Source organism: Hemitrygon akajei, chromosome 30 (assembly GCF_048418815.1).
Source record: "Hemitrygon akajei chromosome 30, sHemAka1.3, whole genome shotgun sequence".
In the NCBI taxonomy this organism is placed as follows: domain Eukaryota; kingdom Metazoa; phylum Chordata; class Chondrichthyes; order Myliobatiformes; family Dasyatidae; genus Hemitrygon; species Hemitrygon akajei.
The window spans coordinates 23,558,855-23,703,033 of NC_133153.1; the positions used below are offsets into that span (position 1 = coordinate 23,558,855).

The window sequence follows — 144,179 nt, forward strand, 5'->3', positions numbered from 1 at the left end:
CGCTAAGTGCTGAAGGAACTCAGAAGATCAGATAAACTGGACAGTTTGGGCTGAGACCCTTCATCAGGACTGAAAAGGAAGGGGAGAAGAAGCCAAAATAAGACGGTGTGTGCAGGGTGGCAGATCATAGGTGAATCCAGGTGAGGAGGAAGGTAGATGGGAGGGGATGGGGGGAAGAAGGGATGAAGTGAGAAGCTGTGAGGTTACAGATGTTAAAGGGTTGAAGAATAAGGAATCTCATAGGAGAGAAGGGTCGACCATGGTAAAAAGGGAAGAAGGAGGAGCACCAGAAGGAGGAGAAGGGCAGGTGAGCAGGGAAGAGGTAAGAAGGGAGCCAAAATAGCGAATTGAAAAGAGAGTAGGTGGGGTGAGAAATTACCAGAAGTTAGAGAAATCAATGTTCATTCCATCAGTTTGTGGGCTAGCCAGACAGAATATGAGGTTGTTCCTCCAACCTGATAGTGACCTCATTGTGGCAGTAGAGGAGACCATGCACAGACATGTCAAAATGGGAATGGGAAGTGGAATTAAAATGGTTGGTCACCGGGAAATTCCACCTGTTGTGGATGGAGTAAAGGTGCTCAACTAATTCCATAGAGTAACTTACCTTCTTAATTCTTGTTGGGGAAATTTTATAACATGTGAGAGGGTACTACTCAAAACATTTCCATAACCTTTAAATTCACCAGTTGCCATGGTTTCTCCATGTCCCTAAGGGTTTATTCATTTATCAGAATGTTAATTCATAAATCCAGATCTTTATGGTTCAGATGGCCTCTTTCCATTTTGATAACAGAACCATATTTAGCATGTCAGAGTCCTCCGAAGGCAATAATAAACTGAGTCAAATCTTCCACTACCTGAAGATTGCTTGCTATCTGTAGCTTAGACCATACTGTTTCTTCTGATCCCAGATCTTTGTCATGGTTCAGTACAGGAAAAAGACTTTCCTAGTGTAACTGGACCAATAGCAATTCTTTCATGACCAATGTCATTCCAGTCAAAAATGCTGTTTAAATTGAATACTTATGTACTCTTTGAATACTTATACTTCTGATATTCAAAAACATTTAAAATTATTCAAGACATGTCAAATTTTTTTATTGTCAAAAATTTAAGAGTAATTTTAAAAAATTTGAAGACTAAAACCACATTTACACCAAGATAGTGAATCTGTGAAATTGCCATGGATAGCTGTGGAGGCCACGTCATTGGATATATTCATAGTAGAGGTTGATTGATTAGTAAGGGTGTCAGGAGAATGGATTTGAGAGGGATAATATATCAGCCATGATAGAATGGTGGGTCAGACTCGATGGGTCGAATGGTCTAATACTTCCTCTATGTCTTATGGTCTGTTATGTATTGTCTCTTAAATTTAGGCCAACTTAATTAAATCAAATAAAATGCTCTGACAAGCAGCTTACTTTCCCCATTCATTCTAATGGGCCTGCTGTACTTGTGCCAGATTCAATGGGTGTATGTCCAAGCCTCAGAACTGGAAAATGAGTGGAAGATCTCACCATCCTGTTGGACTCCAGTACAAACATCTCCTCTGTTGTGCTTCAGCCTTCACTCAGGAACAGCCCAGTTGCAGGCATCCATCAGTTGGCAGATCCATCTGATGCAGAAGCTTGGCTCCATTGACTTTAAGTCATCATCGATATTAGGATAGCAAAAGAATGATAAATAGTCACATTAGCTCACCATACTCTGGTCTTGTATACCAGGACAATATATTCTAGGATAATTGGACAGCACAGTAGCGTAGTGGTTAGCACAGGCGACCCAGGTTCAATTTCCACCGCTGTCTGTAAGGAGTTTGTACGTTCTCCCCATGACTGCATGGGTTTCCTCCCACAGTGCAAGGAAGTACTGGTTGGTAGGTTCATTGGTCATTGCAAATCGTCCCGTGATTAGGCTAGGGTTAAATTGGGGGATTGCTGACCGTGTGGCTTGAAGGATGGGAAGGGTCTGTTCTGCGCTGTCTTTCAATAAGTAAATAAATAAAATTTGTTTGCAACAAGAATAGCATTAAACCAGCTCGGTACCTTTTCAAGAGAATCTTTAGGCTATCAATGTAATGGAGGTTTTAAAATTCTTTTAAGCAACATTTTTCATGTGAAAACTCAAGTAATGGTTCAAAACAGGTAAATAAAATGATAGAGGACTATGTTTGAGCTCATGAAGAAATGTGATCAACAATGAAATGGTCATAAAGAAGCAGAAGGTACTATAACAGCAGGTCCACATGGAATGTATCTAAAAGTATTCAAATAAATTATGATGGTGGCAGTGGGGATATTGCAATGTTTCATGAACAAAGGAGTCGTAACAAAGGACTGGGACATTGCCACTGAGGTTTCAATCTTTAAAAAGGGTCACAAGTACGGTCTTGGGAATTATAGGTCTGTTATGACATCCACACTTGGAAGAAATACTGGAGTCTATTATCAGAGAAACAATTCAAAGGAACCTTTGCAACAAAGCAGACCATAAGAGTTGATGAAAGACAGGCAATGCACCAACAAATTTATAAGACTTTTTTGAAGGTCTGAGATTGTTTTTTTCCATTATTTCAAAAAGGAGTAGATGGATATGCAGTTGGCATAAAGACAAGATGAAGGTGTAAATGATTGTGACAACTTGGGATCAAATTTGCATATCTAGTTACAATTATCTTCCATTCCTGTTCGTACGCTGAGTTAAAGGTCACTATTCGTTTTAATTTTGCTCGTGGATTTTGTTTTCAATCTGTTGTTTAACATAAAAGGATGATGAAAGGGCTTTATAATATAAACATTTGAACATTGACTTCTCTAACTTCCGTTAATGCCCCTCCTCCCCTTCTTACCCCATCCCTGACATATTTAGTTGTTTGTCTGTTCTCCATCTCCCTCTGGTGCTCCCCCTCCCCCTTTCTTTCTCCCGAGGCCTCCCGTCCCATGATCCTTTCCCTTCTCCAGTTCTGTATCACTTTCGCCAGTCACCTTTCCAGCTCTTAGCTTCATCCCACCCCCTCCGGTCTTCTCCTATCATTTCGCATTTCCCCCTCCCCCCCCACTACTTTCAAATCTCTTACTATCTTTCCTTTCGGTTAGTCCTGACAAAGGGTCTCGGCCCGAAACGTTGACAGCACTTCTCCCTCTAGATGCTGCCTGTCCTGCTGTGTTCCACCAGCATTTTGTGTGTGTTGTTGTTTGAATTTCCAGCATCTGCAGATTTCCTCGCGTTTGCTCTCAGCTCAGACTCTTGCTCAGCTGTTGAAAAGAATAATGATTCAGGCCGTAATGAGTCATCCAATTTGCTCCAGCAGCAACTTGGTGAGGAAAAGGAGCCTCAGTCCCACACCAGTAACAGTTATTACCCTACAACCATCAGGCTCCTGAGCTGGTGTGGATATTTACTCACTACTCTGATCTGATTCCACAACCTATGGACTCACTTTCAAGGACACTACGACTCATGTTCACGGTATTATTTATTTATTTATTTATTATTTGTTTCTTTTTTTTGTATTTACACGGTTTCCCTTCTTTTGAACATCGGTTGTTTGTCAGTCTTTGCATGTAGTCTTTCCTTTATTTTTGTTTTGACGCACGGTTGTGTGAGTTACTGTCGCCTTGCTGTCAACCTGAACCAGTGTGGCCAAAGTCACTTAGATCACATTTCTTCCCCATTCTGATGTTTGGTCTGAACACCAGCTGTACTTCTTGACCACATCAGAACACTTTTATGCATTGAGTTGCTGCCACATTAGATACTGTGATTAGATATTATCTGGCTGATTAGATTTTGCATTAATGACCACAGGTATAGCTGTACCTAATGAAGCGACCACTGAGTGTGTATTTCTGAATCGAGTTGCAATTGCGAGATATAATTTACAGATAAGATTTAAAATATCATGTGTGGAGAGGCTCCTTATTTTTGAGTTCTATCTTTTTGTAATTGAAGATTGAAGAAGTTCTTAATTGAATTAAAACAACACAAGGCCACGATAAGCTTCAAATTTCTACACTCTTTTACATTGTCTGGATGACAGTGATTGAGGTCCTGTATTAGAGGGAGCAGTGTCAACACCTCGTTAATTAACAGCAGTTTTAATACCATAGTCATAAAGTAGATGTTCCTGTTTCAAATAGCACTTTTTAAATTTTGTTTAAACCCAAATATACTTGGCAATATTTTCTACAAACTGATTTTAACGTGATTCCATCAGATATAAGCAGTAGTACTTATCTGCATGCACTAATGGCTTAGATAAGATAGCAAAGAAAGGAGCTGGGTGACAAGTTTAGGGTAAAATTTAATAACTCTAAGATTAATCACGGTGTCCATTGTATGATTAACCCACAGTCATTAGGAGGTTGTAGGCTACGCCTGAACATAATGCCATGATTATAGTGCCTTGTCAGCAGTAACTGCCTGTTTATTCGCTCTATGTATCAGCATGGATTCAACATCGTGACGGTTATCTCTGATAAAGTTTTGATGCAATGCTCGAAACTATCCCCCAACATTTTAAGGAGGAAGTGTAGTGCGACTGGGGCAAGTGCCGGCAGGTGCTCGGCAGTTCGACTGAGTGTAAGGCATCGGAAAATGGCACGCCATTTGAGGGACCATGCCCAGAGGTCTCGAGAGGCTCCACAAGAAGCTCTAGTGAGGAGGTGAGAAGCAGGGAAAGTTATCCTATCTGTAGATCCATGAGCAGAAGTCAATGAGAGTGAACAGCCCCGGAGGGAGCTACAATCAAGGGGGCGTATGCCAGGAGCCAAGCCCTAAGAATGGGGTCCCACAAGAGGATTAATGATAAGCGATTTAGGTTGGTAAATGAATTTACACAAACCATAGCTGCCCACCAGCATCAGGAATTACTTTATTCACTGCACTTTCATTGTGCCAACAATCTCCATCAATTAGGTTACAATGCATCCACATGCTCCATCGCAGCTTCATGGCGTGCAGCATAGTTGCAAAGCCTCATACCCACACCCTGCAGCCCGCAACCATGGTCAGCTGTTCAGCCAGGCTACATAGAACCATATCACCCCAAGAACTGGTAGGACAAGGTGACATCCAACAGAAGGCAGACAAACCTAACCGGAAAAGGAACAGACCATCTGTATGTTCATCAACCTTACCCGTACTCAATGGGGGGAAAAATGGACCTGGCTCTCTGTTGCTGATGCCACTGAAGATATTGTCTTCATATCCTCAAACTCCATCAGCCTACCTGATTGCCAAGGGGAAATATTGCAGCTCTCGCACCCTGAGACATGAGATTCTGTGGATGCTGGAAATCGAGAGCTACACACACACACAAAATGCTGGAGGAAGCCAGCAGGTCAGGCAGTCCTGAAGTAGGGCCTTGTCCCGAAACATCACCTTTTCATTTCCCTCCACGGATGCTGCCTGACCTGCTGAGCTCCTCCAGCATTTTGTGTGCATCGCTCTTTCATTCTGGTTCCGACACCATCTCCTTCCAACTGTAAAGCAATCCTCCTCTGATCTCAAACCTCATTGTGTAACTTTGCATCTAATGGTGTTAACACCTGCTGTGCAGAGCTCTGTGATGTTTTTAATCATATATAAATGCCAGTGAGTGAGAAAACTGGAAGAGGATGCTGATTATTAGGCCCAGACTGGCAGCAAGAAGCTCTAGCAAACACCAAGGAGGGCGAGTGAGCCAGTCTTCATCAACAAAGTTAAATAAAATAGCATCAATATCAAAATAATAAATATTATATCAATTCATTGTTTGCATTTGTATTCCCAGAGTTGTGTATCCTATTTATGAAGTTATGTTGCTGAATCAAAGGAAGGCTCTCAGTTCCAGTCCAACACAACTGATAATATTCAATATTGTTGACACAAATGCTCACACTGACAGTATGGGCTGAATGGTCTGCTCCTACATTTTAAGTTGCACAGATAAGGTAAAAGGTACATTGAAGGAAGGATCACAACTCGAAGGATGCCAGAAATTAGAGCAGCAAAGATTTATAAAATAATTATTAAATTCAGACCATCGATGAAAGGGAAAGATGCTAAGGCCGGCAATGTGGTATGCTTAAAGTTGTGCATTTTAAGGTAACCAAATAAAAGTGATGTCTACTTTGGCAACACACACAAAATGCTGGTGGAACACAGCAGGCCAGGCAGCATCTATAGGGAGAAGTACAGTCGACGTTTCAGGCCGAAACGTCGACTGTACTTCTTCCTATAGATGCTGCCTGGTCTGCTGCGTTCCACCAGCATTTTGTGTGTGTTGCTTGAATTTCCAGCATCTGCAGATCTCCTCGTGTTTGCACGTCTACTTAGGGTTTTGAGACAGTTTTTCTAAACTATTGACAATTTTTCTCAAAGCTGCCGTTTTTTTCATTGCAGCATTATTTTAACTTTGCTTTTTTATGTAGAGAAGGCCAGTGCCTGGGATATACAGCCAGGATTGTGGAGGAAGCACAAACACAACAAATACTTTCAAGAGGCACTTAGACATGCACGTGAACACACAGAGAATGGAGGAATCTGGACCCTTTCGCAGAAAGGTTTAGTTTTATTTGGTATTATCTTCAGCACACACATTGTTGCCCAAAGGGCCTGTTCCTGGTCTATAATGTTCTATTTTCTATTACTCTCTAAAGGCATTCCCCAAAAAACATGTCGCTGGTTTGCAAAAAAAAAAATGCAAGGATAGATTACGAGGACATAAAACTAAAAGAAATTGCAATGAAGTAAAGAAGTTTACATTTTTGGAGCAGGACATTGCATTGCTTGAAGCAGTTCTGGAATTCTTTTGCTTCATTTAAGAATGAAAGACCTAATACTGTAGTCTTCAGCTAATAAGCAGAAAAATATTTTTGCATTCTTTCTGATTGCTTTAACATCAGAGGGAGCAGGAGTATAACTTCAGGTCAAGTGAGCAAAACAAGGCTTAGTAAATAAATGACAGTCACTGTTTACAATTGTCAAGAGTGTGTTCATTACATACCTTTGAGTCCGTGAAATGCTGATAGCAAACATTGGCATTAGTAAAGTACACTGCACGCTCTCTTCCCAGAAGCACTGAAAATATATACTTTTACTTTAGGGTAATTGATTTTTGAGTGCTTTGTGTTCATGCACGGAGGAATGTCTGAGAACGTTTACATGTCAGCACTGTTAAAAATGTATTTACGTAAAATGGGCATTCATTTCTTTTATACTCGTATAGCTACATTCATATGATGTAGGAGGTGAAGCTGTTAAATTGATGGTAATGTAAATAGTACATCGTGGTGATCAGAGGCCAGAACTTTAGCCTCATGTGATAATGTTGCACAGTAGGAGAAGAAAAGTGGCACTCTGATCTCTGCAGTAGCCTTAACCTAATTAACCTCACAGGAGGATGTAAAAGATTCCAAAGTTTTTTGAAGCTCAGAGTGTTTTCTCAGTACCTTGGCCTGAATCTGTGCCTCAAGCAATACCACCAAACGCAACTCATGAGGTGAAAAGCAAGTAGTCATAGCTTTTTTTTTGTAGTTAAATTCATTCCGCTAATATGAATGCCAATGGCAATATTGGTCTTTTCACTCTAGAGGATGATGTAACGGACATTCTGAACTACTTCAGAGGGAGGCTAAGAGTCAGCCACAATAGGAAGGCAACTGAGTCACAATAGCTAGATCATAAGAGGGTTGTGTTGTTGTTCAGATATATCTTCTGCTTTATTATTATTATTATTACAGCCCAATACACCATTGGCACTTAGGGCAGCAATGGACATCCTCCATCTCTGGAGGTGCTCAGGACTTCCTTCACGGTAGCACAGTGGTTAGCACAACGCCTTACAGCACAGGCGGTCGGGGTTCAATTCCCGCCGCTGCCTGTAAGGAGTTCATGCGTTCTCCCCGTGACCGCACTGCAAACTGTTCCCCAGTTTCCTCCCACAGTCCAAAGTTAGTAGGTTAATTAGTCATTGTATATAGTCTAATGATTAGGCTCGGATTAAATCGGGGGATTGCTGTGGGGTGTGCCTCGAAAGGTAAATAAATCGATCAATAAATAAATAAAAAATCATGTCAGTAGCTCACCATTATCAGTTGAGCAAGTCCCAGGTGGAGCCTCAGGAATACCATTTTATTCAGATATAGAGGATTCTTCATCGGTGTTTCCACAACAAAATTTGTTTTACTAGTCGGGGCTAACCCCCAAACTAGTGGACCACTTTTCGTCTGGCCTCTACTCTTTGACCTGTTTGGCATGGGTAACCCTACCAAGAGCCAAAGCATAAAGCCCTGACTCCAGCTTGCAAAGTTCTCTGGGTCATTGAGGCACTCGGGCTTCCAAACCATGACAAGGTCGTGGTCCTCTTGGAGGATTCTTTAAAAATATATAAGAAAGACTTCATAACATGCAATGCAAAAGAATCTTCTGTTTTTATAAAGAAAAGAACATACAGTATGTGGATGAACACACAAAGTCTTGGAGGAACTCAGCAACTCAGGTATGGAGGGAAATGGACAGCTGATGTTTGGGATCGAGTCCCTTTATCTGCACTGGACATAAAGAAGGGAGACAGCCGGTATAGAAAGTTGGGTTGGGTGAAAAGGCTGAAGCAAGGTTCTGGCTTGATTCTGACATGGTCCCAGAGGATTAGAAGATTGCAACTATCAGTCCACTCTTTAAGAAAGGAGAAAGGCAAAATTATAGGCTGGTTAGCCTAACCTCAGTGTTTGGGAAAGTGCTTGAGCCTATAATTAAGGATGAGGTTTCAGGGTACTTGGACACTAATGATAAAATAAGTCAAAGTCAGCATGGTTTCTGTAAAGGGAAATCTTGCCTGACAAAGCTGTTAGAGTTCTTCAAGGAAGCAACAAGCAAGGTTGACAAAGGAGAGGTAGTGGGCGTCATTTACTTGGATTTTCAAAAGGCAATTGATAAAATGCCACACATTAGGCTACTTAATGTGTGTTATATGGCATTATAGAAAAGATACTGGCATGGCTGACAGGCAGGAGACAGAGAGTGGGAATGAAAGGGGCCTTTTCTGGTTGGCTGCCAGTGACTAGTGGTGTTCCTGAGGAATCAGTATTGGGACCGCTACTTTTCACATTGTTTGTCAAAGATTTGGATAACGGAATTGTTAGCTTTGTGGCAAAGTTTGCAGATGATACGAAGACAGATGGAGGGGTAGGTAGTGCTGAGGAAGCAATACGATTGCGGCAAGACTTGTCCAGATTGGAAAAATGGACAAAATAGTGGCAGATGGTGTTGGGAAATGTATGATAATGCATTTTGGTAAAAGGAACAATAGTGCGGACTAATATTTAAATGCGGAGAAGGTTCAAACATCAGAGGTGCAGAGAGACTTAGGAGTCCTTGTGCAAGACTCCCAGAAGGTTACTTTGCAGGTTGCATCTGTGGTAAAGAAGGAAAATGCAATGTTGACATTTATTTCAAGGGGAATGGAATATAAAAGCAAGGAAATAATACTGAGCCTTTATAAGACATTTGTCAGGCCACACTTAAGTATTATCAACAGTTCTGGGCCCCATATCTCAGAAAGGATGTGTTGTCATTGGAGAGAGTTCAGAGGAGGTTCACATGAATGATTCCAGGAATAAAGGGAATTTAGAAGAATGTAGGGGTATCTCTTCGAAGCCTACTGAATGTTGAAAGGACTAGATAGGGTGGATGCGGAGAGGACATTTCCTATGGTGGGAGAATTTCAGAACTTGGGGACATAGCTTCAAAATTGAGGGGTGACCTTTTAGAACAGAGGTAAGGAGGAATTTCTATAACCAGAGAGTTTTGAATCTGTGGAATGCTCTGCCACAGATTGCGGTGGAGGCCAAGTCTGTACATATATTTAAGGCAGAAGCTAATTGTTTCCTAAGTCAGGGCATCAAAGGATATGGAGAGAAGGCAGGTGTATGGGGTTGAGTGGGATCCAGGATCAGCTATGGTGGAATGGCAGAGCAGAGTCGATGGGCTGAATGGCCTAATCCTGCTCCTATGTCTGATGGTCATTTAAGAGCTGGCAAGGTAAATCCAGGTCTGTGTTTATGGAAGAGGAGGAGGTGTTAATCAGCAAATGATGGAGGAGAGAGAGAGAAAATGATGTCGAAAGCTGTAAGGTGATAGGAGGAAGTGACAAAAAGGGCTAGTCAGCTTCAGACATTATTCCCACTCACCCACCTCCCTCACCGCAGAGAGAATTCCTCATTGGTATATATCTGCTCCATATAGCACCTGGACATTTTGCTGCTTTTGGATGGCCTTAATCTATAACTACTTCCATAGGGTTGATGCTGTGTCTCCACCAAATCTCTACGAGTCCCTTACCATTGCTTTTCAGAAGATCTGGATTACAGCAACGATCTCCCATTTCCGTGCATGTGCTACACACTATCTCATAGACAGCAACTCTCAGATAGTTCACAATAAAAGGACTTGAGTTTGTAATCGGTTACATTAACTCCACTCGAGTCTCTCCACAGCAGCTGCCTATGCTGCTCATTATTCCCAGCATTCTCTCTTAGCACATAGAACAGTACAGCGCAGTACAGGCTCATTGGCCAACGATGTTGTGCCAACCTTTCAACCTACTCTAAGATCAATCTAACCATCTCCTTCTATATTGCTCCCGTTTTTCTATCATCCATGTGTCTATCTAAGAGTTACTTAAATGCCCCTAATGTATTGGACCCTACCACATCCCTTGGCATGGCATTCCACACACTTACACACCACTCTCTGTCTTAAAAGAAAGGTATCTCTGTCATCCATCCTACATTTCCCTACCTTAAAATTATGCTCCATCAAATTGATAGCCATTTCCACCCTGGAAAAAAGACTCTGGCAATCCATTTGGTCTATGCTTCTTATTGTCTTGTACCCCTCTATCATGTCTTCTTTCACCCTCCTTCAATCGAAAAAGGAAAACCCTAGCTTACTCAACCTATGCTCATAAGGCATGTTGTCTAGACTAGACAGCATCCTGGTAAATCTCCTCTGCACCCTCCATAAGCCTTCCACATCCTTCCTATAATGAGGTGACCAGAACTGAGCCCAATATTCCAGGTGCAGTCTAACCATGATTTTATAGAGCTCCATCATTTCCTTGCCACTCTTGAACTCAATCCCCCAAATAATGAAGGCCAACACACCATTTGCCTTCTTAGTTCAGGATTTTAATCAAGTCTTATATCCCAAGTTTCTTGTAGTTTTTTTTTCTCTCTCTCCACTCATCAATCTCCTTCCATATATATCTCCTCCACTCAAATCAAATGCAGTTTAGAAGCTTTCACCACCCTCCTTCCATTCACACGGCCAAAACTTGAGCAGTTCAGTCTCCACTTATTGCAGATATCGTCTTTGTTTTATTTTAACCCCTGTGCCTTCTCCGCAGCTGAAAAGATTTTTGATTTCTAACTATTCCTAATTCTGTTGAAAGGTCATCAACTTGAAACGTCAGCTCTTTCCTTGCTCTTCACAGACAACGCTGGTCTCGCTGAGTAATTCCACCGTTTTCTGTTCCGATTTCCGAATAAACTGTCCAACTGATTATTGATTCACCCATTCTTTACATTTAGATGGAAGAGTGACTACTGGCAAGGACAAGCTAGCCAAATAATATTTAACCTCCCAATAACATGGAGTGCATTAACTTCCACTGAGTATAAAATCAGTAAACAGACACAAGTTCTAACCATATTCTGCAAAATATTAACTAGCCCATTAGTATTTATAGAGTGTCATGAGAAAGTGACAGTACAAACTGTATCATATTGTGGTGTGTTTATTTGCAATGAAGATGAACCCTGACAGGGCCTATTGAACAAAAGCCAGTATAATAGCCTCTGTTTCATTTGTCGGTTTTTTTGACCTTCGTTGCAAATAGAGGGCAGTCAGAATTCCTAGTCTTGTAATGTTTTAAAATTAGTTCTGCTTGTCTAAAATGCTTAGCATTTCATGTGCTGGACAGCTCCAATGCAACTGGAATAAAAGCCCATTTGTGCTTAAATAGGCAAGGTTACAAACTACAATTGCCTTGAGCTACTTTGTCTCTTTATATAGATATTTAAAGATGTAGCTGCTTGTTTAGATGGACGAAAATGCCCATCCAATCGCAGAACAGTTTCTGGCTCCATAGTAAACAATTTCAAATGGCTGTGCGGATCCAAGGAAGGAAATATTGTAAACTGAAAGATACTAAACAAGGAAAAGGTCATATGACTTTTCAATTGTTCCTTTCACTTCTGTTTAATCTATTTTATCAAGGTTTCTACCGACAGATGTCAAAGTATATTAAACTGAGATTCAGAGTTTGCAAACGTGAGCTCATGAGCCATATACTTCCTGGACCTTTAGCCAGCACTATTTAATGATTATCTCTATGGGATTGTGTGAGTTAAAGAAAAGATATGAAAATTTCTAACACTCTTTCTTGCTTCAGTACTCACCCCAAACACTTACTCACTCTGGATTTGTTTCCTCTCCACCTTCTCTTTCTTTCTCTCCGTATGTCACTATCTCCCATTTTTTCTCCATTTATATGGTTTCCTGTCTGTCTCTCTGTCCATCTGTCTGACTCTCTATGTCTGTCTCTTTCTGTCTCTTCCTGTTTGTCTCTCTCTGTCCATCTCTCCATCTTTCAGAAACGTTTCTTGACAGTAGGTCAATATCAGTTACTCCAGTTTGGTATGGATGATTGAGGAGACGGTTGTAAATGTATGTACTAATATTACTAACAGTAGGAGTCAGAAACAAAAAAAAAATTCTCATACTAAGCATTCTTTGTCATAATGAGAGTAAGTAACAAGGCCAAACTTTCTATCTGAGACTAGATGAATGGGAGATATATTGAAAGTCTTCTAAAAATTGAGCTGCAGAAAATAATTTGATGGGGAGCTGGACACAGAAATTGAGGTTTTGAACAAATAAGCTTTACCTTTTTTATATATATTTTTAGCAGAATTGCAGATATGTAGAGTTGCTTCAATTTGTCACACAATCCACTGGGGCATCTTTGATGTACAAGGAATAGAAAACACAATGAATCCAAGTCAGTTACCACCTTCAAAAAGGGTTTTGATAATCAGTTGTTTATTAGTTGTGGTGTAGGATATTGGAATGAGCTCTGATGATTCAGTATTGTCTGGGAATAATTATCATCTGCTGGAGTGGGGCAGATTCCTGGACTTGCTATCACGGCAGTGTCGTTTCCCTTCAGACCACCACCATTCAAGCAGGCAGCTCATCATCACCTTATTGAGGGCATTTCAGGTTGGGCAATAAATGTCCAACTCTGGATGAAATTCCAGATTTATTTTTCCTGTGGAAGGTAATTATAGAGATGCAGAGAATAGGTGTGCATTGCAACATATTTTTCTTGATTACTTTCTACAAGCAAGTTCTCCTCTGGAAATAACTGAAGGCTTGATGGGTAACTTGCAGCTACTGTAGTTCCATTTGATGAGCTAATTAGTCTCTTCCTACTTCACTTTGAAACTTGAGTCAAAATATTACTCTGCATTTATAACTTCGTTTTAGATTAGTAGAATCCATATCTAATAAGAATAATTGGCATATGAATATCAAAAAAAGTATCACAGGGATCATTTAAAAATAGAAAAGGTTGCTTTCATTAGTAAATGATTCAAGTTTTTTTTGCCATTTGTCAGTACACAAGTGCAAAGGAAAACAAAATTATTATATGCAGCATAAAGATCACAATAAAATATAAAAATATAAATACATAAGATTAGCTCATATACACAGATTGATTGCATGTACATAAGATGATGTTAAGATATAGAAGCCTTTGTACATAAGATGATTCTGACAGGAAATGATAAAAAGTACTGGTGGTAGGGAGTGTGACAGGTTGGTTTAGTAGGCAGAGGTGTTGATCATCCTGACGATCTTGGGGAAGTAACTCTTTTTGCGTCTGGTGGTCCTGGTGTGGACGCTGTGCAGCTTCTTTCCTGTTGGGGGTGGGACGAACACATATGAAACATATAACACAGATATAAAACAACATATACTTTCAAATGTTATACTGTAGGAAAAGTGCTATAATAAGGTGGGAGGGGGTATTGCATTTGGTTTCAATGAAAGGGTTAACATTCTGCTTTTTTTTCAATGTCTAAGCTAATTTTAGAAAGCATTTATTTCTTATTATCACTGTCTTTGTTACTTCAGCTACCCCATAATAAGGCAATAATTGTGATGGCCATCTGGTTACAATCTTCAGTTATCTAATTGTGGTACACATCAAGGTACACCCAATATACAGCATTATTCCCCCCCCCCCAAGTTCAACACAATATTAACATTCCAATATAGATCAAAATGTAATGATTTCCAAATTACAGAGTTTAAATAATATCAATACAGCACAAATAGAATGGGAGCGATTCTTTATTTCCCGACTAAGGTCAGTCATGATGCGGTGTCCATCAGTGCAAAGTGACCTTGCGTATTGTTTGAAAATCCATTATTATCATTACATACACTTCAGAGAAGTGGCAATTTTAGGGATGGATGGTGTAATGCTGCCACTTAAGATACAGAGTGCATGCATTACTGACCTAATAAGTTAATGGTATTTGTTACTGTGAAAGCTGTTCAGTATCTGGAGTTTATTGACTAAATACATAATTATATAAATTAAGTGTATCAATAAAGATATCAAACACATCAACAGTTCCTTTCCTGTATTTTTATCACCTCATTTAACATTGGCAATTTTCTCCATATTATTAAAAAAAAACTCCAGCTATCAACTACCTATGTTGTCATACAAACATTAGGATTCAGTGTCTCTTCAGGATCTAATCACTGACCTAAAGTCTCTTTAATTTTGATTGTGTCAAGGGAATAAGTTTGCACAGAAATTTCTCATCTCCGGTACTGAGCATATTAACAAAGAGTCTTCTCATTCTGGGTAGAAGTATTGCTCAGTATAATACAAGGGAATTAGAAAACAGTGGTAGAAAGGGAAGGTGCAGGGTGGGGGGTTGGAAATCTGACTCATGTCACTGGCATCATGCCACCTTATAATGCTTAGCAAAGCCAAAGCCTGCGTGTGCTTCCTAATCTATCTGTGCTGAATTGATATTATCTTAAGTCCATAATTTGCAAGCCTTTGGCTTCAAAGTGATGGTTAACATAAAATGCAATCCAATGGGCAGCCTGATGTTGCCCCCGAAATAATGAGTTGGAAAGTATTACAACTTTTTTCTTTGCTTGCATCATTTATTTAATTAGTGTGCCAAAGCTCAACTCCTAAACAAGATTTGTCAATGTTATGCATGGAGTGCTAGGCATGGCCTTCCTCTCTGAGTCATAAGGTTGCAGCTTCAAACCTCTCCCAAAGACTTGCACGGATCATCCATGTCTTTCAGGCAAAGCGATGCACTGTAGAAGATACAGAAGCCACTACTGAGGCTTCATAAGGTGTGTAGAGCCCCTTATCTAAGAAAGGATGTGCTCTCATTGGAGAAGATCCAAAGGAGGTTCACAAGAATGATCCCAGAAATGAAAGGGTTAATGTCCAAGGAGTGTTTGATGACTCTGAGCCTGTACTCACTGGGGTTTAGAATGAGGGGTGATCTCATTCAAACCTATCAAATATTGAAAGGCCGAGATAGAAATAGATGTGGAAATGTTGTCTCCAATAGAGAGGGAGACTAGGGCCAGAAGGCACAGCCTCAGAATAGAAGGGCACCCATTTACAAGATCGATAGGGTGGGATTTCTTTATCCAGAGGGCAGTGAATCTGTGGAGTTCATTGCTACAGACAGCTGTGGAGGCCAAGTCGCTGGGTATACTTAAAGCAGAGGTTGATAGGTTCTTGATTAGTCAAAGTGTTAAAGGTTACAGGGAAAAGGCAGGGAAATGCGGTTCAGATGGATAATGAATCAGTCATGATGGAATGACGGAGCAGACTTGATGGGCGTAATAGCCAAATTCTGCTCCTATGGTCTTATTGTCTTAAGATGCCACCTTTCAACTGAAACATTAAACTGGGGTCTTCTGATATTTAACTATCATAGTAATCCTCCAATTTTCTTGCCCACATATATCTATCTACAGCCACCACCAGAAGTTACATCTCACTATTGCTTGTGGGAGCTTGCTACATGCAAATAGGCTCTTCTGTTCTAAACTGAACAAAGCTCCTGTTTTTCAAAGCTCTCATTATTTATATTTCCTCTTAGCAGGCATTTGGTGTATAGTCTTTGGCCTCACAGCCTTGTTTTTGATCTCAAAGTTATGCACAGCAGCCCAAATAATGAGCTTCTATATGGATTCAGTATGGCACTTTGTCTCTTCTTGACATGGTGGGGTCTTTAATGTGATGCTGCTGTTTATGACTTAAGAACTTGAATTATTATGTCTCCACTTTTCTGCTTCACTCTTTCCCCTTTTGAATTGTAATTCTTAGATTTTTAATTGAAATGAGCCTCCTTACATTTACAGAGATTGAATTCATTCACCCTCATTTTTGTCCATTTCATTACCTAATCAGTAACTATTTGGACCTTCCTTGTAGTCTTTAGAATGGTTCAGATATACAGTAGATAACATGGCAATTACATTGCATGTTGGCACTTACCCACAGTGAATGGAATCAATCCAAGTCTCATGCACCCCTTTCTTTCTCTTTTGTTTCATAGAATCATTGTCATAGAGCACTACGGCACAGAACCAGTCTCTTCGCCCCATCTTCTCTATGCCGAACTATTAATCTGCCTCATCCCATTGACCTCAGCTGAACCATAGCCCTCTCACTCATGTGTCCAGCCAAAGTGCTTTTAAATGTTGAAATCAAACTCAAATTCACCACCCACTAGCAACTCATCCCACACTCTCAACAGCCTCTGTGTGAAGAAATTCCCATCATCTTTGCCTTAAATATTCCACCTTTCACCCTTAACTCATGACCTCTAGTTCTAGTCTCACCCAATCTCAGTGGAAGAAGCCTGCTTAAATTTACCCTATCCATACCACTTAGAATTTTGTATACTTCTAGCAAATCTCCCCTCATTCTGCTATGCTTTAGGGAATAAAGTCCTAACCTATCCAACCTTTCACTACAACCTGGGCCCTCAAATCCTGGCAACATCCTTGTAGATTTTCTTTGCACACTTATTGATATCTTTCCTGCAGGTAGGTGAGCATAACTGCACATTATACTCCAAATCAGGCCTCACCAACATCTTGTACAATTTCAATATAACATCCCACACAACTCATTCTTGGCCGTTCTGCTGATCAGCCTAAGGTCAGAAGCAGTGGCAGAGCAAAGCCTCATGGGATATCCCACCTCACTTGTAACCATTTTTGGAAAAACGTGTCACCCTTCAAAATAGTTTCAATGCAATTTTTCCTAAATAGCTTTCTTGAAGCAGAAATTGACAGTTAGGATGTCAGAGACATTCGAATAATATTTAGCCCCATCCATTTGTGCTAAAACAAATTTTCGGTCACTTTATATTTTGCATCGTTATCTGCATGGTGAATTGCCCGTTCTCCACCATCACCATCTCCCTGCCCCTACGTATATCATCTCTTCACAGAATTCCATCAAGATTGTAACATCTATATAGCTTAATTATTTTGGAGGAGCACATTACATACAAATGTTTTGTTCCCACTGTAATTTTCAATGCCCACAATGAATATGGAGAATGCATTCACAAGAAGTGTTCACTAATTCCATTTCCTTCCTCAGCAGGAAGAGAATTTAAAATTGTAGCATGACATATTTACACTCAGTACCCACTTTATTAGGTAGGGAGTGGAACCCAGTGTAGTGTTCTGCTGTTGTAGCCCATCCACTTCAACATTCGACTTGTTGTGCATTCAGAAATGCTCTTCTGTACATTACTGTTGTCAAGCAAAGTTATTTGACTTACTGTTGTCTTTCTGTCAGCTTGAACCAGTCTGGCCATTCTCCACTGACCTCTCTCATTAACAAGATGGTTTTCACTAGATTTTTTTTGTTTGATTTTTGCACCAGTCTCTGTAAACTCTAGAGTCTATTGTGCGTGAAAATCCCAGGACATCAGCAGTTTCTGAAATACTCAACAATCATTCCACGGTCAAAGTCACTTAGATCACATTTCTTCCCCACTCTGATGCTTGGTCTGAACAATTGTCTGCATTCTTCTATGCATTGAGTTACTGCAACATGATTGGCCGATTAGATATTTGCATTTGCCAGCAGGCGTGCAGCTGTACCTAATAAATTGGCTACTGAGTGTATATAGGAACAGGCAAGGGGAATTTCTAACAGAGTAGCCCAGGAAATACATGCAAATGCAAAGAAAAATAATTGGCTGTGATATAAAGCAAATGGTAAAGTAGAAAAGAGCAATCTTTCCTGATGTACGTCTATAGGTAAATATGTTTGTTCGGTTGGAAAGTAGTAAATCTACACCAATAAAAAGAATTGAGTAATGCCTTAGAATAAATTGGATGTCTGTTTTTGTGGCTCCTTAACATGCTGATTAGCTACCACGATAACTGCCATTTCCTTGGCGTCTCACGGGCATTCTGCAGAATCTATATTTGCCGGCCTTCCCCAGATTGACAGACCAAAAGCCAATTTTGTCTGCTAAACATTATCATGGCCAGCTTCTTGGCAGATTTGCTCCCTGCAGAACAGAGGAGGAATTAAGTTTATCAAAGAACTCTATATCAGATAATTTAATTTTTCTAAATTGTTCTTTATAACAGTGGAAAGATTTCATTATTTCTTTTAAGCACCATTCATGTTTCTTTGGATTGAAGTGCCCCCTAGAAAGATTCCAACAACAAGAAGGAGTTTACTTTTTTTTTGAGATATATCACATTCATTTAATCTTTTGCCCAGAATCCCCAAGTGCTCACGATGACTTCTGTTACTCCATAGGGATTCCGTGAAGATCTCCTCATTTCTGCCTAATAAGAGTTGGTAAGGCTTCTCCTCAATTTTAAGCAGCATATAAAATGTGTACAAAAGCAAAATAACATAGATGCTGGAGGTCTGAAATAGTCAAAAAAAAGAGTGGGAGAAACAAAGCTAACATTCTAGGTCAATGACAAACCCATCAGAGTAATGTGTATTACCTTCTCATCCGATGTAGACCACAAATGATCACATCTTTATTGCATAATTTTGAGTTCTATGACAAAGACTTGAAGCCAATGATAGTACACAAATGTCTGGTGTGGAAGCTACATGCTTAATGGGCAGGCAATTTGTATATGTGCCGATGAGTGAATGTGTCAGACTCCTTGAAATTCAAGTGCTCCTTAGCAGGTGCAGTGCTCTGCAACAAACTTTAATTCCCAAGGGCTTTCTCAGAAATATATTGTGCTAGAGGCCATGATTGCTAAGTCAGTGTTCATCAACCGATCTTTGCTTGTGTTGTGGCCTGGAGGTGCAGAGAAGGTTCTTCAGCTTTTGGTTGAGGCTATGGTGGGATCAGGGTCAGAAGACCAGCAATGGCTCATGGTAAGGTGGGGTTACCAGGGTGGAATCAGTGCTAACAGCACATTGGCAGATGAGGGTACTGGGAATCGTTGTTGGTACCATACCGGATGGATTGTTAATAGAGACTGGTATTTTCCAAGAATAGTATCACAGCATTGACTGCGAGTTTAGGGAATGTGCCTGGAGATATGGGTTTATTTGGAACTCTGTTCAGAGTGTGAAGAGGACGGATTACAGGTATTACGGCTTGATGTTGTGCTGGGAAGACCATTTTTTTTCCATAGCAATCCAATAATGGGTGGTCCAAATTCCCTTGAAATGCTCCAAAAGGAAAATGTAACCAGGCAGAAGGAAAAGCCTGGAACACTTCCCATAGTGATGCAAAGTGATTCAGACTGTGCTCCAGTCCAGAAATAACCAATTTTTAGGTGCATAAAGAAACAATAATGCTCTTGGATTTCTAGACAACGATTGTTGAAAGTTCCATTTGATTTGGTTGTTGCAAGCAGCTCACAGGAAATAACTAGACACCTTTTCCTTGATAACTCGTAGTAATTGTTGTACCAGTTTATCACTTCAAGACCAATGAAATGAATAGCCAAACAGTTCTGTATCTTGTAACAGATTCAGGACTTTTCCAAATTGGTACTGGCAGCCAAGTATTAATGGGAGAAAAATCAATTCTGCATTACATAACTTGTCATTTTCTCCTGCTCTTTGACTATGATGATAATTGCCGAGGCTGAATCTGAAACAAAAATAAAAATTGGTAGCAAAGAATAGATGTGGATGATGGAAACCGTGCTTTGAATTTCACTGGTGTGGTATCAGAAATGCAGCATTACATCGTGCCCACTAATCCAGGTTTGGTGACAAAATTAATATCATCTATAACCTAAGAAATATCATATTTGAGATGAGACAAAAATAAACAAAGATGGGATTGCATTGCCAAAAACCTGCATTCAGGGGAATCCTGAGATTCCTGGTGCCTGCCATTTAATACCTCGTCCCCCTCCCACTCAAACCACTCAGACTGGCTTGTGGCCTCTTGTACTGTCATGGTGAGGTACAATGCAAGGTTGAGGAACAGCACCTCATTTTCTTTCTGGGCACACTGTAGTGTTCTGGACTCAATAATGAAATCTGTAACTTCAAGTAACTCAATTTTTCAGTCATCTCAGTCATCCATCTGTAATAATAGGTCAACTTGTCTTTACGTTCCTTCCTTTTGTTCTCTCTCTAGGAGTGGAGGTCCTAGAAGGTCACCTTCTGGGCTTGTCCACCTGTCCTGCATTTTGCAACATCCACATTCATTGATCTGCATTCTTTTGCCTATGCATTCACTCTCTAACTGCCCCATTCACCACTGACCTTGTTGACAACTTACCCCCAGGATTCCGTGGAATGGAAAATGCACTACAATGGACAGGAAGGTTCTACAACAGGTAGTTAAAACTGCCCAAAGTATCACTGGCACCAGCCTATCCACCATCAAGGACCTATAAACTGAAAGGTTCCAGAAAAGGCCAGCAGTATCATGAAGCATCCCACCCATCCTGCTCATGCGCTGTTTGCCATTAGGGAAGAGGCTACACAGTATCCATGCCAGGACCACTAGACTCAAAAATAGTTACTCTCCCCAAGCCATCAGTCTGACCGACTCCTAAGCCCATTAACCTACCCCACCACCACTACATCCACTTTGCATCATTTTATGTACTGTACATACGATTAATCAATGTATATAAAATCTTATCCATATACACGGCCACGCTCAAACAGTTGCTTGTGTTCTATAGAATTGTTTTATATTTAGATTTAGTGTTTTTTTTTCTTGTATTGTGTTCTTTTTGCTCATTGTGTTTTTTACGCTGCATCGAATCCAGAGTAAGAATCATTTCATTCTCCGTTACACCTGTGAAACCACCTCGGCTGTGTAAGTCGAGGGAAGACACACTCCGGCCCCCCCAAGCTCTCCCTGGTTTGTGTAATTTGCTACCCTGCTACAGCTCAGTGCCAAGAGATGACAGACTGGACACCACATAAGATTAAAGGAATTAGATCTATGCATCTTAACTTAAGGGTTAGTCAGGAGAAGAAAGATAAAAACAAAAAGGGCCCTTTATAATTAAACAAATGTGCATAAGTTGGAGCTTTACTCTTCCAAAAGTCATATGTATTCACCAAGCCTCAGTAGACCCCAGGACCTTGCTCCATCGAATCACTGTCCCCCACCAGGCTGAATCCTGTGACTGATTCGCTCCAGCGTCTTCTCTCTTCATCTCCTGCCAAACAAAGGACGCAGTTCACACTGGTGTCAGTCCCACAACACAAAAGCACACTCCCCTCATCGGACAGCTCACATTCCAAAGCACCCGTTATCTCTATCCGTAACCCAAACATGACTTCTACAGAAAGACCATTACACTAGCAGTGAAACACTTCCCAGCGTGTTACACTTGTGTATTGGCAAATGATAATAAACAATCTTGAATCTTGAAATGCCCAGCTTTACCCTCTCAGAGACATTTCTCTGGCTCCCTGCTTTCTTTATGGCTTTATAAGCATATTTTGTTTCCTTTTCAATTCTGATGAAGGGTCCCTGCCCTGAAACACTAAATTCATTTCTCTTCCCACAGATGCGAGCTGACCTGCTGACCATTTCCAGCATTTTCAAGTTTTACCTTAGGTGGGATGAATCCTGGGATTGGTTACTAGCCCACAGAGGGGAGAAGTGACTGAGAACTTTGCTAAATGATCAGTTCTGAAATGAATTCTGGGAGGAGTGAACAGATGAATCTGAAGTGCTTAAAAGAGAGTTTCCACAAAACAAAGCCTCAACCTTGTTGCCTTAGCAACCACATTACATACAGTATTATGGATTATACTGCGTTGTGCTGTTTAATGGCAGGGTGGCAAGTTTCAACTTACAGAACAGTGACTGCAGTAGAAAAATTTCAGCATATTAAAAACTAACTAAGAATCCAAAGGAATAAATTAATCACATATTGCTATGGGGGGAAAGATATAACAGCTTCTAAGCAGTTATTATATGAAGAAAATAATTTATTACAATCTGGTTACATAGATAATCACGAAAATGTTGAACAAATAAGTGATTGACTTGCTTAAAGAATACTCTGATCTGACCAATAGGTTAAAAAAAAGCCAGTGAAGGTTTCTTTATAGATTGCTGCCTCTAGCTCTACTGTGCGCTCCAAGAAGTGAAAATTGTCTATGGATTTCTTGGATAAATGAAATATGCTTTTGAAAAAGCAAGTTCAATGCTGTTCTGTACCTGGATGTTCGATGAAGATTGTCACTCTTCTCCCCCACTACAAAATGTGTTCTATTAGAACTGAATCTATTTGTTTTTCATCTAGCAACTGTGCCACTAAAGATTCCACTTCATGGTGTTTATGTATTGTGAGGCATGTTCATTATTGACTTCATGTCATGTGATGCACTGATTCTGTGTACCTTCGGTGTGAAGGGCTTACAGCAGACTGCCATGCCTATTCATCTCCTTCCCCCGCACCCCCCCCCCCCAAGTGCCACGTTCTTTGTAAAACATGAAGGACAATCATGAGGGCAATGGGAAAGAAGGACAACAAGATAGCTGGGCAGACCTTTGTGCAAACGTCTTCCTTTCGAAAGGTATTGTGGTCTGTTCGAAGGCAACATAATCATCCTAAACAACACATACAAAATGCTAGAAGAACTCAGCAGGTCTGGCTGAGACCTTCAAGATCCTAAGCATGCCTGGAGAACAATGTGCTACTGTAGTTTGAGGTACTTTGGCCCATCAAGACTAGCTCAAAGCGATCCTACACTAACAATATACTTCTCTGTAACTGATTCCCTCTCGCATCAACTCCTTTCATATTTAGTGAGGAGAAACTTCACTGTAGTGAGGAGCCCATTCACCTACTCAGTAGCGTGCCTTTGGGATACAGGAAAATACGTAGCACCAAGGTCAAAAAATACCATTATATCACGGGGAAAATGTGAAAACTCCACACAGACAGCACCCTAGATTAAACCTGGGTCACTGAAACCATAAGGCAGCAGCAGCTACCTGAGATGTCAATGATTGTCAAGAGTGAATACACCACTGCACCACTAATAAATCGGATTTGTAAATATAATCAAACATCTTCTAGACAGGAGCCACTCAGTCTGCCTAGCTGTGTTACCAGCGTTACTGAAGTATTCCATTTAGCAGTACTCACATGGGCTGCAGCAACTATTGACCTTCTGTTCCAGGTGAAATTACTAAGACTGCCAACTTTAAGTCATTTGATTGTTGTCTCAGGCATGTATCATTTTGCTTTCTCAAAAGATCAAAGTGAATTTATAATCAAAGTAGGTTTATCTCACCAGATCTACCTTGAGGTTCATTTTCTTGCAGGCATTCACAGTAAGAACGAAGAAATACAACAGAATCAATCAAAAATTACGCACAAAGAAAGACTGGCAAACAACCAATGTGCAAAAGAAGACAAACTGTGCAAATGAAAAATATAATAATTCTATCTAAGTAAATAAATAAATAAATAATGCTGAGGACATGAGGTGTAGAGTCCTTGAAAGTTCCATAGGTTGTGGAATCAGTTCGGAGTTAAGGTGAGTGGCACCATTCATGCTGGTTCTGGGGCCTGATGGTTGAAGAGCGATAACTGATCCTGAACCTGGTGGCATGGGAGCTAAGGCTCCTGTACCTCCTTCCCGACGGTGGGGGCCACCTAGCTTGCTGTTTCTCCTCTTTAGTGTAACGCTTGCATTGTTTCTTTGGAGTCCAGGGACTAATTTTGTTTCAAAAGAAATATTTTTGCTGGTCGCTTTTCCTTGATATTTGGGTTCACAGTCAATGATCATGATCTGTTAGCCTGCAATTGTGGCCTTTATTCATTTGCAGTTCTGTGCTGGAGAGCAGTTTTGCCACAAGGAACATGGCCGTGCAGCAAACGACCACATAGAGCACAAAATGTGAAAACACATTTGGGAACTTGACTGTGTTTAAGTTTAATGTTACCCCATTTTGAAATATTTTTAAGCAAATAAATATAATGTTTCCATACTCAAGCTTAACAGCATCATTTAACACTTTTTGTGCAAACGATAAAGACATCATAGAAATAAAAGCCAATGCAAATGGGAGATACGCATGATGATAGATTATGATCATTAGGGCCGTCCTTTAGGCAGTTGTGTATGAGGTAATTTTCAACTTTAATGTTTACTAAAAACCTATTTTTTCAACAAACTGCACCTTCACAAATGTGGCACTAATTGTTGGTTTTCACAATGGCCCAGAAATCGTTGGAATGGTAAAGAGGGGGAAGGGTCAACATTTGGACCCATGAGGCAGCAATACCATTGCATCTCACCCATTTCTACTCCACTAACTGAATGTAGTGTTTATCACAACTGACTAGTCATGGACTTGCAAGAAAAAAATGGCAAATTTGGTAAATTAATATTTTAAAAATAATGTAGGTGTTTATCCATCAATTGCTCTGCTTCCCGGCACAACTATATGCAGTCTCACTGCGCCCACGAACGCAAGAGGCTCTGCAGATGCAAAAGATATTGAGCAACACACACAAATTGCTAGAAGGGTACCAGTCTTGATGAAGAGTTTTGGACCAAAACATCGACTGTTTATTTCTCTCCGTAGATGCTGCCTGCCCTGCTGAGCTCCTCCAGCATTTTGTGTGTGTCGCTGAGCTCAAAAGTGGGAAGCAACTCAGTGCCTTAAAGTGAACTCTTCATCATAGTCACAATATGGTATTTCACAACCTGCCATGAAGCTGGAAGAAACTGGTGAGCAGGTGAGCACACGTGTCTGTGGTGTATCTGGCCATACACACCTCACCGGCTTCCCTCATGCCCACCACCCATCTCTTCCTGTTCCCTAAGTGGCACAAGCCATGGTTGGACACAGGGTTACAATGCAGACTGAGATCAAAGGCATTGATCTCTGGACTTAAAAGCGACTTCAAGCTCACAGACAAGATCTTTTGCTGAAGTAGATCAATCCCTATTCATAGGCACAATAAGAAATGGAAACATGAGTGGATCATTCCGCCCTCTTACCTACTCGACCATGCAATAACACTGAAGGGACAGCCGACCAGCAACATCATGTCCCAGCAGGGATACTTCAGTTACCAAAACTCTTGTAAGGAATGAGCAGGGTCAGCATGGATTACCCTGGACAACAAATCTTTTAGAAAGTGTTGCTTCCTCAGAAATTCTTTTTGTTTATGATAGAACACTTGAAGCTGAAAACAAATACAATTTCAGACTAGTTGCATCATGTAGGAATTTGGAGAAAGAAGAAATTAATTTTTATTGAATAATTGCACAACAGTGCTGATGTTTTACAGTAGTTCAACTAAGCTAAAAATGGTTTGGTCATGATTTTCATTTGTACTCGGTACCTGAGGCTTCTCGCTTAAGTGTCCAACAATAATCAGCCAGCATTGATGGATTCCAGTCCATCAATACCATTTCTCCATGACCGCAATGTCCTGGTGAAACCTTTCACCATGCTCATTACTGACAGCGCCAAGACTTGCAGGGAAGAAGTCTAAATGGGAATGTAGAAAATGAATCTTCAGTGACATGTTGCACTTCATGGTTTTGTATGCTTGAAGAATGCTGTCAACCAGTTGCACGTAGTTTGGTGCTTTGTAGTTGCCAAGAAAATTTTCAACAACTTCCTTGAATGCCTTCCATGCGATTTTCTCCGGTCCCACTATAAGTTCTTAAAATTGCCTGTCATTGATGACCTGTTTGATTTACGGACCAACAAAAATGCCTTCTTTAATCTTAGCATCATTATTCTGGGAAACATCTGCCTCAGATATGAAAATTCTTCATGAAAATTTATACCCTTTCTAAAACCTGTCCTGTCATGCAGCATCTGCCCGGCCCAAGCATGCCCAGGCATGGTTGAACAGGATAGAAAACTTTTCACCTTCCATTGTGGGAAACATTTTAATTGCCTTGAATTATGAATTGAAATAACAAATATAGGCAATTTCAAAAACATAATGCATGATAAGGAAATTTCATGGTGATTTTCATGATCAACAGCCTAAAATCCATAAGATACACCCAAAAGTATTCAGGAAAGAAAATCTTTGTTGTCCGGTGTAACTGAACAGAAATTCATCTACTAGGGGTCTTTCAGGGTATGATTACTAGAATATATTAATGGAACCAGTGGAGATGGCTTTTGGAAGGCTTTTGATAAAGACTGGTCAACAATATTAGAGTACAGCAAAGTGGAGAAAATATACCAACATGGATTGAGGTTCAGTCATCACATAGAAGGCAAAGAGTGGGAATAAACAGATTGACAGGTTGTGACATGAGGGGTACTGGAAAGATAGATGTTTGGGACCCAACTATTCATGACCTGCTCTCAGGTATAATGGGGAAATGTAAAGTTTGCATTTTAGTGCACAAAACTGAAAAAAATACAGTATATTTTTAATGGTGATAGACTGGTTGAATTTAAAGTGGACTTAAGTGTGCTTATACACAAAGATATCATGTAGGTGCAACAAATAAGTAAGGAAGAAGGCAAATGGACTATTGCCTGTTATTACAAGATGGTTGAAGTACTAGAGTAATGATGCTTTGTTACATTTACATAAGGCTGGAATATTATAGAAACATAGAAAACCTACAGCATAATACAGACCCTTTGACCCACAATGCTCTGCCGAACATGTCCTTACCTTAGAAATTACCTAGGGTTACCCATAGCCTTCTATTTTTCTGAGCTCCATGTACCTATCCAGGAGTCTCTTAAAAGACCCTATCGTACCTGCCTTCACCACTGTCATCAGCATCCCATTCCACGCACTCACCACTTCTGCGTAAAAATCTTACCCCTGACATCTACTCTGTACCTACTTCCAAGCACCTTAAAACTGTGCCCTCTCATGCTTGCCATTTCAGCCCTGGGAAAAGCCTCTGACTGTCCACATGATCAATGCCTCTCATCATCTTATACACCTCTATCAGGTCACCTCTCATCCTCCGTCGCTCCAAGGAAAAAAAGCTAAGTTCACTCAACCTATTGCCATAAGGCATGCTTCCCAGTCCAGGCAACATCCTTGTAAGTCTCCTCTGCACCCTTTCCATAGTTTCCACATCCTTCCTATAGTGAGGCGACCAGAACTGAGCACAGTACTCCAGATGGGGTCTGACCAGGGTCCTATATAGCTGCAACGTTACTTCTCGGCTCCTAAACTCAATCCCACGGTTGATGAAGACCATTGCACCATATGCTACTTGACCACAGAGTCAACCTGTGCAGCAGCTTTGAGTGTCCTATGGACTCGGACCCCAAGATCCCACTGATCCTCCACACTGCCAAGAGTCTTACCATTAATACTATATTCTGTCATCATATTTGATCTACCAAAATGAACCACCTCACACATCTGGGTTGAACTCCATCTGCCACTTCTCAGCCCAGTTTTTCATCCTACCAATGTCCTGCTGTAACCTCTGGCAGCCCTCTACACTATCCACAACACATCCAACCTTTGTGTCATTATGTACAATTGTGGTCAAGTCCCCTTTCCAATTAAAAAAAAAATCACCATAGAAGAAATATAGCAAAGATGTGCTGGGCATTTTCTAAGATTGGAATTATGTTAAAAAAAAGACAAATTGAATAGACTGGACTTGTATTCTGTAGAGTTTAGGAGAATGAGAGAAAATCTCATTGAAACTTACAAAATTCTTACATACAGAATGAATGCAGGGAGGATGTTCCCCTGGAACCTAGATCCAAGGGTCACCACCTCAGAATAAGGGTAGTGAATTAGAAATGAGTTGAAAAGCTGTTTTCATGCAGAGATTAATGAGCCTTTGGAATTCTCTACCGTAGTGGTAGACCATCTCAGCCACAGAGTTCATCCAAAACAAAGAGATGCTGATGGAAACAAGGGATATGGGGATGGTGCAGAGAAATGGCATTAAGATGGAAGATCAGCCAAAATCTTGAACATGGTTGAGCGGGCTCAAAGGGATAACTGTCTTCCTGTGCTTATGTTTCTGTTAAGCTTGTGTTTCCAGTTCATTTATGGGTGATAATTTGGTGTCGAGCTTGTGCCTTGATGGAAACTGTATGGAAAGAGTTGGTCATTGGTTTCACATTTTGTATTTTGAGGAGGTGAACATTGCATACATTAAAGACAGATGGAGGACCAGGATCACTCACATCATACGATACGGCGCACAATGATGATGATGATGATACATTAATGAAGTCATTACTCTCAGGAAGCAGTACACCCACATGTCTATGGTGATTTGTGCTTGGATGTGTCCAGTCCAATTTCCTGATTTCAAATGGATGCAGGTAATCAATGTGCAAAATAGTCAACATCCAGTTGACACAAGAATAGGACCAAATGGGTCCAATCTCTAAGACTACCTTTCAGACTCCAAGCTGGTGTCCATGAACTATGCATACACTTCTGATGCAGAATGATCTGGACACTATCATGCTAAGTAGAATTGGATGGTGTGGTCTGCCAAAAGCATGTGCTATAGGCTGGCGAAACTGATTAGGATACAATTCCACAATGATACTGGCCTTAATGGAACCCAATAATCTAGTTTACTCTCTTTAGCGATCAGAGCTAATCACAGAGTAACCAGTTGGAAGAAGTGTTCTCTCTGACTACCTGTCTGCCCACACACCAACAGCCACCACCCTGGCAGCATCATTTGAAAACTTTATTTACTACTTACAGGTTAGCTGCTAATTGGTGATTTGGTTATCTCCACTGCGCGATTCGTGATTCTACAAGTGCTTCAGATTTAGATTTACTTATCATGTGTACATTGAAACATACAGTGAAATGATTTGTTTGCAATAACAACCAACACAACCTATGGATCCTTTGAGAGGGCTGCAACCTTATTGTGGTTTGGAGATTTGTGTGCCTCAATGACCCAGAGAGCTAAGTTGGCTGGAGTCAAGGCTTGATGCTTTGGCTCTTGGTAGGGTCACCTATGCCAAGCAGGTCAAAGGGTAGAGGCCAGACTAAGAATGGTCCACCGGTTGTCCAGGTTCAGAGGTTCATCTTAGGGCAAAAAACCCTGACTGGTAAAACAAAATTGTTATGGAAAGAGCAATGAAGAATCATTCTACTTCTGAGTGTGATGGGATTCCTGAGTCTCCACTTGGGACTTGCATGAATGACAGTAGTGAAAACTGAGTGGAAACTACTAACATGATGAAGGAAGCCCTGAACACCAGCAGAGATGGAGAACCTTCATTGCTGCTCTAAACACCAGTGGTGTAACGAGCAGTGAGTTCAACTTAGGGACGTGTTGGGGGCAGCCTGCAAGTGTCATCACACGTTCTGGCACCAACGTAACATGCTCAGAACGCCCGACAACACAGAACGCAACAATGATGGCAAAACAAGCCTTGTTCCTCTCTCCCATCTGCCCACACACAGAGGCAGTCCTCTAACTCCAGGGCAGGTCTCCAGGCTCAGCCATCAGGCTTCGACTTTCGTACCACCTATCAGCCTTTGGGCTCTGAGCTTCAGTATCAGCCCTAGGCCAGCCAAGGATGGGACCCTGAACTTAAGGCTCAAACTCTGGAAGCACATACCTCCATGTGCTTCCTGCTTGCACGAACATCTGATCCTGGGGCACACCAACTGCGATAGAATGACATTCATGGTCGTCCTCTGAAGGATGTTGGCTCCACATTGCTGGCTGGATTTTATTGTGGGCACTGCATAACTGAACATTTCCATCATGAACAGAATGCCAATGTGATGTTTTGCAACTCCAAAGCATTAACCTAATTCAAAGGAAGACACCGGGGTCTGAAATGCATGTCTAACTTCATATACATTTTAAGTGAGGCACGCACATATCACATGGTAGTGTGATGATGTATACAATTCACATATTTATATGTATAATCAATAACGAGCTATTTAAATGAACAAGAATGTTTAATCAACCAATATGTATACAAGATTACTCAAATATTACTTAAATATTAAATACCCAACAATCATGTATTGTCATCTAACTAAAAACCAGTAGAGGGTAAGGCAGAGTCTAGACGATGTCTTTCTGTCCAAGCAGAATATGAAGAAATAGTTTCTGTAGAATAGTTCACTAAACCCTATTGACCAACCATTCCATAGTCCTTGACTTCCCTTTGTCACTACCTGTCACATCATCTTCCTAGTCAAAAGTAAACACAAAACCAATATTACAAAAGAAAACTCCCAAGGTACATCTGAATCGTAACCACTCGCCCTTGGATATTGAAAGAGGGACTTCACAATGATGAACACATCATTATCAGAATTAGTTAAAGTAAGATGCCAGAAGTATTTCCTTATTATACTGTATGTTATCAGTGTTTGTTCAAAGGGAATACCATTCACATCATGCTTTGAAGCCAGACAATGCGATAAAAGTTTCTGACTGGTTTGAGCTTTCTGTTTAAATAATTAATATCCCCTGTGCAGATGTTTTATTTTCTGGGCTGCACTTGCCAAATAATCCTCTAGTTAAATACAGATCTAATCAATAAGAAATTATCAAGAGAGGCATATCAGGAATCCCACAGTAATTGTTAGGGGTGCTACTTTTAGGTGTACATTGGTATTTAGAAGTAAGAATTGATTTTTCAGTTGGCAGATGAGACATCTTCAGCCTTTATAAGGTAGCTGCTAGCCTTGGATTTGTAACTCTTGCCCCTGCTTAAATATCTGTTGTATTATTCCAGAATGTTCCTTACAAATTAAAGAAAAAAAAGAGAATGAGAAAGCAATATTAGGGGTTCTACTCAAAACAGAACATGTCTGAATGCTAAAGCATTGAAATGGGTTATTTTGCCCACTACGTTTTGTCGTTGTAATTTCCTTAATGCAAACTATTTTTCGCATTAATGCTTGCTTGCATATTTTACATCCAGTTCTGTTTTTAGACCATAAGACCATGAGGTATAGGAGCAGAATTAGGCCATTCAGTCCATCGAGTCTGCTCCAACATTTCATCATGGCTGATTTATTTTCCCTCTCAGCCCCAATCTCCTGCTTTCTCCCAGTTTCCCTTCATGCCGTGACTAATCAAGAATGTATTAACCTCTGCCTTAACTATAACCTATGACTTGGCCTCCATAGCCATCTGTGGCAATGAATTCCACAGATTCACCACTCACTGGCTAAAGAAATTCCTTCTCACCTTCTTTCTAAAAGGACGCCCCTCTATTCTGAGGCTGTGTCCTCTGGTCTTAGGCTCCCCCACCATAGGAAACATCCTCTCCACATCCACTCCATCGAGGCCTTTCAACATTCAATAGGTTTCAATGAGGTCACCCTTCATTCTTCTGAATTCCAGTGAGTAGAGACTCGAAGTCATCAAACGCTCCTCATATGAAAGCCCTTCAATCCCGGAATCATTTTCCTTTGAACCCTTTGAACCTCCTTTGAGCCCTTCTCTAATGTCAGTACATCCTTTCTTAAGATAAAGGGCTCAAAACTGCTCATAGTATTCCAAATGAGGCTTCACCAGTGCTTTATAAAGCCTCAACGTTACATCCTTGCTTTTATATTCTAGTCCTCTCAAAATGAATGCTAACATCACATTTGTCTTCCTCACCACCTACTCAACCTGCAAATTAACCTTTAGAGAATCCTGCACAAGTCCCTTAGCATCTAAGCGCATAAGGTTTTCTACAAAAGAAAATGTTTCTTTGCATAACGACATGCAGCAACACACTTTCAAATTAAAGCCACTGAATACTTTGACTGTTAACAACTATGAAATTTCATTTAAACTTTGACATATCCAGGACCAGAGGGCATAGTCTCAGAATAAGAAGATGTCCTTTTAGAACAGAGATGAGGAAGAATTTCTTTAGCCAGAGGGTAGTGAATTTGTGGAATTCATTGCCAAATTACAGTACTGTGCAAAAATCTTAGGCACCCTAGATTTTTTCTATGGTTTTAGACAGTATTTATTTATTGACATACAATACAGCGTGGAGTATGCCCCTACAGCCCTTCGAGACATGTGGCCCGGCAATCCACAATCTAAACCTAGCCCAATCACGGGACAATTTACAATTTCTAATTAACCCACCAACTGGTACATCTTTGGAAACTGGGAGGAAACCAGTGCACCCAGAGGAAACTCAAGTGGTCACAGGCAGAACATACAACCTCCTTACAGACAGGCGGTGGCGGGATTTAAATCAGTGTTGCTACAACTGTAAAGCGTTGTGCTAATGCCCTGATCTCTAAATCATTGAGGCTGCCTTGGATTACCTGGAAAGACAGAAGCAAGTGAGACAGCCAAAATCTGAAGAAGAATTGTGGCAAGTTCTCCGAGATGCTTTGAACAACCTGCCAGCCAATTTTCTAATAAAACTGTACGACAGTGTACCTGAGAGAATAGAGGCAGCTTTAAAGACAAAGAGTGTTCTCATCAAATATTGATTTGATTTCGTTTTTTATAGTTTACTGATCTTTATAGTAATTTTTTGATATATAGAAACTTTTTGTTTCATTATTTTTTAAGGAATCTTTGTTTTACAGGATATTTTTACATGTGTCTAGGACTTTTGCACAGTACTGTATGCTGTGGAGGCCAAGTCATTTGGCATACTGTACTGTACTTAAATTGGAGGTTGATGGGTTCTTGATTAGTAAGGGTACCAACGGTTATGAGGAGAAGGCAGGAGACTGGGGTTGAGAGGGATTATAAATCAGCCATGATGGAATGGCGGACCAGACTCAATGAGCCAGACAGCCGAATTCTGCTCCTAGATCTTAATGTCTAAGCAAGAATAAAGATCACAACTCAAGGCATGGCACGTGATTTCTAGCCATTCCCTGTACCTAGCCCCTATCTAAGTCAATGTATGTCTAGTCTAACATTTCTCACCATCACTCTCAAATGTAGCTAGAAGGCCTTTCTACCAGAGGAACATGATGCATGAGGTCCTCTGCCATTCACCATTAAAATAGTTTTTGCTGAAATAATGTTCAGAATAATTTACTTCAACTACGTTGTGGTGTTTACCAGTTTCGTTACATCACAGAGTGCTATTTCAATGCCGCAATCATTGGCAGTAACTGGTTGAGAAACCATACCCATTTGGGGAGAAGGGTTCAGTATTTTGTCAACCCATTTCAGAACGGAGCACTTAAACAAGTATCACAAAACCAGGCTGAAGTGGTTTACTCGTCCTGTCCTATAATATTCCTCAAAAGGTAAGAGAATTAGTGGGGATTCTGTCCTATTCTTAATGAGGATAGCAAGAGCATACAGTATATGGAGGAACCTTTAACTTTGCTGTGTGATAGAGCAGATCCATCAACTTAAATAGGAAATATATAAGAAATAGGAATGAGAGTAGGTCAGTTGGCTCCTCAAAACTCATCTTCAGCAATACTGTGGCTGATCTTTGGGGTCAATGCTATTTTGCTGCCTTATCTTTGTATTCTTTAATTCTTCAACATCTCCTGTTGTCTATCTACTAATATCAGTCTTAGACAAAATCAATAACTGAGCCTGCATGGCCTTTGTGCTAGAGAATTCCCTAGGACCATAAGACGATAAGATACAGGAGCAGAATTAGGCCGCTTGACCCATCGAGTCTGCTCCGCCATTTCAGCATGGCTGATTCAATTTTCCTCTCAGCCCCAATCTCCTGCCTTCTCCCCATATCCTTCATGCCCTGACCCCTCAAGAATTAATCAACCTCTGCTTTAAATACCATATACATAAAGACAGCCTCCACAGCTGCCTGTGACAAAGAGTTCCACAGATAATTCCAAATATCTAACACTCTGTAAATAAAGAAATATCTTTTCATTTCAATCCTCATTGGCCTGCCTCTTAATTCTGAGCCTCCTCACCCAGATGAAACAACCTCTCTGGGTCTAACTCTATTGAATCCTCTCAGAATTTTGAACATTTCACTGAAGACACTTTGTATTCTTCTCACATGTGAAGAGCAGCTTGCCTTATCTCACATTGCATCACAGAAACCAGTCTGGCTGATCTTCATTCCACTTCCTCTTTTGAAGCACAGTATATCGCTTTTCAATAGAAAATGTAGGCAGCACTCTAGATTTGGTCATATCAAACCCCTATATAGAGTCATAGAAAAGCACAACACAGAAACAGGCCCTTCAGCCCATCTAGTCTGTATCAAATCATGGCCCTCCACACCCCTAATCCATATACCTACCCAAACTTCTCTTAAGCATTGAAATCAGAAGTTGCAGAGAATAATGTGTTAGATACGGAGGCTGATGGGTTGGTAGGTGGGGACAAGAGGGATTCTATCACTATTATGATGGAAGGAAGACAGGGTGAGTGCAGATGTGTGGGAATTGGAGGAGATATGAATGAGGGTGTCATCAATAGTAGAGGGAGGGGAACCCTTCTACCATCTCCAAATAGACCCAGCAGGTCGGGCAGCATCCATTGAAAGAAGCAGTCAACGTTTCGGGTCAAGACCCTTCGTCAGGACTCGACCCGAAACGCTGACTGCTTCTTTCAACGGATGCTGCCCAACCTGCTGAGTTCATCCAGCTTTTGTGTACATTTTGATTTGACCACAGCATCTGCAGTGTACTTTTTGTTTCCAAATAGACCCTACTGCTCAACATATCTTTACCTCTCCCCCACTCTACTTTCTGCAGGGATCACTCCCTCCATAATTCCCTTATCATTCATCCCTCCGTACCAATCTCCCTCCACAACTTATTCCTGAAAGCAACCTAAGTGCTACACCTGCCCGTACACCTCCTCCCTCACCTCATTCAGGGCCCCAAACAGTCCTTCCAGGTGAGGCAACAATTCACCTGTAAATCTGCTGTCTGGCGGTCCCAATGCAGCCTCCTGTACATTGGTGAGAACCATCATAAATTGGGGAAGCACCTGCACCCCAGCACCATCTGCCACAAGTGGGACTTTGCGGTGGCCAAACATTTTAATTCCCACTCCAACGTGTTGATCTCTGGCTTCCTCTTGTGCCAAGATGAGGCAACCCTCAGGGTGAAGGAGCAACACCTTTTATTCCATCTCACACCCACCAATTTGATGGTATGAATATCGATTTCTCCTTCCAGTGAACACAGTTTATCCTTCTGCCCCCCCCCCACTTCTATTTACCACTCTGACCTTCTACTTCTTCTCACCTACCCATTACTTCTTCCTGGATCCCCTCCTCCTTCCCTTTCTCCTATTATCCACTCTCCTCTCCTGTCAGATTCTTTCTTCTCCAGCCCTTGACCTTTCTCACCCACCTGGCTTCTCCTATCACCTTCCAGCTAGCCTCTTTCCCCTCTCCCCACCTTTTAATTCAGGCATCTCACTCCTTTCTTTTCAGTCCTGATGAAGGGTCTCAGACCAATACATCGACTGTTTACTCTTTTCTATAGAAGCTGCCTAACCTGCTGAGTTCCTCCAGGATTTAGTGTATGCCCTTTGCATTTCCAGCATCTGCAGACTTTCTTGTGTTTGTGATTTACTTTATCAAGAGCCCCCTGAAATTCCAAATCCATGAATTCATCCTCATCTACTCTATATTCCTCAAATTACTGCAATATAAAAAAAAGAAATGTTACTAACACTCAGCAGGTCAGGTAGCATCTGTAAAAAGAGAAGGTCCTTCATTAGAACAAGAAAAGTGAGAAAATAACAGTTTTAAATTGCATTGAGAATTGGCATACGTCATGAAATTTGTGGTTTTGTGGCAGCAGTACATTGCAATTCATAACTATAAATTGCAATAAGAAATGTATGTAAAATAGAAAATTAAATACTGTAAAATAGTGCAGAAAGAGAGGGGGAAATGCTGAGGTAGTGTTCATGGGTTCATTGTCCCTTCAAAAATATGATGGCACGGGGCAAGAAGCTGTTCTTGAAATGTTGAGTGTGTGTCTTTGATGGTAGGAATGAGGAAAGGAAATGTCCTGGGTGATGAGGGTGCTTAAAGATGGAAGCTTTGCATTTTGAAGGTGCCCTGGATGCTAAATGCCCATGATGAAGCCAGCTGAGTTTACAACTTGCTGCAGCTTTTTCTGATCCAATGCAGTGGTCCCTCCATACCAGACAGTGATGCAGCCAGTTAGAATGCTCTCCACTGTACATCTGTAGAAATTTGAGAGATCCTTTGGAGACAATATAGCCACTTTGTAATTACATCAATATGTTGGGCCCAGGATAGATCCTCAGAGATGTTGACAGCTGGAACTTGAAACTGCTACCCTTTCCACTACTGATCGAAGAGGACTGGTTTGTGCTCCCTCGACTTCCCCTTTCTGAGGTCCACAGTCATTTCTTGGTCCACTCTCATCTCTCTTTTAGTTTTTACATACTTGAAAAAGCTTTTACTATCACTTTGATATTGTTTGCTAGCCTGCTTTCATATTCCATCTTTTCCCTCCTAATGATTCTTTTAGTTGCTCTCTGTAGATTTTTAAAAGCTTCCCAATACTCTACAATAATACAATAAACAATAATGTCATCAGCAATCATCTTAAAATATTAAACAATCTTCCTCCACCTCAATAATTATTATACTCTGTTAATTATTTCTATGGCAGGTGGTTCAGGAGCCTTAGGTCCCACAACACCATGCTTAGAACAGTTATTGCCCCTCAGCCATCAGATTCCTGAGCCAGAGCAGATAACTTCACTCACCCCAACACTGAACTGATTTTACAACCTATGGACTCACTTTCAAGGATTCTAAAGCTCATGTACTCAATATTTATTACTTACTTATTTTGTACTTTCAACTAGTATTTTTGACTACTAGTTTCCTTTTTATTTCTGTTTTTGCACAATTTGTTGTCTTTTGCACATTGGTTGTTTGTACAACTTTGTTGTCTGTAGTTTTTCATTAATTCTATTATGTTTCTTTGAATTTGTTGTGACTGCCCGCAAGAAAATGAATCTTGGGATAGTATATGGTGACATATACATACTTTGATAATAAATTTACTTTGAACTTTGAAGACCAAGCATTTTAAACACAGAGGAGGCAATTCAACCTAACATATCCAAGCTGATGTTTACACTTTGCACAGCCCTGCATGCTGTAACCCCATCAATATACCCTTTGATTTCTTTCCTGATTATGCATTTATGAGGAAAGTTCTTGTGGTGAGTTTCATCTGCTAGCCATTCTCTCAGGAGAGAAGCATTGCATGAATCCCCTATTGGACTTATTGATTTAGCAAACCCTCGGTGAGGTAATTCCCATAGGTGGAACATCTTATGATATCTCTGTCAAACTCAACATTGAAGGTCTCCATTAACTCAACCAACTTTTCTGAAGGAAAGCATCCCAGCAAATCATCAAAATATGCTGGTTAGCAGGTTAATTGGTTACTGTAAATGACTTCTCCTTTAGGTGGGTAGTAAAAGAATGAGGACAGTTTGTGATTACAATAACATTTTCAATTATTTCTTTGATTTTATTACATTTTCATATGATTTGTTTTGTTTTATGCATTCTTCAACCCTCACTCAAGAGTAGTCCATGTTTTCTTGAGCTAGACAGATAAATAACTCTAGTCCCAGCACAGCTGTAGTTGAAGGTGGTTTTATTATTCACCAACATGTTGCAGTACACAAGGAGTCGGTGTAAAGACAGTACTTCTCGACATTCTTACGAAAGGCAGATTCAAATATTGATTGAAATTCCTACGACTTCTAACAAGTGCTCCTATCTACTAGCAACTAAATGAAATGTACAAACAAGCTAAAAATGGCCAGCCTGTTGACAAAAGCTAATTGCCTAACAATGCGATAATACATAATTAACAAAGCTGTGGATTTACAATTAAGCAATGAGTTCTAGTAATTAATAATAAAATGACAATCCCAATCAAGATGAACAGAACATGCATAATTTACAAAATGTAGTAAGCTCTACATTTTATGCTTAGTAATCATTATATATTTCTGAATATCAAGGACACTCAAAGGTTTTGATACATGGTGAAGTTGATGTGAAGTGTTGTACTTAGTATATGATTCTTAACAAATTTCACAAGCCAGTGGCAATAAAGCTGATTCCGATTTTCAGTAGATTTTGTTAACAGGGATTGTACGAGTCCCCCATGTACATTAAATGCATTGAGCAAGGAGCCAGGGTGCTATCATTTGGCTCCCAAGGACACTAGTTTCCAAGAATATCTAAAAGGAGCAGGACTTTACCAACTGAGTTTGTAATGCTGACATCTCTCAGAGGTGAGTGTGGGTGGCAGGCCTCTCTCCCCAAGACTGAATCGCTATATCTCTGAAAGGTCAGCACAGGACGGATGTGGAAAGGGAGTTCCATACTTGGAAACTTGCGCTGATGCCTATCTTACTTTGCACTTCATGTATTTAGAGGTATTGTATAGTGAAAAGTACGATAAGCAGCTTAAATAAACAAAAGGGCTATTTTCACCATGTTTATATTTTACATTGTAAATTCACAGGGAGCGCTATTTGGAATTTTTTAAAAGCTTTACGCAAAGGACAACAGGAGCTAACACAGAATAAGGAAAGGTAAATGAAAGAATTCTCTTCCTCACTTGAAAAATGTTCAAAGCACACGTTTTTCATTGAATGACCAAGCTTCTTATTTAATGCATCAGTTCTGAGCCTCACTTGTAACATTTTCTTATAATATTCACTGTGACTATAAACTCTTCAATCACTACTTGAGGTCACATAACATCACCCCGAAAGTTCACGGCACATCTCGGAGGAATAACCCAGCTAGAGAAAGTGCCCTGGATTTGTGCTACAATACCAGGGAACTGTGTGTTTTTCATTATAATTTAGCAAAACAGACACACGTGCACACAAAATTTCTGAAAAGAATGTTTTTGATACACACTTTCTAAAAAGATTTTGTTCCAGATAACAAACTAGCAGCCAACTGGAATTCACCCACAAAAAGAACCCTTCAATAAGTCTCAAAGTTTTTATATCAATCCAGAAATGCAATCATCATTGGTCGTTTTTGCTGAATTCACAGATGAATTCTTAAAATGAATCCCTAAATTTGATAATTCAAACTTGTTTTTCTCTTAAATACTTGAACATGTAAATATCATGAGCACCAGCCAATAATAATGATCTAAATTCTAGAGTGTATCTGATTTTCTCTGGCCACAAATTTCTCCATAAAATGGATAAACACATAATGGTAAAATAATTTTTACTGTGAGTCATTTGAATCTGACGGAGACTTAGTCCTCCAAGATGTTTGGCCAATACAGCGCATGTTTTACATATGGCTACGTTTGTACCATTCACCCCGGACTTCTGAGGTCAAGAGTGTGGAATTGCCCCACTGCAGTAGCTTTTCCATTTTAAGAACTCTCCCGCACAAATTTTCTGTCATGGTCAGACACAACACACAACCACCAGCATTTGTTCAATTAGAAGGTACCTAGCTTAGGGCAGAGTTAATTTCTATGCCACCACAGAGATGTACCAAATGAAGAAATAAGGTTTGTGTAATGGGAGGAGTATCAAAATTGGCATTTTATTAATTCTCAACCAAGTCCTGCTGCCTCATTGTTTGCCCAGCTCAACCAGCCAATCTGCTTGCACTCCTTCCATGTTCTTGGTGGCTTCTCTTTTGATATAACATACTGTATAAATCTGAGGAATGGTTTTATCAGTGGAGCACTTAGGAATGCTCTGGAGTTTTTGCCAAGGTTTATAATGCCACAATAGATAAAATGCCGGGCTTGCAAGTGACTGCTGTACTATCAGGGTTACATAATGAGATATGCCTTTCTTGATGGAGGTTGCAGTGAAGGATCTATCCCAGAGGAGCTTCTTTCTTTATTGCTGGCCTGTAGTGATGTACAACTCTATTTTGCTGTAAATATTTACAGGCAGAATAAGTCAACTAGACAGAAGCATTGAAAAAAATTGGGTTTCAAAAGACAGCCTCTGAAGTTTTTTTTTAAAAAGTGTGATGCACTTAAGTTAGTTTAGAAACATAATAACTAACCCCTTCACTGTGAGCAAAGGGTGAGAGGGTGATTTTGGCAGCAGTTATGTGGAGTGACAGAATAATACAAAAGTTGTTCTAATCCCATCACCCATGAGTGTGCCCTGGATTTTGTCGCTGTAACAATGTCAGAACAGTTAATGGTCACCCTTATTGCACCAGAAACTGAGACAAGCTTTGGTACTTTTGGCAATGCGATATTTAATGCAGAAATCCATAGTTTAAATTCTCCTCAGAATCAGAATCAATCTTAATATCTCTGGCATAAGTCGTGAAATTTGGTGTTTTGCATCAGCAGTAAAGTGCTATATGAAAAATGCTACAAATTACAATAATAAATATATTTTTTTAAAGTTAAATAAGCAGTGCAGAAAGAGATCCAAAAACTAGTAAGGTAGATGTCATGGTATGATTCATTGTCTGTTTAGAAATCTGATGGCAGAGGGGAAGAAGTTGTTCCTAAAAGTGTCCCGCCATCTTGCTTTGTATACTACTTCAATGTGATAATGAAATCAGCAAATTCACAAAAAAAATTGTAAAATCACTTGAAAATGTTCCACTCTGTTACGGGAAAAGGATGCTTTATACTTCATGGTTTCCCATCTGTGAGACTCCCTCATTGTAATTGGCTGCTCAGCCAGGTTAATGTAATCACAGTTGCCGGATGCCAGGAATCTCCTTGAAGTGATGCCTGACAGAAACTGACATCTGGACAAGGGAAGTCTAAGCCACAGAGATCAATAGATTTTCACGGGGAGCTTTCTTTGAGGTTGGCAGTGGACATCAAACCTGAGGCAGTTGGCCAAAGCTGCATGAGATATTAGTGACGCTGCCTAAATCTGAGAAGGCGTTTTGCATTTGTGAGGTTTAAAAGCTTCAATAATCAGATTGCATACTTGTGATTTTCTAAAGCCACTCAGAAAAAAATGCAATTTAGTATTTTTAAGCACTCCTTCAATAAAACCAAACAAAAATCTGTACCAGAAATAAATACTAAATACTGCAGGTATGCTGAATATTTTTATATAAAACATATCGTATGTAGATAAAGTAAAATATTAATACATTTTAGCTGACTGCTAACACAAACTGATGCATGTGATTCAACTTGGAAAATTATATTTAATCATTAGTCATTGAGCTGTAAACCAAGGGATCCCAACCCTTTTACTGCCATGGACCAATAACATTAAGTGAGGGGTCCATTGACCCCAGGTTGGGAACTCCTGCTCTAAAAGGTGAGAAAGCACAAAACTGCTTCCAAGATTATCATAATTTGGCAAAGCCAGAGCATAAGTAAAATGGATCTGCATAATCTGGGCAAGGTTTTGCATACCCAAACGCACAAGGGGAAGTGCATGTGCCATTTTAGAGAGCCATCAGGGGAGGAACTGGCCTCAAAATGAATCAGTACACAAATAATTACATTTTGCTTGTGTTACTCAAGTACACAAACAGACTATCCTCACATTGTATCTGGGCCACCTATGTCCCCAGTCTTTCCCTATAGTCTTGAATTTTTCTTTGTTTCTTAACTACAGTATATGTCCAATTCGTCTGATGTAGATTGCTGAATTTGCTTCCATCATCCTTGGAAGCACTGCATTCACTATCATGAGATTATCATAGTTAAACCATCAGATTTGCAGTCGTGATTTCAAATGGTACATGATTTCAATCTCTACCTGGCAAATTTAAATTCAATTAAATAATCTGAAAGTAAAGGTAGTATCAATAACAGTGACTGGATAACTACTCATTTGTTGTAAATGCATCCAACTCCTTTTGTGAAATAGTGATGATGATATCTTTAGGGGAATTAAATCTGCTGTCTTTACCCACATATAAATTGGTCCTGGTCTTGGTGCTGACGTCCAAAGCTGTGAATCAATAAACCTGAACAACTCAAAGAGTCAAAGATGTTTTCTCATCCCCTCCCCAATTTTCAATTGAGGCCATAATATGTAGAGAGGGCACATTTTATTCCCTGGAGGAGCTGAAAGGCAAATTTGTGTGGCCAGCTTTCCATTTTTTAAAAACTCAATTCCCTGACATGGTAAGATCACCACCCACGTCAAAAGGGGCCTCAAATATGCTGGTGGTGACTGTGTTTCTGCTTTTGGTATGCATAAATAGATAGGAAGGTTTGAACCGTTTCTTTAAAAAAAACAAGAAGATTCAGAAGGCTTTCAAGCTGTACAGAATGGGCAAAGTATGGAGTCCTGGATAAATTGACGGGAAGTTACTGCAGGTGAGTGGTAGTCAAACTGAAGGTGGACTAAAGCAATAGATTGAGCTTAGGAAAGGGAAATAGACAGGATAAATGAAATAACTCTGGACAATGGTGCAGAATGCATAAAGCATCTAGGGGTACACCTCATGAAAGTAGCTGTCGACTCAAATTGGCAGTGAGAAGATCTAGTCTTACATATGATAAAGAGAAAACACCCAAAAGGTGATTGCAAACTTGTTCAAAACCTCAGAACGGCTAAACCTCAAACTCTGTGCCCAGTTTTCAGCAGCCAAATGCAGAGTGGATAACCAGATGTTGGAGACACTCCAGAAAATATCAGTTGGAGGGTATTTACTTCTGAGCCATTAGAGGAAATGGAAAACTCTGTAGGTATTTATGACTAAAATATTGCATGCCCGTTAAGCCCGTTAGTACAGTTAAGCGTCTTTACGGTTCTCATTTTGTTTATATCAATGGAGAAGAAAATCAGGCAGCACTTGTAATAGGCAGCTAATCCAGTAATAACTGTTTTAAAATTTTTGCAGAGGTCAAAAGTTCCACCTATTGTTCACAAGTTCAATATGTTGATGATACTTGATAAACACCTGTAATATATGATTTCCACTGAGGCTTGAGCCAGTGAATGTTTGAAAAGGTTTAGAATTAATTACATTATACAGACCATTAAAATGTGGAAATGGAGCAATAAAGTTCAATAGTGTTGAGACTGGATAAGAAATTTGTGTAACTTTTTTGATAAAATGGAGATTGCACATGGATAAATTTGTGGATCCAGCAAGTGCTCTTTACAGCCAAGGAACTCTATTTGTCGCAGGTGGTCTGTAACCAGAGGACTGATAGGTTCAAAATAGCTTGTGGAGAGGAAGGGGGAGAGACAGAGGGAGATTAAAGAAAATGCCATCCAGTTTATTGAAAACATCTGGATCATAGGGCGGGGCATATCTGAGTGATAGTATGTCAACCTGGTTACCAAAAGTGGAAAGGAAGCTGGAAAAATCTGATTGAGATAGAGAATTTAATTTTGAGTAAAAGATCCTGGTCTATAGATATTGCTGCTGAACTGAGAAATGCCATATGCTGTTTGACTGCAAAATCATGGTGACGATTGCTTCGGTTTGCTGCTTCTGGTGACCTGGCTAATACTTTAAAATACGCATCGCTAAATTTCATTACAAATTCAAGCAGAACTCTAAAGGAATATTTTCCGGACTCCACCAAAAAAAAGTCAACTTTACATTAAGGGTGAGTCTTGGGACCGATTCCACATTTTTGTTGGATATGAATAGACACCATGGATTTAAAGTCAAAGGCAGGATTAAAGCAGGAAATGGTTGGATTTCAAGAAGAAAAAAACAACAGGGTCACGAGAGGGTGGGGGAAACCATCTGGATGAAAATCATTTACAGTAATTGCCACGGCTATTAAATACCACAACATGTAGTGAGGGACCGGGAAGGTTGATGTTGGTCAATGACTTGGGGCTTGTGGTTTTGCTGAAAGTACTTGCTAATTGTGATAAAGTAGACCAACAGATGATTGGCATGAAATCAGATGTTTAAGATGGATATAATCTGCAGCAAATGAAATTCTCCCATCACCATGGCAAATTACATTACTGGAGTATTTAAACAAGAAGATGTCTTCAGTGCCATCAATTAATTAGCATTAATACAAGGCGTAGATTGTTTTCACGGATTTGCACGATTCTGTGTATATACCTTAATGCTTACTGCGTTGACCAGTTGCCTGACTGAAGATTAGAAGCCTTGTTATAGTAATCTACTCCAGTCTATTTTGGTGCATTCCTGGACAGTCCAATCCAATATTGTCTACTTCAGTATTAATTTGTCTTTTCAGCTATTTCAACAGAGAATAGAGACTGTGCCCTCCACTGCTGCTGAGCTCAGACCCATTCGTCATTTTATTGACCTGCTGGGAACAATATCCCATGGTTCCTTGCTCACAGATTGGTATCCTTTGTGACCACAAGACTGAATCTAGAGAATTCTATAGATTTTTTTGTTTGTTCATTCACATCCATTCAGGGTCCACATAATGCGCAGAAAAATCTTTGTCAAATTTTTGTCAAATCTTTGCACATATTATAAAGCAGAGATAAGTGGAATTTTTAACTTCCACTAAAGCCGGAATCAAAAAGAAACAATACTAATTCCACACATCATCATTTAATAATCTCTCTCTCCCAGTTTTCTGTTTTGATTTCTCATCAAGCTCTGAAACATGAAAATAAGAACTCTCTCAGCCTCTGTACAATAATACTATCAGCAATGCAGACACTGAATTAATAAGAGGAAGAAGGCAGCCAGGGCAGCAGCTCTTAATTCTATCTATTGGTATTTCCTGCCTGCCCTCTAGGGACCGAGCCTAAACCCTGGACATTCAGACCAAGAAAATAGCTCTGGCCTTGGCTGGACTAATAGAAGTCAAAACTTCAATCAGACGCTTATTAGTTACTCTGCAGACATGGTACGAGGCGCCTGTATTTGCAGCAAATCTGTGCAGTGGTGACTTTAAGAGCTGCACTCAGCAATGAATTTTTCCTTGTTTCTTGGCTCAATATAAGGTTAACTCTAAGGTCATCGATCAGGATGAAGACAAAAACATAAGTTTTGCGTAAATTGAATGCATACAAAATAGGGGGAAGGAGAGATGCGCTTGATGGCTGCTGCTTCAGAATTAAAATGTGTTCTGGTTTGATGTTTCATTTCTCAGTTTGCTTCATCTTGTTATTGATGCCCATTGTCTCTATATTTTTTAAAATACAATAGATGCTTCCTTCAGGTTTCTGCCAGGTGATTTTATGCTCTTCTATGATTGCTTTGAGGTTTACTTTGTTTGATTCAGGGATCTTTCATACTAGTGATGCGTGCAGTAAGCGATCATTTGGCAGCATGCCTTGTTTCTTCTCGCTAATGATTTCCACTACACTGCCATTTGTGTAATAAAACATATATCCTCCCTTTCCCGACCTTCATCTGTGAAACCTGGTCACTTCTCAGCATCCTTGTTAAGTGTTAACCTTTCTGTCACTCCTTATTTTCAGTCTGATTGCTGCCCAGGCAATAATTCTGCCAGTTTCCCTATGGCCTCTTCCCTTTGATTGGTCTTTATATAGTGACTGAATGGCAGATGTGTCTGTTAAGCTGATTGGTAATTTTGCTAATTGAACCTTGTTTACTCTTTGAGAACGCTGCCCTGATGAGAAGGCCAGGAGGCTGTTTGCATACAGAACAGCCATCCAATTCCTGCAAGCCGGTGCACGGAATAAAGCTTCGGCAGAAACGGTCCCTGCACTGCATTGCATATGCAAATCCTATGTGGAATACGTGTTTGCTTTTGGTCCGACAAATTGGAGCAAAATTTCCAGTGATGTGTGCTGGCAGCAATTTGATAATTTATTATTGATTTACACGCAGTCTGTCAATCTAAAGGAAGCAGCAGGGCTCCCATTGATGGACAGGAAGAGGACTGGACATTCGCTGTCTGACTAGGAAACCTCATCTTGAAAATGAACTTAGATGAGATAGTGCAGGAGGATAAGAGTAATTGATGGTTCCCTCAGTGTCGAAGCCAAGCAGAGGGTGGTGGGGGTGGGGTGTTGGTGGGGAGGGAAGTGGGAAAAAAAAAGCAACTCCTGTGCATTCATCCTTTGCACGCCAGCCAGACACAGCACTTTATGAATACACACCTTATTGGATTTGTATTGCGTCTCTCCGTGTGCTCTCCTTGCTGCGAGTTCCTGCATTCTCTCATAATGATCCAAACTCCCTCTCAGCTCAGAAATAATTGATGCTTCTCTTGCACAAAGTGTACTCTCCCACTAAGAATCAGCACTGTAATTGGCACCTGCGACGGGTATTAAAGAAACCAAAAATTACATCACCAGCGGTCAGCTGAAGGCGTAAGTGAAAAACACTTAGTGAGTGTGTACTGAGAGACAGGGCGGCTCATATAATTCCGGAATCTAACTTCTTGCTGGTTTTAAATATACTTACCTTCCTGGAATTATCTTTTTTTTGGTGCGGTTGTGAAGGGGCGAAGGAGGATGATTAAGTACTTGGATCTGCTTCACATCGGTAACAGTTACCACCAAAGAATAAATCTCATTATAGCCAGTGTTCCTTGTTTATAGTCACAATAAGTGGTGTTGACAGTTGGGTGATATGAAAGTCCTTGTCTGTTTTACCACACGTTTGACCAATAGCTGCTTGTAGCTGTAAGAAAGGATGGTATTGCAAGCTCCACAGAAGCCTTAAGACAGAGGGCTTGATTAAAAGGAACAAAACACATGCCACTGTGAATGAAATCTACCACATCCTGCAGTCAAGCATTCCCAGTGCGTGCACCTGCTTCTAAATCCTGATGACCCTGGTGGTGCATTTTTTTTTCAAATTACCTCAGGATTCAACAATGCGCACTGCAAGCTGGGATAGGTGTGGCATGAGTGAAGATTCAATTGTGCTCTGCTTTTGGCCTCAAACCTATATTTTCAAATCATCCTGCTTTATCGGACCACAATCATCCAGAAATAAAAGGACAGAATATAGGAACCTCGTGATAAATATTATGCAGTGTGGAGCTAATCCAAAAAGCGGCTCAGCTGAAGAATTTGTATGCTTGGCTAGCAATGAACAGTTAGATGCATTACTAAGTGTTAATAAAAATAATTTCAGAATAATAATCTGAAATTTTTATATTTTGTCTTGTATGCACACTTTCAATTAATTAGGAATTCTAATCCTATTATTGTGGGATGCCAGATTGAAAGTACAAAGTAAAATTATTATCGAAGTATGTATATTTGTTCGTGTTTGTTGCGCCCTTCTGGCCCTTTGAGCTATGTCACCCAGCAACCACTGATTTAGCCCTAGCCTAGTCATGTGACAATTTACAATCACCAATTAACCTATCAACAGTACGTCTTTGGACTGTGGGAGGAAACCGGAGCATCCGGAGGAAACCCACACGTTCACAGGGAGAACAGTACAAACTCCTTACAGGCAGCAGCAGGAATTGAACCTGGGTCGCTGGTACTGAAAAACGGTGTGCTGGTCACTATGCTACCGTGCCACCATATCCTGCCTTGAGATTCGTTTTCTTGCCGGCATTCATAGTAAAATGAAGAAATACAATAGAATCAATGATAATCTACGCACAAAGACTGAGAACTAATGTGTAAAAGAAGACGAACTGTGCAAATAACAGCTAGATAGATAAAACTGAAAACATGAGATGGAGAGTTCTTGAAATCGGTTGTAGAATGGAATCAGTTCAGAGCCAAGGTATGAACATTTACTGTAGGTTGTCCTTCCATCTTTTGCTCCCCTGCCTGCAACATACTCACTGATCTGACAAACACTGTCAATCTCACTGTCATTATTGTTATGAGCTGCTTGCTTATGAAATGCGAATGGAATTTACTAGTCTTCCCCTCCTGAGTCCAATCACTCCCAATTCTTCACTGTAATTCAAAAGCATTGCTGAAATATTTCTTTTGGGAAACAAACATGAAAAAAATGAGTAATCGTTGTGAAATGTGAGCTTTGCAGTGTGATACAAAACTCTCTCTCTCTCTTATTTTGGGTTGTATTTGAGCTAACAACACAGATTATCCCTTGAACAACTGCAATATTATCTAAATACAAAAGCCTACATCATTCCCAATCCATAAACTCAACAAATTTGGTGCAGCTTTCATTTGGTTATTTATGATTAATAGTTCCTTAATAATTCCTGATCTTGAGGGTTTGAAACAGGTTGAAAATGTTAGCTCGTATCAATGATGCCTTGTGATAAGGAGCACCACTACAGGCTTCAAAGGGTTTATTAAAACCCTGGAGAGCAGATGAAAAATGTACTCCATACGAGTTACTGAATAAAGTAAGGATAGCTTTGTTAAACAGAAAGGCTGCCACATTACACAACTTCAAAAACAATCCAGATTAACGATATGTTTCCACACAGAAGTAGTTTTGAACTGGCTTTAAACTTTAGAGATATCTTGTATGCTAGTGGTGTAAGAGATGCAGGTACAAAATTGGACAGCCTTGGAAAATGCACCCAGGGATCATGAAGTGTGGTCATACCTGTGCAGTAGAAAGCAGCTTTCCATTTTCATGCTGTTTGCTCATTTGATTAATTGTAGCATTAATTGTCCTACTCGTTGGCTGGAAGATTCGGTGGGAGGCCAACACCGATGCCAGCATCAACTAAAGTCATCCACATTGCTTTTAAAGTTGTGGAGCATTAAGGTAGGTATGAGCAAAAGGTTATTATGAAAAATTATTATTGAATCATAATCTTTTTATGCATTGATTCTTGCTGGGAAAACTGCCCTCTAGAAATAACCCGGGCAGGTGTGATATCCTGCTGAGGTCCAATTTCCCACAAGACCACCCTGCCCTCTGCTGCTTTCTGAGCCTTCTTCTTCCTGCAGGTTATCCTACCTCGCTCAGTCAGGTCGTATCATTGCCGTAAATGCTGATATGTCCAGAACCAGAAGCCCAGTTTCAATTTAAAGTCCTTATATACCTGCTGCACCATTCCCTGCAAGTCTGCACAACTTGAGTCAACTTCTCAAATACTGAAGCCAGTAGACTTGGAGAAATTGCTGAAAAATGTCAATCTGCGGGAATATTTCCCTGAAATATTGTTAGAGGAGGATGAATACCGACAGACATTAAGGAGATGATTGAAGGTGGACCCCACGTGTTCATTTGCTTTGTTGGAAATGGGGATATTAACTAAGCTGTTACATTTCAAAATGCTGTTACTGAATAGTGAGCCCAGCCTGAACTCCTTAGTAACCATTCAATGTACAAGGCCAGCTGCCCTCAGTAAAAATACATGTGGCTTGGTGTGGCCACAGGTACTTGGACCTCTCAGGAATCTCACAGTGGCTGAAGAACAAGTCCAGAGTCTGTAATATTGCCCCAGATTAAACATACACAGAAATATGACTTTTAGGATGTACGTGATACAAACTATCAAATTATCAATAGCAATATTCAAAATACACAAGGTCTCACTGAAGAAAATAGCCTTGCAGTGCTTTGCACAAAATGCAGTGAAATTTGATTTAATTATTGGAACTGGGTCTGGCTTGAACAAATCTTGGTAATCAAAGGCTTTGCTTTTGGATCCAAAACATTCAAGATCCCGACATATATATACTGAAAAATATGACAAGTAAGAGAAGCTTGCAAGGTGTGTGTGTGTGTGTGTGTGTGTGTGTGTGTGTGTGTGTGTGTGTGTGTGTGTGTGTGTGTGTGTGTGTGTGTGTGTGTGTGTGTGTGTGTGTGTGTGTGTGTGTGTGTGTGTGTGTGTGTGTGTGTGCACGTGCACTCACAGACTCTGTCCAGGTTCAGATAAAGAAGCAAAAACCAGCATAATTTATATTTGGCTCTTGGCTGATATTATTTTCTTAATTGGCATTTAGATGCCAGAGAGCCAAACTCTGAGCACGAAGATAAGTTATCTTGCCAGAAAACCACTTGCTTATCCAAGCTGTGATGCAAAGTGTAATATAGCCTTGTAAGCAGAGCCAAGAGACCAGACTGCACTGATGATCACCATAGCCATGTTTTAATAGAGAAATCAAGAAGGCATATGGCATGCTTGCATTCATAGCTTGGGACAGAGAATGTAAAGGCTGGGACATTATGTTGCAACTTTCCAAAACATTGATTAGACTGCACTTGGAGAACTTGGTGTAGTTCCGGTCTCTGCACTATAGGCACAATGTGAAGAGGAAGTTCACCAGGAAATTATCTTGGTTGGAGGACTTTAATTATGGGAAGCGTTTGGATAAGGCTGAGTTTGTTTTCCCTAAAGTGAAGAGGTGATGGAGTGACGTGATAGAGTTACATCAAATTATAAGAGGCTTAGGTAGGGTAGGTAGTCAGAATTCTTTCCCATGGTAGGGATAAATGAGGACATAGAGGAGGGAGTTTTAAAAGGAGTCTGAGGGGCAAGTATTTCTTATACAGATAATTGAAATGCTCTGCCAGAGGAGATGGTCAAATCACTATATTTAAGAGATATTTTGACAGGCAGTTAAATAGGCATAGCAGACTATGCTCAAGGCAGGCAAATGAGATTAGTGAAGATGAGCAAAAACATTGATCTTATTCCCATTACCACGTTTGTGTATTTAGTATTTCAGGTACATTTGAGCAATCTTGTAGATACATTACATTGGTTGATTAAGCATTCTTGTTTAAATAATTAATTACAGGTTATATGCAAAAATATGTTTCATACGTCACCATGTGACACGTGCACACCTCACTTAGAGTAAAAGACAAAGTTACACCCGTATTTAGGACTCCCCACATCTTGCTTTGAATTAGTTTAATGTTTTGAAGTTACAAAACAGAACAACCACAAGGAGACAATATGATGCGTAGATGATTGAACATAGAACATTTCAGCTCTGGAGCAGGCCCTTTGGCCCACGATGTCTGCACTGAACATGATACCAGATTAAACTACATCTCCTCTGTCTGCACAAGATCCATCTCCCTCCATCCTCCGCATATTCATGAGCCCATCTCAAAGCCCCTGAAATCCCACTATCGTTTCTGCTACTACCGCCACCACCCATGCTAGGCACCGACTGCCTCCTGTGTAAAAATAAAAATTGCCCCGTATATCCCTCTTAAACTTTCCACCTCAGTTTCAATGCATGCTCTCGAGCCTTTGATATTTCTATCCCATGGAAAAGACTGACTGCGCTTCTCATAATTGTAAAACCTCCCCTCATCCGCTGATGCTTTAATGCTGGGGTTCCCAACATGAGGTCTATGATCCCTCAGTTAGCGGTAGATTTCCATGGCATAAAAAAGGGTGGAAACCCCTTCTCTAGAGGAAATGACCCAGGTTTGTCCAACCTCTCCTTATAGCTCATACTCTCTAATCCAGACAACATCCTGGTAAACCCCTTCTGCCCCTTTTCCAAAGCCTCCACATCCTTCCTGTATCGCAGCGATCAGAACTGCGTACAAAAATAACAGACAGGCATACTTTATCGATCCCGAGGGAAATTGGATTTCGTTACAGCCGCACCAACCAAGAATAGTGAAGAAATATAGCAATATAAAACCATAAATAATTAAATAATATTAAGTTAAAAGTGAGGCCAAACCGAAGTTTCAACAGGGGCAAAAGGGCATGTCTCATTATCAGCAGATATTTTCTTGTGCAATTGGAATTCTAGGCTGGAGCTGGTTTAATGTCTAATTTTAACAACGTCTCAAACAGGGCAGCACCTCAGTACTGCACCGGAGGGTCAGCCAAACGTGTGTGGCCAGCCTTCGGAGGGGAGGCAAGCCCACAGCCCCCTGGGCCAGACACAAGCGCTTCCACTCAGCCTGCCCACCATGTCGTAAATGGGAGCTTTATGTGGCATTGTAAATGCACTTGTTTCACAGTGGGGACATATCTGCCAATTTTAAATGTTCCCTGTCAATATATTGTATTGTTCACATTGTGATAATAATGCACCATTATTTTTGACCAGGTGCCCGGGAAAATAGCTTTTCCAACATGGGCCCATTTTCCCAGAGCAATACACTATTCAGTTTATTTTGTCATTAACAAATATCACACAGTTTCTGTACAACAGTGGATTCTTATATTGAAGACATGCCATTCTCCTTCCTGTGCAGTATTAAAAAAATAAATGTCTACCGTCTTAAGCCCCTACCTTCTACCGGTAAGCATGTAGCTGTAACAACAGTACAACCCATTGAAAAGGTAATTTATTTAACTGGATTTAAACATTGAGATACATCGTTCTCCTCCCAACCCCCACTCTGTGCACTTTCCTGTCAATCTATTCGGCCAGCTTCCGTACAAATCTGATTATTCCTTTCAGAACTGATTGAGCAATATTCCAGCCACATAGATCTGCTTGTTATGATTTGCAAAGGTTACGCTACACGCTCCAATTCTAAGCTGGCTAGCGAGCACGTGTTTAATAACACTGAGAGCAATGTGTGTGTGTTTTTTTTATTTTAGCTCAATTGTTTTTATTAATCGTGTATCAAGACAAAGGGTGCAGTACCAGCGACTGAATTTATGGGTGGTCTGACTACTAATAATCATGTTAGGGACAGGTTTGTAATCATTACAAATTATTGTGATAGATTACAAGAGGCCCATATTTGATTATTGGTTTACTGATCAATATTGTCCCTGTTCTTCTCTTCACTTGCCCTTTTCTTTCTCCTCTTCCCTCTCACTATGTCACATTCAGTGCTTGGTATTTAACCCTTTAGGGAGACTTTGTTATTTTTCTATCAACAAAGGACAAATGTGCTTATGACAAATGCACTTCTCTTTTAATAGATATAGTAACTCAGTTTTATATATTTGAAATGAAGGCATCATGTATTTGCAGAATGACACTGTTCCCAGAAATTTCCTGGCAATAAGCGGGGATCACTAGATTTTTATAAATGCATCAAATCCATAGCAATGACCATAAATGCTGGCTCTTGTCTCGTGAATCCCGAATAGCTGTCTAAATCACTGGAATCAAATTAGCTGGATTTCTTTAATTACTAGAGCAGAACAGGCAGAGGAAAGGATGGATGCTCCCAACTGCAGGTCTCTCCAAAACCACCAGCAGACTTAGTTTCCCAATTTGACCAGCTTTGCTCAAGCAAGCACTACAGGCTTGGGTCCTAGCACAAGAGAAAAATTACACTCGGAGGGCTTTGTTAATTGATGACTTTGTGCCTTCACATAAACCTCTGCAATTAAATGTTCTACCAATATGTTGTTTTCTTTACAAATACAAAGAACTTCAATCCACATAAAGTTCAAAGTTCAAAGTTAATTTATTATCAGAGTACATATATGTCACTATATACTCATTTTCTCATGCTAATATGAAAGAACATGCTATTATTTTTATATCCAGAAGTATATTGAATCTAATAAAGTTATACATTAAGCTGCACCATTTAAAGTTAACATAACTACCACAAGTTAATATATTTCTGACCCCAACTTCAGTAAGGACCTACGAAAGCCCAAGGTATTTCTTTGTTTTACACGTATCCACTATTTATTAATACATTTTTTTAAATTCATTGGTCATTTCAGGAAATTCAAAGCTGACGGGGAAAAGGTAAATGAAAGTGACCCGGAGCAATTTGCTCAAGAGTCTCCAATCAGGATCTGGTGAAAGGGTCGAGCCACAAACCAAACACTCAAACCGAGACACCGCAGTTCTATTTGGATTTTGTTGGCTTCATGTCCGGTTGGTGCTTTAGAACAATAAGCAACAAACATTGTCAAAACGAGTAGTTCATGCCTCGAGTCTAACTGATAGTTGTGTGAAAAATGGCTTTAAAGATTGCCTACTTCCAGGCTCTCATTCTACTCCTGTATACTGTGGGTTGTACGAGAGGGATTGCATGTTTGACTTTGTTTTATTTATTCAGTTACAGGGCGGAGTAGGCCCTTCAGGCTGTTCGAGCCACGCTGCCCAGCAATCCTCCCATTTAACTCTAGCCTAATCACAGTACAAATACCATAATTGGTTAACAACTACCAACTGGTACGTCTTTGGACTGTGGGAGGAAACCAGAGCACCCAGAGGAAACCCACACAGTCACGGGGAGAGCATACAGACTCCTTAAAGGCAGCGGCAGGATTTGCACGTTCCCAATATGGACAAAAGGGAAACAATCCCACTGTTAATTAAAAATCTTTAGGTATATCTTTCATTTATTGCCATGGTCCTACTCTCTTCTTAAAGGGACTTCTGTACATAATGATGACTTCTTATGAGGCCAGCACCCACTCTCATGAATATATTTCACCAGGATAAAGGCGAGGTTGAGTTTGGACAAGGCTGGGACTCTTGCACCCAGCTCACCCTGTGGAGACAGCTGCTTTAACTTGTTTGAGTTAAAACTCTAAGAATTTGCTGATGGGGTATGAAGAAGGATTCAAATGTCCTCATCTCAGCTGTGTAACTAAGGACTGTCTAATCTGTGGGCTATTTCTAGGATCACACACTGAGACAAACATCACAGGCTCTGGAAGGTCATCAGTTCACTGAGAAACTACCTTTGGTCCTTGCACATCGAAGTGTTAAAGTTAAAGTCTGTCCCAAGCCTTATAGGCCTGTGCTTATGCTGGTTTATATGGCATGAAGCGACTAAGAGTACAAGACTCCCCCCCCCCCGCCCCCCCGGATAGGATGCCAGTACCCATTAGGTGGACTGGAGCAATGTGTGGTTAAGTGCCTTGCTCAAGGACACAACACATTGCCTCGGCTGGAGCTTGAACTCACGACCTTAAGACCGCTAGTCCAATGCCTTAACCATTTGGCCACGCATCAGACACACATCAAAGTGTCCATAAGGAAGTGCTGCTGAGTGGCACATTCCGGGCTGCAGAAGCTTGGAGCAGCCACCACAAGGGCCCGGTGCAGAAGGATCAGAGAACTGGGTGAAAAAACCCTCAATTATTGTAGTAGTGCCCCACCCAAGGTGGGGGGGGGGGGGGGGTCACATGAGTGGCAACAGTCCTATTGGTATTAAGGAGTCTAATAGAACAGTACCAAAAGCATTGACTTTGAAAGTAAGAGAGGAAAGAATTGCACGGTTTATTCTTGCAAATAATTTTTATTTTGAATAAAACCTGTTTGTTAAGAGGGCATGGGGAAGGATGGAAGAATCTTTGTCTCAACTCATCCCCAGCGTAGCGGATCCCCAGCATCCCCAGCGCCTGCGTAGCTCCGATTTATGGGCTGTTTCCAGGTTCACACACCGAGACGACCATCACGCCCCAGTTGGAAGGTCATCGGCTCTGTGGATGATGGCCCTTAAGCTGCCCGAAACTTGTTGACCTTCCAGAACAGTGAGGCATCCGCGAAGGAATGCCGCCGCCTTGCACATTCCAGACTGCAGGAGTACACGCTGAGGAAGGCACTGACATCGGGGCTAGATGGGCTGAGTAGGGTGGGGAAACCCCTTAAACAATGAAAGGATATATTATGGTGCTATGGTTTATAAAATATCAAATGTCGTGATCATGAATGTCAAACTTCTGCAGCTTTTCTTGTTTACTACAGTATATACACTCAGTGGCCACTTTATTAGGTGCATCTGCACACCCGCTCGTTAACGCAACTATCTAATCAGCCAATCATGTGGCAGCAACTCAGTGCATAAAAGCATGCAGACATGGTCAAGAGGTTCAGTTGTTGTCCAGACCCAAGATCAGGATAGCGATGAAATGTGATCTAAGTGACACTCTCCATGGAGTGATAGTTTGTGCCAGATGGGATGGTTTGAGTATCTCAGAAACTGCTGATCTCCTGGGACTTTCACACATGGTGCTCTCTAGAGTTTACAGAGAATAGTGTCAAAGCAAAAAAAAAACATTCAGGGAGTGGCAGTTCTGTGGGATAAAAATGCCTCAGTAATAAGAGATATTAGAGGAGAATGGCCAGGCTAGTTCAAGCTGACATGAATGCAACAGTAACCATGCCTTACAGCAGTGGCGTGAGAAGAGCTCTTCTAAACACACAGCATGTCAAACCTTGAAGTCTAAGGGTTTCAGCATTAGGAGACCACGAGCAGGAGATACATAAGGTGCCTAATAAAATGGACACTCATTGCATTTTCTAAGATGAATAAAGTTTTCTTTGAGATAATAAAAATAGAGAAGGAAGACAAATGGGACATCTAGCAAAGCTCATGCTTCCAAAGCAATTGATCAAACGTTCAAGACCTGGAACTTGGCCAGGCCTTGGTAGAATCAACAGGCAGCTTTAAATGTTATTGCAAAGGTCCATATCATTTGTTTCTCACACCATTCTCTTTAACCTCTAGGGACTGTTCAGTGTGAAAATCCCAGGAGATCAGCAGTTTCTGAGATACTCAAACCACCCCATCTGGCACCAACAATCCATCCACAGTCAAAGACACTTAGATCACATTTCTTCCCCATCTGATCTTTGGTCTGAAGGATGACTGAACCTCTTGGCCATATCTGCATGCTTTTATGTATTAAGTTGCTACCACTTGATTTGCTGATTAGATATTTTTATTAACTAGCAGGTGTACTTAATAAAGTGGCCACTGAGTGTATATTCTTAAGTATCCAAAACCTTTCAGTGTGAAGATGCTTATCCCTAGACTTAAATGGTAGACCCTTTATCCCAAGATATGGGCCCTAGCTTCCTCCCCCAGTCAGAGGAAACATCCTATGTTAAGCCCTCCAGGAAGTTTGAGCCATTTGTGGAATTTTCTACAGCATACTCTTGGTGAAGCAGAAACCCTCATCTGAACAGGGACGACCTCTGTATAAGCTGGTGATTGATGAATTAATGCCCTATTGACAAAAGAGTCTTTCAACACTTATCTGGACTTTCTCTTGAAGAATACGTACTGGTGATATCTAAGTAACTACATCTCAACTAGATTGTGTCACTTAATGAGAATAAGGGAAAAAATCAGAAGTAATAAAATAGTGTGCAGTATTTACAGTGACAAAAGATTAAAGTGTCATAATGTCATAATGACTCTACATCCAGAAAACCTCATTTGTTGTTGTCTCAAGTCGATAGCACTGCAATAAGATTCCCAAGTAGATTAATGGATATTTTCTTATGCTTTTAATACTAATTTTGAAAACTATTGCCCCTTTGTGGATAATTCCCAAAAAATTTGGGAAGGGAAGGGTATTTGGGTATTCCCAAATACCCTTCAAATATAGCCGATGCTGGAAGTCTGAAAGAAAACCAGATAATGCTGGGGGCCTTCATTGGGTTAATTCTTTTCCTACAGATGCTGCCTAACCTGCTGAGTTTTTCTTGTATTCGTTGGCTTCTGTTAATTAGTTGCTGCCTTTTGTTCTCAGTACTGGGTAGGTGCTTTCAAAATGTATGTTCATGTCTAAACTTCTACAGATGATTATGGGCTGCCAACTTGTACATCGACTGGTGAATGTGCTCTAAGATCATGACTTCTTATCAAAGTAGGAAACGTTCTCATGAATATACAGTATATTCAGTGGTCACATTATTAGGTGTAGGAGTGGATCCCAGTGTAGTCTTCTGCTGCTGTAGCCCTTCCACTTCAAGGTTTGACTTCTGTGTTCAGAGATGCTCTTCTGCACATCACTGTTGTAACATGTCGATGTTTTAGTTACTGTCATCCTCCTGTCAGCTTGAACCAGTCTGGCCATTTTCCTCTGACCTCTCTCATTAACAAGGCATTTTCACCCACAGAATTGCTGCTCAGTGGGTATTTTATTGTTTTCACACCATATTTTGTACACTCTAGGGACTATTGTGGGTGAAAATCCCAGGAGATCAGCAGTTTCTGAAATACTCAAACCACCCCATCTGGCACCAACAATCATTCCATGTTCAAAGTCACTGAGATCTCATTTCTTCCCCATTCTGCCTTCGGTTTGAACGACAGAACCTCTTGACCATGTCTGCATGCTTCTAATGCATTGAGCTGCTGTCACATGATTGGCTGATGAGATATTTGCATCAGTGAGCAGGTGTACAGGTATACCTAATAAAGTGACCACTGAATGTATATCCCTATAGAAAATTGCTGCAAGCCAGATGAATATAAGATTTCTTTATTTTAAATACTGTGCAAACATTCTTCAGTAATGCCTTCACTGAGTAATGTTCCTGCTACTCAGGTGGCACTTCAGTATCTATATCTGTCCTCTGCGTTTATAGTGGGCAGATGTTTAGCTATTGGGATCCTCAGGAAGGGCATCAATAGGGTGACTGCACTCAGTCCTTTTCCCAGGGTTGGGATGAGAGGGCACACGTTTAAAGTAACAGAGGAAAGATTTAATAGGAGCTTCAAGGGAAACTCTTATTTGCACAAAGGGTGATATCTACATGAAAGGAGCTGCCAGAGGAAGTGGCTGAGGTAGCTACAGTAACAACTTTTAAAAGACAGTTGAGCAGGTACATGGATTGGAAAGGTTTAGAAGGTTTTGGGCCAAATGTTGGTTTGGATGGGGAATGTTGGCTAGCATGGACCAGATGGGCTGAAGGGCTCTGAGGCTTCCATATAGAGGGGCATGAGTCAGAGAAATTGAAGGAAAGAAAAGCTCAAGGTTAAGTTTTATTTTCCTTCCCTTCTTTATATCTGCTCAGCTAGGAAGATAGAAATGCCAGACAGGACAGTGGAATGCTCCTCTTGCAGGATGTGGGAAGGCAGGGAGGCATCCAGAATCCCTGACCCTCGCATCTACAATGCGAGAAATGCATCCAGCTACAGCTTCTAACAAAGCATGTTAAGGAGTTCAGGCTGGAAATGGACGAACTCCGAATCATTAGGGATGCTGAGGGGCTGATAGATAGGACACATGGAGAGGTAGTTACTGTACACCCAAAGTTCAGGACACAGGAAACTGGGTGACAGTCAGGAAGGGATAAGGGGTTAAGCAGCCTGTGTAGAGTACCCCTGTGGCCACCCCCCTCGATAACAGGTACCGTATATCACTTTGGATACTCCTAACAGAGGAAAGCCGCAGTGGTCAGGTCTCTGGCACTGTGACTCAGAAGGGAAGGGGGAAGAAGAAGCAAACTGTGGTGACAAGGGATTCGTTAGTTAAAGGAATGGACAGGAGGTTCTGTGGCCGAGAACAAGATTCTCAGATCGTATGTTGCCTCCCAGGTGCCCGGGTCCGAGATACCCTGGACTGAGTTCTCAGCATTCTTAAGTGGGAAGATGAACAGCCAGAAATCATGGTCCATGTAGGTACCAATGACCTGGGCAGCACAAGAGATGAAGTTCTGCATTGGGAGTTCAGGGAGTTAGCAGCTAAGTTAAAGGGCATTAAACCTGAGATGTTTATAGAAAGGACAGCTCCAGAGCTGATGCTAATTCAAAATACTGAATAATATCTTGCTTTGGAATAGTCTATGAAATAATTAATGAAAGAAGAATTCTTTAGCTTCCATTTGAAGTACCGTCTGCAGTTCTGGTCACCCCCAGTGCAGGATGGATGAAGAGGCTTTGAAGGAAGATGCAGAAGTGCTTCTGCAGGATGTTGCCTGGATTAGTTATTAGATCATTGGCTATAAGGAGAGGTGTCGGAGGCTGAGGGGAAATGTGATGGAGATACGATTATAATAAAATTATAAGAGGTAGATAAGGTGGGTAATGAGAGTTTTCTTTCCTAGAGGGAAATATCAAATATTAGAGAACACAGCTTTAAAATGAGAGGGGAAAGTTTAAAGGAGAAGTGAAGAGTAAGGTTTTTTTTACACAAAGTGTAGTCGGTGCCAGAGACAGTGGTGGAAGTGGACATAACAGTGGCATTTAACAAACACAAAGATTCTACAGATACTGTAGCCTCAAGACTCACACCACCAGGTTCAGCATCAGTAATTATCCCTCAACCATCAGGCTCTTGAACCAAAAGGGATAACTTCACTTGCACCATCAAAGTTCAAAATCAATTTATTATCAAAATGGGTATACGTCACCATCTCCAACAAGAGAAAATCTGCAGATGCTGGAAATCCAAGCGACACACAGAAAATGCTGGAGGAACTCAGTAGGCCAGGCAGCATCTATGGAAAAGAATACAGTCGGCATTTCGGGCCAAGACCCTTCATCAAGACTGGAAAAAAAAGACGACAAGTCAAAGTCAGGAGGTGTGGAGTGGGGAGGAAGAACCACAAGGTGATGGGTGAAACTGGAAGGGGGAGTGAAGGGTGAAGTAAAGAGCTGGGAAGTTGATTAGTGAAAGATACAGGGTGGAGAAGGGGGAATCTGACTGGAGAGGACAGAAGGCCATGGAAGGAAGAAAAGGGGAGGAGCTCCAGAGGGCAGCGATCTACTACCTTTAGATTCATTTTCTTGCAGGCATTCACAGTAAAACAAATAAATCAAATCGAATCAATGATAAACAACACACAAACAGCCCATATGTAAGAGAAGACAAACTGCAAATATAAATAGATCGGCAGATTGAGAACGTAAGTAGCAGAGTCCTTGAAAATGAGTCCATAGGTTCTGCAATCAGCTCAAGAGTTGAGGTGTGTGAAGTTATCCATGCTGGTCCAGGAGACTGATTGGTTGAAGGGTAATAACTGCACCTGAATCTAGCGGGGCAGGACCTTAGACTCCTGAATCTCCTTCACGATATCCCTCTCAGTATGAACCTCCTCAGCCTTCTAATTAAGCATAAAAAGCTGCTATCCAGACCTAATGAATCAGTTTTATTTTTTTTTATGATGTTGAGGTCATTGTACAATCTGAATATTCAAGTTCAAATTTAATATCATTCAAACTTACACATGTAAATGGAACATTGTTCCTCTGGGGTATAAACCCGAAAGAAGAGGAGGGGAATTTGGTGTCCAAGGCTAATGGAGACCATTTCAATCCCTTTCCACTTCCACCACTTTCTCAACTTTCCGTGATTGAGAAGGTTGGCATCTAAACACACACCACTGCCTTACAAAAGTCGCACTGCACCATTAAAGACCCCTTAAGTATAGGATGTCCTCGGCCCATTCTGTCACAAGCACTTTTCAAATAGGGAAGGGCAGCAAGCGGCTGATTTCCAACAAATGAACAGAGTTACGCATTGGAAAGGATTCAGCTTACCCTAAACACAAGAAAGTCTGCAGATGCTGGAAATCCTAAGCTATGCACACAAGATGCTAGAGAAACTCAGCAGTTCAGACAGCATCTATAGAAATGAAAAAACAGTTAATGTTTCAGGCTGAGAACATTCTTCAGGACTGAAAAGGAAAGGGGAAGACAACAGAATAAAAAGGTGGGGGAATGGAAAGAAGATAGCTAGAAGGTGATAGGTGAAACCATGTGGGTTGGAAAGATAAAGGGAGAGAGAAGAAAGAATCTGATAGGAGAGGAGAATGGACCATAGGAGAAAGGGAAGGAGGAGGGGACCCAGAGGGAGGTGATAGGCAGGTGGGAAGAGGTAAAAGGTTAGTGAGGAATAGAAAAAGAGCAGAGGAGAGGGTATTTTACCAGAAAGAGAAATCGATATTCATGCCATCAGGTTGGAGGCTACCCAGATGGAATATAAGGTGTTGCTCCTCCAACCTCAGGCCATACACTGACATGGTGGAATGGGAATGGGAATTTGAATTAAAATATTTGGCCACCGGGAAGTTCCACTTCTGGTGGATGGAGCAGAGGAGCTCGACAAAGCCGTCCCCCAGTCTACAATGGGTCTGACCAGTGCTGAGAAGGCCACATTGGGAGTAGCGGACACAGTTTACACCCCTCCTCCCGCAAATCTTCAATCACTTCACCTTCTCTCCGGGAGAAGCAGATTAACATGCTTATAACTGATAGGGACAAGGTCACTCTCATACTTTAAAGTAGAAAATAAATTTCTTATCAAAGTTCATACAGTATATATGCTACCACATACGATGTTGACATTAATTTTCTTGCAGGCATTTACAGGAAAATGAAATACAAAAGAATTTATGAAAAACAAAGATGGACAAACAATCAATGTGCAAATGAAGACAATTTTTTAAAAATACTAACAACATGAGGTGTAAAGAGTCCTTGAAGGTGAGTCTGTAAGATGTAGAATCTGCTCAGAGTGGTGGTAATCGAAGTTCTCCATGCCAGTTCAGCAGCCTGATAGTAGTAGGATAATAATTGTCCCTAAGGCTGGTTGTGTGGGAACTAAGGCTTCTGTACCTCCTGCTTGATTGCAGTAGCAAGAAGAAGGCCTGGATCATGAGGGCCGTTGATAATGGATGCTGCTTTCTTATGTGAATATAAATTTGTTCAATGGTGACGAGGGCTTTGCCTGTGATGGACCAGGCTGTATCCAACACTTTCTGTAGTCCTGGGCATTTGTGTTTCCATACCAGACCATGATGCAACCAGTTAGAACACTCACCACCGTGCACCTATAGAAATCTATCAACGTTTCTGATGACATGCTGAATCCACACAAACTTCTACAAAAGGTGGGGCACTGTTACGCTTTTTTGTGATAACACTTAGGTGCTGGTCCCAACCACCATGTCTGGTGATTTCTCCAGTAATGTCAGCTACAACTGCAAGAGGTAAGAGGTGCAATCAGAAAGATGTGGGATCTAGGACTTCCTGCAGTACAGCTGCATGCACCATGTTCAATCTAAGTGAAGGACAATTTCTTCTAGGTGCTGAATGCAGGCCGTAAGGGTTAATTCATTCAGCAGAATCTCACCTGTCAATGCATTGCTGAGTTTGTGCTCCCAGAGGGGATTCAGTGTTTCAGAACCCAATCACTGCTCTGGAATCCTCCCTACTCGTTAGACCATAGAACCATAGGACACTACAGCACAGAAAACAGGCTATTCGGCCCTTCTAGTCTGTGTGGAAACTTTATTCCGCTAGTCCCATTGACCTGCACCCAGTCCATAATCCTCCAGACCTCTCCCATCCATGTATCTATCCAATTTATTCTTAAACCTTAGGAGTGAGCCTGCATTTACCACGTCAGATGGCAGCTCGTTCCACAATCCCACCACTCTCTAAGTGAAGAAGTTCCCCCTAATGTTCCCCTTAAACCTTTCCCCTTTCACCCTAAGGCCATGTCCTCTCGTATTTATCTCTCCTAATCTAAGTGGAAAGATCCTACTTGCATTTACTCTGTCTATACCCCTCATAAAAACATAAAGACATCAAAAGCCTTCAGGCAGCACAAGAGATTGCAGACGCTGGAACCTTCAATCCTTCACAATGGGGGGGGCAAGCGTGTGTATACATCCATACCCTCCTACTCAACCTTCTGTTGCCCTCCCTTCCCCAAACCACTCTCTCCTTCTCGGCTCTTTTATTGCACAGCTTCCTCCTCCTCAGTTACACCTCTCTGTTCCATCGTCCTCACTAACCCCTCTTAGCACTTGGGTCCTGAGTGAACACCCTTCATTCACAGCAGACAACCTGCTGGTGGAACAGCATAGGTCGATCAGCATCAGTGAGGAAACGGAACTGATGATGGTTCAAATGAAAACCCTGCATCCGGACTCATGCAGCAGGTTCTGATTCTGGGCCGATTCACATCCTGATATGTGATTTCGACCCAAAGTATCGACAATTCCTTACTTCTGCCCCTGCCGCGCCCCCTCCTCCCCAGATATCGCTACTTAACCCACTGAGGTCCCCCAGCACACCTACAACTCTCCCTCGTTGTGGCCTACAACCCCATCAGCAATCAAAATTCAAAGTAAATTTATTATCAAAGTACATGTAAATCACACTACCTTGAGATTCATTCACAGCAGAACAAATAAATTCTACAAAATCAATGAAAAGTGCACATTAACAAAGACTGGCAATCCATGTGCAAATACAAAACAGCATAAATAATAAATGAACAAATACTGATACCGAGTTTGCATGTCCTCCTCATGACCACGTGGATTTCCTCCAGTTTTGTCCCATGATCCAATGATGTCGCGGTTTGTAGTTTGTAAGATGTCCCCGGCACATCTTCAGACTGTGTTAGTCATTGACACAAATGAGGCATTTCACTGCATCTTTCAATGTGTGGCATCCGTTAGTCTCATGAGACCATGGATCTGTATCCTCTCCAGGGCACAGGCCTGGGCAAGGTTGTATGGGAGACCGGCAGTTGCCCATGCAGTGAGTCTCCCCTCTCCTCGCCACCGATGTTGTCCAAGGGAAGGGCAAGGGCTGATACAACTTGGCTCCAGTGTTGTCACAGGAGTTGCCAGAACGAGGTTGAAGGCAACGTCCTTAGGGTCTCCAGCTCCGGATTTGTCCTCAGGGTTTACGCCCGGAGCCTTTCTCATGAGTGGGAATGGCCACAAGGCAGTGGAGGTTTGAAATCAGAGTTTTCCTTCTCTTAGATGGACAGCTTTCCCAGGCTGACGAAGTTCATCTATTCCATCTTTTAATGTACAGTGACAAATAAAGCTCATCTTTAATATTCTGCATATTCTGTTTTCTTTTCACTACCTCGATACACTTCTGTATAGCCGAATCTGCCTAGGGTGCAACAGAGACAAAGGCTTTTCATTGTACCTTGGTACACTTGACCATAATAAACCAATAAAGTTACTTGTTATTCCGGGTCCCAGGGAGTCCCTCAGTACACAGCTCCTCGCTGTTCAAGTGAATCACGGTCAGGAATGGTGACAGTACTTCGGATGCGTCCAAGACAGGAGCAGGAATGGAGAGACAGCACAGCAGCTGCTCCGTTGTCCAAATCTTCTTCCTTCTCTGCTCTTAGGACTTACATTCCAGCCCATCACTCACTTGCCATCTCCCAGTAAGGCAATCCCATTATTCCCTTTCCTCTCTGTTTTTTCCAGTAGCCCTACAATTTAATTACTCTCACATGCCCACCAATTCCATTTTGACTTTTTTGTTTCGTCAGCCATTTGGCCTGCCAGCACACCTCTGGGACACAGATGGAAACCAGAGCACCCAAAGCAAGCCATGGTAAAAAGATGAGCTGACACCAGCGAGGGCTCAAAGGAGGTTCATCAAAATGATTCCAGGATTGAAACACTTATCATATGAGGAGTGTTTGATGGTTCTGGGCCTCTACTCACTGGAATTCAGAAGAATGAGGGGGTATCTCATTGAAACCTATCGAATGGTGAAAGGCCTTGATAGAGCGGATGTGGAGAGGATGTTTCCTCTGGTGGGAGAGTCTAAGACCAGAGGACACAGCCTCAGAACAGAGGGACGTCCATTTAAAGAGGAATTTCCTTAGCCAGAGAGTGGTGAATCTGTGGAATTTGTTGCCACAAATAGCAGTGGAAGCCAAGTCATTGGGTATATTTAAGGCAGAGGCTGATAGTTTCTTGATTAGTCAAGAGCATGAAGGGATACAGGGAGAAGGCAGGAGATGGAGGCTGAGAGGGAAATGGATCAGCGAAGACAAAATGGCGGAGCAGACTTATGGGCCAAGTGGCCTAGTTCTGCTCTTTTTTCTTATAGTTCTGTGGTCTGGTCTTACAGAAAACATGCAGATTCCGTATAGACAAGCTAGGGACTAGATTGAATCCAGATTCCTCCAGATGTTAGAGAACAGCATTAACTGTGTCACCTTGACAAAGTTTAGCTTCAGAACAGTAGACTCAGCCCAGAACATTATGGACACATCCCTCGCCACCATTGGTAGTATCTGCAGAAGATGCTGCTTCAAGAAGGCAACATCCATCATCAGAGACCCCACCATCCAAACCATGCCAGCACTCACAGCTGGCATCAGGCAGGAAATGCAGAAATCTGAAGACTTACACCACCAGGTTCAAGAACAGCTATTTCCCTTCAGTGATTGGTTCTTGAGCTGACAGGCAAAATCCTAATTACTGCAGTTCAGCAACACGTTGACCACTTTGCACTAAAATTGACATATTTTATTCTACGAGCAAACACAAGGAAATCTGCAGATGCTGGAAATTCAAACAACAACACACACAAAATGCTGGTGGAACACAGCAGGCCAGGCTGCTGTGTTCCACCAGCATTTTGTGTGTGTTGATATTTTATTCTAATTGTTTTCTTGTAAAAAAAATTTGTGTATAATTTATGTTTAGACCATAACACATAGGAGCAAAATTAGGCCATTCGGCTCATCAAGTCTTGCCCATCATGCAATCATGGCTGATTTATTATCCTGCATTTCTCCTGCCTTCTCCCCATAATCTTTGACACTCTTACTAAGCAAGAACCTATCAACCTCAGCTTTAAATACAAACAATGAACTGGCCTCCAGAGCCATCTGTGGCAATGAATTCCACAAATTCACTACCCTCTGGCTAAAGAAATTTCTTCTCATCTCTGTTCTACAGGGACATCCTCCTATTCTGAATCTGTGCCCTCTGGTCCTAGACTCCCCCGGTATAGGAGACATCCTGTCCATGTCCACTCTATCTAGGCCTTTCAATATTCAATAGGATCCCCCCCCACTTCTAAACTGCAGCCCAGAGCCATCAAACCCTCCTGATGCATTAACCCTTTCATTCCCAAGATCATTATCCTCTGGACCCTTTCTGATGCCAATTTTAAGATGTCCAAAATTGCACAGAATACTCCAAATCCAGTCTGGCCAATGTCTTATAAAGTCTCAACATTTAATTTATGGGTTTCTTGTGAATGCTTCTATCATTCTTTGTGTCTGTGCTGCTGCAAGTAAGTTTTCATTGCACCTGCACTTATGCAAGTGGCAATGCTTGGACTTTAAGTCTTTTAATGCAATGTCAAAGAATGTTAACGAAAATAACCTGCTTGATAAAGCTGATAGAGCTGAATTGATGGTGAAGCGATGTCCCTTGTGTATATTTTCTTCCTAATTTCAATGTTCAAAATTAAATTTATTATCAAAGTACGTAAATGAGATCATATACTACCCTGAGATTCATTTTCTTGCAGGCATTTACTGTAGAACAAAGAAATACAATAGAATCAATGAAACACTGTCAAACAACCAATGTGCAGTGGGATTTACAGCTCTCCAACAACTTTCTCTCCTCACCCCATCTTCACCCACCAAGTTGGCTTGCTTGGACGTCAATGTTATATCCCGTGTTTGGCCATAGGGGGAGCTATATGCCAGCCTTGGCTTTCTGGAGGCCACGCTGCCGAGTTGATCTCAATATAAATAACAAGCTCACAAATTGCATAACCCCCAGAAATAACGCATTATTTGAGCTAAACTTTTTTAAAGTACCTGTCAAATGTTGCATTGCATTATTCCTTAGTGCCTTGATTATTTTTCTGATATAGAGCTTCATTTCTGCAGCACTAACACTAGATGTCAGCTTCATTCTGATGCATATGTGGGTTATGTTTTTTAACTATATATATATCCCCCTTCCCTATATATATCTCGATTTCTTGCATCGCTTCTTTTTATTATTTTCCAAAAACGAGGTTCCAGAGCTCAGGGTCCACGAGGAGTTGTGTCAGAGATTAGATTGCAAGCGGATCGTAGCTCTGCCCCGTGACGAAGGCAGTAGAGCTCCCAGGGGGACGCGGAAGGATGAAGCGCTTCTGGTCAGCAGTCGCACATCACACAATAGAATAGACCGGACAGTGACCGTGATCTGCTGCGTCTGGGTGGAGCCCCAGCCAAATGGTGATTGCAAGCTGATCGGGCCACTGTGCATCTGTCAGTAGCTTAAAAAAAAACAGGCTGCGGCCTGACTTAATAAAACTAAGCCCAAGTAAGGTATTTGAATCCAGAACACTGCATTTGTAAAGTGGGAGGGAAAGGTGGGATCAAAACTATAAAGAATCCCTTCATAAGTCTAAAGTGGTCGTCAGATGTAGGGTGCGCTGTATTTGTAGATCTAGCAGCCTATTGTAAAGGAAAGGTGGAAGATGGCTGCTTGGAGGTATAGTTTTGAATTATGTTCTGTAAATTATGGCATGCTGCGGGAGAGCAGGTATCGATCGGAGAGTGACTGAGCGCGACCCCATGCTGCTTCCCCGGCGCTCTGCAGCAGCAGAGGTGAAGTGTGTTCCGAGAGCCAACACTGGCGTTGTTTCAAAATTCAGCAATTCATCAATCAAGGAAATAGTAATCAGAATAAGTACATGGCAAGCAGAATGCTTTTTATAAAGTTACAGGCAACGATTCTGTTAGCTACTAGGAAAATTAGAACAATATAAAGCAGATTAACAACGGTACCTCTGGGAACCTTTGGCAGTTAAAGGTGTTTGTCTCGACTCATTGCTGCTGAATAATACTGACTGATATCCATAATACGCAAGGTAACGGGAGCCAATCCTGGCGATTGGCAAAGAGCATTGAACGCTTAACCCTGACTATGCAGATTGGATTATAATGTTTCCCACGCTCCAGATCGGTTTTCTATTCCCTAAAGGCGCTGCCTCATGTTAGTGTGTAGGTACCAAGTCTCTCATTGCTTGACTCAAAAGGCCGCTCTTCATTCTCCAGCCGGCTGCTCGCCGATGGGGAGGCTTCCCAACCAGGAATCTGGCCACAAAGTCACACTTTTCAGCGGGAGTCACTAAATGGGAATGGAAAATCTCCATCAGCATGTTCTCGTTTTCTCTCTCTCTCTCTCTCTCTCTCTCTCTCTCTCTCTCTCTCTCCTCTCTCTCTCTCTCTCTCTCTCTCTCTCTCTCTCTCTCTCTCTCTCTCTCTCTCTCTCTCTCTCTCTCTCTCTCTCCTCTCTCTCTCTCTCTCTCTCTCTCTCTCTCTCTCTCTCTCTCTCTCTCTCTCTCTCTCTCTCTCTCTCTCTCTCTCTCTCTCTCTCTCTCTCTCTCTCTCTCTCTCTCTCTCCCTCTCTCTCCCTCTCTCCCCTCTCTCCCTCTCCCTCTCTCCCTCTCCCTCTCCCTCCCTCTCCCTCTCCCTCTCCCTCTCCCTCTCCCTCTCCCTCTCTCTCTTTTCTAAATCTAATCTCCGTTCTAGCCACAGCAGAAAGGATACTGCAGCGGCCTGAGGAATTGGCAAAGGCGTCAATTTGAATATACAATATATCCTTTCTGAAATAAAGTCCTATTATTAATTAAAATAGCAGGATATAAAAGGAATGATTAACATATAAGAACTTTTCCTAACCCAGTAACAGATTTGGAAATAATGTATTGCGTTAGAAACATAGAAAACCTACAGCACAATACAGGCCCTTCAGCCCACTAATTTGTGCAGAACATGTCCCTACCTTAGAAATTACTAGACTTACCCATAACCCTCTATTTTTCTAAGTTCCACGTACCTATCCAAAAGTCTCTTAAAAGACCCTAGCGTATCCGCCTGCTCTGCCGTTGCGGGTAGCCCATTCCATGCACTCACCACTCTCTGTGTAAAAAACTCACCCCTGACATCTCCCCAGCACCTTAAACGTGTCCTCTTGTGGCAGCCATTTCAGCCCTGGAAAAGCCTTTGACTATCCACATGATTAATGCCTCTCATCATCTTATACACCTCTATCAGGTCACCTCTCATCCTCCATCGCTCCAAGGAGAAAAGGCCGGTTCACTCAACCTGTTCTCATAAGGCATGCTCCCCAATCCAGGCAACATCCTTGTAAATCTCCTCTGCACCCTTTCTATGGTTTCCACATCCTTCCTGTAGTGAGGCAACCAGAACTGAGCACAGTACTCCAAGTGGGGTCTGACCAGGGTCCTATATAGCTGCAACATTACCTCTCGGCTCCTAAATTCAATTCAATGATTGATGAAGGCCAATGCACCGTACGCCTTCTTAACCATATAGTCAACCTGTGCAGCTGCTTTGAGCATCCTATGGACTCTGACCCCAAGACCCCTCTGATCCTCCACACTGCCAAGAGTCTTACCATTAATACTATATTCTGCCATCATATTTGACCTACCAAAATGAACCACCTCACACTTATCTGGGTTGAACTCCATCTGCTACTTCTCAGCCCAGTTTTGCATCCTTTCAATGTCCCGCTGTAACCTCTAACAACCCTCCACACTATCCACACACTCCAACCTTTGTGTCATCAGCAAACTTACTAACCCATCCCTCCACTTCCTCATCCAAGTCATTTATAAAAATCATGAAGAGTAGGGGTCCCAGAACAGATCCCTGAGGCACACCACTGGTCACCGACCTCCATGCAGAATATGACCCGTCTACAACCACTGTTTGCCTTCTGTGGGCAAGCCAGTTCTGGATCCACAAAGCAATGTCTCCTTGGATCCCATGCCTCCTTACTTTCTCTATAAGCCTTGCAAGGGGTACCTTATCAAATGCCTTGCTGAAATCCATATACTGCTCTTCCTTCATCAATGTGTTTTTGTCACATCCTCATGTGAGCTGTGTTAATTCAAAGCAAAAAAATGTTTAGTACGCCATAATGAGTCACAGTAAGAAAAAAACTTAAACTGGAAAATTTAAAATTTAAAAAAATGAAAATGCTAGAAAAACTCAGCAGGTCAGGCGGCAGAGAGTGTACAAAGAAGAAGTGAGTTCCAAACACACAATATTCCGATGAGGACGAAACTCGCCTCATCTCTAACTTAAATTGGTGACCCTTTATTTTTAAAGTGATTCCTAGTTCTAGAAAGTAAAACATCTATTAAGACCCTTCAGAATCTCATAAATGTTTCAATCAGATCCACTGTCACTCATCTAAACGCCAACATTTCCATGTAAGATATCCCAACCATGCTGGGTGTTAATGAATATTCTCTGAGCTACTTGCAAAGCATGAACTTCCTTCCCTAAACAAGGGAACCAGCACTGTAGGTGCTTCCAGTGTGGCCCCCTCTTCCTCAGTGAGATCTGACGTAGATTGGGAGACAGCTTCATCAGGCACCTCCACTCTGTTCACCACAAAAGATGAGTTTTCCCAGTGGCCACCCATTCCAATATTTCAGTTCATGGCCACCTCTACTGCCACAGTGAGAAGCAACACAGTGGTATAGTGTTTTGTGAGGTGCTGGAGTTCAATTCTTCCTCTCTGTAAGGAGTTTGACAAACTTCTATAGATGTGTGGTGGACAGTACAGTATATCAACTGGTTGCGTCATGGGCTGGTATGGAAACACCAATGCCCTTGAGAGGAAAAGCCTACAAATAGTAGTGGATACAACCCAGTTCTTCATGGGTGGGGCTCTTCCCACCACTGAGCACATCTACATGGAGCATCGTCGCAGGAAAGCAGCATCCATCATCAAGGACCCCCACCACCCGGGACATGCTCTCTTCTCGCTGCTGCCATCAGGAGCCACACCACCAGGTTCAGGAACAGTCATTACCCCTCAACCTTGAACCAGACAGGATAACTTCACTCAGCGTCACTTGCCCCATCACTGAACTGCTCCCACAACCTATCGACTTACTTTCAAAGACTCTTCATCTCATATTCTTGATATTTATTGCTTATTTAATTATTTATTATTTCCTTTTTTTTCTCTCTCTTTCTTTTTGTAGTTGCAGACTGTTGTCTTTTGCACATTGGTTTTGTCTGTACTGTTGGGTGCAGTCTTCCATTTATTCCACTGCGTTTCATGTATTTACCATGAGGACCCATGAGAAAATGAACCCTAGGGCTGTATATGGTGACATATATGTACTTTGATAATAAATTTACTTTGAGCTTTTGAGTTTGTACATTCCCCATGACTACGTGGGTTTCCTCTGGGTGCTCTGGTTTCCTCCCACAAAGGTATACTGGTTAGTAGGTTAATTGGTCAATGCAAGTTGTTCTGTGATTAGGCCTGTGTTAAATCCGTGGGTTGCTGCAAAGGTGGGAGTGGAGGATGCTATCACGTATTTGCTGCACAAATCACTCTCTCACCTAGAGGGGTCAGTTGTGCTGTGAGGATTACATTCCTTGACTTCTCTAGTGCCTTTAACACCATCCAGCCCAAGATCTTAAGGCACAAACTAACGGAGATGGGAGTAGACTCTCACATGGTGGATTGGATAGTGGACTACTTGACAGATAGACCTCAGTATGTGCGGTTGGGAGACTGTAGGTCTGACACGGTGGTCAGCAGCACAGGAGCGCCGCAGGGAACCGTACTCTCTCCGGTCCTGTTCACCCTGTACACATCAGACTTCCAATATAACTCGGAGTCCTGCCATGTGCAGAAGTTCGCTGATGACACGGCCATAGTGGGGTGTGTCAGGAATGGACAGGAGGAGGAGTATAGGAAACTGATACAGGTCTTTGTGATATGGTGCAACTCAAACTACCTGCGTCTCAATATCACCAAGACCAAGGAGATGGTGGTGGACTTTAGGAGATCTAGGCCTCATATGGAGCCAGTGATCATTAATGGAGAATGTGTGGAGCAGGTTAAGACCTACAAGTATCTGGAGTACAGTTAGACGAGAAGCTAGACTGGACTGCCAACACAGATGCCTTGTGCAGGAAGGCACAGAGTCGACTGTACTTCCTAAGAAGGTTGGCGTCATTCAATGTCTGTAGTGAGATGCTGAAGATGTTCTATAGGTCAGTTGTGGAGAGCGCCCTCTTCTTTGTGGTGGCGTGTTGGGGAGAAGCATTAAGAAGAGGGACGCCTCACGTCTTAATAAGCTGGTAAGGAAGGCGGGCTCTGTCGTGGGCAAAGTACTGGAGAGTTTAACATTGGTAGCTGAGCGAAGGGCGCTGAGTAGGCTACGGTCAATTATGGATAACTCTGAACATCCTCTACATAGCACCATCCAGAGACAGAGAAGCAGTTTCAGCGACAGGTTACTATCGATACAATGCTCCTCAGACAGGATGAAGAGGTCAATACTCCCCAATGCCATTAGGCTTTACAATTCTACCGCCAGGACTTAAGAACTTTTTAAAGCTATTATTAATGCTTTTTGAGATAGTGATTTAGATGCATATCATATTTTTACTGAGTTAAGTATTGTATGTAATTAGTTTTGCTACAACAAGTGTATGGGACATTGGAAAAAAAGTTGAATTTCCCCATGGGGATGAATAAAGTATCTATCTATCTATCTTTGTTCCGGAAGGGCCTGTTCTGCGCTGTATCCTAAATTAATAAAACAGAAATCACCCCTCATATTACATCTGGGTAGCCACCAACATGAAAATCAATTTCTCCTATCTATTTTGTCCCCCTTCCCCCTTTTCCTTTTCCCATTCCCCACTCAGGCTCTCCTCTAATCCTTCTCTTCTTCTCACCTGCCTATCACCTCCCTCCAGTGCTTCTCCTCCTTCCCTTTCTCCCATGCTCCACTCTTCTGTCCTTTCAGAGTCCTTCTTCAGCCTTTTATGTCTTCCAACTATCAGCTCCCAGCTTCTTCCTTCATCGCTCCTCCCCTCCCACCCGCTCACCTTCCCCTCACCTGCTTTCATCTATCACTACCAGTTAGTAATTCTTCTCCACCCTCCCCCTCCCACCTTCTTATTCTGCCTTCATCCCCCTACTTTCCGGTCATGATGAAGGGCCTTGGCCCAAAACATCAGCTGTTTATCCTCTCCAAGATGCTGCCTGACCTGCTGAGTTCCTCCAGCGTTTTATGTGCCTTGCTCTGGATTTGCAGTATCTGCGGAATATCTTGTGGTACTGTCATAGCCCTCCAGATGTGGCCTTACCAATAACCTACACAACTAAAACATAACCTTCCTGCTTTTGTATTCAATTTCCCTAGCAATAGCTTTCCTAATTGCTTGAAGGAGCTGCATACTAGTATTTTGAAAGTTGTACATTAGTACACCAATATCCTTCTGTATCTTAGAGCTCTGCAATCTCTCACATTATGCTCTTTTTAATTTTTGCCAATATGAAAAATATCACATTTTCCCCACTCCATTCATATTCCATTTTCCAGACCTCTGCGCAGTCACATAGCATCTCATGCTGCCTTTTGTAACCCCCTTATGTCTCCTTGACAACTTACTTCCTATCCATCTTTGCATCATCTTCAAAATTAGTAACTATACATTCACTCAATGCCTTCATCTGGAGGTAAGCATAAACAGATGGGGCCTCATGTTCATCCATTTGATGTTCCTATTGTGACCTTTTGCTAAATGGCATAAGATCTATTTATGCCAACTCTCAATTTGCTAGGAATTCTTTGACCATGTCAATATGTTACCTCCTTTTGTATTTTGCATCTTGAAAACATTCTCTATTCTTTTTCATACATTTTGGATTTTAGGTATATATTTCTGACTGAGCAACCTTGCAACAATAATTTCCTACGGGATTAAAAAAATGTTTTATCTTATCTTACCTGATCTACATCATAAGGTTTTATTTCCCACAATAACTTTTCAGTCAATCCTGCTCCATTCGATCCCAAAAGGTAATTTTATCCTTTTGGTTCTCATCTGATCTCATTCCTCTTATGCAATGGATTAACCCAGAGGGTAAAAAAAGCACTGCTTCTCAAGTTGAATGCATAATACCAATCGCAGACTCAGTAACAATATGCTAAAACCGACCCCACCAACTTTTAAGAAAGGGGTCTGTTCTACCTGTCTCAGTAAGCATGTTAAATTTGTTAAAGTTCTGTCATTAGCAACTCCTGTGAAGGTGAGCAGCCAACCCAATTTCAAACCTGCTCCTTCATAATTTCTCTGCTGAATTATATTTACCTCCTGAGAGTCAAGAAGGTGACTGGAAAGGCATTAGTCTGATGAAACATCCTAAATATGGAAGTACAAGCCACTAAAGAAAGGACTTGTGAATGATGCCAAGTTTTGTGATGTTTGCTATGTTAACAAGTGGTCTATAATTTCAAAAATGATATTCGAGAACTGGGCATCCTAGCCAGAAATGTTGTTTTCACCAGTTGACTGCCTTGCCATCGATGTGGTGCAGTATTCAGTTGTCATCACAAACAAGGCTGACCTTCAAAATGCTCTTTTTGTTCACTTTGTGGTGATGGGGCACATTTGAACCAGTGGGTGGAAACTGGATGTAACTCCTCCAAAATGCTAGGAATTAATAAACTTTCATCATTCACCAAGCAAAGACCACTCTTTCATATTGTTAAGATGTTTTAATTATTCTGTTTAGATACTAAATAAATGGATTTGTTTTGGAGTATTAGAGATTCTGACATTACTTTGGCATCAAGTATCCAGAAATGTGACAGGGACACCAGCAAAGAATCTTGTTAATTTTGCAGCAATTTAAAAATGGCACTTCTTTAGAAAAAAATATCGCTGCCTACGCCTGTGTTTATTGGACAAGTTTCAATGAGCTTGCCTCGGTTGTTCATTGACCTAGGTGCAGTCAGACATGCTTCATGCATAACACTGAAGGATCTCAGGCTGGTTCCCAGAGGACGCTGCAATTGATCAGAGTGACCCTGAATATGAAGAGGAACTAGTGCTAAGCTGGGAAGGGCATGACTGGTCTGAGCTTGGCTGTGATGCTTGAATAGCTTCCCAAAGCCAACTGTCTGGGGTTCGGTTGTGACAAGTGAAGAAACATGATTAGAACCCAGTGAAAGCTACCTGTCAATCAACGCTTTGACAATCAGCCATGGTTTTGGGAAGGGAAGGGAGAAAATTGGGATGGATCAAAAATTTACAAGATTAGTGATATTAGAAGTGCTAACCCTTTCTGGGCACATTGAAATGACCTGTTGTTTATGAGTTTATTGCAGTTCTGGTTAATGAGAAATATAATATTAATTGTACATTGGTATCATCAGCATTTATACAGACTGACTTCAACAGCATTGACTGAAGAGGTGCTGATGATCAATAGCTGACCTGGATTTTGGTTTCAATTTTGATTTTTGCTGGGACAGCCGGCAGATGTTTTAAACACAAGGGATTCTGCAGATACTGGAAATCTTGAGAAACGTGCACAAAATGCTGGAGGAACTCAGCAACTATGGAGGGGAATAAACAGGTGGCATTTTGGGGCAAGACCTGGAAAGGAAGTGGGAAGAAACCAGGAGGAAAGTAAAAGAGAGTTTTTGCAGGCCTCTCATTGTGTTGGTGAGCTTTGATGTTTCTTCAAGCAAGCTCAATTAATTGACTTTTATCCGCAAAGTTCAATTGGACCATAAGACATGGAAGAATATTTTGGTCATTCAGCCCATCAAGTCTGTTCCATCATTTGTTCATGGCTGATCCATTTCCCCCTCAAATCCATTCTCCTGCCTTCTGCCTGTAACCTTTTTACATCCTGACTTGTCAAGAATCCAACCTCTGCCTTAAGTACACCCTGGCCTCCTGTGACAACAAAGTTAGATAGTCTTATTAGCTGTACCTACTGATTACACAGAAGAACTAGGAATGCATCTTCTTTTTATATAGTGGCAATGCATCACCTGTACTGTTTCCTGCAATTTGAAGAGGAAAGTTGAATATTACCTGAATATCAGAAGGATCAAGAAGATCAAGAAAATCCGAAGATCAAGAAGAAATAAAGAAGGATCATTCTGACACTATCAATTCAACATGCAATATGCAACCAATTTTTTGGCAACAACCAGGTTGGGAAATTGCATCCATTAAATAGTATTTCCCTTTGTGATGAAGAGAATAATGCCTTTTCCTTTTTTTTTAACTGCCATAGACATTTTTGCTCTTAATTCTCTGTTAAGTTAAACATCCAAATGAAGTTTGTTGGCACAGAAGAGCTGGAGGCTGTTTCTAGTACAATTCACAACAGTAGGGGCTCATATTGTTCAGATTACCAAGCCTATATTCTGTCCGGTGACTGTCAATTATGAAATGCTCCAGGGAAGTATTCTTAAGTTGGAATTTGGAAATGTACTCGGACGATTAGTTAGTTGATCACTTTGAATAACTGGATGAAAACTTCTCCCATCTCTCACATCTATTATTGAATCCTACAACATTATAATTTTCTCTTTCAATCAATTAATTGTTTGCACTTTTTTTCATTTTCTGCTTTCTCCTTTACTTAGATTTCATAACTTGGAGAGAATGACAGTACATGGAGTTATGCTGAACTCCAATTATGTCTAGAATGTGTTTGTCCAAAGGCAATGCCAGTGGTGAATGGTACAATATACCATCACCTTCCCAACCCCTCTCATTGAACCTCTATAAATCCAACTCTAAGAAGTAAAGCATTCCTAAACAATATGTCCCTTGGAAACTTTTCCTAATCTTTCATGCATTTGGTCATTCCCAATAACTACCTCTTTGATCAAAACTTTCATCATCTGTTCTAAAAAATCTTTGCATGCCTCAGTGTCAGATTTCGTTTGATAATGTTCCTGTGAATGTTTCTAATTATGTTAAAGATTCCATATCATTATGAGTAGCTATTTAGTTTATCCTCCCTTGTCATCTTTGGCTTTTCACATCCAATCAATTAAGGTAGGTAAACAAAATATTAGGCCATAAGTCTAAACTAGTCTGCACTTCCCCTGTGCAATGCCATCTGCCAGGCAACCGCAAACTACAACTAAAGCATCTCCAGTTGTGGAGACAATTATTATCCACTTCCACAGGTTGGGTACAGAAAGATTGATGCTCTGTTTCCAATTGTCGATGCAGCATAGATCTAGATGTAGACACAAGAGAGACTGCAGATGCTGGAAATCTGGATCAGTATACAAAATGCTGGAGGAACTCAGCAGGTCAGGCAGCATCTACGAAGGGAAATAAACAACCAATGTTTCAGGCCAAGTCCTGATGAAAGCCAAAATATTCACTGTTTACTTCCCTCCATAGATGCTGCCTGACCTGCTGAGTGCCACCAGCATTTTGTGTCTGTTGATAGATCAAATGTAGGTGCCCTTGTTCTTTTATGAGTACTAAACATGGCAGGAATGTTGGCCACTAATTACTGAACTGGTACTGTGTCTGGTTGGTTTATACTTAAGGATTTGCCTCAGGTCTGGGCTGCCGTAATGCAGAGGATGTCATAGAGTCATAGAGAAGTAGTGCACAGAAACAGGCCCTTCTGCCCATCTAGTCCATGCCAAAACTGCCTACTCTCATCGACCTGCACTGGGACCATAGCCCTCCATATCTCTGCTCTGCACGTACCTATCCAAGCTTCTCTTAAATGTTGAAATTGAGCTTGCATGGACCACTTGTGCTAGCAGCAGGGTAAAGGAGGAAATGTAAAGTTTTACAAGCATGATACCAGAAAATGGATGATATGTGTAGCATGAAAAGAATAACCAGCTTGTCCCTTTAGACTTAATTTAAACCTAACATAGGGTTAAAGTAATAAATCCGTGGAGCTGTAAAATGCATATTTGAGAAGCAAAACATAGCAGATGCAAGAAATCTGAAATAAAAACAGAGAAGGCAGGAAATACTGTGGTGAGTAATTTAATGTTACAATTGTGAGTGTGCTGTGGGGTTAATCTGATGTACGAGGGTGACTGCTGTGGTGAGTAACCTGATTTATGATTGTAATGGTATTGTGGTGGTAATCTGATGTATGACTGTGAACATGCTGTAGTCAGTCACCTGATGTACGATTGTGATTGTGCCATAGAGGCAATCTATTGCACAATTATGAATGTGCTGGCATCTCAATGTGTAATATCTGCCTCAATCCTCCTTTAAGACAGGCAGCCTAGCCACATCTGATGTAGATGCATAAGCCAAAAGTGGAGGTCATTTTAAGTTATAAGTACACCAGCTGAGATAGTTTGGTTCTTGCTAACACTTTTACCACTATGTAATCAGTAGAAAGGTGCTGTGCCTGATTAGTTTTGACAAGCTGATATTTGACATAAATTGTGAAGTATTTATTGAAATATATTTCAAGCAGACATTAAAATGGAAATGGTATTACATCAATGAGGAAATAAAAGTTTATAAGGCTCCATGTCATGCTGAAATGTCTGAACATGCATTTTGATTAATAAATTATTTTTAGAGTACAGTGGCTATTCTCCTGTAAGAAAATTCACCTCAAAATGTCAGAATACAGAGGAACAAAATGGATTGGCTATTGTGTGAGGGGGGTTATTCACTGGCACCTTAAAGATAAGTCAGTTCCTAATAACTTGTCCAGCAAATGTGTAATTACAGAAATGTAAATTTGGATATGTTTATACCACAATTAGTACTGAACCAAATCAGGGGATGTGTAAGCAATTGTGATAAACACATTGCACATCAGATGATTGTATTTGCATGAGTGGTCTATCCAAATCTGAATCACGGGGTTTATTTTATGTGTAATTTGAGGCATGTGAATTTAAGTGTTTTTATTACTCTTTAACGGTTATGAATTGCTATTATTACCGCAATGACAGGTATTTTTCAGCTCATTCAGAAAATGATATCGTGGCTGATGTGTTCTCTGCAATCTACCTTCCGTCTTCATCATTCTTTTAAACGTGAATGATGATAAATGTACAAACTCCATTTTTTTGAAGCTATTATCTGGCAGAAAACATGTTGCCGTGCTTCAAGGCACAAAGAGAAATCAATAATCGGAGGGTCAATTACAATGTCTGGGTCACATGATTTCCAGCAAAATTATCCTTTTTATCAAAAATTTATACAGTACCTGCAAAATTAATCTGCATTTATACACACGAACCTAACAGCCCATGATTGAGTAACTGTAATGGTTAACCTCTGTTTTGCACGAACTGGGAGCATTTTAAGTGCCTTATTTCTGCAGTTGGGCAGTAGCCAATAGTATTTTTTCCACAGTTCCAGGTACAGAATAAGATTGACCAGTTCTTGAATGTTTATTATCTGATTGTGACGCACACAAATAGCATCTACAATGGTGTGTCTACAGCCTCTTTTTCCCGATTTTATATATTTTTTTTCCTTTGTAGTGCTTATTGACAGTTTGATCACCTCACATACAGTATATCCTTATAATTAATGACTGTAATGTACATGGGTAGGGGGAAGGTGGTCAATAATTCTCTCTTGCCACAGAGACATTGTTATATTTGAGATTTCTAAAACTGCTTCACAATCTTAGAGCAATTTTTGAGAAAAAAATAAGTCAATCCTCTGCTGTTCTGTGCATTAAAATGATTAACTAACATCATATTGTACAAATTATTATCACGTGATCCATCAACAAAACCTTTACTAAGTCTGAGATAAATGTGAAACCCTCATATTTTCCCCAAAAGTGTGTTTTGTAAATTTATATGAACGTTTTTGAAATATGTGTTTACCTCAAGAATTAGACAGGAATCTCGCGCATGCAATGTAATCTAGAAGAAAGTATGGCTAAAAGGTAAATTGTAAATGTGATAACTAATTGGAAAAGTTCTGCATAATTGTAAATCTCTGTGTAATCTTTCCATCTTGAATGAATATAGTTTTAATTTTACTGATATTTCAGGAAGATGATATTAAGAGAGGGAAGAGAGCTCGCGATGGCACAGAAGAATACAGGGCGAAGGATTGTGTTTTATTTATTGTTGTGCATAATCTAATTATCGCTCATTAGGTCAAAGCTGATTATTTCATTTATCTTTGTAAGAGTGACTTCAAAGACTTGCCTTAATTAAGCAGATCGGCAATTAGCCGCTGTTTTATAGGCAGTTTAGACGTCTCTGTACAAATAGCACAGAGGTTGATTATAATCAGTTGACGACCAGAGTGTTGTAGTGAGGGGCTTATGTGATTTACTGCATTGTTTGGGTAAGGCTGAAAACTCAGACTGGAAGCCTTCACCCAAGGAATTCTTAAGTGCTGGAGCTGTATATGAATCTTTGTCATGTCATGGTGAGCTGATAACTGAGTGCAGATTGATTACAGCACCACATAATTCTAGCAAATTTCTCTTTGTTGCTATACAATGGGACAAGACCATTTGCTTTCTCAAGGAACATATTGTGATTTGTTAGTATGTACATTAAAGGTTGACACTTTTTAAAAAAAAACAAGACTTGAGGCAAGAGTTCGTTCATATTCTGTGACTTAATTATGGTTTGTTCTTGTGTTGCAGGAGTGACCTAAGTCCCTGGTGGAGACTAGAAAAGGGTTACTCCAGGGAGAAGGGACCTTCTGTCCATGGTTTACAGTTGCACAGTTGTGTACATTGGCTCTAATGGGAAACAATTAAAAGTACTCATGCTCTTCCCTTTAAAGGATGTACTTAACAGCAGCTATGTTAGAAAATGTCTCGTGCACTAGTTTTTCATAGGAGTGTTTAACCAATATCTGGTAACCATACATATATGAAAAGAAACTATAATACACAAATAATAGTAACTTGGAATGAATGTGCCATTTGTTTGATCCAACAGTCCATAATATCAAAAATATCTAGTCTTCCATTCAGAACAAACAATTGTAAAATTGGTTGGGATATTTGTTTTAACACTTTGGGCAAATTGGAATCCTGCACTGGCAGAACTTAATGAGCTGCTCACACCATCAAAGATGATCAAAGTCTCGTCCTTAACGTCTTCGATATTCATTCTCATTAAAATTCATTCTGAACGGTTTAACGTGATTACAAGAAATAACTGTCTTTTAATGCATCCCCAATCTGTATCATAGAGCTTAGCCACATACCTTTGTGTCTGTGTTCCTTTCTCGGCCTATTATTAACTTGTTAGCAATCTAGAATTGCCAGGCCAATACATGGCTGCTGTGATCCAGGTTTTCTTGCAATATAACTGGAAATATTTATTCTTCTATGCAGCATTTAAATTAATTTAGTTAGTGCGTGAATTTTAACAATAATTATGCATTCTTCTTTTGTAACGTTAAACACATTGTTAAAGTTGTTCATTGCCAACTTATATGCTTCGTCAGGAAACAAACAGAATACGAGGGCATTTTCTGCCCAGGCACATTTTGTTGTCTCATCAGATAACTTCTGACATTACTGACAGATGCTTTGGCTGATCAGTTTGATAAATAATTAAACTGCATCAGCTTTTCAATCTGGGAGGAGAGAGGGCATAGTTCCAGTAACCGTTCCATCCCTTTTGGGCTCTATGTGATATTCCCAGACTACAGAAGTTTCCGCGCAAAATATAAATCTCCGAAAGGAGGACCTCCGTTCTGAACAGAATGTCTGGCCAAATAGTGGGACTCTTTAGTGCCAGAGGTTAGGAGGTTGAAGCACAATAATTCCAAATGAAGAGGATGCCATTGACCTTGTGGCATAAATGTGTCCACTCAGAGCTGTAATGTGAGAGAAGGGGTCAGATATTAGTTCCTAAAAGACATCTGTATCCTTTTTGAGGTTGTCTTTTAAGAGATAGTCAAGGGGCAATATGTGTGTCAGCCAACATCAAATAGTTATTTTCAAAGAAGATCCATATGATAGGGAAGAAACTGAAATTAGATACAGTCCAGTGGCAATGCATTTAAAATGTGAGGGAAGTGAAGCAAGTAGATGGTTTGGGTGCATAGAATTGGATCACAATTTTAACAATCTTTCCTCCAAGTAAAATTTATTTTGGTTTATATTATATTATTATCATTTTTGGTAATCCGATTCATATTATTTACTAGGTTAAAGCATCAGAGCAATGTAGTCTGACACAGAATTCGTCTCAGGTTGCTGCGGAGTTTACTAACCAGGTACCCATCTCCCTTCCAGACCAGGTACAGCCGATAGCCCCAATGTTCACTTGCACCTTATGAACACTGAACTCTATCCTACTCTTCGGAAGCAGAGGCAACAGCAGCTTTCCTCAACATTGCCCCTGAAGTAGCAAAAGGTACCACAAAGTGCAATACAACTCCATTAATCTCAAGATCAGCAGGGGTGTTGGGGCATTAAAGAGAAATGAGAATCAGAGGCAGAGGCTTGTGGGTGGTATTCTGGAACCTGAGGCCTTGCAAGCTGCAGGTTAAATGACTGAAATTCAGGAATGATCAACAAGTCAGAATTACTGGAGTGGAGACACTTCAAATATTGAAGTCCAATTTATTGTCATACACATAAGTACATGTATACTCAGGGGCAATGAAAAACATACTTGGACTGGTATCACAGGCACAAAGCATCATATAAGCAGCATTCACAAGAAAAACATAAATTATACACAATTTTTACAAGAAAAAAACCACAATTTGAGAATGAGGAAAAACAGTCATTTTAGTGCAAGGTGGTTAAATTGATAATAGTGTTGTAATAGTGATTCGGGTTTTGGTGGTTGGTTCAAGAGCCAAATACTTGAAAGGAAGTAGCTGTTACTGAACCTGGTATGTGTAACTTCAAGCTTCTGTACCTCCTGCCCAATGATAGCTGCAAAAAGATGGCATGGCCTGTGGATCTCTGATGATGCATGTTGCCTTTTTGAGGTCCCTCCTCCTATAGGTATTACCAATGGAAAGGAGGCATATTCCTGTGATGTATTGGGCAGAATCCACTGCTCTTTGCAGCTTCTTACTTTCCTGTGCATTGGAATTGCTGTACCAGACCATGATGAATATTTCGACCAGTACATCCGTAGAAGTTTGCTGAGTTTTTGGTGACAAACCAAACCTCCTTAATCTGTAAGTAAAAGTGTGTTTCCCTTAGGACTGCATCTATTTGTTGGGCCAAGAACAAGTCATCTGATATGTTAACTCCTGGGAATTCAAAGCTGTTGGCCCTCTGTGCCACTGATTCCCCATTGTAGAGTGGTGTGCATTCATCCTCCTTCCCCTTTCTGAACTCAGCAATCAGCTCTTTGGTTTTGCTGATGTGGAGTGAGAGGTTGGTGTGGTACCTTTCAACAAGGTGATCTCAAAAGATTGCATGGCTATTGAAAACTTCACAGCAGTAGGAACAAGTGAGACCAGTGAGGGACTTGAAAACAAGGAACAATATTTCAGACTATGAACATGGCTTAACTGAAAGGCAATCTAGGTTGACAAATAGAGATGGTGGGAGAATGAAATTTGGAACAAGCGTTGGATTAGGCTGTAGAATTGTTATATTTTTCTCATATTTTTCTTGTAGTTTAACTTTCCAATGCTGGCTACTTGCCTCTCTCTCTCTCTCTCTCTCTCTCTCTCCTTACACACACACTCTCTCTCTATCTTTATCTCTCTCTCTCTATCTTTCTCTCTCTCTCTCTCTCTCTCTCTCTCTCTCTCTCTCTCTCTCTCTCTCTCTCTCTCTCTCTCTTACACCCACCCCCATTTCCCTTACAACTTTACAAGGTTCTCAGTTTTTCTGTAGCAGGTGCCACATCACCTGAATCAGGTTACTTTATAGGTTAATTGTTGTAACTGGATTTTTCAGTCTCAGCTCTGAGTATGAGATAATCATGACTTACTTTCCTTATTTTATTCATTCTCTCATCCACTCTTCCTTTGTTCATTCTCTGTTCTCATAGCACTTAATAAAATGGCTGTAGACAATGTGCTTTATGTCTGGAAAGGAAGGAGAAAGAACACAAAATAAGAAGGTGGGAGGAGGGGAAGGAGTACAAGATGGAAGGTGATAGGTGGAAAAGATAGGGGGATGAAGTAAGAAGCTGGGAGATGATTGTTGCAAAGGATAAAGGGCTGAAGAGGAAGGACTCTGATAAGAGAGGAGAGTGGATCATGGGAGAAAGGGAGGAGGAAGGACAGCAGAGGAGGGTGATAGTTAGGTGAGGAGAAGACAAGAGGTAAGAAGAGACCCAGAATCGGGAGTGGAAAAGGAGAGAAGGGAGAAGGTGGAATTACCAGAAGTTGGAGAAATCAAAGATGTTAACATCAATTCTGGCTTCTTCCCCATTCCTTTCCATTCCTGATTAAGGGTCCTGGCCAGAAATGGTAGCTCCTTATTCCTCTCCATAGACGCTGCCTGACCTGCTGAGCTCCTACAGCATTTAGTGCGAGTTAGTCTGGATTTCCAGCATACGCAGAATCCCTTGTGTTTATGTTTTATGCCTCCTTCGTGACTTCCAAAGAACCTTTGGTTTGCCAAAGACACCAGGATCCAACACTAGTTAGGACCTGCAAGCTGAACTTGAGTGAGCTTATATTGATGGAGAATAAATTGAACAACTCTGGTCGAGAGTATGCATGCAATTGTCAAACTGAGAGGACCCTGTTAATGGCTTTGCTTCCCAAGCCCACGTGTTCACGAAGCACCTATCTCTTTGTTCTCCCTATTCCACATCTGTTTGCTGCCAATCTGCATTATCATATGAGTCACAAAATGTGTGGAGGCAGATTCAACTAGTCAGTAAGGAGACAAATAGTCAGGGGATTGGAGTTAAGAAATAGGAAGGTTTGTCACAGTCCCACAGGGTGTTGATAAGGCCACACTTGGAATATGGTGCATAGTTTTTGTCCCGTTATCAGAAATAAGATATAGTAGAATTGAAGGCAGTCAAGAGGAGATATGCAGGCTAATTCCTGGAGTGAGAGGGTTATCCTGTCAAGAGAAGCTAGACAGTTTATAGTCACAAGAGGTGCTGCAGATGCTGGAAATCTAGAGCAATACATACAATGTGCTGGAGGAGCTCAGCAGGTCAGGCAGCATCAATGGAGAGTGTAAATAGTGGATGTATCAGGCTGAGGACAGGAAAGGAAAAGGGAAGAGCCAGAATAAGAATGCGAGGGGAGGAGACATAAGCACAAGAAATTCTGCAGATGCTGGAAATCCAGAGCGACATGCAGAAAATGCTGGAGGAATTGAGCAGGACGTTCCTCCGGACCAAGGTCCACAACACTACAGATAACTCATTCACAACACGTGAAGTAATATTATCACAAATAACAAATAATTAAGAGCATTTACAACGTAAGCTTAAAAGTAAAGAGTATAACGTGACTGGTACTTCATTCGTGATGAGACCTGAACAGTGGCAAGGAGTTCAGTAATCTTATGGCCTGGGGAAAGAAGCTGTTTCCCATCCTATCAGTCCTTGGCCTAATACCTCAGTACCTCCTACCTGTTGGTAGGGTGTCAAAGGGATGGCCAGACAAATAGAGGCACTCCTGGTGAATATCTCGGATGGGTGAAAGAGAGATACTGATGATCTTCTCAGCACTCTTTGTATTCCTTTTTAGGGCCTTGCAGCTCCCATCTGGGATACAGCTAGTCAGGGCACTCTTAATGGTGCTCCTGTAAAAATTGTTTACATATGGGTGGGGGAGGGCAGGGGAGTCTCACATAGCTCACACTCCTCGGGAAGTGGAGATGCTGTGCTTTCTTGACTAAAGAGGTGGTGTTGAGGGACCAGGTGACAATTATAGAGATCTTGATCAGTTGGGGAGATGAGCTGAGGAATGTCAGATGGATTCTAATTTACATAAGTGTGAAGTGATTTATTTTGGACATTTAAACCAGGGTAGGGCCTATACAGTGCACTATTCTGGAACAGAGAAATCTGGGAATACAAGTGCATAGTTCACAGGAAGTGGACAGGTTGGTGAAGAAGACATTTAACATACTGGCCTTCATCAATCGGGTTATTGAGATTAGGAGTAGGGATATTAAGTTGCAGTTATATAAACCATTGATGAGACCACACTTGGAGTATCGTGTACAGTTTCAGTCACCCAGGAAAGCTCAGCTGGTCAAGTACGCTCAATCAGGCAAGGATGCTCACTAATGCCTCTACTTACTCAGGACACTTAGAGAAATTTGGCATGTCCCCGTCGACCCTTACCAATTTTTTATCCATGCAGCATTCTATCTGGATGTACCACGGCTTGGTACGGCAAATGTTCTGCACGTGAGCAGAAGAAACTGCAGAGACATGTGGACCCAGCTCAGAACATTACAGAAACCAGCTTCCCTCCCCCGTATGGTCTCTGTCTATACTTTCACTTCCTCATTAAAGCAGACTGCATAATAAAATACCCCACCCACCATAGGCATTGTCTCTTCTCTCTTTCTCTGTCAGGCAGAAGAAGCAAAAGCCTAAGAACATGTACCACCAGGCACAACAGCTTCTACCCCTCTGTTGTCATACTATTAGATAGTTCCCTGGTATCATAAATTTGACGTTTTACCCCACAATCTACCTTGTTATGATTTTGCACCTTATTATTTATACTTTCTCTGTAGCTGTCACACCTTATTCTGCATCGTTATTGTTTCACCTTGTTCTACCTCTGTGCACTGTGTAATGATTTGATCTGTATGATCAAATTGCAAGATAAACTTTTCATTGTATCTCAGTACGTGTGACAATACCAGGCCAATTCCAATTCTAATTCGCCCTGTTATAAGATAGGCATCTTGAAGCTGGAGAGGTTCACAAGGATGCTACCTGCACTGGAGGGCCTGAGTTAGAGGAAGAAGTTGGTCAGGCTGGACATTCATTCCTTGGGAATGGAGGAGGATGAGAGGTGACCTCAAAGGAGTCTATAAAATCCTGAGGAGTATGGAGAAGGTGGATGGTCATAATCTTTTCCCCCAGGCTAGGGAGTTCAAAACTAGAGGGCACAGATACAAGATAAGATGGAAGAGACCTGAGAGATAACTGCTTTACACTGAGGGCAGTGAGTACCTGGAGTGAGCTGCCGGAGGAAGTGGTCAAGGCGGGTACAATTACAACATGTAAGAGGCATTTGGATAGGTACATGGAGAGGGAAAGTTTGGAGGTTTATGGACTGAATGCAAACAACCGGTGGTGAAGGGTCTCTTTCTGGCTGTATTATCCTACAACTAAACTGTATTGGATCGATTGTGAGAATATGGCAAGAGTGCATGCAGCTAATTGATCGCGCGGTAAACCGATTGTGCCTTTTGAGTGCGCGTGTTTTTTTCATCTCAGCGGGCACGGTTCATAGCCACTGCACTGTAAGATGCCCAGCATGTACCATGGCTAACACGACTCAGTAAAAACATTTAATCCCACTGCTCTGTTGCCGTTCTTGCACTGCACATACACACCGATGAATATGAAAAATAAAACATTTTCTCTAATAACTCTCTGAAGCAGTTTTTGCAAACTTAGTTTCAATAAGCCCTAGGTTTCCAATCACTAATCTATGACATCTTCAAAACCCTTTTTCCACTCCAATGCTACTATTCTAATGTAAATTCCTCCTTGTTCTTGTTCTGCCCCCAGCCCGTCATCTTCCCTTGTCCCATAATCCTTTGAGGTATCTGTGCTCCTGTAACTCTGACATTCCGAATCTCCCAAAATTTAATTCTGACAATTCTAGAATAAGTTTCAGCTTAACAAGCAGCAGGTTTATCGCAAGATGGCTCTCCAGTCCGGTAGAGATATAAGCAGCACGAATGGTAAGATTGGAAAATAGTTTAATCAAATGCAAAACTTTGTTAGAATGGGTTATACTTGGTGGATGAAAAAGTTAAAAAGAGATTAGAACAAAGGGGAGAATGTAAAAGAGAAGGTCCATCTAGGTACATGTAGATTTTTAACTATTGTCCAGCGTCTATCCTGCCTTCCGCTGGTGTAATGTGGATCTTTGCTTCATAATCCACTAAATCAACCCAATCCAATGAGGTGATAAATTTATCGGTTCTGTCAACAGTTAAGAATTCATCACACATGGATGATGTGAAAGATCCTGCTAGTTAATGTTCACTGTAAGAGATACCACACGATGGCAAAATTTATCAGGACTTCCCCATGCCACATTGAACTTATGAAGCAACAATGAGAGCTTGGGTTGTGCCACCCAGAGCAAAGGACAAATTTATAAGTGTTGCTCAAAGAATGGATATTGAACCCATGAATACTACCTCACTACTTTTTAATTTTTATTTTTGCACTGCTTATTTAATTTGACTATTTAATATTTACATACTTACTGTAATTCATGTTTTATGTTAGTATGTTTATTATATTATTATACTATATTATTGTACTGCTGCCACAAAGACAATGCTTTTTACTACATATGCCAGTGATATTAACCCTGATTCTGACAGAGAGAGCAAAAGTATCCCCACCTGAGAGTGAGTCCAAAGGACAGGAGCATAATGTTGTAAACTCTAGAAATCTGAAATAAAAACAGATCTTCAATTTTTTTCTGCTTTATTCCAGTAATTGAATAAAGTATGCATAAATGATCAAATGGGAAACAGAAATAACATTTTTGGGCAATTTCGTTTTATGATCTGGACATTGCCTGGTGATGGATGTAAAAATGAAGTTGATTGGTAACAGGAAGGAAAGAAGCAGATGAAATCCGGAAAGAAAGGAACAGATGAACATTCGGGCTGAATGGATAGCTCTTACAAAAAGGCCAAATAACCTCCAGCTATTACTGCTTATTCGGTACAAGTGAACATATTGGCTTAAGTCCCAGATAATTGAAAGTTGGGGTTCATTTTCTGTCACAGCTTATAGAGTCATCCACACCCTTTAATAGGATAACAGTTTGACAAAGACCCTTAGATATCCATCAGCATCTAAATAACTCGCTTTAAAGATTATGGAAATCCCGTTTTCAGGAAAATGTCTTAAAGATGCAATCCTACAGTGGAGGAAAAATGTCATTGACTGGGTTGGTATCTGGATAGGAAATCACAAGATTTGCGCAGTTCTGGAATGCGGACGTGAGGAAGTTATGCTTAGATTAAATAGAATCTTGTCAGCAACTGAACCATAAGTTTTAAATACTGGATCTCAGGAAGGATATATAGGCATTTCGCCATAGAATTTGATTAAAAACAATCATTACAGTAAGCATTTTTCAAGTTAATGGTCTTTTAATCACACAAGAAAAAAGCGTAAAGAAGACGCTTATCAATTAACAACTTACTGCAGCCACTCTCCACCCTTTTCCAAAGTACTCTGCTAGCTTCTCTTTGCCTCTTCTGGACATTGGGTACATAAGACGTAGCAGCAGAATTAGGCCATTCAGCCCATCAAGTCTGTTCTGCATTCGATCATAGCTGACTATTTTCCCCTTCAACCTCTTCATCCCACCTTCTCCCTGTAACCATTATCGCCCTTACTAATTACCTATTAACCTCCACTAAATATACCCAATGACTTGGCCTCCACAGCTGTCTGTAGCAACACATTTCACCGATCCACCACCCTCTGGCTAACGAAATTCCTCCTCATCCATGTTCTAAAGGGGCATCCTTCTCTTCTGAGTCTGAGCCTTCTGCCCCGAGACTCTTCCGCTATTGGAAACAACCTCTGCACGTCTGCTCTGTCTAGGACTGCCGATAATGAGTAGGGTTCAGTAGGATCTGCCCTCATTCTTATAATCTCCCAATCTACCTCTGTCATAGCCCTTGCATTTCATTCATCTCTATGCTATCCATTTTCTCTGCAACCATAACACGTGGTCACATCTGTGTCAGTACGTTGTGAAGCAAGAAGTGAGAAGATGATATGATTGGGGCAGGGACTTCATACTTAACTGCACACAAGCAGAGGCTGAAATATCAGAATGATTCAGCTACTGTGGAAAAGCAGCAAACCTGTGTGAGAGTTTAGCATGACTAAATTACCCAGACATTTGCCTTTAAGTTTTTCCCTCAAACTTGCCTAGTAGCTGTGGCGGACAATCAGCTCACCCATTAGGATATCTCTTACACATGAGCCAAGTAAAAAAGTGAGGGATGTTGATGTAGTAATCATTTACAGATCTGGCTTTTTTAAAACATGAAAGAACAGAACTATGCACTGTACATGTGAATCATTACAAATCCACAGCCAACAACCTGTCTCACTTTCCACTCATTTGCTGAGAGTTGGCTGTTTTACAGGACCTCTGTTAATGCAGGAAATATTTGCACTAGTTTAAACTGTAAGTTGAGTGATAGAGCAGTGGGAGTGTCATTAGGAGTGCCAGTGTAAATCCTGGCATTGGCTATACACCTGACACAGGCCAACATTTGCTTTCACTAATGTTACACACTGTGACCATACAAGTGAGCTGAAAACACTACATAGGCTGCTCTACTTTATACCAAAGCAGACTTTTGCATGAGGGAGTTAAATAAATACAGTTCAGCTTCATGGTGGTGTACTTTATGCTTTTCTTCTCCGATGACATTTAACAAATTTATCTTGGTCATGTCCCGGAAATATATTCTAATTAGTAATGAAGTAGAAAAGGCTAATTTTGTTAGCTTTCACCATCTGCTTCTGATAGCTGATGTATCATTTCCGGAGAAATATCATCTCTCATCCATTTTATTAATGATTCCTTACAATTGTTTATGTTTTAATTGGGGGCTTGTTGATTTCCTGCTGTGGTGAGACAAGCAACCATCAGGCTCCTAAACCAGTGTGGTTAACTTCATTCACCAATGCTATAAACTGATTCTACAATCTAGAGACACACATTCAAAGACCCATTACAACTTGCATTTTCTGTATTATTTTGATTTGCACTGTTTGTCTTCTTTTGCAATTGATATTTGCCGGTCTTTGTATGTTGATGTATGATTTTTTTTTTTTGTAAAATTTTATTGTTTTATTTCCCTGTGAATGCCTGTAAAGAAAAGGATTTCAAGGTAGTGTATTGTATCGTACAAACATTGATAATTGATTTACTTTGAAATCAGTAAGACCATAAAACATTAAGAGCAGAATTAGGCTGTTCGGCCTTTCAAGTCTTCTGCGCCATTCCATCATGGCTAATTAACCCTTTCAGCCCCATTCTCGTGACTGTCCACCTATCAATCTCCGCTTTAAATATACCGAATGACTTGGCCTCTACAGTCGTCTGTGGCAATGAATTCCACAGATTCACTACCCTCTGGCTAAAGAAATTCCCCCTCACTCTGTTCTAAATAGACGCCCCTCTATTCTGAGGCTGTGTTCTTTGGTCCTAGACTCACCTACAACAGGAAACATCCTTTCCATATCCACTCTATCTAGGCCTTTCAATAGTTAATAGGTTTAAATGAAATCCCACCTCATTCTTCTAAACCCCAGTGAGTACAGACACAGAGCCATCAAATGCTCTTTATACACTAACATTTTCATTCCCAGAATCGTGACTCTCCTCTGGACCATCTCAAATGCCAGCACGTCTGCTGTTGGCCTCTGCCCTCCACTCTGTCCTGTCCCACCTGGAAAACAGTGTCTCATATGCCAGACTGCTGTTTATAAACTTTAGTTCGGCGTTCAACACCATAATACCCCAGAAACTGGTGGGGAAACTGTCCTCATTGGGTCTCAATACCTTCCTCTGCAATTGGATTCTGGAATTCCTAACAGAAAGGCCACAGTCAGCCCGTGTAGGCAGAAGCCTTTCTCATCCCATTACACTGAGCACTGGCAATCCCCAGGATTGTGTGCTCAGCCTGCTGCTGTTCACACTGCTGACGCATGACGGTGTCACAGGATCCAATTCAAACCCTGTCATCAAGTTTGCGGATGACACAACAATGGTTGGCCTTATGAAGAAAGATGACAAGACAGAGTATAGAGAGGAAGTGGAACAGCTGGTGGACTAGTGTGAGAAGAACCATGGAGAAGACAAAGGAAATCATTATAGACTTCAGGAAGGTGCAGGCTCTTCTGCGAATACGTGGCTCCTCATAGAGAGAGTAAAGATGCTCAGGTTTCTGAAAGTTCACACCAAGGATGACCTCACCTGGTCCCTTAATATCACCTCCCTGAACAAGAAGGCACAGCAGTGCCTCCACTTCCTAAGAAGATTGAGGCAAGTGAGGCTCCCTACCATCCATCGGGGACATTTATCAGGAGTGCTGCTTGTACAGGGTGCTTAGTATTATTAAGGATCCCTCCAATCTATATAGCATCCTCTTTCTACCATCGGACAGGAGACTACGATCCATAAAAACAAGAACAATCAGGGTGAGAAACAATTTCTTCACCCAGGCCATTAGGCTTCTAAACTCCCTGCTGCATCTTATTGAAAGTGTCATTGGTTAATCTGTTCTGTACTTTACAATATTTAATATTAATGCACTTTAGTTTGTTATTTATGTGTGAATCATCTGTAGATTTTATCCTTACTTTCATAAGTTATCATGTGTCATGTGTGTTATATGTACTACTGTGCTTTACACCCTGGTTCAAAGAAACATTGTCCCATTTCTATATACATTTTATGGTTATATAAGTTATATGCATGTATTTAGCTACATTACAATAAATGTGACTTGACTTTTCTTAAATAAGGAGCTTAAAACTGCTCACAATACTCCAAGTGCAATGTGATCACTGCCTTATAAAACCCTGGCATTACATCCTTGCTTTTATATTCTGGTAGGTCAAGACCAAGTTAAGGCTTCAGGTAAAGAGGGGATTATAGGATGGGGAATAATTATATAGTGCTATTTAATGGAATTTAAGGTTCTGATGAAGGATCTCAGCCTGAAACATCGACTGTTTATTCCCCTCCATAGATGCTGCCTGTTCCTCCAGCATTTTGCCTAAATTGCTCTGGATTTCCAGCATCTGCAGATCCTCTTGTGTTTATAATGTAATTTGGTCTCTGCTTAAGTGTATTTATTTTGGGTTTGTTTTTGCATAATGCTTTGATTTTCTGAGAATATTTGTAGTGGAAAAATGGAGCAGACAATTCTGGAAAGCAGTATTAAGTGAGTACAGGAAGCTGAAACCACTGTTTGAGTGCCATTCTTGCTGGGGGGCTGAAATTACAATGTCACACAATTACATAGTAATCATTTATCATCGGAGGGTTAAAAGGACTATAGTATGGAAAAGGATGTAAAATTTCATAGATGTGAAGCTTGCTGCATACGTGGGGCCCTTAACATCGTCAGTGATCTCTCCTACCCGTCCAGCAATCTCTTTAACTCCTTACCATCAGGTAGGAGATCCCATAACATTAGGACAATAATTGTTAGGATGGGAAACAGCTTATTCCCCCAGGTCAGAAGACTACTGAACTCCCTGACACCACCCAAGTCCCATCATGCTTGAAATGCCAATAGCTTTATATTGTTTATGTATTTTTTAACTTGTGTCACCAATGTACCTTATTATGGTAGTAATATTACTTTATGTGATACCTGTGTGAGTTATGTCTATTGTGTTATGCACCTTGGTCTGGAGGAACGTTGTTTCCTTTGGCTGTATATATGTGTGCAGATGAATGACAATAAACTTGAACTTGATAAAGTTTGTAAAATATAGACAAACACATTGCACTTTTATTCAATTAAGTCTCTGCTTGTTGTCAGCAGGGAAGAAAAAACTTTTTACAGCTTCTCTTAATCATTTCCTGATATGATGAGCTCTTTTAAAACAGAACTTGTGCCAGTGAAATTTCAGCCGATGATTTGTTTCAAACCCCAGGGGTGTATCCGTTCACGGTCAGTAGTCCCAAGAATTGTATTAATCCAAACAATGCCCTTGTGGTTGGTGCACCAGCATATGGACAGGCCACATGAAACTGGCCTGTTTTGTATCAATGCGACAAAGGGCTGTTGGATATCAAGGAAATCAGATTACCATACAATAAGGTATATAAAGATTGAAGTGGATCTGTCAGTCAGTGTAAGGCCATGTGAGCACCTAGAGAAGCCTACTCAATAGTAATATTACTTTGCTCTAAGTTTAGAATGAGACTGTGATCTTCCTTTTCTATGCAAGGTTCTTTTTCTGTGAGCACTTCCGTGCCTCTTGTGTCGTTGGACGAGGGCAGGAGTCAACAGCCTTGTTTTACCATGTTTACTGAAGCAAAGCAAACAGCGCTGATCAGATAAACTGTGGTGAACCTCCCCGCGTTTATCAAGGGACAGAGTTTGCCTGGTGCCAAGAAGCTAAAACCAACAGATTACAGTGAGGACGGAGGCCATGAAAAATGCTCTTCCACTCTACTGCGCACCTTGGATGGAAAGGTGCAAAAATGCAGAGAGCGCCTCAAGTCCACATGCGGGCAAGTGATTGAAACTACTGGCCACAGATACAGGAATTATATGACCATTGCTGTCCAGCTTAAGTTTAAATTCGGTTCCCACATAATGCATAAGGTTAGTATTCCAGCAGAAAGGTTCATAATTTTGATTTTTTTATTATTGTAGCTGCTTGAGGAGATGTACCCTGCCCAGAGTAAACTTATAAAACTGACCATAAAGTATCCTTGAACACTCAGTGATCACTTTATTAGATACACCTGTATACCTGCCAGTTATGATTAAATATCTAATCAACCAATCATGTGGCAGCAACTCAATGCATGCAGACATGGTCAAGAGGTTTGGTTGTTATTCAGACCAAACATCAGAAAGGGGAAGAGACGTGACTGAAGTAACTTTGACCGCAGAATGATTGTTAGTACCAGACAGGATGGTTTGAGTATCTCAGAAACTGCCAATCTCCTGGAATTTTTGCACACAACAGTCTCTAGAGTTTACAGGGAATGGTGTGAAAAACAAAAAACATCCATTCGGTGGCAGATCTGTAGGTGAAATACTTTGTTAATGAGAGAGGTCAGAGGAGAATGGGCAGACTGGTTCAAGCTGACAGGAAGGCAACAGTAACTCAAATAACCACGTGTTACAACAGTGGTGTGCAGAGGAGCATCTCTGAATGCACAACATTATAAACCTTGAAGTGGATGGGCTACAGCAGCAGAAGAGCATGAATGTACATGAATGCCACACTACCAGTTACAGGAGGTACTTAACGAACTGGCCACTGAGAGTATGAATGATCAATTGACTAGCACAATCTGTAAACATGTTTGAAAAGATGGAAGACCACAGACATTGCCTTCAGCCATTCTCAAATTATCTGTTTCTGACTTAATATTTCCATCTCACCCCAGAAGTTCCATATCCTTAGAAATATTTTCCAGAAAAGACAGCCTGCTCACATCAGGAGATCCTGTCCAATTTAAGATATTACTCCAAATCCTATCCATCACAGACACTGGCTATCAGCATCTTGCAGTTTCACCTCTCCCTGGCCCTGCTTCCGTCTTCTGCTGATGAAATCTTCCGTCATGTTTCTGGTACTTCCAGGTTCTAATGATCAAATAGTCCTCTGGCCGACCTCTCATCTTCTATCTAACTCTAGGTCATACAGCACTCTGCTACATTTACTTTCTCTTCATCCGATAGCCTCTGTGTTCATTTGCCTAATTGAGTTATTGGATTACTAATGCCTCAAGTTTAAACTTCCCATTCTCATTCCAATTTCAGACATGGCATTTCCCTTCCTTCTCTCCGAAATCCCCTTCAAACTTTTGACTTCTTTCCCACTGTTAACCTCTATCACCCTGTACTGAAGGTCATGTTCTAATAACTTAAGCCATGAACTATCTCTTCCAAATCTTCTTGTCTCTCTGCTTCTTTGAAATGATCCTTAAAACATTTCTCTTGATGCAAGCTCCAGGTCTAAACGTGATGCCACCTGCATTATATTATATCCTTTGGCTCATTTTCAGTTGCCAGTAAACGTTTCACATCATTGTGAACACTTTGGTCAGTGGATTGACATTGCAGAAAGTTCAACTCTCTCACAGCTCTAGTGATCTGGGTTTGATTCTGACCTTCAATGAAATTGGTGTGGAATCTGTGCATTCTTCCAGAGAAGGTACCTGGCCACTCACTAAAGATCTGAGATGATCAACTGGTTGGTGTCTTCACTGAGATCTTCAACCTCTCGCTTTGGCAGTGTGTGGTACCCACCTGCTTCAAGCAGGCTTCAGTTATACCAGTGCCCAAAAAGAGCATGGTGACCTTCCTCAATATCTATCACCCAGCAGCACTTACATCCACAGTGACAAAGGGCTTTGAGAGGTTTATGATGAAACATATCAACTCCTGCCTGAGAAGTACCAGATACACTCCAATTTGTCTACCGGAGCAATAGGTCCACAGCAGATGTATGTCACTGGCTCTTCTCTCAACCCTGGAACACCTGTACAGCAAAGCTGCCTAGATCAGGATGTTCTTTATCAACTACAGCTCGGCATTCAATACCATCATCCCCTCAAAACTAATCAGTAAACTCCAAGACCTGGACTTCAAAACCTCCTTGTGCAATTGAATCGTGGATTTCCTCACTTGTAGACCCCAGTCATTTTGGATTGACAACAACATCTCCCCCATCCACATGTGGTGATGAATCAGCATGGATGAGGGAGATTGAAAATCTGGCTGAGTGGTGTCATAACAACAACTTCTCAATCAATGCCAGCAAGAATTGATTATAGACTTCAGGAGAACAAAATCAAAGGTCTGTGTGTCATTCCTCATCAGAGAATCTGAGGTGGACAGGGTCAGCATCTTTAAATACTTAAGTGTTACTATTTCAGAGGACCTATCCTGGGCCCAGCACTTAAGTGCAATTACAAAGGAAGTGTAGCAGCACCTCTACATCCATAGGAGTTTGCGGAGATTCAGCAAGACATCTAAAACCTTGTTGCACTTCTATCAATGTGTGGTGAAGAGTACATTGACTGGCTGCATCACAGCTTGTAAGGAAACACCAACGCCTCTTGAATGGAAAATTGCTTCTTCATTTTGAATTTGCACAGTTTGTTGTCTTCTGCATTCTGGCTGAACGCCCTAGTTGGGCGGTCGTTCGTTGATTCTGTTCTAGTTATTATTCTATAGATTTGTTGAGTATGCCCACAAGAAAAAGAATCTCAGGGTTGTATTTGGTGACATGCATGTACTGTGATGATAAATTTTACTCTGAACTTTCACTGGATGTTTCTTCTCTGGTATTCCGTTTCTTCCTATTCACCAAAGATGCTGTTGAATATTAATTGGCTACTTTAAATTACCATTAATCTCGGTGAATGGTAAGAGAATCAGGGATTGTTAACAGTGATGTTCAAGAGAGTGGGTTAAATCTAAATAAGTGGGGGAATGGGATTATTGCTATTGCTCTGTTATGCATGGTCTCGATGGGCTGAATAGTCTCCTATATTGAAAGGACTATGAGGTAGAATATATTTTACTAGCTTAATGGCATTAAATTCCATCAAACAGCTTTGTAAATGTATAACATAAATTCAAGAGATTCTGCAGATACTGCAAATCCTGAATGACACATACAAACTCTGTAGGAACTCAGTAGATCAGGCAGCATCTATAGAGAGGAATAAAAAGTCGACCTTTTGGACTGAGACCCTTCAGATAAGTAGATTCAGATCCTAGTTAGTAAACTTCCAATGTTTTTCAAAATAGCAAGAGTATCCATCTCCAAAATATGGAACTGAATATCAGCTTAAGTTTAAGTACATGACTCAATTACTGAAAACCCAAACTATCATCATAACGTGGCTTTTCTCATTACACTGATAATATTCAGTGTGGGCAACCATCTCATGTTTTTAGGTAGTGACCGATCTCCAGAAGCATGCTTCGATTTTTATGTTATTGAATCGACTTGATTACTTACATCCTTCAAATACAAGGAGTAAAGATCTTTACGTTACGTCTCCATTCAAATATGCAATTATAGTAATTTATGATAAATATTATGTGCAACTGGATAGTCAATATAACTTAGAAGTACGGTTGCATCAGCATGAATTAATCAGTTTGATGGCCTGTTGGAACAAGCTGTCCCGGAGCCTGTTGGTCCTGTGCTGTGGTGCCGTTTCCTGGATGGTAGCAGCTGGAACAGTTTGTGGTTGGGGTGACTCGGGTTTCCAATAATCCTTCAGGCCCTTTTTACACACCTGTCTTTGTAAATGTCCTGAATAGTGGGAAGTTCACATCTGCAGATGTGCTGGGCTGTCAGCACCACTCTCTGCAGAATCTTGCAATTGGGGAAGTACAGTTCCCATACAAGGCAGTGGTGCAGCCAGTCAGGATGCTCTCAATTGTGCCCCTGTAGAAAGAATTTGGGGGGCCATACCAAACTTCCTCAACCATCTGAGATGAAAGAGGCGCAGTTGTGTCTTTTTCACCACACAGCCGGTATGTACAGACCACGTGAGATCCTCGGTGATGTTCATGACGAGGAATTTAAACTGTTCACCCTCTCAACCGCAGATCCATTGATGTCTATAGTGATTTGCCTGTCTCCATTCCTCTTGTAGTCCACAACCAGCTCCTTTGTTTCTGCGACGTTGAGGGAGAGGTTGTTTTCTTGACACCACTTTGTCAGGGTGTCTCATTATTATTTGAGATTAGGCCAATCAGTGTAGAGTCGTCAGCAAATTTAATTAGCAGATTGGAGCTGTGGGTGGCAACACAGTCATGGGTGTACAGAGAGTAAAGGAGGAGGCTTAGCACACATCCCTGAGGGACGCCTGTGTTGAGGTACAATATTGAACGTGAGATACAATAGTCAGTGAAAAAGCAGTATAAATAAAATAACAAATCCCTTAACCTATTGCAATGTAATGTTCATTTGCAATCAGACTGACCTGTAACGAGAAATTATACTTCATATCCATTAGGCATTTTTCAAAGTGCTGGTAAGTTTTCAAATTCAACTAGAGTTTGCTTGCCTTTACCATTCTGAACTGGATTGTCTCACTGACTATTACTGAAATCAAATGCTTGTGTTCAAAGTCTACAGCATGTTGTATGTTGCATGCAGCCTGATCACTTATACTACACTGATCCAAAACATTTTTTATTCCCTGAAGGGATGATACTGGCCAGGCCAGGGCTTAATGCCTTTCCCTGATTCCCTTGAGAAGACGGTGGTGAGCTATCTTTTTGAGCTGTTGCAGTTTGTGGAATGAATGCAACTCCCATGGTGTTGTTAGAATGTAGAAGATTTAAAAGAGTTAATCAGACGTGTAAAATTGTTACCTTCTGTCTAAAGTAGGGGTTCTTAACCCGGGGTCCACAGGCCCCTTGGTTAATGGTAGGGGTCCAAGGCATAAAAGAGGTTGGGAACCCCTGGTCTATAGCATTTTAAACCATAAATGGTACAAACTGTTGGAATTATACCTTGATTTCTGATTTTTCTTTGCAGCAAGAGAAAGTAGTTGAGGCAGGTACAATACCCACATTTAAAAGACATTTGAGTAAGTATCTTCAAAGGAAAAGTTTAAGGGATCCAGGCCAAATGTGGGCAAGTGAGACTAGCCTAGGTCTGGATGAATTAGACTAAAGGGCCTCTTTCCATGTTCTTTCACTCTATGACTGAAAGTGAGGTAAATCCAAACACTTATCTAGGCAGTCATTTACACTGGAAAATACAACAAAGGTGTTTAAATCATAGTCACTCTAGGAATGGGACTTTAACATTCATTCTCAAAGTCTACATTTATTGCCCAGTCCCAATGGTCTCTGGAGATGGTGATGGCTAATTCCCTTCTGGAACAATGCTCTCAGAAAACTCTCAAACTTGTTGACATAAGGCTCCACGATGTTGATTCAACAACGATGCAGGAGCAGTGAGATACTCAAGACCAGCTGTTGTATTTCTGAACGTGATTGGGCTCACGTACACACACTGCCCTTGATCTTCTTGGTGGTGGACATTGAAGGGGGCTTTCAACCTACCATTTTGCATCCACGAGGCATGATGTGGCAGTGGTTGAGGGAAGAGATGTTTAAACTACTAGGTGAGGTAGATTTGTTCTTGAATGGTGGTCAGCTTCTTAAGGAGGAAGCATAGATAGGAAAAGGCCAAAATGGCATGTAAAATTATTACCAAGATACAGACTGAAACAATTTCCCCCTCCCTCTTTCTCCTGCTATACATCTTTCTGTGATCTTCACAATTTTGCTCTCTACAAAGGATCTGTACAAATCCTTCTTGAATTAGGACTATCCAACATTATCTCATTTCACCATCTTTTCAGATAGCTCCTCTGGTTAAGCAAAGATTATTTCAACCAAAATGTTGATTTAACCATTACTGAGTAATTAAGGGTAGGAATTCCTGTGAAGAGTACAAGATAGCAATTGTAGTTTTCAGTTACAGTCCTGGAGTGTGCAGTTGGTGCATCACAATTCAGCCAGACAGCTATTGACTTGTAATAGTATCAAAATGGTGATCTTTGGATAAGTTTGGAGCTGAAGGCCGAACGAGCATCTTTGCTGCCCACCTGTCAGTATAATTGCAGCAACACACACACAAAATGCTGGAGGAACTCAGCAGGCCAGGCAGCATCTATGGAAAAGAGTACAGTCGACGTTACGGGCCAAGATCCTTCAGCTTTTTGTGTGTGTTGCTCAGACTTCCAGCATCCGCAGATTTTCTCTTGCTTGTGAGTATAATTGAAGCGTTAGTCACACCAACCGCAAAGAGTAACTTGGAGATTTTGGTCCTCAGTGCTGAATACCACATTAATTTTGTCTCCCCAGTTTGCACAAAGAATAGAAGGTCTTATCAGCAAAAGAATTAAAAACATCAAAAATGACTTCTTACAAACGTCGAATCCTTTCACATTAATGCTGGTTGATAAGAAAATAGAGCAACCTACCCAAATATTCAGTTTTGCCTCCCCTCCTCTTTCCCCCACCACCTCACCTCAGCTACCTCTTCTGCCGGTATGGTCTGTGTGTAATCTCCAAGCATTGTTGCACCACTATCATCAAGCTGATAGCTTGGGATCCAGGATGAAAGTAGGGAAACGTTGCTGAGGTCTGTTTCAAATCACTCCTCCGTGAGATGGCTGCACTTGATCACCTTTGTCTCTGCAGTCCTGAGGTCGGCAGAACAATATCTGCAACAGCATCTGCGCCCCAAAAGTTAATGCAAAGCGATATCGACAGTTGATTTGCAACACTAATCTGAGATAAAATATTGTAGAACATTGCTGGAATTTCTTCTAGAAGCATGTTCCAAAAGAACTATAATAAGTGAGTTTAAAAAAAGAACTTGTTTCTGTTTTTGGAGCCAATTGTGCTTCTAATTTTAACATGCCTGAACAAAATTATGCCGTGATAACATTTGAAGAGTGTATTTATAATTCAATACTGCCTGCATCTTTTTTCAAGTTATCTAAATATTGACAATGTTGTGTTTGTGCCTCTGTCGAGCGGGTAAGTCTGAAATTACTCACTGATGTGGGTTGAATTTGCTAAACTGTCCTGAGGTTAGCAAGGAGATAGTCAAGAGGGAGCCTGCTCAATATTGTACACTCAGGGTTGTGTGCTTTGCCTCTCAGAATTTTTGGCATGAAACCAGTGGTCAATTTTTAAATTTTCTTAGGTAATCGGGAGCTTATACCTCTCATTACTGTGGCAAATGTTTTACCAGCTCTCTTGGTCTGTGTTATCCCTTTGCAGTGCCTGGATGCTACTGTGCCCTTGGATGACATTGCTTGCAAACTTTGATTGACAGTATACTGCACTGCAGACCAGAACTGCACATGCCCAATGTACATTTCTAACTTTCTTGCAGGGTTTCCACCCCTACCAAATCATGGTTGTAATTTTCCTCCATCTATGATTTGCTGAGTATTTCTTTTTATTCAGCCTAGCATATTAATACCGCTGCATTTTGTCCACCCTCAGCATCAACAGTTAAAAGGCCAGCCGTGGTTAATCAAAATTGCTCCCACCACTTTCTTCTGCTGTCCAGAAAAAAGACAATGAATTAAGCCTAGGAACTTTCACCTTTCACCCTGAGTAAAGTATGCTGGGGAACTTTCACCTTTCACCTCAACTCTCTAACAAACATACAGAAATGAAAAAATCAATACACTGAATCGATGCGAAAATATTTTTAGCTTCTAACTGGACAATAGGTTCTGACAAGGCCAAAAAGGCTCAGGAAGGATGCATAAAAGATATAAAAAAGAGAGAAAAGAGGTGTTTTGCTTCAAGGCCACGGATTCACCTCAAATCATATCTCAATGTAGGAAAATCAAGTGTACACCTGGCTGACAATTGCTATTGTTCCCTCATCTGTACTTATCAAGTGTTGGGTAGAATCCATAATTAAAATTTCTGTGCAGTTATTGGCTAAAATTTGCAGAAAGGTGTAAAATCTAACAGATAGCACAAAGGGACTTCTGTCCGATAAAGTTAACTGCGTATGTAATAGGATAGCAAAACTAGGAAAATTTGCAGAAATTAATACCACTTTAATTACTGTGGGGAGAAAATGAAAAACGATTGAGTACAAAAGGCAGGAGTTTCATCAGCACCTGACATTACGAAATCCCTTTTTAAGATGGAAGTCATTTTTCAGTCAGGAAGTTCACTTCGTCTCTTTTTTTTAATTAATGTCGGACAAGGACCAATTTATTTTAGTTTCCCCGTCCTGTTGTCTTCGCTGCAATGAACTGGCACATCGGGTGTGACAGAGGCAGCTGACAGGACTAGCCCAGCCAAACCATGGCAAGGCAAGGGCTGAGGAAGTGACCTCATAGCGAGCTAGATGCACCCTGGCCTTCACTTTGCCTGAGATTTATTAGGTAAAGCCATGGATTCAAAGCTTTAGTTAGGCCAGTGGCCACAGATTTCATCTCAAGGTAATAGTCACCTCTGACCTTTATGCAGACTGCAAATCTACTGTCCATCCATCTTAAAGCGGCCCTGACACTGGCTTCTCTACCCATTTTACAGCCAACGAACATTTCCTATTGATTTATTGATTGCTGTCTGCCTCTGGAAGGAGCTCAGAGCAGACTATATATGCTCTTACAGTCTCCCTGCATAGATTTTTTTTCCCTTCGCTTTTATCCCAGCCGTGTGAGCAGTCTGTGGCGAGGCAGGAATTAGCCCATGCGGGAGCCCAATTTGCTGGCAGTGAATATAACTGACCGCCAGACTGCAGATGGAAAACCAGCCTCAGTGCTCCAGTTTCTTTTTAAAGGCTCTCGACCCTTCTGCTTCTCAGCAGACAGAAAAGAAAAAAAAACATCTCATTTGACGAGCGAGGAAACCTAAAGTTTTTTATCAAATATTTAAAGGGGTTATAAATGTCCTTTCAGATTTTTTTTTATTTAAACTGCTCATTCCTTTATAAAATGCACCTTCATTTTTGAGTGCTCAGAATTAATCTTCCTATGACCTTGCACTCTCCAAAGAACCCTGTGTTAAAATAACAGTCCTGACCTCTGGTAATTGGCAGACAAGAGGTGGTGGCTGCACATAATGCTGTCCACTATCTGTTTGGTCACAGAAAAGAAAGAAAATGGAAATTTGCTGTGAAAATTGTGAATTCAACATTATGTTTAACTTGGGACCAGGTTTAATGTCATCAGGTAATACAGCCCTGGGCATTTGATGTCCACATTGTTCATCTCCCTGATGATGTAAAAATTTAATTTAAAGTATCCAGCCTAAAGTTTGCCAGTATTGTGACATAACTGGCAATATACATTCCCTGTTTTACAATGAAAGGGGCTTCTGGAAAATGTGGGTGCCATTTGAAAGGGCATAATTTCCAATGAATTCTGAAAGTGTCAACGGTGTATTGATCGGTCAGACTTGCCGACAGCACTGCGGGGGCAAGCAAAGAGCTGTCCCTCTGATCCAATTTTCAGAGCCTGCAGACACCTTCACTCTCAGGCAAATGGCGTCAGAGCACAGAAGAGACTTCACACTGTTGTCTGCTTGTCTGAGAATTAAACGTTGTTAACGTCCTTTGTGCGGTGAGAGTGCCTGCTTTTATTACAAGCAAATTTGAGCAATTTGGGAGCCTGCTGTCATCTTCAGTGCAAGCTTTGGGGTATTCTTTCAGCAAGTAAATACCTGACAGGGTTTGATACTGACCCCAGCATCTTATCCATCTCCATTCTCTCAGCTAGATATCTACAGCTTTTTCAGCACTGGTTTAGACCAGCCAGGCTCCCGAGAACCTACAGAAGGTTCCTTTTTGATTTTCTTCGGGTAGTAATGACTTTAATGTTTTGATGGTGATGCAGCTTAGATAGTAAAATATGTGTGTATCATCTGTCACCTCTGGGTGATAATTAGAAGAGGAAAGTCAATAACAATAGTGCATAACAGTTCTTTACCAAGATTTAAACAAGCTGTAATATTGTACATCTATTGATGACTCTGCGTGTGCCACTGGCTAATGAGTTTCAGGTTTGTTCCCCTGTAACGTTTTCCATGAAGGTTGGCAGAAGATTTTATGACCTGCGCATTTTTCTAATAAAAAGATTTGAATCTGTTTGATGGGAGCACAGCTCTCTCACGTTTTATTAAGAGCCTCTTAACAGTTAAAGGACTGCAATGATTTCCATTTCCTCAACTTGAGAGCATCTCTTGAAGCCGAACTCTGGCCTGCAAAAGCAACCTGGGATTAATGTAATCTTGTCTTCTCACACTGACAGAACATATTCAACACGTCTTTCGATGTTGGCCTGAAATTCATTTGGAGGCTTTGTTGTTTATATTAGGTCTGAAGAATTTCAGCCACTGCACCTGCAAATGGAAAACATTTTAATATCCCATCACATTACCTTTCAGTCCAGAGTTCCCGTGAAAAATCATTTTCCATTGACAGAGATCGTTAAAGCAATACACAGAAGCTCTCCAAATATTTTGCACACATACTAAGGAAAAGATGTACTGTATTTGTGGTGAATTTATACACCCACTATATGATGAGCACAACAAAAATGCCCTGTCTGTTTTAGTTTAAAAAATGAATTTTAGCTTTTAATGTTTACTAGAATGAATAGTTGAACTTTATATTATTCTATCTGAATACTCTTGCCATGCTTTTCTTAAAGAATGAGATGTGCAGCAAAATAATAACTAGGCTAAAAATAAAATCCCAAAACTCAACATGTGAAACATTTTTGTGTGGTTATATGTCTTGATAGGAATACATGCACAGAACCAAGATTGGTGCCACAAACTTCCATCTTCAGGTTTCTGGCTTTTGCCTCTGTATCAAGTTAGCTGTCCACAAACATCCTACTGGGATGGTTGCAACTGGACAGAGACAGTCAGTCGGCTGGGTCACATTGATTGCATGACCTGTCCACAGCAGACTTCTGGGACCTGAGCCTCCCCAGATTAGAGTCAACGCGGCCTGGAGGTCAGTCTTTCCTGGACAGTTGCTTGCCCTTTTTCCTTTAAGCCATATATGTCAAACTCAAGGCCCGCGGGCCAAATCCGGCCCGCGGTGGAATTATCTTTGGCCCGCGAGATAATATCTAATTACTATTAAAGCTGGCCCCAGTAATCGAAGCGCCTATGGCGTATGATATAGCTAATGCTGAGTTTATTATTTTCAGGGTTTTTAGTGTTTATTCAGCAGTCTTGCTCGGCAGTCTTCTTCATAAGAATCGGAATTTGTAAAGTGAAACACTTTGTAGTTATAGCAGAGACTGAGACACATGAGAGCAGGCTGAAAAAACGGAGGCAACGAAAGCTGCGTTCGCACGCGTCCGACTGATCCGGCCCGCATGAAGCTGCATTTTGCTCAATCCGGCCCGTGACCTAAAATGAGTTTGACACCCCTGCTTTAAGCCTTTCAAAGCTCTGAAGCTATCCAAACAGTTTTTTTTTTAGATACTTAAAATAGAAGGTAAACAGCTATCTAATTTTGACAGCAACAAGAAAATTATTGAGTGCAATACGACAAAATGGTTGGAAGTACAATATTTTTTATCCTGTCCTTCATTCACTAGATTCCTGTTACCGCACCCACACATCTGAGAAAATGGCTCACACTGGTAATGATTAATTATAAATCTCTGCCGTAGTTTGGGGAACTTTAAATTTATTGGCCCTCCCCTTCAAAAAATAATCAACAATCATCACAGGGTGCAGTGAAAAGCAATGAAACATCAGAGTCTAGAATTTTGCCTACATTACATTAATGTTATTCACAAAGGAACAAAAATGGAATTTTGCTGAAAGTGAAATTGGATAATAGGTATCAATCTATTCAAAAATTTGGACAGATATCAATAATAATCAGAGAAAAGAGAAATTATTTAATCCTGTGATATTTTTAGCTGCGGTTTTTGGTTCTAAACCAGTCACTCATACACCAGAAAGGCTTTGTGACTGAAACTGCTGCACTCTTGCCCAGTGTTTTGTCAGTGATGCTTTTACAAAGCATGGGATGAATCAATACAAATTATATGCAGGTTTGGATATTTACTCCATATATTTATTTCAATGAGCATTGAACTACCATGTGCTGATTTGCTACACAGCCTTAAAAACTGGATAAAGTAAAAACAATACATAATCTCTCAATGTGTTTCGTGTTACATTTAAAATCACTAATCTGTTTTATTTGTGGACATTTCTTGCTAATTATGAGTTGAAGTACCTTTAAAATATTCTTTCATTTTATTTAGTTAAATACTGCTACGAGCGTAATACGTAGGTAATATTGTAGTGCTTAAAATCTAATTATGGCAGAGTGTTATGCATCCTAGAGGGTTAAATGCAAAACTATTTATCCGGCAATCTGCAGTTTATGAATGATTGCTTGCTGTACTGTATGCATGTGAGGGAGCGGAAGTTAAAAACATTAAGTAGAAAGTGCATTATGTCTTGTCAACTGCAATATATGTCTGATGGGTAAGCTATTATATGGGAATTGTATTGATAAGTATTTTAGTTGATGGTGAAAACATGCTCTTGACACATACATATCTCCAGTTGGGGAAAAATATCTAAGCTGTCTCGCGACTGGACCAATTAGTTGGGAAAGTAGTGGGGGTGGACTTAAATGCAGGGAGCATCCACACTTGATTACACTAATGAAATGTCCATTGATTCCCATAGATTAATGTGAAAAGAGCAGTAGCTGTAGAGTGGCTAACTCTTCTAAGTTCACTGCTTGAGGAGAGAGGCAGGGAAAAAGGTGGGAAGGAAATTGATAAGACTGGCTGAAATGTCAAGGAGGTGGAGAGAGAGTCCCAGTTATGAGCACGGCAGTGCAGTGACTCCGCAGACCTGTGTGCCTCCTATTTCTCTTGCGGATTTTGCTGAGCTCTCAGGGCAGCTGCTGATTACTTTAACATAATGTAAGGAGAAAATGATGGGGAGCAAAATAATTTTATCCTGTGAGTGATTCTTTGATCAGCAAAATTGCTACCCTTCATGTACAGGGTAATATGTGAGATGTATAAGTGTGGAAAGCAATAAGTCAATGTATGTATATTGCCACAAAGGATGGATATAATTAGAATGCAGAATGTACAGGCCCTTCAGCCCACAATGTGGTACTGATCTTGTAACCTACTCCGAGGTCAATCTAACCCTTCCCTCCTACATAGCTCTCCAGTTTTTTTATCATCCTTGTGCCTGTCAAAGAGTTTCTTAAATATCCCTAATGTATCTGCCAGGGCATTTCATGCACCGACCACTCTCTGTGTAATGAATTTACCTCTGACATCCCTCTTATACATTCCTCCAATCACCTTAATATTGTTTTCCCTTGTATTAGCCATTTACACTCTAGGAAAAGGTCTCTGGCTATCCACTCTATATCTATCAGTGAGATTTCCCTTATTTCTTAATCCTCTGCAGCATATAATTAAAACTTCCAATGCAGGACCTCCAGAATGCAAAGAAAACAGAAACTTTAAAAATAGGATTGACCCCAAAACTGCAATAGCACACAAAGGTAAGACAGGAGACAGTTGGAAAATGACATAGAGTGCCTATCCATCTGTTTAATCACAGAGAGGCCTTAAAACTGGTACATAACACAGTTACATTTAGTCAACCGGTCTGACTTTGAATGCTGCATTGCCTTACACTTCCTACAGATAGATACTGTGAAAGTTATGTGTAATAGTTTCTGGGGATCAGGATGTATTTCAATTAAACACTCCCTCAAGGCTGAAGGGTTGATGTGAAGTCAATAATGGCCGTCTATTGTGAGAGGCCCATGTGAGGAGAAGGCCAAGTGGGCTTGAAGGATGAATTATCATTCTTTACCAAGTTACTTTAAAACATTAGTCTTGAAACTATGCTGTAGGTTCATAGGAATGCACTTATTGGTTTGGCTGAAATTGCTTCCTGCAATTTTAGCCAAAATGACTTATTTCAAATAGATCAGACTGAAATGTTAAAGAGACCAGACATCATTCAAACATCTCATTCTGTAAATACAAAGTTTTGTATCTACAATGAAAAGCTTAATTTATATAGCGCCCTTAGCATATCAAATATCTCCCAAGGGGCTTCACAGGAGCTTTATGCCATGTGGGATGTTAGGGAAGATGACCAAAGCTTAAGTCTATGAGGTCGAATTCCAGGATACTTAGAAGAACGAGAGACAAAGGATAGATAATTTCAGTAAGTTTTTCCTGAGTTCAGATCCTTGAAAGCTCAAAGCCTCGTTGACAAAGATGAAACAATTAAATTTTGGATGTGTAGGAGGCCAAAGTTGAGAACCACGGGTACTTGATAATGTTATAAGGCTTTTGCTGGCTACAGAAATAGGGAAAGACAAAGCCATGGTAGGATTTGATAACAAGGGGAAAAGTTTTAAAATGAAGGTATGCTTAATTAGGAGACATTCCAGGTAAACATGAGCTAGTCTAACAGATGAATGGGATGACACAAATTGGGACACAGGTAGCATTGTTGTCCGTGTCCTTCAATGTACTGTACACCAGGTAGAATGTGGAATGTCGACCAGGAGCAACTTGTGTATAGTGAAAGTATGAGCATAGAATCCAGCTGAACTGTGTTTGATCCCGTTGTAATAAAATAGGATGGAGAAGATTACGTCCTGACCAAATTCTGTGTATTTTTTGGTATAATCAGAAAGAAGTGTAATTACACAGGTTATATTCTGAAACATTTCTAGGCAGTGTACGTGATCCATAATTAACAGATTATTTTTTGAATTGGTGTGGTTTTGCGCTCAGAGTTTGTACTTCACCAAACTATTGCTTAGCGTTATAACACTGAGAGCTCAATAACTCCATTTTACTTTGATGTCAATGGAAATAAAGTCAGTGGAGTGTGCAATGGGCAGTGGAGCCACAATCGGCTGGTTGGTGACCTCATTTCTTGGGGCAATTCAGATTACACTCAACATTTTATCAGACCCCCAAAGACATGGCTCAGAGGATAACCTGCTCACTTTATAGTTGGAACATTGTGGGTTCAAGCCTTAATCTAGTCATCTGGTTCTAAAGTTCTTGTCTGAATCTCCATTGTGGTCCAGAAAGAGTTGCAGTATTGCAGATGATATCTTTTGCTAAGAAATTAAGCTAAGGCAACTTCTGCTACCTCAGCTAGTTTTTGATGAGACTTGTCCAAGAACAGATTTGTTAGCCATGTTGCAGATTGAGGGAGCTTTCTGTATACAGTTTGGTGGCTGTGTTTCTGTAATTACACAGTGTCTTGTTTTTAAAATGATTTTATTTATTTCATTTCCAGGAACAGCACGGTGACAGGCCCTTCCAGACCAAGGGGAGGGTAGCGCCCAACACACCATGTGACCAATTAGCCTGTAGTTCTTTGGAATGTGGGGGGGAAACCGGATCACTCGAAGGAAACCCCCACCGTCACAGGGAGAATGTACAAATTCCTTACGGACAGCAGCGGGAATTGAGCCCAGGTCGCTGATGCTGTAATAGCGTTACACTTGATGTGTCACTGCTGTGCTGCCCCAATTTGCTAACAGTAAAGCATATTGGAAAGTCCTGGGGTCATGAAAGGTGATGGAAAAATATAATTCTTTTATATAAAGCTTTTTTTTAAAGAAATTCTCTCAATTTTCTAATCCTGGAGCAGAATCTGGGATTTACAACCACCAAGCCATCCAAAGGGAGATGATGACCCTTTACTTGACCTTGGGATATGCCTTGTTATAGCAATTAAACTTAATGACCTAGAAGCAGGGCTCCGGCAACAGTGGAATGGTCCATTTTAAGTGAAGTAGAACATGCCATTGTCCTTTAAAAGCAGTATACCCTCTGACTCGAGCAACACCACAGGAGATTGTTTAAGCATTCTATACGTGAAACAATGTGAGCTTGATGGTGAACTATATTGACATTAATTGGAGCAACTCGGTTTAAAATTAATCTGGTTGTAAACAATAACAAACATGTGCATGTGTATAAATACTCTGTAGTAGACGGTTTGACCTGTTAGTCCGAAGTTGATTTAAAATGATTAGAGTCGATATGAGAGCAATTACTTGTATTGTACTTATAGTATTTCAAATAAAAAAAATAAATTGAAATACTGTGACAATTCATAATTTTCAAAGCCAATCTGAATGTATAAAACTTAATTTTTTTTATTGCAGTGACAAATATTAAAAGGTATTAAATGATATGAACAGCACAGGAATAAAATGGCTTCCATCTCAACACTGTATCCCTAGTTTCAACTTTAGTGATTATTTCTAAGCTTTCAAACATTGCGCTTGCCTCACTACAATGTTATTTGAACAGTAAAAGAAGCGTATCTACGACTGACAAAAGGAAAACTATGGAGGTTATATTTATACCTTGTGCTCCAGGTGGGAACTGTATTTTTATGTTGATTTTGTAATTTTGTAGACCAAGATTCACTGTGTTCTCATACGTAGCAGCTAATACTGCAGCTGCTTCAGTAAATAGCATCACATCTCATCGGCGTTGAATGCCCTACATGCTCTGCCTTTCCATGTGTAATTATGAGGTGTTATTAGCTGCAAGCTGCATCCTTTGCCAGAGCTGACTACTGCTGATCTGGAGGTTTGTCCCTGCCATTTCCTGCTCTTGCTCTGCGTTGACCATATTGGCCAGAGGCTGCCCTTGGTTTATAATTTGTCATTGATTTTTCCCTGGATTCTGACAGAATCATAGATCCAAGGCAAACGAAGAAATGCTTTCTCTGCTATGAAATGTCTTTAATTTAGGCTGAAGTAAATCAAAGTCCATCTTGAACATCTCACAGCTCATGAAGCAGGAGGGTGACAGTCGTTCGCCCAAGAACACTCGTAAAAACAACAATGGCTACTTTGCTATGCTGTGCTTTGAATAATTTCTAGGGGACAGTACTGTCAAAAATTTTTTAAATACATAAAAATGTCCCCTTACTCAAATTCTAGTCATAGCCACATCCCATACACCAGGTCCTCACCACCCCTCCCCCAACACACATCCACCCCCACTCCATTTACCCTTTCAGTTTAAGTGGCAATGGAAGTTCGGTAGTTCTTGTAATGACAGGAGAATATCAAGAGTAAGGAACATAAAAGAGAATGGCAAAGGCTGTCCTTTCTACAACACTAACATCTTTAGGAAGAAAAGATAGTTTGAAAGACATTACAGACAGTAGACTGTCATGTCTAAATTGAGACTTTGAGGCACTAATAATAATTAACTACTTTCTTAGTAAAGAAAAATCTTAAATGCCTATTTACTTGATAGTCCCCTAGGGTGTCTTTGTTTTTGAAGGGGGGGAAAATCTTAGCTGAAAAATAAGCAGGCGATTCCAATCAATAGTGCCAGAGGAGTGTATTGATTACTGCAACTACATTCTCTATTTATTAACCCTTTCACTTCTGCAGCCGCTGCATTATTACAGGTTGAGACTTCCCTGTAGACCAAATGGGTTGTCTGTTTTAGCTAATGGCTCCAAAGGTAGTCTTGATGGTTCTGCAAAATGCAACCTGAACCGTTTATTTTCACAAACATTATAGATCCGGATAAAATTGCTTGGTGGAATATGTCCACAAAAATTACAGGGTACTGTAATAGCTTTCCTGTCATTGTTTGAGATCTGCGAGGCAGCCATGTTGCATGTTACCGGACAGAACAAGGGCACCATTTCCATACAAAATAACAGTATTTTAAAACTAACTGCTAAAGCCATCAGAAATCATTTTTAAGCTGATTTTGGGCATCATTTACTCTTCTTTCAAATCAATGATCTATTTTAAAAATTATAATTGCACAAAATGCTTGGTCCTGTAAGAGTATTTTGAACAGCGTAGCTGCTTGCTATATTATTTAGTTTCTGACTTACAGATATATCTCATAACACAATTTCAGTATTGATTTCTAAGATCCTTTAAGTCTAATAAAATTATGGTTAAATTTGATTCTTATTGATAAATCTCCAATATATCACCAAATAAAAAGATAGGGCTTGAAACCCCGTTAACTATTATGATTTTTTAATGATGCTTTAGTATTATTTTACATTTGCTACAGTCTCCTCTGCATTGCCCATACTGTGTATAATTGTGCTCACACATCAATTAATTTCTTAACAATTCTAGGCATTTTTTTCTAAAACTGAAAATCACACATTGACCAAAGGATCAAATTACATTATCAAATCATAAATCTTCAGTTTGTGATCTAAGTTTGAAAAATTGTTTAGGATTATAGAAACTGGTTTTAGTAATTGGAACTGTTTGCACTGATTTCTTTGTTATCCAGGTTCTTGAATGTTTGCTGCAAAATTTCACACCATACCAGAAGCAACACTACAGCTTTAATTTTCAAATTTTATTTGACCTCTTAAACTCAGTGTATTCCATGATTTTGTACCCATTTTTCGACTCATCGTCTCAGCAAAACAGACATTCAGTGCCTTAATCAATTGAAATAGATTTCCGAAACAACAAAAAGGAAACTGTCCTTTGTTCGTCACTGTAGGCAAATGTAATAGAATTAGACCAGGCATTACTACCCACCTATAACATTTGGTTTTTTAAATCAGCAGAATTTTATAAAAAGGATTTTTTTTTAAATTAACTGAAGAAGAACTTTTCACATAAAATAGTTAAACATCTTTCGCTTTTAGGATATGCCTTTAGAAGCAAACACCACAAAGATATTCCTGTATATAATCAATAAAGAAACTTGTTTAAGTATTTTAAAAAGGCTGAGGCAACCTTAAGTTTACTATAAAAATACCTTTATCCATGTGATTAAGAAATGAAAGGGCATTTTCATTGTGAGTCTTATGTCCTGTGATATGTCAATCCATTTCAAAGGTAGGAGACTACATTTTAAAGAAAAAAAAACATTTTTAGCACCAGCCTTATTAAGGTACAACGACATGCCATTAAAACTGAATTTGCACCCACACACTCATTGCCAAATGCCCCATCTGGTAACATTTCCACGTTCTCAGAGAAGGAAATCAATACTAATAATCTGTGTGGGCCTCACAGGGTGTGCGTTTTTCATCACAGGTTAGCCGAGATTTCTTTCTCTATCTTTGTCCTGACAAAGGTTTTATGCTGTGTTTACCTGCATTTAGACTCACCCTCAAATACTGCAGAGGGATTAAAAACTGTACCTTGCTTAATGTTGTGCTAAATTATAGAGCCTCACTATTCTTAAATAGAAGCAATTTCAGATCAGTGTGGCATGCATGTAATATTTTGTAGAATTTTTGTTCACGGTTAATATTGGAAGAAAATGTGAAAAATACAAAAGCAAGTTCCCCGTATGAAAATTCTTAGTTTTATAATACTTATATTTTTTTCAATGATTGCTAAGAATTGTATTGAAATAGACTTCTGGATATTAATGTTTGTCAAAAATGAAAAGGGTCCAATGCATGGCAGTGCAAGGGCAAAAGTGGCCTTGTTTTCTGGGTGTAACAGACACTCTGGCATCTGTCGTAGAGCGGTTTTGTCGGTAAGCATATTGGTGAGTATAGTCTCCAATACAGAACAGAAAGGTGCTGGAAAAGAACCAGTAACGTGAATGATCCCACCCACCCTGCTCGGGGACTGTTTGACCTACTCCCATCAGGGAGGAGACCACGTAACATCCACACCAGGACCACCAGACTCAGAAACAGTTACTTTCACCAAGCAGTAAGCCTGATCAGTTCTTCCACCACTACTTTATGATTTCTCATCAGTCACCTCATGCACAGTCTAGAGTCACCTTGTGAACATACAATCAATCTACGTTTATAAGATACCTTCGGTATTTATATTTATTGTGTTTTCTTTTATTATTATTATTTTCTTTATCTCTTGTGCTTTTTTTATGCTGTATCAGATCCAGAGTAACAATACTTTTGTGTTTGTGAAATAACATAAACAATCTAGAATCTTGAATCTTGAAGAAGAATGCTGATGGCAATTAGTGTTTGAAAATGTGGTGTTCGCAAGAAAACTCAAAGAAGGATCCAAACCAATATTGTTTAGAATTTGACTTTCAAATCTCTTACTATCTTTCCTTTCGGTTAGTCCTGACAAAGGGTCTCGGCCCGAAACGCCGACAGTGCTTCTCCCTATAGATGCTGCCTGGCCTGCTGTGTTCCACCAGCATTTTGTGTGTGTTGTTGTTTAGAATTCATTGTTTGGTGAGTGGCTACCTTGAACTTTTACTCTAATCAGTGCTAGTGCCATGGTTGCATAAAAGCATGGGTTTCCTGAGAAGAAACTGTCACGTGGAACGTCAACTACACCATGGAAGGGGACACACTGTTCACATATTCACTGGAAATTTCAACTGGGTCTGGTTTAACTCTTCAGAATCTGCTGAGCAGAGCAACTCAGTCACACTAAACTGATATGCCATATGTTAAATGAAACTTCTACCACAGAAATTAATTTTACAGCAACGGCCTTCAGTTTAATATCTTGCTAAAGAAGGAAAGTATGCTATCTTTTTGTAAGCTTGATAATAGTAGCAGCATACAAGTATAGTAATAAATGTCAGATTTATTGATTGCAAAGAGAAGCTTTGAAAAATGAATATCATTGGCACATATTTTATAATATGCAGCAAGTTTGTGCTTGGTGGGCTTTTGTATTCCTAGTTTGAAAAGGGATTCATTTTGGATAGTGGTGCTATCCACCCAGGCAGTAATTGGAATTCCAATTCCACTCCAATTTGAGTGGAATTGGAATCCACAGTGTTCAAGATTGTGACAGAGGACAATCTTGAAAAACAAATCTCAAATTTGGTAAAAGTCAGGTGAGGCTCAATGACACAGTCTCATTCCAGGGAATTCAGCAAATAATTTGGGCTCACAATTGTATGCTATGCTGAGGAGGAACCACATGGTCTGAAGTGGCAGCTTTCAAGAAGTGGTCAGTTGAGGTTCTTTCTTCCATCTCAAACGGACATAAGCGATTCTGGTGCAGACTTCCATTTAGTCACTAGAAGTATAAACTTGGAGCCATGAGCTGGCAAAGGAGAAAATGAAGAGAGCAAGGAAAAGGGAACAATAGTGGGACAACAGCATAAAACTATTATCTATGCAAAGTACAAAGTACACTTATTATCAAAGCACATATGTGTCACTATATACAACCCTGAGATTCGTTTTCTTGCTGGCATACTTAGTAAATTCAAGAACCATACAAGAATCATCAAAAAGTTGAACTCAACAGAGTGGACAAGCAATCAATGTGCAGAAGACAACAAACTGCAAGTGGAGAAGAAAAATATATGTCCATAAATAAAAAGGTGTGTAAAATTGGCCCAAAGCGTCACTGGGGACCTGAGTCACCCCAGCCACAAACTGTTCTAACTACTACCATCCGGGAAGTGGTACCGCAGCATAAAAGCCAGGACCAACAGGCTCCGGGACAGCTTCTTCCACCAGGCCATCAGACTGATTAACTCACGCTGACACAACTGTATTTCTTTGTTATATTTGACTAGCCTGTTGTACATATTATTTATTATAAATTACTATCAATTGCACATTGCACATTTAGAGGGAGATGTAATGTAAAGATTTTTATTCCTCATGTATATGAAGGATGTAAGAAATAAAATCAATTGAATTCAATATATAGTGAGCAATAAATACCAGGAACATGGGATGAAGGGTCCTTGAAAGTGAGTCCATATGATGTGGACTTCAGTGATGGGGCAAGTGAAGTTGTGTGAAGTAATCCCACTGGTTCAGGAGCCTGATTGTTGAGGGGTAATAACTGTGATGTGAGTCCTGAGGGTTCTGTAGCGTTTTCCTGATGGCGGCAGTGAGAAGAGAGCATGACCAGGGTGGTGGGGGCCCCTGACGACTGATGCTGCTTTGCTGTAACAGTGTTCCATGTAGATGTGCTCAGTGTGGGAGGGGCTATACCATGTGATGGAACTGTGGTGAACTACATATACCTGTCTGGACACGCCCCCTGCTGACTGCTCCTGTGGCTCCTCCCACAGACCCCGGTATAAAGGTGATTGAGGCCTGAGCCCAGCCCTCAGTCTCCAGGATGTAGTATGGTGGTCAACTACTGCTTGTTCTTTCTTCCAGTCAATAAAAGCCGATATCTCGCCTCACGTCTCAGAGAGTTATTGATGGTGCATCAGGAACTTTACTGCGTCAGTTCTTCTCCAAGTATCATTAGCTTGCTGTGGTGGCAAGGCAAGAGAGTTCCTGAGGTCCTGAGAGTGCTGGCAGCTGTAGCTTAGCAACCTAGTGGTTAGCTCTTGGCAGAATCACCCATAGCAGAAAGCCAAGGGGGAGGTTCCAGACAAAGCCAACCAAGACGCCAGCGATGGGGCTGGTGGAAGATGATGGCTCATCACAGCAGCCGTGAAAGTGGAGGAAGACTGCAGCCATGAAGAGTCCACAGTAGTCTTGCATTCCACGCCTCTGGACCTGACCTCAATCTGTTGTGGATGACGTGGTGGCAGCCTGTGCATCAGACACCCCATGTTAAACAATGTCATGCACAGGCATTCTCCATTAAGGGACTCAATCCCAACACCCCTGATTAAGTATGTGAATCCCAGGTTGGCCTCTATAGTCACCTGAGGACACACCCCTGAGGCGAACATCGGACTCGACTCCAGTAATCGCACTGCCTCCACTGTGTCAACATACCCTTCAAACAACCGACGTATACATGATTCTCAGATGCAAAATGTGGTATGTTTACCTATATATCTGAAAGGTCAGAAGTATTGACGTTCACTTCTGAAGGTCAGAGTGCAGTGACTGTACAGTGTTTAATTCTATTCGGATTACAAAACGATACGTGTCCATATGAGGTAAGACCTGGATTTCATTCTGGCTGGGAATGAAGAGACGAGTATCATTCCCAGCGGTCAAGGGTCAAGCAGTGAGCATCTCCAACAGAAGAGAATCAAATCCTGCACTCCTGACATGCAATGATATTGCTATCAATGAATCCGCATTATCAACACTTCAGGGGTTATCATTGATCAGAAAGTTAATTGGATCAGCCTCATAAATATTTATTTAGAGATCCAGCACAGACCAACAAGCCTGCTCCGCCCAATTACACCTAGGTGACCAATTAACCAACTAGCCCATACATCTTTGGACTGTGAGAGGAAACCAGAGCACCCAGAGGAAATCCACATGGTCAGTCAGAGATTGGTTTTCACCTGTGGGTAACTCACATTCCTGGTTCTCCAAAGGTATCCCATAATCTCCATGAACAACCCAAGAGTGCAGCTGCCACATCATTTCTCGAGAAGCTCAACACCACAGACTTTGAATGGCCTCACATCCGTACCATCCTCCACTGGCCACAGTGTGGACTTTTCAGTGTAGAAGGATGGGGGTGGGGGGGCTGTTCACTGAAGACTACCAAACTCTGAAAGGCCTGGAGAGAGTGGACATGGAGACTCTCTATCAGTAGGAGTGTCTAGAGTTCAGGGGAACTCCCTCAGAATGAAGAGATGTCCCTTTGGAAGGAACCTCTTCGGCCAGAGGGTAGTGGATCTCTGGAGTTCCTCGCCATGGAGGGCGATGGAAGAAAGGTCATTGGGTAAATTTTAGGCAGAGATTGATAGGTTCTTGAATGGTAAAGGGATTAAGGGTTCTGATAAAAAAGAAGTGGTTGATTGGGATTGAGAAAAAAAAGTAGGCATGATTGAATGGCAGAACAGACTGAATGGTCCAATTCTGTCTCTATGTGTTATTATCTTATCTTCAAAATATGTTGCAATAATTGGTCTTCTCAACAGCATCTTTTGGTCTGTGGTCTCCATTACTAAGGGGTGAAAACACAATAGGACATAAGAATACTCCCACCTGAACATCTGAATTTTGGGCGTAATTTCATGAACCATAAATGCTATTGTCATTGTCCGGTCCGTGGACTCCAGACACCGGGTCTTCCAGCTGTCCCTTGTTTAATTTGGGCTTAATCATAGGCACCTGATTCTCATCTTGGTGCTGGGAATATAAGTGGCCCTGGGTTCAAGTGTAGGTGCTGGTTTGTCTTGTCAGTATCCTGTCCTTGTCTCTGTGAGGTAAGTCAGGCTGTCTTTGCTGTTACCCTGAGGCTGGACTGTTCCCTTCTTTCTGCAACCCATGCCTGAAGCCTTGCCTGCATTGCTGTCAAGTTCACCTGCTGGAGTGAGACTGGAGCCTTGCCATACCAACAGAAGGAACTATCTATTGTTGAGCTTGAAACTGTCTCTGTGTCCTTGTGTTTAGTGTCTGTGTTGGAGCCCTGGCCCTATGTCCTGTTCCCAAGGAGGTGTCCTGGTTCTGTATCAAGCCCTGGCCCTATGTCCTGTTCCCAAGGAGGTGTCCTGGCTCTGTGTCAAGCCCTGGTCCTATGCCCTGTCCCCAAGGAGGGGTCCTGACTCTGTGTAAAGCCCTGGCCCTATGTTCTGTTCCCAAGGAGGGGTCTTGGCTCTGTTCTGTGGCTCCAGTCCAAGGCTCAGTTTTCTTGTGCTCATGTCCAAGGCTCTGTGGAGGTTCCAGTCTATTTCCAAGTCCAAGTTGTAGCCCAGGCCCTGAGTCCTGGTCTTGTCCAGGGTCTGTGTCCAGCTATGTCTCTCCCTGCTTCTGCTTTGCTCTCCCTTGACCAAGACCAAGTCTAAGCTTCATGTCCTTGTCCAGCCCTGGAGTCCCATGTCCTGCCCCCACGTCTAGTCGTTGCCTGGATCCGGAGTCCAAGCCCGAGTCAAGACCCAGGTTCCAGGTCCCTGCCCAGTCTCTGGCTCAGAGTCCTTATGCAGGTTCCTAGTTCCTTGTCCAAGTCCCACTTTCCCTAGTACCTCAGTGTCTGTGTCTTGCATTTGGGTCTGTTCCCAACACCTGCCTTATGACACCTATGGAGATTCAAGAAAACAAATCACCATCATGGGTTGGGAATTATTGCCCACATCCTGCAAATAAGCAAAATATTATGTAGTTTATTAATTAGTTTAAAAGCAAAGTTTTCTATCTGCAAATTAGCAAATTATATACCTCTCATCACATTTGGTCCTTATTTTTGCTCCCCTCTTTCTATCTATCTATATATATTACTTTTTTATTTTCATCTTTTACAGTTTCAAAATAACAAAGAGGAAAAGGGCCAGAAGCAAATGTTTGTGCACCCTGCATGGTCAGTACTTAGTAACACCCCCTTTGGCAAGTATCACAGCTTATAAACACTTTCTGTAGCCAGCTAAGAGTCTTTTCAGTTCTTGTTTGGGGGATTTTCACCCATTCTTCCTGGCAAAAGGCTTCTAGTTCTGTAAGATTCTTGGACCATCTTGCATGCACTGCTCTTTTAAGGTCTATCTACAGATTTTCGATGATGTTTAGGTCTGGGGACTGTGAGAGCCATGGCAAAACTTTCAGCTTGCGCCTCTTGAGGTAGTCCATTGTGGATTTTGAGGTGTGTTTAGGATCATTATCCTGTTGTAAAAGCCATCCTCTTCATCTTCAGCTTTTACAGACAATGTGAAGTTGGCTTTGAGAATTTGCTGGTATTTAATTGAAATCATTCTTTCCTCTACCAGTGAGATGTTCCCCGTGCCACTGGGTGCAACACCAGCCCAAAGCATGATCGATCCACCGCTGTGCTTAACAGTTGGAGAGGGGTTCTTTTCATGAAGTTCTGCACCCTTTTTTCTCCAAACCTACCTTTGCTCATTGTGGCCAAAAAGTTCCATCTTAACTTCATCAGTCCACAGAACTTGTTTCCAAAATGCATCAGGCTTGTTTAGATGTTCCTTCACAAACTTCTGATGCTGAATTTTGTGGTGAGGATGCAGGAAAGGTTTTCTTCTGATGACTCTTCCACGAAGGTCATATTTGTGCAGGTGTCGCTGCACAGTAGAACAGTGCACCACCACTCCAGAGTCTACTAAATTTTCCTGAAGGTCTTTTGCACTCAAACAAGGGTTTTGATTTGCCTTTCTAGCAATCCTACGAGCAGTTCTCTCGGAAAGTTTTCTTGGTCTCCCAGGCCTCAACTTGACCTCCACCGTTCCTGTTAACTGCCATTTCTTAATTACATCACGAACTGAGGAAACAGCTACCTGAAAACACTTTGCTATCTTCTTATAGCCTTCTCCTGCTTTGTGGGCATCATTTATTTTAATTTTCAGAGTGCTAGGCAGCTGCTTAGAGGAGCCCAAGGCTGCTGATTGTTGGGACAAGGTTTGAGGAGTCAGGGTACTTGTAAAGCTTTGAAATTTGCATCACCTGGCCTTTGCTAACAATGACTGTGAACAAGCCATAGTCCTAACAAGCTAATTAAGGTCTGAGACCTTGGTAAAAGTTATCTGAGAGCTCAAATCTCTTGGGGTGCCCAGACTTTTCCATGGTGCTACTTTCCTTTTTTCCCCACTCTAAAATTGTACAGAACAAAAATAATACACTAATCTTGCTTAAAATGTTGGAAAAAAAGTTTCATGTTTAAATTTATGACTTTTGGAGATCAGTTCATCTTCTGCTCAACTGTTCACAGTAACAAAAATTTTGACTAGGGGTCCGCCTTTGCCCCTTCACTTGTCAGTAGAAACAGTTCCGCCAGGCCTAGTAGCTAAGTCACACGTGAAGACCACGAGTTGGACTTGGCTGTTAGAGTCTTATGTCATTTGGAGCACTTTATAGGTAGTGGGAGCTTATCCCCACCACCACCCTCGGCTATGACAACCATAGCATCCTTTGTAATTTGTAATTTTTTATTATTATGCCTTGCACTGTCCTGCTGTCATAAAACAACAAATTGCATGCCAGTGATATTAAAAATGATTCTGATTCTAAATTAAACCTGGGCATATTGAAATTGGAAGCTGTACCCAGCACAGAGGACATTTTTTAATAATGCTTCCCCCATTTTTATATCCACAGGTGCTGGTTGAAGGAATTGATCATTCCCTGTAGTTTAATTTGGACTCATTACTGTTCATTGTGCTGCTGCTACAAGTAAATTGTGAACACCAGCCTCCACCTTTTGAACAATTGTATCCCTGATATGTCACACTGCAAAAGACATGGTTTCAAACTTCATCAGTGTGTGCATAGATCTGGGTATTAAAGATGAGGCTAAAATCTACACTACATCAGTACTTCTGAGGTGTTCATAATAACTTTCAGTCACAATAATTTATTTAAAGGTATTTTAAAAAAACTATCTGTAGCAGTTCATTTAGTTTAAAAATTCCATTTCCCCTTTTGGTGACTATTGGAATCGGGTTTAATATCACCAGCATATGTTGTGAAATTTATTGTCCTGGTTCTGAAGTTAATATATCCATAATATAATTTTACCCTTAAGTTGCACCTGGTTTAGATGACAAACCATCACACAACTCCGAGCTTGCACAAGTCCACTGATTCTACACCGTAACATCCTTCATGGGCCATGATCTCTGATACAACACATTGTTTATGGCTTCATCACTGTTATTAATCCTGTATAATCTCGTCCTCTATATAATCTCCTTCTTGTCATTGCAACTTTCTTTTTCTGCCGTCACAGGCACCCAATTTACTTGGCCTTCTTTTGTGGCTTACAGCAGCCCTGCTGTTGACAGTCTCCCTCCATCAACATCACTAAAACCGATTATCTGATCATTACCACGTCGGGGCCTTGCTGTGTGTAAATGGCCTGTCACATTTCTTATATTACAACGTTGAATACAATCCAAAAAGTTCTTCGTTGGCTGTAAAGTGCTTTAAGAACATTGCAGGCACTATATAAATGTAAATCCTTACTTTTTTGCCTATTACCGATCAATGAAACTTTTTCTATCTGGAGGGACTGCAGTGAGCTAGTTTCTGAAGCAGAAGCGTTTTGAAAAATAAATATGATTGCAGCTTCATTGTCTGAAGCTTTGTTCAGCTTCATGTCATTTCTACATACACTCAGTGGCCACGTTATTAGCCACATCTGCAAGTATCTAATCAGCCAATCATGTGGCAGCAGCTCCCTGCATAAAAGCATGCAGACATGGCCAAGAGGTTCAGTTCGGACCAAATTTCAAAGTGAGGAAGAAATGTGGTCTAAATGATCACATTGGAATGATTGTCGGTGCCAGACCAGAGTGGATGGTTTGAGTATCTCATAAAATGCTGATCTCCTGAGATTTACATGCACAACTCCCTTGAATTTAAAGAGAATGAGGTGAAAAACACAAAAGCAGTGAGCAGCAGGTTCAGTGGGCGAAAATGCCTTGTTAATGAGAGAGGTAAGAGGCGAATGTTCAAACTGACAGGGAGGCGACAGTAACTCAAATAACCATGAGTTACAACGGTGGTGTGCAGAAGAGCATCCCTGAACACACATCGAACCTTGGAGTGGATGGGCTACTGCTGCAGAAGACCACAGCAAGTTCCACTTCTGTACCTAATAAAGTGACCACCAAGTATATGTGAATACTAAAAACAGTTTTTAGTATAAAGGCATATATTGCAGTGAAAGAAAGCCTTTAGAATGTTGGAAGGTACACATGCCATGGTACCATCACTTCCTCAGGCAGTTTAGCGATATAACTACTTCATATGACAGACTACCTAGAAAGGTTGACTGTACGCACAACTTTATAAATCAATGGAACAAGATCATGTTCAAGCGGTAATCCAATAACTTAAAAACAATTAAATTTCAAAATAATATGAGCTTCATAAAAAGATAAGTTTTCTATTCCATTCAAATTAAACCAAGCCTCATTGTACTCTTTAAGTATTAGGAATAATAAAATTAAAATTAAATCATGGTCAAACCATCTCTGTAATCAAATAATGATCTCTCTCAGCCAGCCAAAAGGATTCACTGTTTGGCAGGCTACTCGACGTTTGCAGTGAATTTTTGCTGCAGAATTGTGGGGAAGCTGAGTTCTCTACCCACCCGGCGAGTTAATGTGCGCAGTCTTTGAGCTGGTAGTTCTAGCTAGGGTGGTAGCGAGAAGGAAATTTCAGAATTTTCATCCATCGGTAATGAATTTTGGAATTAATTTTAAGATTATTGGAAGGGAAATTAAACTAATGGTATTCAATGAGATTTTGCTTCTCTTGGGTTTCTTGGTTGTCAAGATTTTGCGAATGGGACATGCTAAAGAAATAAACCAGGTCAACCACTGCTTTGCATTATGTTAGCTACTTATTCTGCAGACATAGTTGTCATGGATGTACTGAGCAGAGGGGCCTATTTCTATGCTGCATAACCCAATGAAACTATGAGTATTGTTGCAGAAATATTCATTGATGCAGTTCACAAACAGGAGAAAATTTGCAGATGCTGGTAATCCGAGCAACACACACAACATGCTGGGGGAACTCAGCAGGCCAGGCAGCATCTATGACAAAAAAGTACTGTCGAAGTTTTGGGCCGAAACCCTTTGGCAGGACTGGAGAAAATAAAGCTGAGGTGTAGTTTTGAAAGATGGGGGGGAGGGGGAGAGAAGCGCCAGGTGATGGGTGAAACTTGGAGGGGGAGGAATGAAGCAAAGAGCTAGGAAGATGATTGGTCAAAGAGACAGAAAGCCATGGAAGAAAGCAAAAAGGGAAGAGGAGCACTAGATGGGCAGGCATCAATTTCTCAAACTTCCAGTAACGCCTCCCACATCCCCCCTTCTCAATTTCCCGTCCCCTTGCCCCTCTCTCATGTTATCTCCTTCCCTGCCAATCACCTCCCTCTGGTGCTCCTCCCCCTCCCCCAAATCTTTTTATTTCTTCCATGGCCTTCTGTCTCTATCACCAATCAATTCCTAGCTCTTTGCTTCATCCCTCCCCCTCCAAGTTTCACCTATCGCCTGGCATTTCTCTCCCCTCCCCACACCTTTCAAATCTACTCATCAGCTTTTTTCTCTCCAGTCGTGCCGAAGGGTTTCGGCCTGAAACGTCCACTGTACTTTTTTTCCCAGAGATGCTGCCTAGCCTGCTGAGTTCTTCCAGCATTCTGCGTGTGTTGCATCTATGCAGTTGGTTATTCTTCTTGCCTTGCGCTCCACAACTTTAAATGGGCACGAGTTTAGCTATGAGCCATACATCCATGGTGCTCAGGCGGTCATTGGTTAAAACCCAGGCTGATGATAGCAGGGAAACTGCAGTAGTGATATTGGAATATTGTCTTGCCTTTATTAGCCATGAGTGTTGCTGCCTGGCCCTTGTCAGACAAGTATGCCATCTAGTTCCCAATGTAGAGAAGCACAAGGTGGTTTGAATATTGTGTGATTGAATGCTGTGAAATCATCACTACATTGCTTCTTCTTGATAGTATGGTGGATGGAAAGCCCTTGATTAAGTAGATCATTGTGGAGTATTAGGAGGATGCTGTCCTGAGGAAGCCCTTTAGCAAAGTCCTGCAGCTTTCATTATTGACCAACAGAATCAGAAAACATCTTGCTTTGTGCCAACATGTCTGATATCAACAAGGACACAAGAGGTACTGCAGATGCTGGAAATCTAGAGAAATTCACACATTGAGCTGAAGGAGCTCAGCAGGTCAGATAGCATCTCTGGATGGGAATAAAGAATCAATGTTTCAGGCCAAGATCCTTCATCAGGACTGGAAGCGAAGGGGGAAGAAGTCAGAATAAGGAGGTGGGGGGAAGAATAACAAGGTGGCAGATGATCAATGTAACTGGGAGAGGGGGAGGGGTGATGTAAAGAGCTGGCAAGTTGATTGGTGGCCACGCATTTCAATTCTACTTCCCATTCCCATTCCAACATATCAGTCCATGTTCTCCTCTACTGCCACAATAAGGCCACACTTAGGTTGGAGGAGCAACATGCTATATTCCATCTGGGTAGCCTCTAACCTGATGACATGACCATCGATTTCTAGATCATCAAGTTATTGCCCCCTCCCCGCTGCCCTCCATCATTCCCCATTGTCTATCTCTCACACCCTCTCTCCTTACTAGCTCATCATCTCATTCTGGTGCTCCTCCCCATTCCATTTCTTCCATGGTTTCTGTCCTCTCCTATCAGATTCCCCCTTCTCCAGCCCTTTATCTCTTCCACCAATCAACTTCCCAGCTATTTATTTCATCCCCTCCCCCTCTCCCAGTTCCACCTATCACCTGCCATCTTGTGCTTCTTCATCCCCTCCCCCACTTTCTTAATCTGATATCTTCCCCCTTCCTTTCCAGTCCTGATGAAGGGTCTCGGCCTGAATCATCGACTGTTTATTCCCGATCACAGATGCTGCCTAACCTGCTGGGGCCCTCTAGTAGATTGTGTGACATCAACAAGGGTTTGACTTTGACAACTGCTGACTATACTTGCACTACAATTGGAAGATCACAATCACACCATTGTGAAGATTTGCAGCCTTCAAATTTTTATATTAAATGAATCAATTCAGCCACACAATGAAGCATAAATTGAGGAGAAAACCTGGAACTTTGCTGCCATTGTGAGTTTCCACAGTCCCCATTGTAGCAGAATAACTCAATTATTCTTAAAGTTAATACAGATCCCCTCCACTGTACAAGTTTAGTGCACATTTTTGAGTGTCTTTTAATTTCTGGTCCTTAATCACTTGATCTGCAGTGGAACCGGGTCATGCCTGCATGCAACAAAATCCACACAACATTCAAGCATAGATGATAACATCCGCACTACAAAAGCAGGCAGTGGACACCCCCACATGTGAAGGTTTAATGAGCTCCCCTTGATACACAATTGCCATTGGTGATTCTACCACTATCGACATCCTGGAAGTCACCATTGACCTAAAACTGCGGGAAGTGGGGAAGCTGTTAAGAAATGTTCCCTATTCACCCCTGTTTATCCTTGGAGTTAATGATGCGTGTTCTTTGAACTGCAGCACTCTATGGGCTGGTAGTTTTTCCAGAGTAGTGGGGAATAGGGAATTTCAGAATTTTCATCCATTAGTAATGAAGCTGAAATGGACCAGACACATGAAAGCTATTGCTACAAGCTCAGATCAGAGACTGGGTGTTCTAAAGCAAATGACCCACCCCCTGACACCCTAAAGCCATTGCATCATTTATACAGCAAAAGACCAGAGTGAGATGGAATACACTCCGCTTGTCTAGATGAATGCAACTCCAATAATTCCCAACAATCTTGACTCCATCCATATTAAAGCAGCTCTCTTGATTGGTATCTCATTCACCTTGTATGTTCATTACGTTAATGTCAGTGCAGATGCCATCTACAAAATCCAATTTAGTTCCTCACCAAGGTGACTCCATCAGCATCTCCAGAACTTGTAAACTTTTTCCATCAAGAAGGACAAAGGTAGCGGGATAATGAGAACACCACCATCTTCAGATTGCCCTCCAAGTCACACACCTCCCTCCCTTTTCCTTTACATTTATCAGGTCTAAATGCTGGAACTCCTTGTGCAAAAGAAATTTTAGGAGCCCTCACCTGAAGGTTTAAGGACACCACTTTGTCAAGGACAATTAGGGATGGTCAAAAAATGGAGGGTCTTGCAGCAGTACGCAGATCATAAAAAAATTGAACACATAAATTGGGAAGAAGATAGAAAGGTTGACAGTTATCTGCCCAAAATGGTCATTAAATGAACTACAAACTACTGAGGGATGAGGTCCATCAGAAGTGAACTGAACGTTACTTTTGTTTTCAACATCATTGCAGACAAGGTCTATCCTCCTAAAGAGGGCTCATTCAAGTTTACTCTCCTAGTTACAGTTCACACTGTTTCATAGTCTCATATTCACTTTGGTGTTAGCAAAGAAACATTGCACCAGCTTCCATGTTGAATGACATCACTGTCACATGCCCAAAGTGCCATCTGCATGGAAGTAGTGAATTCACATTCCCAAAGTACACCATGTGGATGAAAAAGTCTTAATTGTATTTAATAATTGATTTTACATTTAAATTCAATCACATAGCACATAAAGATCATGCTATATCTGTTTGGATTTCTAGGCTGAGATGCATTGCTTTTGTCTGTCAAACAATAAGGGAACCCTTTCAAATTTTAAATCAAGGATGCTTCTTTCTTTAATTTTAACCCATGAAAGTATTTTCCTATGTGAAACAAACTCTATATTTTTTTGGCTGCATTATTATCAAATGTGGAGCAGAATTCTTATATTGGCAATTACTGAGCAGATTTGATTTTGCAAGGATGATGTCCAATGGTTCGCAGGAGAAATTATACTTCATCCATTTAATTCCAATAATAGTTGAGGATTTCCATAAAATGTCCATATAATGCAACATCAAGGCTGTAATTTAATGGATTTAGATTCATTTTTGTTTCCCTAGTCTTTTCATCTCCTTTAGCTCTTGTTCATCATAAAACATTACTGGCAGTGAAGCTGAAATATTGTTTCTGGAGAAGAAATTTATTTTCAATAGATCTGCCCTCATTTCAGAACGATAGAATAGGATGCCAACTGTCCAGTTTTATCTCTTTCTGGTTTGGTCTAGTCTCCTAATTTATTTGGTTAATGTCAATCTCATCATCATTGCCCAAATACATGAGCTGCACACTCAAATAATTGAATTATACACTCTGGAGTTCCCAGAGTTGTGTCTATTAATGGGGAGCAGATGAGATTTTTGCTATTGTTTTGTGGTATAATTTTCGTCATCACGTTGGACACTGATTCGGAATTTTCCAAGGTTATGAAACTGTAGCAAGCTTTCCTTTATGTTCTTCATTCTGTCATCAGTTCACAACAACCTTCCACCACCCCCACTATCTCATCAGGTGTGTTTTCACCCCTAATGGCCTGAGTCAGATTCAATTTGACTCTGGGAAAATGAAAGTGGAAATGGTGAACACTGGTTTCTTTTATCTTTATCCTAGTCTAAATGGCTCAATAAAAGTTAATTCTTCAAAATGCATGCAGGAAGCAAGCCACATCATGTAGACAAGCTAAACAGAGATACTGCTCTTACAGTTTTTCTTCCAGTGTGTACAAATGGTCGCTCTTACAGTGTATCAACATTTTTCGGCAAGTTATTCCTGCAAATGCTGTCTTTCCCAAATCCATGACCAATTGCCTCATTGATATTCTAGATTAGATTTGATATTCCAGTTACGAAGGAGTTGTGGTCCCATCAGTTCCGTAATTTTAATTTCTAAATTTCCATTCCTACATCTGAAATTAATTAAATTTCATTGATGTGGAAAGACTGACTTCGTTAAGGCCACATCTCTCTGCCTCTGCAGATATAAAACTGTATTTCATTGTGCTCAAGACGTGTTAAGCTTTATCCAAAGCATTGCAATTTTCAAAAGTCTGAGGTGTGCAGACTCTTTCTGATCACAGATCATTTGAGGCACATGTACATGTTGTGGACATGAATAACATATTTAAATGTCTCTCCAAAAATGTCTCTCTAAAATCCTACGTACACATCTAATCCTAATTAATTCTTCACTCAAATGTGCAGTGATGGTAAAATATAAATTTCTAAATGTCCTCACTTACTTGAAGTCAACTGAATCTCTACCTAAGGTAAAGAACTAATTTTGTAAATCTACTAGTTCAAAAGGTGCAAGGAGTGATTTAAGATATGTACAATGCTTATCCTGGGCTCTGCATCTTCTACTGCACGTTGATAATATTTTTGGTTTTGAAGGAAAGAGTTACGTGTGATGAGAGACAAAGTCATTTTTCTTCATTACGTCTGTCAAGAACCAAATAATGCAGTCATAGAAATTTATAGAATGATTGTGGAAGAGCTGACAGTAATTCTGCAGCTGTTGAAACAAAGCAAGATAGGTTCTTAGAAACAGGCATACAAGAGGCAGGTTCCCTCAGATTATTGTGCACTGAATTGATTTAAATCTGTACCAACATAAAGAAGAAAACAAATAATAATTATCCTACCAAATCTTCCTCAAATATTGCCTAAATTAAACATGTTCATCTGGTTTGGGGAACAAGGTTAGTTCTGTATTTTATCCTTGTGATATGGGTTAGATGTCTTGCCTCAGTTCTCAGATGTTAATATGCAAGCATTCTCCAATCCCATGTGCCATCCTTTTCAGGTTTTATTTAGAGATAGAGCGCAAAACAGGCCCTTCCGGCCACCCAAGCCTAATCACAGGGTAATTTTAAATGAGCAATTAACCCACTGACCAGCACGTCTTTTGACTGTGAGAGGACACCTACATGCACAAAGGAAGAACTTTTGGGATACAGCACAGAACAAACCCTTCGAGCCGCGTCACCCAGCAACACCCAATTAAATCCTTGCCTAATCACAGAACAATTTACAATGACCACTTAACCAACTGGTACGTCTTTGGACTATGGGAAGAAACTGAAACAGCCAGAGGAAACCCACGTGGTCGCGGGGAGAACATATAAACTCCTTAGAGTCAGTGGAGGAAATTGAGCCCAGCTCACTGGCAACCGTAAGGCATTATGCTGACCACTGTGCTTTGGAATTGAACTCCAAACTCCGAGCTCTAATAGTGCCGAGCTAGCCACTGTGCTACCCTGGTGCTTTTGCAATGCTGTCTTCACAGTACTTCGATTGAGACTGTCAATGCGTGTCTCATGTCGTGAGTTCACGTTGCTTTCTGCAGTCTTAAGTACAAGACACCAGCTGGCATCCGGGATGCCCTATTTCAGATGAAGAACATTGAAGAAAACTGCTGGTTTAGCATAAAAGATCAACTTTTGCAGAAGAGTAAGGGAGATATCCTTCACTTCCTGGCATATCCCTCAAGAAACATCACGTAAACAGATTATCTGGACATGATCACATTGCTATTTTAAGAGCATGCTGTGTGCAAATGGACTGCCACATTTACTAAATCAGCAATAGTGCCCAGAGGAAGTCTGGATTTAACATATTTTAAGTCACGTGAAAGACAAATAAAAGATGCTGTAAAAATCTTTCTTACCTTTTGTACACACTATCTCTCAAAAAACCCAAAACTCTAACTGCTTTGACAGACAGTAGAATTATTAGCAATTTGTATCATATACAGTCAGTGCTCACTTCATTACTTCAACATGTACAAACAAGCTGGATGAACTCAGCTGGTCGGGCAGCATCCGTTGAAAGGAGCAGTCAACGTTTCGGGCCAAGACCCTTCGTCAGGACTCAGCCCAAAACATCGACTGCTCATTTCAATGGATGCTGCTCAACCTGCTGAGTTCATCCAGCTTGTTTGCACGTGTTGATTTGACCCCAGCATCTGCAGTGTGCTTTGTGTTCTCTTTATTACTTACCTCCCGTACCCAATAAAGTGGCCACTGAGCGGATGTTAGTGGTCTTTTGCTGCTGTAGCCCATCCACTTCAAGGTTCGACGTGTTGTGCATTCAGAGAAGCTCTTCTGCACACAATACATGATTATTTGAGTTACTGTCGCCTTCCTGTCGGATTGAACCAATCTGGCCATTTGCCTCTGACCTCTCTCATTAACAAGGCATTTTTGCCCACAGAATTGCCACTCACTGGATGTTTTTAGTTTCTCACACCATTCCCTGTAAACTCTAGAGACTGTGCTACGTGAAAATCCCAGGCGATCAGCAGTTTTGGAGATACTCAAACCACCCCATCTGGCACCAACAGTCATTCCACAGCCAAAGTCACTTAGATCACATTTTTTCCCATTTTGATTTTCTGTCTGAACAACAAATGAACCTCTAGACCTAGTTGGCATGCTTTTATGCATTGAGTTGCTGTCTCATGATTGGCTGATTAGATATTTATTGAGAGACAGCACAGAATATGCCCTTCCAGCCCTCCAAACCACCCACCCAGCAAAACCCCTGATTTAATCCTAGCCTAATCATGGGACAATTAACAATGACCAATTAACCAACCAACCAGTACGTCTTTGGACTGTGGGAGGAAACCAGAGCACCTGGAGGAAACCCACACAGTCAAGTGCAGAACGTACAAACTCCTTACAGGCAGCGATGGGAATTGAGCCTGGGTCGCTGGCACTGTAAGGCGTTGTGCTAGCCACTACACTACCATACTGCCCCATTATAATATAATCTCACAATTATTTTCTGTCAGCTTGACTGTTATAATTTGCCAGGTCACAGATTGTGAGTTTATTTCTGGAATTCTTCCATACTTCAGGAATGTTTTTATTAAGGATCTTTAAAGTTGCTGCACTAATCTGTCAGATTCCAGTATTCCAATCTTTGGTAATATCTTTCCTTTGGTTTTAAGCAGTCCTCAACCTTCCAGGATTTTTGAAATATCTTGAGTTTCAGCCTCTGCATCAAATTTTCTTGGATTCCCCAGGTCACTGCTGGAAATCCTTCTTCATATTTAGAAGTTATTCCTTTATTTATTAACTGGATCATCATGTTTGCTTCATTAAATCTATGTGTGTTGTCCTCTGGGCTGTAATATGTAATGCACAACATAGCTTAAAAAACATCAGATATTCTGTGGTCAATAATCCCTGTCCAAACATGAACATTGGGAGCGTCAACATCAAAAATGCCTTAAATTTCTGTCATTCCCCTCATTGCTTCATAAGTCTCGTTAAAGCAATCCAATGCCGGATTTTGTGGGATAACTCATGCATCGAGTAATGCTGTGGTAACTCGGCAACCAACCATGGTGTCAGTCATTTGTTTGAAAGCACTTGTAATATAGATTTGCTGTAAACATGAGTCGTATATTGACCCTGAAACAGATCATATTTTGGCATTATAAATCGCCTAAAACTGCAGCACTTGTGCGTTATTTGGTTCAAGTGATGGCGAGAGTTTACTCAGGTTGGTGCGGTTCCCGAGAAAATACGAAGGCAGTGCTCACAGAACTGGTGGGTGACTTCCAGTTCCTCAAATTCGGTGGAGCTCGCTGGTCATGAAGCCTTCATTATCAGTGCAACCCTGACCTCCTGATTGCAGCTGACCAGAGAACACTCTGATGTGCTCACCCTCGGTGACTGAAATGAACCTGTCACAGGGAGATTCATGACTGGAGATCCTTTGTGGCTACATGTAATGCAGTGGGCATCGGTGGATGTGATTCCCAGGCAGGGTGTTCAGATCATATGTCAGTGTGACCCTGTCTCCTCTGAAATGATAATGACAGGCACTGATAGTGTCTCTGCGCTTTGTGGGCTCTCGCGAATTGTTTTTTTATATTTTTCTCCGCTATTCTCCCTTTTCCCCTCCTTTTTCTTCCTCTTACTCTCATTCGTACATAGTGGTTGGGTTTTTCTCGATCCACCGGCTGTAGCAAACAGGATGGTGCAGTTCCTGGTCTTTCGTTAAACAAGCTACATTGAAGGTGAATTGCCATATCTTCAGCTTTCAAAGCTAAGTGGGAAAAGCAAGCTGTCAAAAGAATATAAATATTAGCTATATTTTTCAGATTATTTTTCAGTGAAATGCATTGCTTTGCATTAAGTCATATCAGTGAGGATTTTGCTGGGCAGTCCCTAAGGGTCGCTACGCTTCCAGCATCAACGCATGAACACTAACCGTACATCTTTGGAATATGGAAGAAAACTAGAAACCCACGCAGTCACGACAAGAAGGTACAGACTTCGTACAGCCAACGGTGGAAATTGAACCCCAATCAGTGATCACTTGAATTGGTAGAGCGATGCACTAATCACTAACCGCTCCTGCTGCCCATACCATCCCAATGAATGACATAAGTCTTTTCCCCAAAACTAGTGGGCATAGAGTTAAGGTGAGACAGGAAGTACTGAAGAGAGCCTGCAGTTGTTTATTGCGCAGTGGGTTGTAACTATATAGATTGAACTGCCAGAAGAAGTGGTCAAGAGAGGAACAATGGTTTCAGTTAAGGAGCAATTGGATAGGTACCAAGAGGAAAGGGGCCTGGAGGGTTATGGGCCAAACACAGCTAGGTGGACACAGTGGTCTGCATGGGCCTGTTGGAACGAAGGCCTGTATCTGTACTTCATTGCTCTATGACTCTATGACAATTCAATAAATGAGGCTTGGCATTGTATTTCTAGACCCTGAATTCAACATAAAACTTCAGATTTCAGTTTGCTTAATCTGGATAATGGTTATATTAATTGGCTCATCCCAGCCAATTAACATCTGTTTTAATTTCTACCACAATTCTGTAATTCCATAAGGACAACGCAGGTCAAGGAATAAATACAAGGTCGGACTCTGGAATAAACATAGTCACCTGATCCAGTGCACTTCAGTTCTGAATGGAGCATTTCTTTTTACTTATGTTGAAAAGAGTAAAGAAAGAATGACTCATATAGAGATTTCCTTGACCACAAGAAGTCCTAAAGGGTTTCACAGCCAAAGGAGCAAAAATTTGAGGTGTAATCAATAACATAATGAATGAAACACAGCTGCCATGGTGCCCACAGCTGATTTCCCAAGTGCCACATTCCAAGCACCAATATTCAAATGCAACACATTCTATCCTAGTCTCTTTTTAACATGTATTCAGTTTTGGGATCTGGGTGCCTCTGGCAGGGCCAGTCTTTACTGCCTCTCCCAAATTGCCACTGAGGAAGCTGGTTCGGAAAGCACAGCAGATAATACTCCCACAGCTTTGTTGGGTTGGCCTTTTAATGACTTAGACCCAGCGACAATAAAGAATCAGTGATGTACTGTCAAGCACATTGGGCGACTTGGAGGGTGTTCCTGTCAGCGAATTATTAAGGAGACATCCAGGACACTGGGAATAACCCAACAATCCTTTCCCAGAATAACATGGTGGATTACTTCACAGCCACTGGAGGAAGTAGGCGTTGCATTGTTCTAGGCATTTCATCCAGGAGGCATTATCCTCCTGAGAGATAATAATTTATTGCACAATTTGCTGGAAGAACTCAATGGGTGGAGCAGTGTTTGGTGGGAAGAATAGAATTGTCAACATTTTGGGTCGAAACACTGCATCAGCACAGAGGATGGAGAGGCAAGCTGGCCAGAATAAAGAGGAAAGGGGAGTGCTGAGAAAGAACTCTGAGGTGATGGGTAGATTTAGTAGTCTATTGTTCTATGCATAATTTTTGTCCCACACAATCTATATTTTGAAGGTGGCACAAACCTCAGAGCCCAGGCATAAACGACCTGCTACTTCTTCTAAGCAATTGAACGTGACCCCATTATGTAAGGATCCAACAATAGCACTACAATGTTATATGAACTAATTCATTCCATTGTTAAACTTCGATGCAGTTGTAGAGAGATGAAATAGATCACTGAATAAGATGTATCACTAAGCAGATAACATTCATCCCATTGCATTCTCTGGTTGTCAGAGAAAAAATAACCAGTGTGATTGGAGCTCCGATATCACACTTGGACTGCACTGTTGATTTGAGTATTTTTTCACAGAGGCTATATATATTGCTGTCTATGCTTTCGGACTATATCAATAAGATTCTTTTTAGCTCTGACCTGGCAATGTAATTCAAAGTAGCTGTATCTACATAAACAAATGGGTGAGAATTGCTTATATAATTCTGTGTTTTTAAAATACTATTTGTGGTGTGAGCCTACAGGTATCTGTCTGTGCTGGGGCATTTCTCTACCTATTTTTAACTTAATAACAATGTTCTAGTGAGTTACAAACCCTATTGATATACACTCAGTGGCCACTTTATTAGGTACACCTGTACACTTGCTCATTAATGCAACTATCTAATCAGCCAATCATGTGGCAGCAACTCAATGCATAAAAGCATGCCAACGTGGTCAAGCGGTTCAGTTGTTGTCCAGATCAAACGTCAGAATGGGAGAGAAATGTGATCTAAATGACAATGACCATGGAAGGCTGTTGGTGCCAGATGGGGTGGTTTGAGTATCTCAGAAGCTGCTGATCCCCTGGGGTTTTCACACACAGTTTACGGCGAATGGTATAAAGAACAAAATCAAGTGAGAGGCAGTACTGTGGGGCAGAAGTGCCTTGCTCGTGAAGGAAGTCAGCGGACTGGTTCAATGACAGGAAGGTAATAGTAACTCAAATAACCATGTGCAGAAGAGCATGTCTGAATACACAACACATTGAACCATGAAGTGGATGGGCTACAGCAGCAGAAGGCCACAAACCTCTTGTCCCTAATAAAGTGGCCACTGGATGTATATGGTAAAACCATCACTTCTAGCTTTATCTTTTTTGGCTCTTTGTGTAATTCCATAAAAATTTAGTTCATCAGATTAATGTACAGACTATCAGACATTAAGTGGATGGAGGAAGGGCAATGAATATTGTTGTCTGTCATTCGGTGCTAACATATAATTTATAAAACACATTAATTTAAGGTAATCCAATATGAAAAATTGGAAGTAGCTTATGAAAATCAGCTCCCTAATTTCCCCAATGGAATGCTACTGCACAGTGTGTTGCACATATTTAATGTCTTTAGTGTCTTCATTAAGCTGTACTCTCTTAAAGACATCTTCCCTAATTGAACTGAGGGTGTGAGTACTCAAGACCATGAGTAGTCATTGCTTAATGGAACTGGGCATTCTGATAAACACACACTAAAAAGTAGTTCATGAAAATAAACACACTGATCACCTCAATGTGACAGTTAGAGAATGAATCCAGCCTTCAGGGCGCCTGTATAGAGAGACTACCTGTCTGTAGCGACAATCTATGATGACAGTCTCAACAGAATATTAATTATTCAGCTTCGGACCTGCATTAAAAAGCCACCTGTCTATAAAAGCTACCTGAAGCCAGTCCCAGTGGTGGTCATTATAGACAGCTTTAGCTGTACTGTCAGCACAGGATCAATTTGCTCGACCACAAGAGTGTGATAACATACTGACTCTCTGCAGTGGCAACAAAGGTGAAAGGCTCTTTGTCAGAGGTTGACCAAAGAGCCTTACAGTCCATGGCAACAATGAGTTTTGCCTGTAGCATCTAACTAGAACCATTATGAAAAGATTGCTTGTGTAATTATCTGTTGATGCTTGTATTGTGATAATCAAAAGTATATTGGTTGGAAACAATGCAAGAAATAGAATAGCTAAGACAGAAACAAATCCCATACTATTATAGACAGCTTCCTCCTAGCATTACCTATCTTTATTACCAGTCATACATTACTCACCGTGCCAACGTGGAGAAACTAATATGTAATAATATTTATATTGCTTGATATTTTATCCTCAATTCGTGCCATCATCTTGTCATACTCCTTCAGAAGGAGCCTTGATGCTGAATGAGCAACACAAAACATCCAGTTTAGACTCCATCAGAAAAGGAAAGAGGAACCCAGAGAGATTATTCTGTTTTACTCTACTCCATCCTTGGACAGGAATCTTTCAGTGACGAGACATTCACTCTTCAAAGGTAAATGGAAGAAGAGCTGTTGATGTTTCTACCGATTAGGCATGATTCTCTTTGACCCCTGTCGTAGAGAGACCTGAATAGAAATCCATTCACCGTCTTTGCATGCCTGAATAAACAGAATTCTTCTATCATTCCCCCAGAACACCCTACATCATTCATCGTCATCGTTAGGTCGCATCTGAAATTTCTAGTTGGCGGACGATTTCCCTCCACACCGCTCTGAGTCATTGGGAAATCATGTACTTGGCAGGTTACAGCAGTGGTTTGCCATTGCCTTCAGCCAGGTGAATTTAAAGAGATCACCACCTCTTGCAGTGGATGACCAGGAGTCTAAGTGTCTTATCGTGCTCTTAGCGCTCCACTAACGCCTGCTGGCCTGCCTTCTTGACCGTTGGACCATTAATCGGCCTCCTCCGCTCAATCCACCAGGGCCAGACTTCACACGCTGGGACAGGCAGATCCCCTACCTCACCGAGGGTCGAAGACCTGTCAGCTACCCTCACCTGGTTTGGCCCGTCTGCCGAGACGGTTTGCCAGGGTGTGGCCACTGCACGTGCTACAGCTACTTGGAGCCACAGGTGAGAGCTGAGTGCATGGTGGGGACCAAAGGTGGATGAGCTGCCCTGAAAAAGGGCAAGGCAGGCCGCCCCCCACCAGAGGTGCTACCCCTCCCTAGACACCCCATACACCCCATACATCCCATACATCATTGCAATTATTGAATATAACTGCTGCTTCTTATTTGCATCATTGATAAATCCTGAAGTCACTGCAACTGTATTGATCCTGCATGGATTGTGGCAACTTGGAATTATTGGGCAGGAAGGGAAAAAGAAGAATAAATGTTCAATTGGTTTTGAGAACTGCCATGCTCCATTTCATACAGTATTAGTATTTCCAGATTTACAAGACAATTCAACATATGGTATTCGTCTTACCGGGTGCAGGATGAGTCAGAGGAATATGAGTTCCATTGAAGGACAAGGCTCAGGGAGGAGTCTCACTCGTTATTTTTTAAACAATGAGTGTCCATTCCCTTTGATAATCGATATCAGTACCTGGAGAAGTGGGTAGGGTAAGATTTAATGAACAATAATTCTAGACTCAATCCAGTCCTATGGGAGAAGATAACAAAATCTCCTTCTTTCTCTCTTCAAATACAGGCTATGTCCTAACAGCTTTGTTATTTCTGGGACCATATGCAAAATCTCAGCAAAGTCAACAACTACAATAGGAGACACTTCCTGTAAATTTACTCATCGCGACACTTGACTTCTCCCAGATCTCTCACATTTCACCAGGTGAAATTCAAGATTGTTCCTTGTCAATCTTCAGTACACACGTGTAAAGGAGAACAGGATGATTATTACTCTGAATTTGATACAGCACAATAAAAACACAATAAGCATAAAGGACACAATAAAAAACAGAATGCATATAAATACATAAGATCAGCTTATATACATGGACTGACTGGACATAGAGGGGGAGGGTCAACAACTTTAAATTGCTCGGAGTTATCATTTCAGAGGATCTGTCTTGGGTCCACCACACAAGTGCCATAATGAAGAAAGCACAGCAGTGCCTCTACTTTCCAAGAAGTTTGCCAAGATTTGTCATGTCATCTAAAACTTTGACAAGCTTCTACAGATGTGGGTGGAGAGTATATTGACTGGCTGCATCACAACCTGGTATGGAAACACTAATGGCCTTGTGAAGAAAAGCCTACAAAAAGGAGTGAACACAGCCCAGTCCATTATGGATAAAACTCTCCCCACCATTGACTCAGAACACTGTGGCCAGAAAGTAATGTCCATCATCAAGGACCCCAACCATCCAAGTCATGTTCTCATCTCACTGCTGCCATCAGGAAAAAGGTACAGGAGCCTCATGCACCTCACCACCAGGTTCAGGAACAGTTATTACCCCCAAACCATCAGACTCTTGAACCAGAGGGGATAACTTCACTCAACATATAAAGTAATTTTATTATCAGAGGTGCTACATTTTGGTAGGACTAATCAAAATAGGACATACATGGTAAATGGTAGGGCATTGAGGAATGCAGTAGAACAGAGTGATCTAGGAATGATGGTGCATAGTTCCCCGAAGGTGGAATCTCATGTGGATAGGGTGGTGAAGAAAGCTTTTGGTATGCTGGCCTTTATATATCAGAGCATTGAGTATAGGAGTTGAGATGTAATGTTAAAATTGTACAAGGCATTGGTAAGGCCAAATTTGGAGTATTGTGTATAGTTCTGGTCACCGAATTATAGGAAAAATGTCAAGAAAATTGAGAGTACAGAGAAGATTTACTAAAATGTTACCTGGGTTTCAGCACCTAAGTTACAGAGAAAGGTTGAACAAGTTAGGTCTTTATTCTTTGGAGCGTAGAAGGTTGAGGGGGGTAGATAGAGTTGACGTGGATAGGCTTTTTCCATTGTGAGTAGGGGAGATTCAAACAAGAGGACATGAATTGAGAGTTAGGGGGCAGAAGTTTAGGGGTAACACGAGGGGGAACTTCTTTACTCAGAGAGTGGTAGCTGTGTGGAATGAGCTTCCAGTAGAAGTGGTAGAGGCAGGTTCAGTATTGTCATTTAAAGTAAAATTGGATAGGTATATGGACAGGAAAGGAATGGAGGGTTATGGGCTGAGTGCGGGCCAGTGGGATTAGGTGAGAGTAAGTGTTTGGCACGGACTAGAAGGGCCGAGATGGTCTGTTTCCATGCTGTAATTGTTATATGTTTATAACTTCACTTGCCCCATCACTGAACTCACTTTCAAGGACTCCTTACCTCATGGTCCTGATATTTATTGTTTGCTTATTTATTTATTTATTTGTTTGTTTGTTTGTTTGTTTGTTTGCTTCTGTTTTTCTCTCTTTTTGCATTTGCACAGTTTTTAGTTTTCTCTTTGCACATTGGTTGTTGTCTGTCCTGTTGGAAGTGGTCTTTCACTGAGTCTATTGTTTCTTGCATTTACCATGATTGCCTGCAAGAAACTGAATCTCAGGGTTTTTATATGGTCATATATGTACGTTGATAATAAAATTACTTCGTATGTACATAAACTGATGCTAGGTACAAGTGTAACTGTACATAAGGTGATGACTCTGACAGGAAATGATAACTTCGTAGTGGGGGGATTTGGGCTAATGGCTGGAGGAATTATACCATCACAACATAGATACTGCCGCAGAGTCTGGATGTGCTCGCAGGTGGGCATCTGGAAGAAGATATTGAGAATGTACGCATTTCAGCCAGTTAGGGTTTCTTTATACTGAAACTATATTTAACTCTCTTCCTTTTGTTTCAGTATGGTCAAGTTTCGATTAGAGCACAGCGACGACAACACTCTCTGCTTACCTTATTCCACATTTTGGGAAAGAAGATCAGTGATTTAGATCGCTGCTGTTAAAGGAGCGGTATTGATTTTGTTCAAGGTTACTGCTTTCGAACTGCAGCGATGGCATTAGTTTTTAGTTAGTTTGAGAATTTTTGGTTAGTGGCTCTATTGGCTCTTGTTGTTCAGTTGTTTGGTCGATTCTGACTCTTCATGACCTCATGGACCATCGGGCAAAATACAGAAGTAGATTGCCAGGCCTTTCTTCCGCGCAGATACTGCTGCTGCCCAGGTTGGGACCTGGCTGGGTTTGAACTCAGGACCATCTGCCTTGAAGTCCAGTGCCAATGCCACTACACCACCAGCCAGCACCCTGTTGGCCTAGCATTTGTTATTTTCCCTTGTTCTGAACGTTTCTTATTAAAACTCAGTGAACTGTTTATTCTATGTCCGTGCCTCTCCCTCTGCACTTGGGCCAACACTGAACCTTTGTTAGATCAGCCTGACGGGTTGGGAGATGCAACTGTTTTTGAAACTGGTGGTGCTGCATAGCCTCGTCCCTGATCGGAGTGGGCCAAACTCCCGTGAGCAGGTTGTGTGGGATCCTTCGTGATATTGCTAGCATTTTTTCCAGCATCTTTCTGTTTATGTCCTTGACTGGTACCAGAGGTGTGTTAGGCAGTTTCAACCACCAGCTGGAGAGCCCAATGCAGTACCACACAGTGACGCAGTATGTTAAAATGCTCTCAACTGTGCATCTACAGAAACTCATAAACATTGATGTGCATAGTTCAGCTCTCTTCAGCCTCCTCAGAGATATTGGCAGGCTTTCTTGACTGTGGGAGATGTGCTTTCAGACCATGAAAATTGTGTAAGATGTGCACTCGCAGGAGTTTGAAACTGTTTGCAGTTTACATTGCTCTATCACCAATGTAGAGGAATGTGTGTGGTGCGAACTTTCCAGAAGTCATTAGGCCATTTCTACCCAAGTTACTACTGGCCTAAAAGAAAGAAAGGAAAGACTTTACCTTGACTCACGTTATCATCAATCAACCTCTATACCAAAGCCTCACTCATCAAAACGTCTGTACTTATACCCCAGGCACAGCACTTTGGCCTCAGAAAAGCCTTTTCAATACAGCTTACTACATCTTAAATTGCCCCCTTGCCCTCTGTGCAAGTGCTGTTGGACTGAAATTAAGTTGTAACTTACAAGAAGAATATAACCATGAGCATAAGATCACTTGCATGGATTTTTCAGAGAGTAACGTGAAGTTTTATTGTTTCTGTATCTGCCGGGTACATGTTGATATCTTTGTTAATATTTAATGATTCAGTCTTTGCAGAAGAAAAATCTGTGACTGATTTCCATCGTTTTAACCTAGAATGTTAAATTATGAACATGAGATAAGAGCTGGAGTAGGTCACGTAGCCCTCAAGCCTGGCCTGCTGTTTAATATAATCATGATTGATCATCTCCAGTCCGCAACCACTCCTCTGCACCAGATTTACATCGTCCTTAATCCCCCAGTTGTTCAAATATGTATCCACCTCCACTTTGAATAATTATAATGAGATAGCCTGGATAGCTCTCCAGGGTGGAGAATTCCAGAGATTCACTACCCCCTGCGAAAGGAATTTCAATTTTCAGTGACAGGCCCCTCATTTTGAAACTATGTACTCTCATTGGAGACTGTCCTACTAGTGAAAATATCTTAATGTCTTCCTTGTCATGGCCTCTTAGGATTTGATATATTTCAATAAGATCACTTCTCATTCTTCTGAACTCCAAAACACATGATCCAACCTACTTAGTCTCTCCTGGTATGACAACCCTGTCAAATTCTGATTAATCTTGTTTGGACTACCTCCAATCCTATTATTAATTGCTAAGAAAGTACGGCAGCACCTCTACTTCCTCAGGAGCTTGCAATGTTTCGGCATGACAACTAAAACTTTGACAAACTTCACTAGGATGTGTAGTGGAGAGTATATTGATTGGCTGCATCGTAGCCTGGCATGGAAACACCAATGCCTTTGAATGGAAAATCCTACAAAAAGTAGTGGATTCAACCCAGTACACCACGGGTAAAGCCCTCCCAGAAACTGAGCACCGCTACATGAAATGCTGCCATAGGAAAGCAGCATCCATCATCAGAGATTCCCACCACCCAGTTTATACTTTCATCATGCTGCTGTAATCCGGTAGATGGTACAAGAGTCTCATGACTCACACCACTAGGTTCAAGTACAGTTAACACCCCTCAACCATCAGGCCCTTAAATAAGAGGAGATAACTACACTCAACCATTTGCCCCATCAGTAAAATGTTCCCACAACCAGTGATCTCACTTTCAAGCACTCTTTATGTCCTCATTTCTTGCGATTTATTTATATTTGCATTTGCAGTTTGTTGTCTTCTGCACCCTGGTTGATCTTTCATTGATCCTGTCATAGTTACTATTCTATAGATTTGTTGAATATGCCCTCAAGAAGACAAATCTCAGTGTTGTATATGATGACATATATGTACTTTGATGATAAAAATTACTTTGAACTTTGATAACTTTCTTAGATGAGGATCTAAAACTGCACAGTACTTCAGATGCAGCCTCACCAACAATCCTTCCAAACTCAACAAAGCCCATTATGCCATTTGACCCTTTAACTACTTGCCGCTCTTTCCTGTTAACATTTTGTGATTCATACATTAGAATATCTAGGTGCCTCTGTACTTCACTCAATTGCAGTCTCCTTCTCCAAAAATAAAAATTCCACTTACTGAATTGTTTGACCTCAGACTTTCCCACATTAAATTCATTTGCCATGTCTTTGCCCACTCACTCAATCTACTTATATCCCTTTGCAAAGTCACAATATCTTCACAACTTGCTCTTACCATAAGACTATAAGATATAGGAGCAGAATTAGGCCATTTGGCCCATCGAGTCTGCTCCACCGTTCAATCATGGGTGATCCTTTTTTTATCTCCTCCTCAGTCCCACTCCCTGGTCTCCCCGTAACCTTTGATGCCGTGTCCAATCAAGAATCTATCAAGCACTGCCTTAAATATACCCAATAACCTGGCCTCTACAGCTGCCTGTGGTAATAAATTCCAGAAGTTCACCACCCTTCAACTAAAGAAATTTCTTTGCATCTCTGTTTTAAGTGGACGCCCCTCTATCCTGAGGCTGTGCCCTCTTGTCCTAGACTCCCCCACCATGGGAAACATCCTTTCCACATCTACCATGTTTAGGCCTTTCAACATTCGAAAGGTTTCAATGAAATCCCCCTTCATGTTTCTGAATTCCAGCGAGTACAGACTCCAAGCTATCAAACATTCCTTGTATGATAACTCTTTCATTCTTGGAATCATCCTTTTGAATCTCCTCTGCACTCTCTCCAATGCCAGTATGTCTTTTCTTAGATGAGGAGCCCAAAACTCTTCACAATACTCAAGGTGGGGCCTCACCAGTACCTTATAAAGCCTCGTCATCACATCCCTGCTCTTGTATTCTAGACTTCTTGAAATGAACGCTAACATTGCATTGGCTCTCTTCACCACCAACTCTACCTCGGAGTTAACCTTTACATTGTTCTCCACAAGGTCTCCCAAGTTTCTTTGCATCTCATGTTTCTGGATTTTCCCCCATTCAT

General features: G+C 41.0%; 1 long non-coding RNA gene across 2 annotated transcripts; it reads right to left on the reverse strand.

Moving 5' to 3' along the window:
- Positions 1-13,004: 13,004 nt before the first annotated feature.
- Positions 13,005-68,548, reverse strand: LOC140718735 (uncharacterized). Of its 2 annotated transcripts, none has more exons than XR_012096773.1 (4): positions 68,476-68,548; positions 46,502-46,659; positions 21,662-21,762; positions 13,005-13,973 (listed from the first exon to the last, which is right to left on the reverse strand). It is a non-coding gene; the product is annotated as an uncharacterized lncRNA (long non-coding RNA). The 2 variants fall into 2 exon arrangements; XR_012096772.1 differs by lacking the exon at positions 68,476-68,548 and adding an exon at positions 46,809-47,044.
- Between the last annotated feature and the right edge of the window lie 75,631 nt (positions 68,549-144,179).